This window comes from Crocodylus siamensis, chromosome 5 (genome assembly GCF_052110815.1).
Source record: "Crocodylus siamensis isolate JL-2025a chromosome 5, ASM5211081v1, whole genome shotgun sequence".
Taxonomy (NCBI): domain Eukaryota; kingdom Metazoa; phylum Chordata; order Crocodylia; family Crocodylidae; genus Crocodylus; species Crocodylus siamensis.
Window position 1 is genome coordinate 33,221,485 of NC_143399.1, and position 122,450 is coordinate 33,343,934.

The 122,450-nt window shown below is 43.9% G+C and overlaps 4 protein-coding genes, 1 long non-coding RNA gene and 1 other non-coding gene across 7 annotated transcripts in view; 3 read left to right on the forward strand and 3 right to left on the reverse strand.

The window, feature by feature from the left end:
* Positions 1-7,018, reverse strand: part of BCAR3 (BCAR3 adaptor protein, NSP family member) — a 147,490-nt gene extending 140,472 nt beyond the window's left edge. Inside the window, exon 1 of the mRNA XM_090049586.1 lies at positions 6,989-7,018. The gene's annotated coding sequence lies outside the window, so the exon portion shown is untranslated. The remainder of the gene's footprint in view (positions 1-6,988) is intronic.
* A 20,822-nt stretch (positions 7,019-27,840) lies between these two features.
* On the forward strand, positions 27,841-35,845 carry LOC149863699 (uncharacterized). The gene is made up of 3 exons (XR_016442606.1): positions 27,841-27,969; positions 35,370-35,527; positions 35,625-35,845. It is a non-coding gene; the product is annotated as an uncharacterized LOC149863699 (long non-coding RNA).
* An 8,940-nt stretch (positions 35,846-44,785) lies between these two features.
* Positions 44,786-44,870, forward strand: TRNAR-UCU (transfer RNA arginine (anticodon UCU)). The gene is given in 2 exon segments: positions 44,786-44,822; positions 44,835-44,870. It is a non-coding gene; the product is annotated as a tRNA-Arg (tRNA).
* A 6,530-nt stretch (positions 44,871-51,400) lies between these two features.
* On the reverse strand, positions 51,401-60,953 carry DNTTIP2 (deoxynucleotidyltransferase terminal interacting protein 2). Of its 2 annotated transcripts, none has more exons than XM_090047314.1 (7): positions 60,807-60,953; positions 57,858-59,581; positions 55,945-56,080; positions 54,034-54,129; positions 53,761-53,925; positions 53,159-53,268; positions 51,401-52,146 (listed from the first exon to the last, which is right to left on the reverse strand). In XM_090047314.1, exons 1-7 carry the CDS (start codon positions 60,867-60,869, stop codon positions 52,053-52,055), a joined length of 2,388 nt encoding a protein of 795 aa, XP_089903440.1. In that variant the 5' UTR covers positions 60,870-60,953; the 3' UTR covers positions 51,401-52,052. The 2 variants fall into 2 exon arrangements, with proteins under 2 accessions (XP_089903440.1, XP_089903441.1); XM_090047315.1 differs by lacking the exon at positions 60,807-60,953 and adding an exon at positions 60,662-60,789.
* A 3,116-nt stretch (positions 60,954-64,069) lies between these two features.
* GCLM (glutamate-cysteine ligase modifier subunit) lies at positions 64,070-80,054 on the reverse strand. The gene is made up of 7 exons (XM_090047317.1): positions 79,728-80,054; positions 77,043-77,108; positions 75,162-75,246; positions 71,614-71,670; positions 69,435-69,637; positions 67,448-67,562; positions 64,070-64,952 (listed from the first exon to the last, which is right to left on the reverse strand). Exons 1-7 carry the CDS (start codon positions 79,857-79,859, stop codon positions 64,780-64,782), a joined length of 831 nt encoding a protein of 276 aa, XP_089903443.1. The 5' UTR covers positions 79,860-80,054; the 3' UTR covers positions 64,070-64,779.
* A 7,217-nt stretch (positions 80,055-87,271) lies between these two features.
* LOC149863703 (very-long-chain enoyl-CoA reductase-like) lies at positions 87,272-121,418 on the forward strand. Its single transcript, XM_090047553.1, has 13 exons — positions 87,272-87,512; positions 103,747-103,797; positions 104,679-104,730; positions 105,211-105,255; positions 107,717-107,820; positions 109,838-109,953; positions 110,071-110,176; positions 116,237-116,309; positions 116,406-116,449; positions 117,425-117,482; positions 119,441-119,529; positions 121,136-121,181; positions 121,285-121,418. Exons 1-13 carry the CDS (start codon positions 87,486-87,488, stop codon positions 121,410-121,412), a joined length of 939 nt encoding a protein of 312 aa, XP_089903679.1. The 5' UTR covers positions 87,272-87,485; the 3' UTR covers positions 121,413-121,418.
* Positions 121,419-122,450: the final 1,032 nt, after the last annotated feature.

Consider the following 122,450-nt stretch of genomic DNA (forward strand, 5'->3'; position numbering starts at 1 on the left):
TGAATACTGCTTATGCTCAAATAATGCAGTTAGGATGCAGCTACAAGCCACAAAATTTGTGAATGCGTCATAGTGAAATGAAGGTTTGTTTGTACTGTGTGTGGCTGGTATGAGTAACAGCAACAATGAAGATATGGCAGCATAGAATTTAGCACCTGTTATCAAACAGAATATATACCGAGGGTCCCTAGAGAATTTGTACTCTAGTTGCTAGCACTTCAACCTTTCTGTTAATGTCTTGTCTTACTCTGGAACCATTTTCACTTAGGCTAAGGAAGTCTAGCTTGACTATAGTAACCTATGCATACTAACTGGAAGTAAATGTTTCACTAAAAACAAACCCCATGAGACTGCTCTAGTGTCTGGCTACCTGTTGACAGGCACAAACATATTATCTGACTTGTTTAAAAACCCTCTCTAACAAGCTGTTTCTTGTTAGAATTGGATCCCTAACAGTTGCATCTCTTGCCTTTGATGGTATCGTTGCTATAATCTTGTAATTACAGGATAAACTTATAACAGATTTCGTGATGTATCAAGTACAGATTTATGGGAATTTACTATAGTGATTTTTCAATTAACGGTGGTAAATTCAGTAAATCTATCCACTGGAATTTGCTCGAAGCTTAAATATTCTTGCAACAACGACAGTGTAAAAGAGGGCAGAATAATCAAATATACAGTATAACAAGAGCCAGGCTGATATAATGTTTCTGATTGATATTGTACCTACTTCTAATGACATCCAAAGTATGATAATAAAAATCCAACCCCTCCCCCGCAACTCATACATGTGTAAGCAGCAGCATTACCACAAGAGAACACCTACACTTCTACAAAATGACCAGCTCAGCCACCTTCTCAAAGCAGGCATGCCATTTCAGTCAAATGTATCATATCTGGGCCTGTCATTAAACATCAAACAGGACTGAATTTAAAAATTCTGTGTGATAAGTTCAGTTGATTTTATGTTTTTTATCTAAAAAAGCAGTTGAAGCAGCGGTGGGAAAAGAAAGGAGGGAGAGATGTACAAGATTAAATGAAATGATTCCAGAGACAGATTTTTCTCATTCTAAAATCCCAGTGGAGAGCACCAAAGTGATCTATTTAATGCAAGTACTGTTTAGCTACTATTCAAAATCATTCAGCTTTTACAGACTCCTCGGAAGTGCCTCTAGGTTCTATTGTTGACAAAATATTCATGCAACAGAGAATTGTTGTAGCAAGCCTAATGACTTGAATGTAAAAAGACAGTACTGGTCTTTCCTTTCTGGGACTTCAGCTCAAATCCCAAGTGAGATACTAAGATAAATGAGCCAAAGGATCTCCATTCATTCTCCAGTGAACAATAAACCACAAAAGGTCCATACATTACTCCAAAGAATATACCCGGGAGGACTGAGCAGTCTTGGAAACTAAAATTAACCTTTGAATCTAGAAACAGTCTCATTGAAGGTCACTGTCATAACACGGCTGTCTTTAGCTGACCTATATACTGTACACATATTATGCCACACTGCTGTTAGTTTCTCTGAACCATGATAATAGTTTCTAGAGTTTGATCTGATCTCTTGCTCCCTGCAAATGCTCCCAAAGGAGAGAAAAATAATACATATATGTAATTTCATAACTAGCTATGAAGGAATAACTAAAATAAGTGCTCAGTTTTATTTAGGAAGCAGCTACCTAAAGCAAAACACATGTAGACAAACTCTGCTCTCACACCAATTGAATTCTGTTAAATATAATTAAGAGACATTGGTGTAAATAAAATCAAAATTTTGCCTATAACTTCTTTAGATATATGACATTTATACCTATGCCAAATCTTACCTAAAGTAAGGTTCATATCCAATGTGTTAGTTCAGACTATTTTCTATTAGCTTCATCTAATTCTGCTAAACTAATTAGAATATAAAGCAGTCATGTTCACTGAATTGCTAAATACGCTTTACTCAGAAAATGTATCTATACTAGATGGATTTTTCATTCTTTGTTGCTTGAATCAAATGAGATTAGACACAGTAGAAAGTAACACTAATCTGATGACACTGTCCAACAAATAAAGCATTAAAAATAGATGAAAAAGGCTCCAACACTTGTTATATTTTTTCCCTTCTTTTTAAGCCCTTTCACGTAACAAAGTATTTTTTAAAGGGTTCTTAGCCTCCCATCTAGCTATAATTCTGAGCTTATATTCCATCACAAGTACAAATTTAAAGGTGTAGTTAACTGTGGGCACCAGTTGCTGCATTTAGACGTCTATCCACTAAGCAACAAATCAGGTAGTTTAGATGGCTAAATATGAGCTCAAGTCTATATGTCTGCAACAGATTACTGGAAAATTATTAGGGATGCAAAACTAGAAGGGTTTCTGTTTTTTCTTTTTAACTTTATGCAATAGTTTAAATGGACCAAGTTTTCAGCCACACCCAAGAAACACTGAGCACAAATGAGGAGAGGAACACAAAAGCCTTGTCTACACCGTGGCAAAGGCAGGTCTCGTAGAGGATAGGACATAGCACTAAGCCTGTGTGAAGTGGAAAGTATTCACTTTGGATTCAGATTTGGCTGATTTTGGAGGGACAGTGATTTGATTTGGAGATCTGAATCACTGTCCCAATTTGATTAGGTCGAATTGGATCCATAGCTTCGGTGCCGCTTCGGAGATTCAGCCATAGACTAAACAGGAGTGGTCCTGCTATGCCCTGCTGCCGCTTGCCCAGCTGGGGTGAGAGTGGGGCGTGATGCAGGTGCAGCTCGCTCTGGGTGAAAAGGGGCAAGCAGCAGCAGGGCATAGCTCCCGCTTCCAGCACTGCTGTGCCTGCATCCCGCACCCAGCGCCCTTGCTGGGCAAGTGGTGACAGTGCCCGCATGTCATGCCCCCCTACCCTGGCTGGATGAGCAGCGGGCTATGCCCTGCTGCCGCTTGCCCAGCTGGGTGCAGGGGGGGCAGGATGCAGGCACAGTAGCACTGGGAGCAGGTGCTATGCCCTGCTGCCAGTTGCCCCCTTCCATCTGGACCGAGCCATGCCTGCATTGCAACCCACTTCCCCCCACCATGGCTGGGCAAGCGGCAGCAGGGCACCCAGCACTGCTGCACCCGCATCCTGCACTCCCATGCCCCCTCTCCGAGTCCTGTGCTCACCCTGCCCTGGCTGTTTAAGCTTGTCCCAGTCCCAGCCCCAATCCCTCCCTCCCCAACATGCCTTCCCTCCTCCCTCCACCCACCACAACAGACTTAGCAGCTGGAGGCAGCTGTGTCCAGCGTGGTGATGACTGCTGCGTATTTAGGTTATGGCCGATTCTCCAAAGTGGTGCTGAATCTTTTCTGAATTGATTTGGAGGCTTCCGATTCGATTTGGACCTTTTAATAGGTCTCCTGATTCAATTCGGATTTGGAGATTCGGCCGCCAAATCAGGCCAAATTTCCTCAGAATTGAATCGACTACTGAAGCTTCGCACAGCCTTACTCAGCACACTCTGCCTAACCAAGTCTCTTAACATGCTCCAGACCTAGAAGTGACACCTTAGCATGCCTTCATCAGCTGAGAAGTGCTACTTATGAACTCCAGAAATAGATTATTTCAGTTCCTCTTGTCCAGAGGACACTGGCCCTCTTGACGCTTTGGGGAAAAAGCATGATAATAAGTAATGATGGAGGATTTCAAAAGCTTTCACATGGGCAAAGACTTGCTTCATGAAGAAAACAAGGAAAATGATTATATTGTGAGGTTCTACCTAAAAGTGGTAAATATATTTCACACTAAATATCGTCAATAATACCTTTCCTCCTTATGTTCTTTCTAGCCTAAGTACAAACAAAGTAAATAACACTATAGTCAGAGACAACAGGAATTACAGCCATTAATCTTTACACATAAAACTAAAGGCTGTGCTTTATTACATAAGAGGGACAAGCATAAACTTGATGCATACTGCACTTGTAGCTATCCAGAAAGGTTTATAATGTGAGCGTAATGAGAAGTGCTTTCATAAAAATTATGCTGGGCATTTAGGGCACTTTTACATGTGCTCTGGGGGTGGGGGGAAGCACTTTAATTAGAGTGGTTCTGAGAGCCATTCTAATTAAAGCTCCACAGTGTCTCATGTATCAGCATCCCCATGCTTCAAAATAGTGGTGGGAATGCTTGAACTAAAGCTAGTTTGACAAGCTTTAGTACAAACACTCCCCTGGCCACTTTGAAGTGTGGGTATAGGCAGCAGAAGGTGGGGAGGGGGCTAACAGGGCTTAGCCCTCTTAAACGTGGGGCAGTGGTAAGGCTGTAAGGCAGCCTGGCTGGGGGCTTCTGGCAGCTGCAGTAGGGGTGAATGAGGGAGTGGTGCTGGGGCAGGGGCAGGGGCAGGCGCTGCACAGCCATCAGGGCATGGGACAGAGACACGAGCAGTTCATCCGGGGGGGATGCAGCTCCTGCCACTGTGTGCACCCTGGGAAGGCAGGGGGACGAGACGTGTGCCCCCTGGATCTGCATGGGGCTGGGCGGGGCGGGGTGAAGCTCTGGTCTGGGCTCTTCCTGGCAGGGGCTGGACTGGGTTGCACTCAGGGTGGGTGGGGGGCAGCACTGGGAGGGGGCTATGGTGTGGAGGCTGCAGCTATCCCAAAATTCACCATATTCCCCCCAGCCCCCCTCTCAGCGCTGCCGCTGTCCACACTGAGTGCATCCCAGCCCAGTGCCCCCAACCAGGAATAGCCCGGTGCAGCCCTGTTCCCAGTTCGCAGCTGCAGCCCACCTCACCCCACACAGATCCGGGGGCATGCGCCCCACGTGCCCTCCCAGGGTGCATGCAGCCGCGGGAACCACCACCCCCTCCCTGCACTGGGCGCCCCCTGGACAAACCATGGTTCCATCCCACACCCACCCCAGCTGTGCAGGGCCTGCTCCTGCCCCAGCCTCCCTCCCTCACCCTGTCCCTTCATTTGGCGCCCCCCCAAGTAACTTTTTCTCTCTCTGCCTATGAGTGCAGGGATGCTGATACACAAGACGCAGGAGGCTGCTGGAGCGTGGTAATTACCATGACCCAGCAGAATCAAGTCTGCTCCTATGCTCTGTAAATATGCTGAAATTACACGAGCCTCCACGCTTGTGTACAGGCACCCTTAAGCACTAACAGCATGTATAGACATTCGCTTTCCCAGGAGAAAATCTCCTGGGAACAATTTAATCCTGGTTGTTCCCAGGTTATTTTTCTCTTGGACTGGCCATTATTACTGTAGGAGGAAAATCCTGAACATCAGTCTACTCGCAGTTTCTACTGGGAGAGCTGTGAGTCTCCCAGAGGAAACAGAATGTCTGCATGAGGCCTAAAACAGCTGATTTCAGGTCACTCAATAACCAACAATAGGGTGGCCATTCGTCCAGTTTTACAGAGGACAGCCCAGTTTTCTGCTACTCTGTCCTCTGTCCTGTTGATACAAAACTGGACGCCTTTATGTCCTCTATTTTCCTCTGCAGACTTCCACCAGTCTGACATAAAGGTGTCCGGTTTCGTGTCAATAGAACAGAGGACAGAGTAGCAGAAAACCAGGCTGTCCTCTATAAAACTGGACGAATGGCCACCCTAAGCAACAATGGCTGAGCTGATCAAGCACAATTGTCCCTGGAGGAGCTATGTCATGCTATTTCACTGTGGGTTAATAGATATTATGCTGCACTCCTGCACCCTCTGCTGTTGATTAATTTCTGGAAAGCGACAAGTCACTGGCTAGTGATGCTTGCTGTGGTGAATCTATTACTCTATAAATGAAAAAAAGGGTTCCTAAAGTATGAAATCGAGCCCTCAGATGAAGAGGTAGGTGGAAACCCCAGAACCAAAGCATATTGCAGCCAAAAGACTCACCGAGGAACTGAGAGGCCCTTTAGTGTTTCCAAATGTGTGTGAGGCAGAGTTTTTATCTGAATAGATCTGTGCTTTAAAAGAGTGGTTTAGCAGTTTACATATCTTATATTAAAAGTTTTCACTACCTTTTAGTGTTACACATTGACTAAACCATTCAAATTTATATATTGCAATAAACTAAAACCTAAATTTGTTTCAGTACAGGTCAGCAGAGTTCTACCTCACATAGAAAATGATGCATATGCCAGGAGTGCAACATTTTTCTGAGTGCAGAAACAAGTACAGTCATGCGAAATTTGCTCTTAGCTATATTGCTGTCAACATCAGGAAAGCAGACATTACACTGACTAGATATTATCACTGCTCTCTTCTAAACTCTTTTCACCAACAACATCAACTCACAAATATTTACATGTAAATTTGTCCATGTAGCTTATCATGGAAACTTTCCGTGTTTCTGTGCCTGTATGAAACCGATCATCCTAGCCTTTTGACAGTTTAAATAAGACCATTACTCACAAAATTTGTAGCATTTTTCAATAGCTTTCTCTCTACCTTCTCTCTTATTTCTTCAAAGGCTACTGAAAAGCTCTGCTAAAATAAGAATTTTTCCCTTTCCTGGGAACTCAGATTGCTACCCCACTATTTCAAGAAAGCCAAGAGTAATTCAGCAGTCTGCAAAAAGCTGCCCCAATTATCATTTGATATAATAGAAAAGAATCTTGCTGTTAGTGGACTTCCAGGGGATACAATAGATACAAGTTTTATGAATGACAGAGACAAGGTAAAAAATCTTACTGTAATTATCTATATCCTAAAACACTATATAACACTAAAGGACAAAGGTTAACTAGTTTCTGCTATGGTTTTCTGAACCATAATATTACAGAGTTAGATTTTGCTGGATTTTGAACTTTAACAAAAGGATATACTGCAGAATAATTGCCCTGGCTTAGCAATCTAATCAGGCTTTAAAATCTCTCAGATCCGCAAAACCTGCATACAAGATACAAAGCAGCTCAGGAAAAATTTCTCTCTAGTACATGTAAACATGCATTTATTTTTCCATTAAAATAATTACCAACCATAAAACTGTACTGATTAATTAATACATTATAACAGTTCTTACCCTTCAAGGTGGCTATCATAAGCATTAACATATTCTTAAAACTGCAACAGCCTGTTGTCAGAAGACACACCTTAAAAGTCCTTGCAGCCAATCAGTGATCAGACCTGCCTAGGAGACTGAAGCGATGAATCACAGTGGGGATAGTCCAGCTTTTTTGTTTTTTAATGAAGGAGAAAGCTCTGTGCCCTGTTTTACAGGAATGCCGGGAGCTGTTTCACAGCTTTTTTGGATTCCATTCCCGCTAGATGAAAAATGTCACAGCTACAATGCCAATAAACTGTAATAAATGAAATACACTACTCCATATTACTTAGCTGTGATAGCTGCAGGATATTTCTGGAAATGGGGAAATACATTCATTTAGAAACTGGGATAAAAAAGTTTTAGAATTAAAAATTTAAAAGATGTTTATAAAACTAGAAAACCACAGCTTGCTATCCTGCTGCACCTGATCCATATCTTCAAGGGAGCTATGCCAATTTATACCAGGTGGGAAACATGCCCTTTTAAAAAAAACCCAAAACAAAACAGTGTAACTTAAAGCAGTACTGTCAAAGGTCTTAATATTTAAAGCCATTATTCATTCTCACATTTGTCCTAGCAGGCTGAGCTGTAGTAACTCAATAGGAACTTAACACTGAACACACACTGGAGGGACACTATTGAGATACAGTATTCCTGAGATACAGTATGGAGATACTGCAGTACAGCAGGGTGGAGCCATGATGTGTAAACCTCACACCACATGTTAGAGAAAGAAAAGATATATTACATCATGTCATCCATTCCCAGCCAATACAAAGTTGTTTTCTACAGGATATTCTTCTATAGTACTTAGTATTAAATGTTACTTAATCTTAAATGTCCTTAAATGTTATGGATGATATCATTTATTGGACCAATTGCATAGCTGGGAGAGATTTCAGACAAGCTTTTGAGCCCAAAGTATCCTTCCTCAGGTCTGGGCAAAGGAAGGTACTTTGACGTGAGGAAGGGTCCTTTGTGTACAAAGGTTATCTAAAATCTCTCCCACCTATGCCGCTGGTCCAATAAAAACTATCACCTCAAAAAATCCTTGCTTCTCACATATTTCTAGGACCACCACTGTTATAACATTATTCCAGCACTACCAATGAAATTTTATTAATTTTATTTTGCATATTTATTTTTAAAAAATCCTAACTGATAAATATGAGAAATAAGCCGATAGGCCCTACTATTGTATATTGTGAAAATATATCATTCCGATTATACAAGTGGGCTTGCGTGTGTGTATTTGGTATGGACCTTATGCCAATGACTTCTTCAGATTCCATAGGGTGGAACACTTAAATATGTGTTTTAACTATGGAGTATTGGGGAAAAATAATTTTAGCTATTCCAGTTCAGTATTATTACTATAGTAATACTATTGTCCTTATTATTATTATTATTATTGCAGTAGTGCTGGAAAGTCTCTTTCAGGATCAGGTCACCAATGTACAAGCACATAGTAAGAGACCATTCCTGCCGCCCCCTCCCCCCCGGGTACAGTCTAAAAAGACAGGGAAAATGCATTTACATGGTTTTGCAAATATTTGGCACAGAGGTTCTTAAACTTTTTTCCATATCCAGTCTTTCAGGAATTCTTTCCCATTTACCCATAATGAAATGCTGGGGCTAGTGGCCATTTGAAACTCATTTATAACAACTGTTGCAACTGCTATGTTGAGAATCCAAGATTTTTGTAATTTATTATAGCTCTTACTTGCTAAAGCTTCTGTCAGAATCCTCAACTTGACTCTCTTCATATCCCAGTCTCTTCTAGGTCTCTCCCCTTATTCCATCTTTTCTTTTCCATATCTCCCCACTTCAGTTCCTCTTTCTAACCACTGCATATGCAATCTTCTTGTAGTGATAACAATAGTCCACTTTGCTTCAAGCTCTGGATACTACTTCTCTTGCTTATTTCATCATATTGACTCTCGTTCAACTTGTTGTTTGCTTGTTACATTCTGACTGGTTGCCTACCAAAGAGGTTATAACACAAGCAGTTACTTTGCTGAAACAAGAGAAAAAAAACTTCCCACATAATTCAGAATGCCTATCAGCCCCCACTACATAAATGTAGCGTGCAAAGTATGCAGGTAACAAGACATTGCAAAGATAGTGGCTGAGCACAAACACCCTTAAGGGCTTTTGCACTGTATGTACCCTCTTTTCTAAATAAAGTGAACAGTCTTTTGAGCTGTAATGTTTTTATATCTTTTAAAGCAGTGGTATAATAATGCTTAACCACCTTGGGTGACTTTTCAAGTTTTTTTTAACTTAATTAGTACCTTGTTACATCACTAGACTATTGGCAATTTTTAGGTACATAGTGAGCTGTCAATGAAGGTCATCAAATGGTCATTTCCTCTTGAAAATGATCACAGATTTATATTACAACAGGCGTGTCAAACTCATCTGGCTCTACAGACTGGATGAGTGGCCTGGGGCCAGTCTGGGCCACACCAGATCCACAGACCAGCCCCACACTCCAGATCTACAGCCACAGACATCGTATGCTGCCTCTGACACCCAGGGGCAGCACTGGGGGCCAGATGATACAGCTTTGCAGGCCAGATCTGGCCCATGGGCCACGTGTTTGACATTCCTCTATTAGAGGTTAAAGTAAATGCTAAAATCAGTCCCTTACAATTTTATAATCCACACAGCAGAATTTGTTGCACTTTTTACTGTCAACTAGGTTCATTTAATAGCAACCCCTGTGGTAACAGTCCTGCTAAGGGACTTCTGGACACACATCTACATGGAGTTAAAATGAAGCTAACAAGCCTACATTTGTGTAAAATCCACCCATGTGGATCCCCTTGCTGAACTGTAGCTGTAGGCTGGTTTTCACCAAGTTTTTTGTTTTCAGTATAAAATCTTTCAAGTGGGTTTTTACAATTTTGCCATTGCAACCTGGCAAGTATGTGTGTGTTCACTTGTTTATAGTTGTGCTATGATTTCAGTTGTGTTTCACTGGGTGAACTATGACACAAAGAAAGAGGTCAAATGTTGTCAATGATTCATAAAACTTTTGTGTATCACACTCTCTGGACAGTCCAGATATTTTTTGTCTGTTTCTGTGCTCCAGTAATGGTTGGTATATTTTTGATAAATATAAACAGTTAACAGATAAAAAACAGCCGATGCTGCCACATTATCCCAGAGCCCATGTTCTTTTATGAAAGACATGCCACAGTATATTCTGTCCTCAAGAAACAACATTTTTGGGTTGTTTAATCAACACTTAGTGTCTGCCAACATTTTGGAAACAAAACTGAAGATCTTAAAGGAACAATGTAGGACATTATTTCATTGTAATGCTAGAATTTAGGAATATTCAGTGCTGATTTAGAGCATCAGAGCAAACACAGCACATTCATCACATAGAAAGAGACCTTTGTTTATGAACTATCTGGACAGAAGAGCCTTTGATGTACTGTTCTGAGTTTCCTCAACTTCTGCAGAGTGATGAGCTGTGTGGTAACTTCAGTAACAGACTATATCTGCTAGAGTTCAGGAAGCAGAACATGGCACAAGGATAGGCAGGGATCAGGTGTAAAGATTATTTACCACTTCAGTACTCTCCATTGATGACTGTTATGGAAGAGAATATAGTTCCCTGGTGGATTACAAAAATGCAGAATCCTTAAAATGCTTTTCTACTCTGAAAAGTGACTGTAAAACTGGCACTGAAAGAGTTCATTTTTACTATACCCCTGTGACTTCCATAGGCAATGTCTAGAATTTACAAGTAAAAAGCATCTTTCCCACTGCCAGCTTTGAAACCTCAGGCTGGGTTTCTGAATATTAAGCTTTATATTTTGTTGCGGTGCATCATACATCTAGCTGCATGGATGGTTATATAGCCCCTTTTGCTTTATCAGCTAGTGCCTAAAGAGGATTCCTTAGTTCAAATTCTACCTTAAGTTTCACCTGCACAGCCCTATTTTGTGATCTGTGACACCTAATTTTATTCAGATTCTGTCCTTAGTTACATTTGTGTAAGCAAAGGCCATTGTCTGCAATATGGGGGAGTTTCTTGACCTGTAATTGTAATAAAAGTCACCTAGCACTTTGATTCAGGTAGCACAACATGCTTTGACATACTGGCATCAGCCTGAAGCTGCTGTCTTGTACAGAATCTCAACTTTCATTTAAAAACTTAAACCAAGTTTCTTTCTGCTGTGGTTGTAGAAAAAACTTAAAGGGCATGTCCAGACGGGTGCACACATGCCTCTTGCAGCGTCTCAACCCCCTTTGAAATGCTGCAAGAGGCATGTGCGGGAACAAAAAAACTGCTGCAAAATATACCCCGGGGAGGGAAAAGCGGGGCAGGGCCCCTGAGGCAACCAGCGTCTCGGTTCTCCACAGAGATGCTCCAGTAGCCAGTCAGAGCGTCTCTATGGCTGGCTCTCGCCCTGGTGTTGAAGCACACTACCGATCTGTGTGGGGCAGTTTAGGCTGCAGGGACCTGGACCCAGCTTCGTGGCAGGTAAGTAGGGGGTTGGGGGCCTGGAGGAGGGGTGAAGGGGATAATGGGGGGGCACTGTCACAGGCCAGCTGGGCACTGTGAGTGTATCAATTCTATCGCAGGCCAACTGGGCTGTTAGGTTCAGTTTCAGATCGAGGAGGCAAGGTTGGGAGTGAAGTAAAGGCAAATTTATTATAGCTTACACACACACAACAGTTAACAGAAAGATAAATGCGATAAGCAGATAATGCAGTATTAAAGACCTAATAGTAGATAATAACAACAGATAATAACAACAGATAGATCAATTCTGTCACAGGTCCACTGGGCACTGTGAGGGTATTAGCCACTGGGCTGTTCAAAACAACAGATAGACAGACTTGGGTTGGCAACTTATCGATAGTCCCTCAATGCCAGGTGCATGTCAAGTGATTCTAGTGAAGTTAGGCGCCCCTGATTGACGCTGTCAGAGGGATTACCAGGGAAGGTCCCTCGATCAGAATCTGATCCTCACTCACACCAGGAGTCCGGAGTCTGGGCATGGAACAGAAATGACTGTTCTGTCCCTCCTTCCTGCTGGTAACCTGATGCATGTGCTTTTTATACCTAGTCTTATGCTAATCTGTTGGCTTTAGAGCCACTCACAATCTTGCTTTATAGCTGTTACCCTATGGGATTGAAAGGTGCTAAAAATGATCATAAAAGTTTACTACCTAGACTCGGGTTTATCCAATAAGCAAATTACAATGCAGCACCTTTAGGTTTGAAATTAACATTGCTCTGCCTAAGCCCCAATCCCTCTTAGGTTTTTTTTTGAATATGCTTTCTTGGGGTGTGCGTTTCTGGAATGTGTTGGGAGCACCAGGCAGTTGGATACTTACAAGCTTTATATTAACTAATATTACTTGTTTAGGCAAAATACTAAATACCTCTAAGAAGCACATATTTATTCCTTATTAATCCCTCTGGTTCTGGCCGTCACAGGCCACCCAGCCCCAGTCCCTGTTCATCCCCCCAACTTCCTGTTTGTTCCCCCACTCCCCACTCACTCTCCCACTGGGCCTCAACCCCCCACATTCACTGGCAGTAGCAGCAGTGGTCAGGGCTGCTCAGGGCTTCCTGGCACAGCCCCCTGCATGGGGGGGCAGCAGGGCTCAGCCCCAGCTGCCTGGCACCCCTGCTTCCGCCTCATGCAGGTGCAGCCTGGCTCGGCAGGACACTGTCGGCTGTCTCAGAGCTCCAGGCCAGTTGGTCTGTGGTGCTGAGCCCTGGGTGACAGTCGCAGCACCCCTGAGCTTCCAGATAGTGCGTGCCACCCTGCCGAGCCAGGCTGCACCCACCCAATGCAGCAGCTGCAGTGCAAGTGCCAGGTGGCCAGGGCCAAGCCCTGATGCCCCTTGCTGCCCTGCGCCATGCAGGGGAGCTGTGCCATGAGGCCCTGAGCAGCCCTGACAGCCGCTGATGCCGCTGGTAATTTGCGAGCAGTGCAAGAGGCTGGAGCTGGGCAGGGGAGCCCGGGGGAGGGGGCAGGAGACAAAAGGGAAACGATCAGGGGCCTGGAACTGACTGGGGGAATCCCTGAATCGTTTCCAGTCTCTTGATCACTTCCCCACTTGTCTCCAGCCTCCGAAGGACTGGAGACAGAGCAGGGACTGAGCAGGGGGTTGGAGACTAGCAAGAGGCTGGAGACAAGCCCCTAGAGATGAACTGGAGATGCTCCTCTGCTATCTCCAGCCCCCTGCTCTTTCCTCTGCTCATCTCCAGGCTTGGGAGGCTGGAGATGAGCAGGAGAATGAGCAGGAGGCTGGAGATGAACAGGGGAATGAGCAGAAGGCTGGAGACAAGCCCCTGGAGACAATCTGGAAACTTTCCCTGCTGTCTCCAACCTCCTGCTCATTCTCCTGCTCATCTCCAACCTCCCAAGGCTGGAGATGAGCAGGGGACCAAGCAGGGAGCTGGAGATCAGTGGGTGGAGGGGGTGTTGGGGGTGGCTGGGAACCTGCAGGCAGGGCAGTCCATGTTCTGTGTGGGGGGGCTCTGCACTGTGGGGGGTAGGCTCTGCACTCCTAAGCAAGTGCCACGCCCACAGTCCCCCCACACCTACCCACACACTGTCCCACATCACCTCACATTCCTTCACATCCACCCATACACCCACCCACATCCATCCACCTCCCTTTCCACCCCGCTCCTGCAAACCCCACATCCTCCCATCACACACCCACCATGCGATAAGGAAACCAAAAGTAAACATTAAAACATATAAAATACTTAGGATTTATTTTATTATGACGCTAGAGACACTGCTAGGTTTCCAAATTGTTTTAACATTGTAAATAAAGCAATAAAACATTGCCCATCTGATCAGTCCCCCTCTCTTTCTCTTTTGTTCTAATTGTGGAAGAACATGGATTTTGGGGTATTTTAAAAAGTGAATTTGGGATGCTGCTTCAGCAGTCCATTTGGCACAAGGGTTAATGTCCCCAGTTACTAACTGTCCAGGCCCCAGAAGCTCTTGTCTATTTGTAACACTCATACCAAGGGCCCTAAGGCCCACGTGGCTAGGTAGTAACCCCGTGTGAAGGCCAATGAGTGGTACAACTAAATTCTTGGGACAACAAATGAAAAAACAGGATAGGAGTGTCATTTGGGTCAAAGGGTCGAAATGAGTGTGCCTGAGGGAGGCAACAAGCAGAGCCTCCTGGGCCGCACCCACCAACCATCAGAGACATTCAAGGAGCCGGTGGACACCACTCACTGGTGCTCTGTTTGGACATGTGCGTGGACTACAGGAAAGCAGCCTTGCAGTCTCTGGGCACCTTCCTGGCTTGAGCCTCCTTCCTGGTTATGTATAGGGCCCACTTGGCCAGGGCCAGGAGGAAGTTGACCAGCAGTTCCCGGGACCAAAAACAAAAAGGTGGGGTGTGAAATTCAACCAGGACCTCAGGAGAAGGATATGGATGGGCTGTAGTCTGACATAGCCAAGGGTCATGTATGCCAGGGTCATCCTCTGCCCATAGAAGAGGCAGGAGACTGGGGTGTCTGTGAAGCTTGCCATATACACGCCCGTGGCGATGGCTCAATGGAGGAGCCACTATCTGACATCTCTGGTGGTTCGTGGGATAAGGGTGGAGTATAGACTCAGCCACTGGGGTGCCCTTGCCAAGCAGGTCCTGCCACTTGGTGCCCCAGAAGCTCCTGTCTATTTCTAACGTTCAAAATAGAATGGGCCCTAAGGCCTACCTGGCTAATGAGTAGTCCCTATTGTATGGGGGTCAGTGGATGAATGTTACAACAAAATACTTGGAATAACTAGTTAAAAAAACAGGATAGGAGTGTCATGTGGGTCAAAGGGTAAAAATGTGAAAATAAGTGTGCCTGAGGGGGACACCAAGCAGAGCCCCCCCCAGGCTGCACCCACCAGTCATTAAAGGCAACCAAAGAGCCAGTGGGCACTGCCCACTGGTGCTGTGCCTGTAAACGTGCATGGACAAGTGAAAGGAAAGTGACCCTATAGTCTCTGGGCACCTTGTTGACCAGAGCCTCCTTCCTGTCAAGTACAGGGCCCTCTTGGCCAGGACCAGGGCCAGGGCCAGGGCCAGGGCCAGGAGGAGGTTGACCAGGAGGTCCCGGGACTTGGTGGGGCCACAGATGGGGTGACCAAAACCAAAAAAAGTTGGGGGTTAAATTTAATCAGAACCTCAACAGGAGGCTCTGGAGGTGGAGGTGGAGGTGCTGCAGTCTGGTGCACTCAAGGGTCATGTGCATCGGGGTCTGGGGTGTCCTTGAAGCTCACCACATACACGCCCGTGGCAATGACTCCATGAAGGAGCCACCAGCTGTGGTCCCCAGTGGCTTGTGGGATGAGGGTGGAGTACAGACTCAGCCACTGGGGTGCCCCAGCCACGCCCTCACCAAGCAGGTCCCTCCACTTGGTGTCTGGGCAGGACACGAGGGCGGCATGATGGACAGTGCGGCGCACAAGCATGTAGAGGTGGCAGCAATGGATGGTGGAAAAGTAGACCGGTCTGGTGTCCTCCAGCCAGCTTAGGTGGTGGAGCAGGGAGCACCGTGGAGCCAGGTGAGGCAAATTCCAGTGGGCTGGAAGACATGGAGGCAGGGATGGGGAGCCAGCAGGGGCCACCACCATGTAAGACCTGGTCAACCAAGGCAAGGGCATTGGGAGGTAGGGCAGATTTCACCTCCTGGACCAGACTGCAGGTTGCATGTGTCATGGGTAGGCCCATGCTCTGAGGCAGCACAGTGAGGTCCACCACTCTCACCTATCGTAGTCCAGGAGGCCTCTAATACAGGTGACACCAGCCAGGATCAACCTATGTTGCAACCAGGGTGCCTCTGCCATTGGCACCTCCAGCAGGGGTTCCAGAAAAGGGGCTCAATGAGCAGGTTGGCATCCTGGATGACCATTGTGGGAGACCTAGAGGTGGAGATCAGCCTCCAGGCCCAGAGGAGGTCCTGGTAGAAATCTGGCAGTCCTTGCAGGTCCTGCAGGGAGACGCCTGACAGGCTGCGGAGCTGCCAGTCATATCAGAGCCCCCAGAAGTGGTGGAGGAATGTGCACCCCAGGTGGTCCCATGCCACATGGGTACTGACACCATACAGCAGTCACTGCAGGGCCTGAAAGTGGAAAGCCAAGACCTGGCTGCACAGGCAAACCAGGCCCTGGATACCCTCCCACTGCCAGAAGCTCCTGAGGGCAAGTAGCCCTGAGCTGCTGGCCAGGGGCAGGTTTTTATACTGCTGGGGCCAACACAGGTGCTGGCCCTGGGCTCTAGCTCGCCCTGGCTGCAGATCTGGGAGGAGCCAGGCAGGGTTATTTTGCCCCAAATGGCACAATTTGCTCCACAACAAAGTGCATGTCCAGGCATGTGTGCTGAGGCAAAAAGCCCCAGCTCAAATTTGCACCACTTCTATTTGAGCTGCTGCAAGCACATGTGCTTGCATGTGCAGACGTGCCCAAAAGGGTGAATTGAATATAACTGATGTATAGATACATCCATGAAGCTGCAACAAAGAATCTGCAAGTTGTGAGTTACTATATTGCTCCCAAATATATTAATTTAGATGGCCAGTAATGATGACATAAATATCAGTACTGTTAACCATTTCATTCTTTGTATAAAAAACGGGGGGAGGATCACCTATCTATACAATGTATCATGAGTTATCCCTTCCATTGGTGTCATTAGAAAGTGACATTTGGGATAGACCAACACTTACTTTTTACCTCTCAGGAATAAGCCACACTAGAGGAGTTTCACAGAGCCCAGGAACATACTCCTGCCATCTGAGGTAGCCATATTTAAGGTGTTCAGTGGCGCTCACAGAACAAGCATTGTCTTCTACATCAGTAATGTTCAACCTCCAGCAGATCTGACCTATGAGGCCGTGTTATCTGACCTGTGGGTATCTCCCACAGGTCTGGAAATTTGGTGATGAGGAAGTAATGGCAGTGTAATGATCAGAAGGCAAGCAGGAAACAAGCCCCAAGCACTTCTCAGGGGTTGTGGGCGGGGGTGGAGTGGAATGGAGCTATGTGGGTTCCTCACCCTCCTGTCCCACTTCCCTCTCCCCCTGCAGTCCTGTTTTGAGACCAGGGAAATATGATCACCTAGAGTAAGGGCAGTAGATGCATAAATGGAGGCAGGTTAGAAGTGCTATATTTTGCTTGCAGTGAGCAAGCATGTTGGATTTACAGTGAAATTTTGGGTTCTGCTTTTGTTAATCATAATATTCCATACAATGTATACTCTAAGAATTGTATGTAACTAGTATGCTGTTTGTGGCAAATAATATGTTAAGATATTTTAAAAGTTTCTCTATTTTGATTCTTTATCTACAATATTAGCATAACATGATCACTTGTAGCATAGTCATGTGACATGTAAAGATAGCATTTATACACTTAAAAAACCGTGTGAAAACTTGTATTTTGCTGAAATTCTGAAACTACTTCCAGGACAATTAAAAAAAAGAAAGAAACTTAATTATCAGACAAAATCCAATATCCAAATTCCTGTCCCCATTAGAAACATGCATTTGACATACCTGCATTATTCACACTGTTCAACATTTACTTCTCAGCCATCTGTTTGCTTGTCTTGTTAGCATCCTGTTTAGATGTTCACTCCTGCTCTCTGATAAAACAAGACTCCCTGCTGGTTTCCTGTTCCATTTTTCTGTATTCTATTAGACGATGATTTATTGCCAGCTGTGGAATCAAATTCAAACCAAAGATAATATTAAATAATGTGGACAGATTTATTCACATAGGAGAACGGAATACTAATAAGAAACAATACTAATAAGAAACAACACAGTTTACACAGGTTTCTTTACAATAGAATTGTATATGAGCCCATTGGCTATAGTTTGGTCTCAATCCCATTTACTTCAATGGTAACAAGTTTGGTACCAGCATTTGCAATAGTATATTTAACTTCAGAACCAAAATGTCACCTCTTGCAATGTGCCGACAGCTCTTATATTTCACTGAACTCAATAAAAGTGCTCAAAGCTTTTCAGGGCTGGGGTCTAGGCCAGGTATTACTCTTCTAGCTAGGATGACTTAAGCTATATGTACACTGCAGGCTCTTTGTGTTTTGATATGTATAAAACAGTCATGCTATTTCCCCATTAATATCTGTCAGCCAGGCTAGTTGACAGGACAAACTTACAGGTCCAGCTCAGTAATTTATTAGCCTCGATATGTTGCCCTGTCACCTGGCTCCAAAAAATTTCCTTTGCTAATTCTCTTCTATTCTGGAACATCCAATACAATTACATCTTTAAAAGGTTGCCCAGCCTGAAGAAGAAGAAGGGACTCCATAATGACAACACATTTTCATTTCAACTCAACAAAACTCTGTGTCACCATTTTTTTTAAAAGTATGTTTTCTAAAGCAGCATAGAGTACTCTTACTGGGATATGTTAAACCTTCTCACATTGTTTGCACCTGTTGTTCTCACAACTAAGAAATATGGGCATTCAGAAAAATGAAAAAATTGCTAGCTGTGGCCTTGTACTTATGTAAAAAATGAGGTGGGAATACTCTTGATTCTTTTTTCTATATCACAAAAAATGTAAGGGCCTTGTTACATGGCAAGCTTCTGGAGCTCTTAACCCCTGATTTGTCTGCATGTTAACACCTTTAAATGGCTTAAAGGACTCATTATTTGGCTTAAAGTAATGCCACTCCAGAGCAGGATTATCTCTAGTTTGCCTAATTTTGCTCCTGTTACTTTAAGGTGTGACCACTCTCCACAGCTGCTCTGCCCAAGTTGAAGTCCTCCAGCATTCCAGGATGCAGTGGCCCCTCTTGAGTCAGTGTGAGCAGGGACGCTGGGGTGCAGACGGGCCAGGCATGGCACCTCTGCCCCACTGCTCCTGCCAGGCACAGCCTGCACCACAGCCCTGGAGCACCTGGCACCCGCAGTGCCTCCCAGACTGGCCCAGCGGCAGCTGTGGTTGGCAAGCTTCTGAAGCCCCTGAAACTTCCATAGTAGCCGGGCTGCTCCAGACATGGAGTGCAGAGCCTAGTGCTGCCCATCTGGGCTGGGGCTGCACAGAGTAGGCAGGGAGGCTGCACTGCTCACAGCTGCCTCCCAAACCTGGTGGGGGCAGGAATTTCTGTCTTTGTATGCCAACACTGTCGGCAGCGCCTGCGGGCAGTCGCTACTCACCGTCACACCACCAACACTGCCAGCAGCATCTGAGGATGGTCTGTGATCCCCGCTTACCAATGCTGCGCTCCCACCGCTCCTGCCACCACCGCCATGCTCCCGCCACCTCTGTGCCCCCCCAGCTGCTGGGGGCCCGTGTCGTTCATGGCTGTTCACATAAATGACAGTGAGAGATGGTTTTTCACTTTAAGGTGTGATTGCTCTGCTAAGCCGAACACCACTAAGCTGAAAACATTTCAACTTGCAATGTAAAGTATAGCAAGGTCCCACAAGTGGCACACAGTGGGGACCCGGGGGAGCACGTGCCCCCCGTGAGATTGGCCCTTGCTGGCCAGGGAGTGGGGGATGATGGCCAGGGCCCCACCCTGAGAATGTGGGGGTGCCAAGAGAAGTGCCAGTGGCACTTCTGGTTGGTGATCAGCCACTAATGTACCCCCAGAATCAGGAGGTACCAGTTGCCCATGCAAGGCCCTAAGGGTCTTTCTTCACAAAGCATTTCAATAGCTGAAGGGTTAAGCCTCCCACCCAGAAGGGTGGTTGGAATAATAGTTCAGCTGTGAGCAAAATAAAAATTAATGGATGGCATGGTACCAGAAATGCAAGAGGGGAGTGAAGAGCACCAGGATTCCAGTGAGCCAGGGCAGAATGGGAAGACAGATGGAAAAGACTTGATGCTCATGGACCATTTCTTCAAGATCCCAGCACCGAGCTCATTGCTGTTCCAGCACATCTGCCTGTGTCCAAACCTGTTCATCTCCAGATTGTGATCATAAACTGCAAACACTGCAGTCTCTGGGGCTGCATGTTAATGGACAGTTCCAGGAACCAGAGTGAGCAGGTACCTCCCAGTTCCTGTGCAACTCTGCAGAAGGCATGCCAGGGAAAAACAAAACAAGAGACACCGCAAACAGCTGATACCACTATCTCTGAGGCTGCTTGCAGGTTTTTATTACATTTACCTGACTTTGGTTTTTTGGTTTTATTTACATTACTTTGAGTTACCAGCTTTGAATATTTTGCACAAACTCCAATAATAAACACCAGTATCCAGGTTGTAGCCATACTGGTGTAGAGGAAAAAGCAAAATGAGCCTATGAGCCCTGATTACTTTTTAATAACACTCTCTCTCTCTCTTATATTTGCACTGGTCTACCACTTTAAAAATGACTTTAAATAGTCAACAGGCAGTTGCTCTGCTTGTACTGTTCTATTGTTTACCTCATTATATTGGTCTCTAACAAACTTTTACTTTACCTTTAATAATGTTCCCAAAGCAGAAAGGTTCTATTAAACTTGCAGAACATATAAATAATTCAAACCAAAAGTACATGAAACTCCTGACACAAAACTTATAAATGCACATTTAAAATCAAATTGATAAATAGTCTCCTTATCTCAAAAATCAAAAACAAAAGCCTACAGCTAACACAGACCTAAAATTCATATACAAGAACAAGTTATTCCCAATATAACAGGAAGCCCCCTACACACTATAAAAACAAAGCAACAAGTCATTGTAAAAATAAAAATAATAGCTCATAGCTGGCAGATCCCTATAATTTAGACAGTAGAGGTAACATCACAGAATTATTATAGCAGCCCCACCTAAACAAAACAACATGCAAAGTAAAAAAAAAATTCAGCAGCCTGCTCCCTGTCCCCTCCTGTCAAATCTAATCAGGCAAGTGTGACATGCTTTTCCAGTCAATTACTCATTGACATCACTCTGTGTGGCACATATGGTATCTTTTATATCCTGTGTGCCTATTCTAGTATTGATGGGCAAACTTTCAGGTTCCTGAACTGGGCTAACAAGCTATTAGTATTCTGTGTTCATTTGATACATAAATACTTATTTCAGCTCAGCAGACATTGTTCATATGCTTCACAGTCAGATGGAAGGCATACGCCATACTCACATGCAAACAGTTCTAAGCATGTACTTGAATTTGCTTTTCCAAGCCCTGTTGGTTTAATGAGCAAGGCCAAATAGGGTATGTGGTGTCTCCCAAAATAGTAGAGAATCCCAGAAACCTATTGATCACAATATTATTAACAAGGCACAAAGTTCCTGCTTGTTCTTTTGGGTAAATACCAGATCTAATCCATATCCTGGCAAAATTATGGCCATCATGTCTGCCCTAATTGTCTTGAATGCATCATACTCATCCTCTTAGATAACGAAGCTTCCCCATTTCTAAAAGGCCCAAAAGGCCATCAAGAGTCACTTGGGAGCACCTGCCACCCATCATGAACAGCTAGCTTGAAATCAAGAACACCTCATTTAATTAATCCATGGTTTGATCCTTCAGCGATCACACAGAAGTTAGAAGTGTCTAGAGCCTGAAGACCCTCAGCTAAATGAGATGGTGAGCTAAAATAACTTCCATACTATGTAGGGGCTGTGAAAGAAAGAAAAGTTAGCTCACAGAACACCACAACTGAACTCCTAAAAAGGGTCTTGTCTGTGTGGTGTTGAGAAATCTGGGGTATGTTTCCACAAACCTAATGCCAGGCATATCTGGAGTGACCATAAGGATACAGTTATGGAGGGTGTAGGACACATATGGCACTATGTGTGGACAACTTGAGATAGGCTAGTTTGGCGAAAACTTGCACAGAAATGAATATACACTGTAGTACAGATATCCTCAGAAAGGAAGGATAGCTTTGTGGCTAAGTAGCAGAGGGAGGAAATAATATGACCTTCCACTAAGCTCCTCAGACTCTTGGAAGGACTCCACAAGGTTTTGTGGGGTGGGGATATCTCTTTCACTGTGAGAGGTGCTGAGAAGAGACAGAGAGAGAGAGAGCAAGCAAGCAAGCTGAAGAAGAAAAATGCAGAGATTAGAGAGAAATCAGCTACCTAAATTTGAGAGGTTGCCTTGGCTCTTTTTAATTTAATATAATGTGTGGTGAGGCAAAGGCTGCTATTAAGGGATGCTTGAGTATTTTATACTTCCTGGCCCTCTGACTTGGAAATGTTGATGGAACAACTGACAAAACTGAGCATTTTCATATTAAAATATTATGACAGAACAAAAAGATCACATAATTAATTCTTCCGGGAATAGAGGAAATGCCAAAACGTTTTGCCTTTCCTCCATGAATAGTTGCTTGGCTAGTTTATATTCAGGTCAGAGCAATGGCCAAGGTTTCCAGCTAAGCATCTGGCTGGCAGCCTCAATGTCAATTATATTATAGTAAGCTTCATCTCTCGTTTCTATAAGAGAAAAACTTGTTCCACAGCTTCAGCCCAAACTAAGGATCAAAGTCACAGTGTCTCATTATGCTTACAATTACCGACAATCTAGTTATCCATGAATCTCCAGTTGTCCTCACTCAAAACAACTTTCACAAAGATTTTAGACTGCCATTTTTTAAAAATGCTTATAAAAATATAGTGAACAGCTACCATTTCACTAAATATATATACTGATTCCTAGAGAAAACTAGCATCACCATCCTTGATTTTTTATAAATAAAACCTTGAGCAAGTAGTATTTTATTAGAGTATTATAGAAAAAGAAAAAACTTCTTAAATGTACAGTATTTTAATGAATATATTGATTTATTATATTGATATTTTCAATCTTAAGTCAATAATACTGTTTTGTTCCATCCAACAATGTTCTTAGACACTCAGATACTGTGGTAATGGGGTCCATATAAACAAAAAGAGAGAAACAGATTTTACTTTCTTTGATTATTCGTTCCGTTTCTGCCTAATAATGTTCATCTGTATATAAAAAATAAAGCAGAAAGACATGTGGCTTCTTCTCACTACCAAGAAGACTCTGAAAGGCCATCGAAGTTCAGTAACTCCTACTGAGGTGTCAGCAATAAAGAAACAAGCCCAGCACATAAGACTTTACAAAAATCAGTCTCAAAAAAGAAACTGTGAAAATCAAAGGAAGACACTGACTGCAACCTGTCTTCACTTATTCCCCCTCTGCCTCATTTCCTCTCTGTTAACTAATGAGTGTTAGTATTTGTAGGCCCATGACAGTGAGTCCTTAGGAGCAGTTGAGTGAGGAGGTGAGAGTGTGTGGTAGACTGGAAATGGGACTACACTGAATGCATCATAGCTGGCATGGAATGAGGCCTGACACTGGTAATAGGAACAGGACAAAAAGGAGGCCTTAAGGCTGGTGATGTTGTTGAAACAAAGGCAGCTAGAGGAAATATAATAAGAAACAAAATCACAAATGTGATCTGGAGCTGCAGCAGAACTGGGCAGGATTGTAAAGGAAGAGCAAGAAGTTCGAATTGGGACAGGAAGTGATGTCAGAATGGGAAGTGACGTTATCTCATTGGACAAGAAAATTTTACTGGCTGCTTTTTAAATGGATAAGAGAGAAGGCCAAACTGAATGATACTGAATCATAAAGCCAGAGTGGAAGAGCTGCAGTAGTTAAGACGAAGTGGCCAACATGTGGACACATGATTTATCCATGAGGAGAGAAAGGAAGGGTCAGATTTCTGTAATGTGGAGAAGGGAGCAACAAACATTGGTAAAAGTTTGGGTGGGCTGGGGCAAAGTGAGGAAAGAATATGTAGATATATCTGTGCTGAAGTTTATGTAGATATATGCTGTGCTGTATGGTTTGAAGAAACCTGAACTAACTTTAGACTAAATGGCTTAGGTGCTGATAGCAGTCTCTTCAGCAGCTCTGTTCAGATTAGTTCACTGTAACTACAATATAGACATACCCTAAAATGACTCCAAGATGGGAGGATGATGGGCAGGATGTGAAGACAGAAGGGGCAGTGGAAAAAAGTAGCAGCTCTGTTAGAGCTAATAGTTATGTGGTAGCAGATCATCTAGGACAGGGGTGGGCAAAATACAGGCCATGGGCTGGATCTGGGCATGTGGCAGGGACTATGTTTCCCAGCAGCCCCTGCAGTGGTGGCTCCTTCCAGCTGCTGCAGCTTGGTGTCTCTGCCACTGTTGGACCTGGCCCTGCTGCCTATTCACCCCAGCCCATCCACCCCACACCCACCACCTGGGGTGCTGGATGGAGCAGACAGTAGGCTTGCCAACCTTCCTGGATTGGCTGAGAGTCTACAGGAATTGGCAGCGATCTCCTGGTGACTACAGGCAACCCCTGCTTAATGCAGTTTCATTTAGCACTGTTTCGCTATAGCCGCTCATTTAAAATTAGTACCTGATTTCACTTAGCGCTGAGCCAGTTTCGCTATAGTGCTCAGCAAAGGACCAGTGGTGGCGAGGAGTGGTGAGTGGCAGCAAGTAGGTGGGTGGGAATGAGCATGGAGTCTGCACTGGTGCTGCAGGGCCAGGGCTGGCAGGGGCCCAGGGCGGAGCAGCAGGAGTGAGGGCCCAGGCTGGCACACAGTGCCAGAGCAGCTGGTGGACAGGGGGGTGGGGAGAAGCAGCAGCAGCGAGAAGCAGCGAGGAGGATGGGGACAGGTGTGAGTGCGGGGCCTCTGCCAGTGCCCAGAGCCAGGGCTGGCAGGGGCCCAGGGTGGAGCGGCAGAAGCGCAGGGCTGGCACGTGTGGGCTGGCATGTGTGGCTGGAGAGGCCAACAGGCAGGCAGAGGGGTGGGAAGAGGCAGCAAAAATGGAGGTAACTAATTATTTCGGTTTACCTGAATTCCTATGGGGAAATGGGTTTTGCTTAGTGTGGTTCTGCTTAACGCTTGGTTTTTCTGGAACCAATTAAGAGTGTTAAGTGGGGGATGCCTGTACTGGAAGCAACCCAGGAGACTGATATTATAAATGAGTTGAACAGTACAATTAATGACATTACGTCATGCTGGAAAAATAATCTCCCAGAACAGCTTCTGTCAGAGTTGGCAACCCTAGCAGGCAGGTGGGCAGGGTCTCCATAGAGAAAGGCCGGGACCCCTGCAGGCAAGGTGTGCTCGGCCAGGCAGTGGGATGGGGCTGTGGGTGAGCAGGGAGTAGTGTCCAAGAGTGGGAAGGGAGGGCAGAAGTCAGGATCATGAGGTTGTGACAATACGGGGCTGAAACACCGCTGTACCCTGGGCCTGGGTCCTGTGCTGTCACTGCCCCATGGTTCTGTGAAGTGGGCTAGCCATGGGTGTCTGGTGCCTCTTGAGTCAGGGGAGGCATGTGCCCCTTCAGGCACCAGTGAGCAACCGGGGGATCCTGCTGGCCAGGGGGGTGGACCAGGGCATGGAGAGCCGGAGTCATCCTGGACGAAGACCCCAGACACCCCGGCACGGTGAGACACCTGCCCTCTGTCGTGTCCATAGGGCCCTACCGTGGATATGTGACTTATCATGGCCAGCTGAAACTGTGTAGCAGGTGCGGCTTGGCAGAACACCTGGCGGCCTTCTGTAGCCTGACAGTTTGCTATAGGTGTGGCGGCAGGGGGCACCGGGCACAAGCCTGTAAAGAGGAGCTGAAATGTACTGTTTGTGGAGGTGAGGGGCACTTGCAGCGCCAGTGCCCCCTGTCCTACGCGAACAAAGCCCGAGAGTCACACGCAGCAGAGGAGAGGGATAAAGAAAAACCAGAGGAGGCGGAGTCCACCAACCTGGATGTAGACACCTTCCTAGTGGAGGAAACACCGGAAGCAGAACAGAGACACGATGTGATCGAGGCGGCTGACCAGCTTTTGGAGTCAGGAGGAGAGGAACACATGGAGGAGGCGCAGAGTGAGGCAGCGGGAGAAGGGGCACACGAATCGGACTCGGCAACCATGGACTTGGACCTGTCTGGGGAGAAGGGGAAAGAACCCTCCCCTGTAAAAAGAAAGAAGAAGCGGAGGGTTAAACCTATGAAAAAGAGAATAGAGGAGGAAAGGGGAATGGTCCAGGAGACAGAAGGGACTGCACAGGAAAGAGACAAGGGGAAGAGCGGGGAGCTGCTGGTGGAGGGACGAGAGGTTGAGGAGTCTGGGAGAGTGGACGTTTGTGGCTATCTCAGCCCGACTGCGATCAAACATCTGGCTAGGGCCACGGGGATGCGGAAAGTGGGGGAAGACAGCTCAGATCCCAGTAGCGGAACGGATGTTTAACGAAGTAGGCTTTTGTCTGGAAAATAGCCATGATGGCGTTGACTATAGCATCCTTAAATGTAAGAAGTATATATGGGAGACAGAGATGGGAGTCAATGTAGACCACCTTACAAGGTCTGGACGCGCAGGTGTTGGGTCTACAGGAGTGCGGGATCCCCTGGGGGAGAAATTATGGCTATCTGGAGAAGCGCTGGGAGGTGGGACCGTCGTGGTGGGGGGCTCAAACGAAAATCGAGCAGCAATGTGTTTAATAGTGCCTGTTTTCCTTTTTTTCCCCTCTGATAAAATGGATAAGGGGCTCCAAGAGTGGGTGAGGGAACTTGGAATTATATAAGAAGCAAGTTAAATGATTTCTAAATGGGGTTTTCAGTAAGTCACAAGTGCTATTGTTTCTTCTGTGAACGTTAGGAAACTTTGTGAAAGTGAGTTTGTATTAACTTTGTGAAACCTCAGGTGTGTTTCGTTTCTTTGTTGTTTTTCTTAATGTGTTTGATAGTGTCAGTTTTTGTAATAAAAGGTTTTTAAAAAAAACAAAAAAAACAAAAAAAAACCCCAAAAAAAGGGTCTCCCGGCAGCCGATTCCATAAAAGCAGCTTTAAAAGCAGCTCACCATAAAAGCAGCTGCTTCTGGAGCTCTGTGGCCACTTCCAGAAGAGACATGGCCAGTTTTGCTGGTGGCCCCACTCCCCAGCTGGTGCTCGCAGAAGGGGCACTTGTGTTCCTGCCTGCCCCTTTGCCTGCTGGCTACACAGGGAGCATGGCCTGACAGCGGGTGCTCTGGCGCTCTCAGGGGGTGCATATGTACCCCATGCACCCCCTATGTGTCGCCCCTGGGGCTACCCTTGGTGCATGCTGCCTGCTCCAGTTGAGCAGAGAGGCATGGTCTAGCACCCCCCAGCTTCTGGCCTGGACCGCTGCAGGCACATGCATGGCTGCACTTCTGGAATCAAAAGTGGATGACTGTTCACTTGCTTATCAGTTTAATCTACATAGCGTAGACCAGGGGCAGGCAATTATTTTGGGCAGAGGGCCACTTACTGAGTTTTGGCAAGCCATTGAGGGCTGCATGACAGGCACCCAGGGGAAGATTAATATTTTTTTTCTAGATTTTTTTATGGGCTCCGTGGGCTGGATAAAATGGCCTGGTGGGCTGCATCCAGCCTGCGGGCCGCATTTTGCCCACCCCGGCTTAGACTAACCTGCAAAGATGAATTGATTGAGCCTTGGGTTTTTTGACAGTCTGTACTTAACCTGGGTAGCAACAGTGTGAAGCATGTTAGCTTCTCTTTCCTTCCTCAAAGCAAGTGACAGTTAGTGCAGAGTAAAACTCCTTGTCCCAGAAATAAAGAAATTGATAATATTTTAAACTTGGATATGTTTTACAGACATTGTTCCAAATACATTCTTGGCAAACGTGAGTAATGTTTCCTTTATTAAAGTGAACTCCCTGTGCTAGCTCTGTTCAGTCCAAAAATGAGATGTTTTGTACCAAATTTTGATCTCATTTACTCCAGTATAAACCAAATTATACCACTGACTTTAGTATGGTTAGTTCAGAATTTTCGTGATGAAAGCAGAATTTAGTTTACAGGGTTTGCATACAGAACATTCCCCGATCCCTGCACTGAACCAAATGACTTCCCTGCACTCGTCGCACTGCACCACTCTCTCCAGCACTGCACTTGTTTAATATGTGCCAACTGTCCACAGAACACATAGAGGAGAGGGGAGAAATATAATCGTGCATTTCAAAGGCATTGGAAAAGGTAAGGATTTCTGTGGTCTGTTTCAGCTGCATTCTCTTCTAATGTTATTTTCTGAATCTTGTTTTCATTGTTCATATTTGACCGTGTGCAAAGTATATACCATAAAAGGCTCAATTTGCTTTCAACAGTCTTATAAGCACACATTTTTTTCTAAATAATTTTTCTATTAACATTTTTTTCTAAGTAAGTTTTCCCACTTGTTAATAAACAAGTGTTTTTTCTTGCTGTCCGTCCTCCTCCTTCTTCCTGCTTTCTTAGTGTACCCCTCATTATATTGCAGCAAATTAATTAGGATGACACAACTTTGCCATTTTTGCAAAAAAAAAAGAACCTAGTAACAGAGCAGATGAAAGCTGGCATAGAGAACTGATTCTTTCAAGGGCATTTGAGGGGATTGTGTACAGGGGGAGAGTAGCTTGGTAAACAGCTCAGACTAAATTCTGCTTTATGTCCTTTCCTTTATTTTTAACTAAATTTGGCCTGAGGGACACACACACAATGAAATACTGGGTATACGAAGACCAAAGCAATAATGCTCTGCAGGAAACTTTTAGTCCATATTTCAAACTATTGTATAATCAATTAACCTTCACAACAATTTATGAGATAGGAAAATATATGTTAATTTTACAGATAAGAAAGCTGAAGCACATATATTAAACACCTTGTCTAAGGTCATACAGCGTACCTGTTGCAGAACTGAAATTAGAATCCAGGAGTTCAGGCTTGAATTGCTAGACCACGATCTCACAGGTACACAGACACTTTTTCTGAACTGCATAAATTATACTAATATATAATCTCACCTATGACTGTATACGAGCTCTGAGATTGACCCAGTGTAAATGTTTGGGGGTCTGACAGTAACTTCTTTGTTTATTTTAAACAAAGCAATGAGCTGGCCACAGGTAGACATCAAAATTTAAAAAATTAGCTGCAATTCAAGGGTTTTGGCAAGCCTGATTCAAAGCAGAAAATGCCAAATTCTGTATCTTCAGCTCAAGGTTCTTTCAGTAAATCTGATATCTTTTATTAGACCAACTCAAATAGCTGGAAAATTCTTCTTAGCTAAGAAGATTTTTTTTCAACTATTTGAGTTGGTCTAATAAAAGATATTAGATTTACCCAAAGAGCCTTGTCTGCCTATGTCCTTAGATCAACATGGCTACAACCTACCCCCCTGTATCTTCAACTCCACCTTTGATAAACGTATGTTTAAACAAGTGCCCTCCAGGATTGTTTGAGCACCTGAGGTGAACCAAAGCATAGTATGTCAGCTGTGGATGAAGTGGAAGAAATTGCTGCAGATTTGTTTCCTTTTCGGGGAAATATTAATTAAGAGAGACTTCTTAATGGTGTGCAAAGTGCCAATGAAAACAACCTTCAAGTGAACAGAAATAAATGCTGAATCAGGCTCTATGAAATTAGATATTGTAGAAACAATAAAAGAGGTGTGTGACCAGATCAAACAAGATGAAGACAACTGGAAAGATCAAGCCAAAGAGGCATTATAGAGATTCATGGGTGTGTCAATATATATGTAAGAAAATTCATCTCTAATTAAGTTCTCTTCTCAGAATGCTATTTGAGGACAGTTCAGAACAACAGTAAAAAGAACATCAAGAGAAACACTAAGAGGAATTTAAAAGAATGTCACCACAGCACCAGTTCTGAATTATAATGAGATTTACAAAGGGTCTAACATCTAAGTAAATGCAATTCACATAAATTGGAGGCCCTGCTTCTACATGACTACCTAATAATATATTCTTCTTCCAGTGGGGACGCATAGGGGGTGCACGTGCACCCTCTGGGAGCGCTGGTGCACCCCAACTGGCCATGCTCACTGCTCAGGCAATGGACAGGGGAGGCGGGCAGGAGCGCCGGTGTCCCCCCTGTGAGCACTGGCCAGGGGGTGGGGTGGGACCCCCCCACTCATCAGTGAGATTGGCCATGGGGGGTGCCCCCCCCGGCCTGGTCACTAACTGGTCGCTGGGGGGGCACATGCCCCCCTTGAATAAGGTGGCTCCAGTTGCTCCTGGCTTCTTCTGTATTGAACGAAACATAATCGTTACTGATCATGATGTGTAGAAAATTGACAAGGTAGAAACAGAGCATAAATAATTTATAAAACCCTCCAGAAACTATTGGGTAAAGTAGAGCCCAAACTTCAGACAATACTCATAAAAAACAAGAAGAATCTGCTTCTTGTGGTTGTGATTTCAGGACTGCCTAAAACTAGTGAAAGTAAGGCACCACAGAAAGTGGGGTTTGAAGTAAATACCACACTAATATTAGCCACTTATGGAATAACACTTGATGAGCTCAGATAAAGGCACTGATATAACTCACAACAGAAAATATAGGATCTCTCTGGAACTATGAACTTCAGATATTCGTATAAGATACTATCTGATAGGCCTGTGCGAAGTGACTAGTATTTGCTTTGGATTCAGATTTGGCCCATTTGGGGGACAGTGATTTGATTTAGTGATTCGAATCACTGTCCTAAATCAATTTGGCTGAATCTGATTCAGATATTTGGGTGCTGCTGAATTGGCCAGATCTCTGAATTGGACAGGCCCTATCCCCTGCTTGTTCTCCCAGCTCCCTCCCCCTGGCTGCCCCGCCTGGCCCCAGCTCCCAGCTCTTAAAAAAAAAATGCCCCAGACTCACCGGCTCCTGCCAGGCAGGGGACAATCTCCTCTGTACCCCACTGCCCCATGCTCCTGGGGGAGCTCTGCCATGAGCCTCCAGAAGCCCCAGTGGCCACTGCAGCAGCTGGTGAGTGGAGGCTTTTTTTTTTTAAGACCTGGGAACTGGGGCCAGGTGGGACAGCCATGGTGGGGCTGGGAAAGTGGGTGGGTATTGGGGGTGCTCAGGGGAGCTGGGGGAGGAGAAAGGGGATGGGGCCTGGTGAGTGTCTCCTCATAGTTCATTCCCCCCTCCTTCAGCCCCCTCCCCTGCCCTCTACTTACCAGGATGGCATCTGGGTCCGGCTCCCTGCAGTAGTGAGGGGGACTGCCTGAATCTCCGAAGCTCTCCAAATCTTTTCTGAATCAATTTGGACCTTCTTATGGTCTCCTGATTCGATTCAGATTAGGAAATTTGGCCACCGAGTTGGGCTGAATCTCCTCTGAATTGAATCAGCGCCTAAAGCTTCACACAGCTGTACTGTCTGACATGAGCCATGCCAGGAAATGTGGCTCTAATGGCCCCTAGCATTTCCAGACTTCCAGGTACCTAGACTAAAATGGTCTGAGAACTTCTGTTTGTATGACCTTCCACAGATTTGGCACTAACAAGGCCTTCTGGTAATTTTTTGGCAAATCTTTAGCTCTTTATTTCTCCAAAGGGATTTACATGTGTAATTACTGAAATTCATAATCAAGAAGTTGATTCCTGAGAGGTGCTGGAGCATATCCTGCAAGGGTCCTGATATGTTTATCTGCAGTGGAAATGGTCAACACCATGACAAGAGCAGAAGCATAACAAGCCATTTTTGTGACCTGGGCAGAGGCAGTGGCCTCGGCAGTGACAGTAGATGGGGTGGCAATACTAACAGCCACTAATTTTGCACCCCTTGTAAGTTGGTATCCAAGGCAGGTCTCCCACCCTGTTATGCTACTGGACAAAAGAAAGTTGGTGGGAACTGAGTTATCCTGCATAACTGACCAGGAGACATTCATCTCCCTGTGTCCCAGCTATAAAAAACAAATGGCTTATTTCCATTCCAAAATCCTGACAATAATACTCAATTGTTCAAAACTGTCCTTTGGCCATTAATATCTCAAATACTTTTGCAAGGCATGAAGTGAAAAGGTAATGACTTGTTTAAGTGGCAAAACATTCCATGCCTTACTCAAGCCACCGTAGTGCTGTGTTTCCGTGTATTTTGGGAAAAAGAAAAATCAAAATAAATAGATTTTGTATTTATTCCAAGAGATGTTAGTTTAAGCAGCAGGGATATGAACAAACATGGATGAAATTTAAATAGAGCCGTTTGCATCAGTTCTTAGGATGATTAACAGTTATTTTATGTGAAGAAATGAATAGGGACAATGGCTAGTGCCTAGAAGCCAAGTATGAGTCATACTGCAAAAAAAAATAAATGGCATACGTGGGACTAGCTATGGCTTAATTCCCTCCTAAAGGCAAACTCATTTAGACAGACAAACAACAAAAAATGTAGCTTAACACATATTCTGGAGCTTGTTGGGGGGTGGTGTTAATCCCAACTGTAGGTTAGAGTAACCTCTGGACTGCTCTAATTCACACAGTAGCTGCAACAACTCTAAATGTTCCTCTGGCAGCTGGGAATACTGGGGTATGAAAATGCCCTGGCCATACCCACTCTCTTCTTAACATGTCTCGATGTGCTGCTTGTACAGAACTCCTTTGTGGGTGATGCAGGGCTATCTATATTGGCTCTCATTGGTAAATTAAAGACTCTACCTGTGCCAGGGAGATTTCCCAAGTTGCTGTTAGGCGATTTTGTAAAGATATTTTTGTGATAACAGAGCCAGTATCAAGGGGCCACCACATACCCACAAGTTTACTTATAAGCAAATATCCAATAAGGCCCCCACAACTAAATCTGTGAAAAATCAAAGAGTGAATTCTGGCATATTTGTGCCATTCTGACAATCAGACAAGACCTTGAAGCTACATTCACATATTCTCAAAGGGGCAGAATTGAGCTCAAATTACTGTATGAAATTATTAAACCATGCACAGTGGGAAGAGAGAAGTTCAGACAGTCTTATCAAAAGGCTCTATTCACCCCTTGGCTATTTCTGTGGCAGCTACCCCAGGAGGCTTCTCCTTGCTTCCCCCATGTGGCACACTATCCTAAGCCAGAACTTCTGAAGTGATTTTTACATGGTTGCTCATGCCCTTCCATCTCTCAGAGCCATGGCCCCTGGGAATTACTCATGGATAGCATCTGCAATGCCTCCTAAACATGTTGGAGGGGCAGATTCTATTCCAGCCAAATGACAGGCAAGACAGCTGGGGACCATTCTTAAAAGGAGTGTGTACCTGAACAGCAATCTCCCGACAGTCTGACAAGCTAGGAGAGGAGAGATCAATCAGCCTGAGGATTTGCCACTCTCCAACAGTAATGAGGAGGCAGCAGTCCCTCACCAATATTACACTCTGATGACATGCAGAAGCTGCCTACAGAACTGGTGGCAGAAGGGGCCCTCCCAGCAGGGTCCTTTTCAAACTCCTGTAGGATAAGGCCACTCCATGTCAAGGACACAAGGGAAAGCCTCCTTAAGTCTGTGTATTTTTCTTGGTAATTTAAAAAAAATGCCAGGTGGAGGCTTGTCCTCTTTTTCTTTTGCTGACAACGTGCAATGAACTATTATGCATCTGTCTACACTGCTATTTTGGTTGACCCTATGGCTGTCTTTTAGTTTGTAACTGCTAACCATTCTCACAGAAGACCCCTAAATGTGACTGCTGATAGCAGTCTATCCTGATTCCCAAAGCTTTACTAAACTTGAGTTCCTCAGCTCTGCATCCTAGTCCATGCCTCTAGAATAGTGGTTCTCAACCTTTTTTGGACAAGGACCCATTTGTAAACATTGATGGCTAGTCCCAACCCAGTGCCCCTCACTCCTGAGCCCCTGCCCCCTGCCCTGAGGCTCCAGCCCCCAAGTATGCGGGGTAGGCAGTAGGTATGTGGTGTTGGAGGGGTGGTGTAGGGAATGGGGGGGCCCAAGCAGCCCCTTGAAAGCTAGAATTCTGACAGCCTGCAAGCGAAAAGCCTTAGTGTCCCACGTTTTTCTCCTCTAACGGAGAATCATTGTTTTAAGTTTGTTGATCCATTTTTAACTTTTGTTCACAACCATTCTTGCAGACCACTTTTTGGGTCATGACCCACAGATTGAGAAATGCTGCAGAAGGCTACAAACAGGGGAAGTCCATCTGCAACAATCCCCAAACTCCCTCTTTCTGACTTCTACTCTTCTGCAGCTTAATTCCTGCCTCCACTGCCTATAATTAGAGTCAATACAGAAGGAGAGATAAGTAGCCTAAAGACTGTTTCCTAGAAGGGCTCTGTTCAAATAACTGGGAGAACAACAGACAGCAACTGCAAGGTAAAATGCAGATGCAGAGAAGTGGCTCAGGGCAGTTGAGCCAATTTATGATTGGTCTTAAATATTAATGTAAATATACCCAGTAGCACTGGAGTTGTAGTAATATTGCCTTCAGGAAGGAGAAAGAGGGGAACTAAGAGAAATAAGGCTTCTTATTTTGGGAGGTAGCAACCTCATTTATATGAGCTACATCACAGCCAGGCATCTCAGAGACTGCTTCTTTATAGCCTCCTATGGTCTGTTGTGCTCAGCAAGTATATTTAAACTGACAGTCCCCATGGAAACCTTTGATGGTGTTGTCAGCAAAGTATTATCTATTAAAGGTCTGCAGCTCTGGAAATTGCTCCTGCTGGAAATCCACTGGAACCCAAGCCTTGCAATCTGTCACTGGATATGTAAGACACACCTGTTTTTTTCAGGCTGGAACCCACATGGTAAACAGTTTTTGCAAGGACAGTTATTAATCTACAGGCCTAGAAATAATCTCTTTTCTTGTTTTGATAGGAGAGTGTTATACTGTATTATTCCTGGTTCTGTCATTTGTTTGCTCAGTGTCCTTGGCCAAGTCACTTATCTCATTGTGTTTCAGTTGCTCCATTTGTAAAAAGGACATGATGACACATCCCCTGATTAGTGCATTGCTATCAGATCTACAGAACTACAAGTGCTAAGTAATCAAAGTTGCAAAGTACACATGGATCAGGCAACTGTAACAGGCATCTAATAAAACAACAATACAAGAAATAATAAAATTATCAGATAACAATGTGACTGAAGGGGCTACATCACTGACCCCATTCCCTACTTCGAACACTCCACTCATGGTGACTTAAAATCACAGAATGAGGGTTAGCTGCCCTCACCCACATGGCCTGGTGCCTCAGTCTTCTGTGATACCTTCAGAACAGTGTAAGACTGACTGTCAGATTCTCCCCAGGATACACAGGCAGTGTATCTGTTCTACAACCCAACTTTTATACAGTTTTTCCAAAGAAGAAACTGCATGTTTTGGGTGAAGTCTTGATTAGAAATTGCTGTCCTCCTCCAAAAATGGAATGCAAGCTAAGCTTGTACCTGCCATTGAATTGGCTGCCAGCTGGCACAGATGAAGGAAAACACGAAGGAAGCAAAAAATCTTTTTTTCCTATTTCCAGGTTCAGATCCTGGCAGAATTTAGATAAAAGGATGAATCAAATTTACAAGACCATCTGACACAGTAGCCTGTTGCCTACAAAAGCTTATGCCTCTTTAAATGAGTTAATCTCCAATCTCTTCTTTTCTGTATTACTTCAGACCAGAATATAGCTAATTACGCTCAAGATCCTATTCTGAGACCTGCATGGTAAGATGTCTTATTTCTCAGCTCCCCCTGCTGGCCTGCAAATAAGGAAAATTTGACTGCTCTGGACAAAGGAAACAGAACTCCTAGTAACTTGGATACCTGGACAAAGGTATCTATTTGACTAGAACTATATAGACTATTTCATTGGGTATCTTTTGTTTAACATCATTAGCATTAACTAATATGTATTTGTTTATTTTATTCAGTGATCAAAGAGAAGAGAGTCAGTTTACCAAATATTAAACTACACGTATCAAGTGACAAAACATCTAGCTTCCGCGACCAGTCCAAAGACATACCGCATTATAGATACGAGTAAACATTTCAGTGTTCCATTACAATGACACAAAACCCCAAGAATCTAAAGGGGACATGAGAGTGGTGCTGTTTAATATATATGTTTTGGGGGATCTTCTGAGAGTCTTTATGCCTTATATCGGTTGTCCAGCTAACTGTCTGCAGTTAGTTAACATGTGGCCCCCAGGCTCCCACCTGGTTGTTGCTACCTTTATTGCTCCAACTGCAGCAGCAGCCAAGGGCTGGGGCAATGCAGTGTAGCCCATGTTGCTGGGGGAACTGCTCTGCAGTATGGTGCAGCACAGCAGGAAAGCCCAGGGTCTGGCAGGTGAAAGTGAGGCTGGGCACCACATGAAAGGGTGACTACGCACATGCATATGATGGGAGGGGCGGGGGAAGTGCCCACCATGTAGCATGCATCCAGGGAGCCTGTGACCCCCACAGCATGCAGCTCCTGCTGGTATGGCCCATGGGGTACATGGCCCCTGACTGCTTAGAAGCTGGACTGCTGTGCTTTATAGGAATAAAAGCTTGGGAGGAATTGTATTTTTAAGAAGTTTTTGCAAGCGCCAGATAGAGCTGGTTGTTGTGTTGTACAGAGGCTCGTATTACACAATACTGGTGAGTTAGACACTGAATCAGTAGACATCTGCTGGACACTTTGGCTCTTAGTGATCACTGATTAACATGAAGTTCAGTAAAATTAACTTTACCACAAGTAAAATACCATATTTCCTTGCATATATTACAACCTAGAATATAATATAATATGTACCTTGTTCTTGAAAGGCAGAATGAAGAAAAAAAGATCTTTTCTTCTTTTAAGTAACTGAGTAGCAGCAGCTAGAAAGCCAAGCCTGCTCATTGTTCTGTTGTAGATAGCTTCAGCTTTACTTTTTGTTTCACCTAGTAAGTGGCAGAACCTGCTCTTACTGTATTTCTTACATATACTGCACATTCCAACTTCTATCAGCTGTTTTTTTGGGAAAAGATGTGTGTATATGTGAGAAAATATGGTAATCTAAGAACATATTCTTAGTGGGGAAATGAAGCAGTTAAAAACCCAGAGGTATTAAAACTAATGCTGTCAATTAATTATAGTTAACGTATACAAAAACAAAAACAAATGAACACGTTATTTTTTTTAATCATGCACATTGTTTTGACCAGTAAAATGGACCAGCTCTGGATCAACCAGGAGCTGTATGCACAGGCCTGACCCCGGCCCACCCCAGGTTCACCCGCCTGTGCTGAGCGGTTGCCAGGCAGAAAGTGCTGCTCACCACAGGAGACAAGTGGCCCCTCTCCTCACCGCTTTCAGGCCCTTCTTACTGCAGCTTCCCAGGGTCTGTGTCCAGGGTGCCCTGCAGCTCCTCTCCACCTGTCACTGCTTCCTCTGGGCCCCCCAGTGGGGTAGCAGTAGCAGTGCAGAGGAGCCACAGGGCAGCCCGGGCGCAGGCTCCAAGCGGCTACAGCAAGAACAGTCCAGCATTGGTGAGGGGGAAGGCCACTTTTCCTCTGCGCTTAGCAGAAGCTTCTGCCTGGCTGCTGCCACTGCTCAGCATGGACTCTGGCCTGCACTGTTCAACATCTTCATCAGGAAGGCCAACCGTACCTTGTCATGCATCCACAGATGCATCTCAAGCAGGTCCAAGGAGGTGATCCTCCCCCTCTATGCAGCACTGGTGAGGCCGCAGCTGGAGTACTGCGTCCAGTTCTGGGCGCTGCACTTCAAGAGGGATGTCGACAGCATGGAGAGGGTCCAGAGGAGGGCCACTTGTATGATCAGGGAGCAGCAGGGCAGGCCCTACGAGGAAAGGCTACGAGACCTGAACCTGTTCAGCCTCCACAAGAGAAGGCTAATGGGGGATCTAGTGGCCTGTTACAAACTAGTCAGAGGAGACCAGCAGGCGTTGGGGGGGAGTCCCTGTTCCCCCTAGCACTACCAGGAGTGACTAGAAATAATGGTCACAAGCTGGCAGAGGGTAGATTCAGACTAGATATCAGGAGGTGCTACTTCACAGGCAGGGTGGCTAGGACCTGAAACCAACTTCCAAGAGAAGTGGTGCTGGCTCCTACCCTGGGGGTCTTTAAAAGGAGGCTGGATGATCACCTTGCTGGGGTTGTTTGACCCCAGCAACCTTTCCTGCCCATGGCAGGGGGTCGGACTCAATGATCTGCTTGGGTCCCTTCCAACCCTACCAACTATGATACTATGATATTATGGGCAGGTGAGTTTCAAGCAGGTGTGGGGTAGACCGGGGTTAGGGCTGTTTGCATGGGTTTCAACTAGTCTGCTCTGGCCAGGGTGAGTCTTGGGTGGGCCGGGATTGGGACTGTGCACTGTTGGTGGTGGCAGGGAGGAGTTGCAGGGCACATGGGCTCCGGGCTGTTGGGTGGTGGTTGGGGGTGGGGACTTTTGTTTTTAACTATGCAATTAAAATTGCGATTAATTGCAACTATTTTTTTAAAATCTCGCAATTAAGTGTGATTATTTTTTTAATCATTTGTCAGCCTTAACACTATAAAAATCTAGGGGACAATTGTAAAAGGTTTACATGATACTTCATTTTCTATTTGCAAGCAATGAATGCCAGCAAAAAGTAGGTTTGCTGCTGACAGGAGCTGGTTCTGAAGCTCCTGATGGAGGCTAAATATGGAACTAAAATAAAGGAATTTAAGGAGTATAGCATTCCATGTAAAAGATATGAAGTGATATATTCAAAAAGGAGGTGAAAACTAATAACAGTTTGTTACTTACAAACTGAAGAATCATTTTACAGCTTAGGGGTTAACTGAGGCCCTCTTAAAAGACCAGACTAACTAAGAAAAATCACTCATTGAGCCACTATTGGAAAACCCAGAGTTAAGCTTACATCTGACAAGCAAAAAAAAACAAACCGCAGTCTACAGTGAAGTTTATGGCAGGTGGATGGCTCTGACCTCATAGATGATAAAGAGGGAGGGACAGAGAAAGAGACAGAGAGAGAGAGCAAGATCTGTGAATGGGAAGCATGAAGAGTTAACGCTTCAGTCCACAAAAAGTAAACATAGAACTGCATATGCTATCACAGGCAAGACACTGCCTGGAATTTGGAAAAAAATGTACAAGACCTGAAGTGGATTTCATTTATTTGTAAGTGTTTGCCGGTACTAGTGGAACACTGACAACCTGGATAAAAAGCATAAAGAGATTAGCTTAGATCAGGCTTGTCCAACATACGGCCTGCAGGCCACCACGCGGCCCACCAAGCCGTTTTCTGTGTCCCGCAGTGCTGCGACAGGAACCCCTTGTCCCGCCCCCAGCCCCTCAGCAGCTTCCTAACGGCTGCTTAAGGGCTGAAGGGACAAGGTTCTCACATGCACTGCGTCAGCTTGACATTGCCGACGCAGCGCGGCTCCTCCCCTCCCCACTCATTTCAGTGTGTCCCTTCCCCGCCCCATCCCTCCCTTCCTCATTTGCACGCCGGCTCCTCCCCTCTCCCACATTGCAGGGTTTCTGTTCCTAGCCCCGTCCCTCCCTTCCTCATTTGCATGCTGGCCCCGCCCTGAGCTGGTCCCCGCCAGCGGCGTGGGCTGGAGCAGGTTGCAGTGCAGGGGGCGAGTGGGCGCAGGGGGCGCGGATGCCACCGCGGAGGGATGCTGTGGTTGGGCCCACAGGAGATGCTGCTGTTGCTGCTGCTGTGGCTGTTGGGGTGGAAAGCCGGCACCACTCCCACCTCCCCGCATCCCCTCAAGCCCACAGACATTGTGCTGGGGGTTGTGAGTCGTGGGCCCCAGGGAGGGAGGGACTGCTTGGGTTCAGGCTGCCCTAGGGGAGAGGGAGTAGGGGAAGCAGCGTAGGCGAGCTCCCCAGGGCAGGTGATTGTCTCTGATATGTCCTCCATCGGAGGTCTATATTGAGCTGATTCTTTTTGGTATTGGGTGGTGGAACCGGAGCGTGCTCCATCCACTCCATGCATTGACCTGGTATTGCATTGCTTCCAGGACCGGTGCAAAAAAACAGAAAAGTCCCTGCACATCCTGCACCCTCCTGTAGAGTCCCCACGTCCCCCTGGCTGCTGAGCCCAGGTGTGCAGATATGGGACATCCTTGTGGCTGCCCAGGTGGCAGGGAGGACACGGCGGGGTCAGGCAGCACCCCTTGACCCCTGCGCCCCCAGGCTGTGGCTGGACTGGACAGGTCGTGTGAGCACCTGCTCCTGCTGGCCCACTGGGTGAGAAAAAGTTCATGATCCGGTCCCACATTCAAAAAGGTTGGACACCCCTGGCTTAGATGGATACATAATAGTATAGGAATAGATAACACTTTCTCAAGATTCCAGGATGAAACGAAATAACAGATAAAGGTGTAAAATGCAAGTGTTGCATCCAGAAGAGTGTTAGTGTCTGGGCCAGTAGTGGTCATGATCACCATCCAATAGTGGCAGTCACTGTCATTCTTGCACTCCTTCATAGCAGGCCCCCAAGGCTGGTGTCCTGGTCACTCAACCCTATTACGCCACTGGTAACAGGTATTGAATTGGGCGCCTTGCCTAAGAAGGTGTCAGGCAGAAAAAAAGCAGCATGCTAAGACATCTGAACCCCAGAACGTGTACAAACAGAGCTAACGCACTTAGTCTTGCAACGGTGATGTGGATGGCTCACAGGAGATCCACAGTCAACGTGACAATGCAAGCACCTCAAAGACTAACTGAATGTTGTTAGTAGTTTATTTATTGTGTTTGAAACTCTGTATTATTCCAATGCTGTTTTCTAACTCTTAGTACCATTATATTTGGGTGGGAAGGGAAGATGTGGGGAACTGTGTTTCTGAGAGGTTCTTGCAAGAGCCAACAGGAACTAGTTGCTGTGTTTTGCAGAGGCATGTTACCCAGAGCAGATCAGCTACATCTCGCATACTGAATGAAACAGACTTCTGTCAGATTCCTTGGCTCTTAGTGATTACTAAATAACATATTGCTAAAGAGAACTGAATATGTTTCTAGGTCCTCAAAGTCTAAACTCCCTCCCACTCACCTTATTGTCTTAATTCAAAAGCAGGGCTTCTGTAGAGAGAACATCAATAGCCAGCTTATCAGCAGTCAGCTCATCCTCCTCCTAAATCAGGATGTACACAAATGAAACAAACAGAAAATCTGAAAAAAGTAGAAGATGATGGTATGAGTCTCAGAGGCCTCTCATGCACATTTACCACTTCAGCCTTCTCACTGTGAACTCAGGCCTGATTCACTGTCTAGTAGCTTGTACAGTCATTTGCCACTGTATAAATCAGCCACTTTGTGCAAGTACAAACATGATGTTACCAAATCTAAATGCTCAAAAATCATGAGATTTTAAAAAATTAATACATTTTGTATTAGTTTGATTTGTCTTCTAGTTTTTGCAACTTTAGGTCACAATTTCAAGCTTTTCTCTACAGCCATACCTTCCATGTTTTAATAAAAACTGAGATTCTCACTAATCATTTGACTCTAGGGACTCAAGAAAATAAATAGCAAAAGAGTTTGTAACATTGTAAATGACAATATAAGATTTAAGGAAATAAAGAATCAGGGTTCTTGATCCTATACTGACAATGGAACAAGTTCACAGAATTCACAGGTCTTTTCTACTATCACCTACTACAATCTTAACATTTGTAGGAAGCCTGGTTGTCTTCAGAGCATGACTACATGACAACCTGAAAATTGTTTAATACAAAAGAAGTTTTACTATGAACTTGGGTGGGTAGACAACAGGATGTACAGCTCACATTATGCAGAGCACTACTTCAGGCATATTCATCAAACACGCCATTGAAATCTGTTTTAATTCATATCTGGAAAAATGCATTCAAGTCATTCTCTCTAGTTTGCCCTATTTTGCTATTCCCATCCACACATTTTTACAGCTTTTAAAAATATCTTCTAATTAAGAACACTCTTCCTCCCGTTGGCTTTACCCCCAGCTTCATCATTCTAACATTAAAAATAGGTGGTGAACAATTTACAAACAAAAATAATTTAAGGCCCCAATCTTGTAAACACTTATGCATACTCAGCTTCACACATATAGGAATAGTCCTGTTGGGGTCTTTGTAGTCTTTGAAGTGTTTGTAGAACTGGGGCCTAAATGGTAATATCATGAAGAAGAAAAAGTCATGGCTAATTAAGCTATTAAATTCACCTGATCACTGTGACCAAATAAATGTTAAAATATGTCTCTATTACTGTTATAATTTCCTCCCTTTGTACTTGTTTGTGTTACTTACATTTTTGTTCAGGCTGCAAATGCTTTGAAGATGGGCAGCAGTGTTATTTGGGATCTCTAAAAGATCTAGCACTATGGGGTTCTGATGTGACTGAGACCGCTATTACCATAATATAAGTAAATGACAGTAACATACAAACTGTATGTTTTGGCTTGGATGTTATCATATTTTGTAACATACAGCATGCACCTGTTCCTCCAAATCAGCCCTGCAAATTGGCGTGCATATATTAAGTGGGGAAGATGATTTTCTGACCAGCACAGAAACACCCTGCTGATGACACTAAGATGTGGGGGGATGTGGGCACACTAGAAGGTAGCATCAGGCTACAATCAGACCTAGACAGGCTACAAGGGTGGGCGGATGTGAATAGGATGGGATTCAACACAGACAAGTGCAAGGTGATGCACCTGGGAAGGAACAACTGGCACCATACCTACAGGTTGGGGAACTCCCCTCTTGTCAGCATGGAGGCAGAAAAGGATCTTGGAGTCATCATCGACTCCAAGATGAACATGGGCCGGCAGTGTGGGGATGCAGTCAGGAAGGCCAACCGCACCTTGTCATGCATCCACAGATGCATCTCGAGCAGGTCCAAGGAGGTGATCCTCCCCCTCTATGCGGCACTGGTCAGGCCGCAGCTGGAGTACTGCATCCAGTTCTGGGTGCCGCACTTCAAGAGGGATGTCGACAGCATAGAGAGGGTCCAGAGGAGGCCACTTGTATGATCAGGGGGCAGCAGGGCAGGCCCTATGAGGAGAGGCTACGGGACCTGAACCTGTCCAGCCTCCAAAAGAGAAGGCTGAGGGGGGATCTACTGCCCTGTTATAAACTAGTCAGGGGGGATCAGCAGGCATTGGGGGAGTCCCCGTTCCCCCGAGCACCGCCAGGAGTGACCAGGAATAACAGTCACAAGCTGGCGGAGGGCAGGTTTAGGCTAGATATCAGGAGGCGCTACTTCACTGTCAGGGCGGCTAGGGTCTGGAACCAGCTTCCAAGAGAAGTGGTGCTGGCTCCTACCCTGGGGGGTTTTAAGAGGAGGTTAGATACACATCTCGCTGGGGTCATTTGACCCCAGTATTCTTTCCTGCCATGGCAGGGGGTCGGACGAGATGATCTACTCAGGTCCCTTCCGACCCTAGAAACTATGAAACCCTACACTGATCCTTGCTACACAGTGCAGCTCCTGTTGCATTACTATTCACTAATATTCCACCAATCAAGCTAACTTTTCTTAGGGCAATTTTGCTATCTGCTAGCTGCCCCTAGTTTCTCTCCTCCTATTTCACAGCCTTGGAGATTCTTTAACTCTTTTCAGAATTAAAGATCCATCCATGGGGGGGGGGCTTTTCTTCAGCAACAGCTAGGGTTTTAGATTGAGCAAAAAAGGGAGGGTGAGTCAGCTAAAGATTAGGCTGTGACATTTCTCTAGGCAGTCATAACTCTAGAAAAATATTTTTTCTAGTCATTCTTCACTTAAAAAATAAAGTGCATATTATATTCCAGGGTATGAGTATGCAAGAAAATGCAGTAGATATTTGATGTTTAATTTTACATAGCAATGAATTTTCTTATGCTGGTACCTTCAGCTGGTCAAAGTATATCTCTTAAAAGGGATTTCTTTCCTTCTGCAAAATAGGATGTGAGCCAGTCTTAAATCCTGTGTTATGCAGAACTATTTTTTGCTGCTAGTGATCATTTTGAATTAAGTCATTGTGGCAAGCTCATGAGAGAAAACAAGAACCATTACTGACAGAAACTGGAAGAAATAACTGCAAACCCAAGAGGAAAGCTACCCCGTAGCTTCAGGCTCCCTGTCACCATCTACTGTTCTCTCCCTATCGCCACCTAATGAGCCTGTACTGCTCTCGAGCTTCTCGGGGTAGCCTGATTACATTTCTACCGAAGCCCTATTATCTGACAAAACAGATCGTCACGATCTGTTTGCCTAAACCCCACTGCAGTTCCCACGGGCTACACTAATCATTTCCCCTTTTAATCTGTTGAGTCGTATTGCGATTTCATACCCAGTTGCTGCTGCCTGATTGCGCCCGCAGAGGCAGCTGTGAGCAGAGGTACCCGAAAATACAAAATAAAAACCTTTGCTTTTCTCGGGTTTGCGGTCAAGTGCAAGTATGCTCCTGTGCTTGCCACAGGATGAAGCCTGCCGTTCCTGCTTGGCATTGCTTAGGGCCAGCCGGCACCGAGATGTTTAACAGTGCGCGTGACTCGTGCGACGCGGAGATGCGCTCCAGGGCAGCAGGGACACCGCGGCGGCTGCGGGCCCAGACGCAGCTGCTGACCGGGGTCGTCCGCGAGGATGCGCAAGGCCAGGAGTCGTTCGTTGTCCCGGGAATGGCCGCGTGTCACCTGTCCCGGACTGCAGCTGCTCGCAGGTTTGCAGCGGATCCCACCTGTTTTCTCTGGATAGTCGCTGCTGCGGCTGGAAGGGACAGTTCCCTTTCTCTCGCTGAGCTTGCGAAGGCAAGGGCTGCAGCATGGCAGGAAGAAACGCCCCAGTGCGCGTGCAGACGCGTTTTCTTTGCGGTTTCTCGGCAGGGCTGGGCTGCGGGCCCCACGCCGAGGAGCGCCGCAGGCGGCTTGCCGGCTCGGGCCCCGGGGCCAGGGCGGGGAGGAGGCGTGTGGCCAAAGGCGGGACCTGCCCCAGCGGCAGGGGAGCGCTCGGGGCCCCCGGAGCGCGGCGGCTGGAAGTCCTGGCCCGAGGAGGCCCGCGCCGCAGCGCCGCCGAGAGCGGGGCCAGGCCGCGCCGCGCCGCCGCGCTTCACTGTAGGGCCGATGCGCACTGAGTCCAACAGGTGGCTCCGTGGCGCAATGGATAGCGCATTGGACTTCTAGAGGGTGAAGGGATTCAAAGGTTCCGGGTTCGAGTCCCGGCGGAGTCGTGCTTTTCCTCTTTTTTTTTTTTCGTTTCAGTATTATTTTTTCCACATTTCACTTCCAGCTCCCGCAGGCGCTAGCGGATCCCTGCGGCTCTAACTGTCTGCAGTCACAGGATGGAGCAGAGGCCTCTTTCCCGAGGGACGGCGAGTGGCAGCGACACTTAACTCGCCCCTAAAACCACGTCCAGGCTCAGGGCCGTGGGGCTTCACGGACCGGACGAGACGAGCGTCCGGGACCGATCCAACACGACTTGGTTCACCAGCGAATGGCCCCAAATAAATACAAATGCAGCCACCTGGGAGTCTCAGCACCGCTTGTAGCTCTCGCCGAGCAGCAGCGCAGGGTTTTTCCTGTAGCTTTAACTACAGCAAAACCCTGTAACCATGACCAAAAACACAAATCAGCTGAAAACCTGGAAAAAAGTCCATGAAGCTTATAATGAAGCAGCACCTTGTCACTACCTCGAAATAAAAGGACAGGTGACAGCATGGCAGTCCCCACCACAATGCCGATGACAGAAACCTTGCTTTCCAGAGGGGGACACTGAGCCCGCTGCAGCAGTCACAGGGGCTCCCAGCTGGCACTCGTTGTTACTGTCAGCTCAGTTGTATGCAGCTTCCAATCTTTTCTATGAATACACATTTTTTTTAGCTTGATTTCTACCATACATCTTTCTGGTACCTCATGATAAGCTTCATGGACCTCATTCTCAAGTTTTTCAGATTAAATATTTTTGTCAGTTACAGCACTTTGGAAAAAGGGGTTAAAACTACAGCACTCATGCACGATGGAGAATGTTTATTTCTACATTAAATGAACCAGTATTAGACGTTGTACACAGTCTGCTTCCCCTATAAAACCTCATTCCACCGTGCAATTTATGACTCTTGTTTACTGTTTTTTAGTTTTTCCTACCTTTGTATGTACCAATGATCTCTTCTCATTTGTGGAGTTTTGTCTAGTTTGTGCAAAAAGAGCTCTAGAGCAGGGAACTCATTAAAAACCATTTATGCAGGGTTGAAAATATATGTCATCTTATGGACCCCTATAAGAGGTCCCCAAAAGCTTGAAAATCTAAGTGGAGATAAGAAAGAGCACAAGAGTTCAAGTTGGAAGAGTTCAAAAGTTTGACAAGAAAAAGAATTACCTGAATAGGAGACCAATAGCCCATGAGACCAGGGAAAACTGTCCAAGCACAGGGGGCAGTACAGTAGAAGGTACAAAGATTGACAAGAATATAAGGGAACAAGAAGACAACATGTAGGAAGAGGGCCCAGACAGCCTACACGGGGCAGTCAGAAAAAGTAAAGGCAAAAATACAGAATCTTTCAGGTGGTGACAAGGAGCTTATTACAGTGTAACAAGATAAAAGCAATGTGGGAAAAACAAGCAGATTGACAGATGGGGAAGAAGGGCTTTTAATAATCAAAGAAAGATGCTAGTGTATAGGTAGAAACTAGCACTGGAGAGAAGAGGAGAAGACCTGACTTTGAGGATGTTGAAAAGAAAGTGACAAAACTCTGTAAACATATTCATTATTAGGAGATCACATACATGGTAGTGATGTCTGGAAATAAATAGTTAGGAGAAAGATGCATTCAAATTTGGAGAAAAGAAGCTGATGGCAGAACTTCCTAAAGGTGTCAGAAGGACAATTTATAGAAGGAGAGGATTCAGCGGCGAGAAGTGGCAGTGTTATATTTTGTTTATATCAGGGGTGGATAATTATTTGGGCCCCAGGGCCACTTCGGGAGCTTTGGTGAGCGGTTGCAGGCTGTGTTAACACCCCTCCCCCCAACAGCTCACCCAAACTCCTTAAATGGCTCTGCTCTGTGCTCGGCCAGGTGACTGGGATGGGGCCATGGGTTGTCAGGGAGTGACATCTGGGAGTGGGACAGGTGGGTGGGACCAGGGCTGGATCACTGAGTGGTGACAGCATGGGGTCAAGGATGAGCTGTGACCTGTTGTCCACATGCCCCTGCCTGGGGAACCTGCACCTGTTGCAGGGCCATGCAGGGAGCAGATTGCAGCTTTCAGCTGCGGCCCCTTGCTGTCATCGCCCCAAGATCCTGCCCACTCATCCTGCTCCTGAACACTGCTCTCTCCCCTGCCTGGGTGGGTCCCGCTCCCTGCAGCAGGTACAGGCTGGATGGGCCACAGTGTCTGGGCGGCAGGGCTGGGTCCAGTGGCAGCCAGGAGCCACTGGTGCAAGAACAGCTGGAAAATGAGACCAGCTGCTGTACCAGCCTGGGACTGGCCACATGTGCCACAGCCTGGGCTGCCCCTACATCTGGGCCGGGCAGAACTGAGGGATTTGCTGCAGGCTGGAGAAAATCCCTTGGTGGACTGGATCCAGCCTGCAGGCCTTATTTTGTCCACCCCTAATTGACTTCCAAACTACAGTGCATGCTAATGGCACAATATTGTTAATTGTTCACCATACCATTGTTGATTGGATTTAACATGACTAATTTATTGTTCATGATATGGACTGCCATCACATCTAAGAGCCTTACTCAAAGATCAAGACCTCACTGTACTCTACACATAGAACAAAAGCTCTATCCCAGAAAGCTTACAGTCCAAAACAAGAGACAATGCTTTAATAAAGACAGAACCAGGGGGAGTACAGGAAAACAAGAGAACAAGCCTACTATTAAAATCCACCAAAGAACACAAAACAATGTAAGGACATCTGAGTCATCAGCAGCATATACAGAAAACAGAACACTGCTAAACACAAGGAAATCTCTTGGCACCAACAGAGCTTATATTTTCCAGTCAGTCAATAAAGACAGTATCACCCCGCTCAGGGTAACTTGAGCATTTTTTACATGCCAGTACATGAGAGAGATAAGCAAACCAATACCTGACACAATTTATTTGCAGAAATACTCATCTCAAAACCACTGCTCTTCTATAAATACGTTTTCTGATCAGTTTGCTTTAATGTTACTCTTCACGGACTTGGTCATGTCAGACTTCCATTTGATACAATATAAAATACTGAGCAAATCTGTTGCTTAGTTATAAACAAAGGATGACACAATATACACCTACCTATTAAGTCTAAACGAGATTTTGAAAATATTTCTTTAATGTATTACTATTTATCCTGATAGTATGTAAACTAGCCAATTGCCCATCAAGAATGACAGGAAAGGGGGAGGGCTGGGATTGAGTGCCACCACCTAACGCCCTATGCTGCCGCTGTTCTGCCTCTTGCAGGTAGCAGGGTGGGGGAGCCGAGGCCTTGGCTCCTCCACCCCCTCTGTCCGGTCCTCTGCACAGCTTTGGAATCATGGCGGTGCTCCCCCCATGCTTCCAGCACTTTGATTGGTTGTTTCAGACAGCCAATCAGAGTGCGAATGAAGTGTTATAGACAGACAGACTTAGGCTTTTATAATATTAGAAGAGGGGAAGCATGCAGTTATGCAACAATATAACCATTAACAGGGAGTACTGATACTCAACCTAAATTTTACACACAGAACTATTTTAACAAAAATAATTTTAAAATAGCTGGAAAAAATTCTTCTGAATTTTATGCAAATGCTTAGGACTACTTAAACGTTTAAAAATGTTTATCATCATAATATTATCCTTTTCCATCTAATATTGATTTCCTTCTACCTCCAGGTTTAAGTTAAGGCATCAAGATAGAGTATGAAAGCATGCTTAAATTTTCTTTGCCCTGGCTTTATATAATCAATAATGTCTGCACCTATCTGAGAGCTGAATATAGGAATAGTTATAGTAGAACAGACTATCTAAGCCAATATTTTCTGAAGGGATTTGCATGTGCCCAACTTGATCCTTGGGCAGGTACTGATTTTCCAGAAGAGGGTGCTTCGTACATAACTGTGAACTAATAACCTACAAATCACCAAACTTTATTTATTTATTTATTTTTTAAAAAAGTTTTGGCCCTCCGTTGTCGTCAGTTGTCAATATTGGACAGCTTTAGAAAAAAAGGTATAAATGCAGGTCTGAAGGACACAGGCAAATTTCTTCTTCAGTTCAGCTGGCAATGCACAGGTTTACTACTCTACCACAACCTCTCACCTTCCACCCCTAGTCCCTGGGAACCACAAAACCTAGACCCAAGAACCACCCCCAAACCCCTGCACCGATCCTCTTGAAACCTGGCAGGTTTCATGCTCTCAGCAGAGGCTACCACCCAAAGTTCATCCATATCAGACAAAAACCAACAAAGTTATAGATATTTCATTGATTCCCCATTATACCCTATGGCCAGAGCTCCGAGGCGGCTCTGAAGCTTTGGAGCCACTTCAGCCAGATCGAAGCTGGGACCCGGTCCGGAGCTCTGGATCAGATCCCTGGCATCCGAAGTGGTCAGATCCGAAGTTGCATCAAATAGCTGCCTACTCGCACAGGCCTAGTCCCCAGCCACAGGTCACCCAGTCTCCAGGGATCTCTAAAACATGAGTGTAGGTACTTCCCCTGTAAATCACCTACTGCAGTGTGTGCTGGGTTGGGTGTTCACTCCCAGCCCCTAGTGCTTCATATATTTGTAACCCAATTCCCGATCAGTGACATTTGTGAATGTTTCAATTGTTATACATGTCTGCACCCAGCAATTGCTTTAAATTCTACCTTAAACTTTGTAATAGCTGAGGCCATTATAAGCAGAAGTATCTAGTCCTTAAACCAGGGATGGGCAATTATTTGGGCTGGAGGGCCACTTAAGGAGTTTCAGTGAGCTGTTCCAGGCCAGAAGGCTGGGCAGTGGAGGGAAGAGGGTGTGGCTTGGTGCAGAGGGGCAATTAATTCTATCCAGCCCCAGGCCCTTTTGCCCTGCACCCACTAATGGGGATGCTGGATGGAGGAGGCAAGCAGGGTCTCCACAGAGACAGGTCTGGGACTGCCAAAAGCAGGGTGTGCTCAGCTAGGCAAATGAGATGGGGCCACAGCTGACCAGAGAACAGCATTTGGGAGTGGGGCAGGTGGGCAGGGGTCATGGTCTAGAGCAGAGCTGCAATTCACTCCCCAAACATCCTTGAGACAGGCACCGGTTCTGTGGGCAGGGACGTGCAGGGAGTGGATCACAGCTGTGCTCAGGGACCTGGCCCTGCAACTCCCGCCCCAGCCGCCAGTGGTTCCTGTTCCCTGCCTGCCCAGAGCTCCATCCCATCTGCCTGGCAGCGCGCACCATGTCTGCAGGGGTCCTGGGTTGGGCCAGTCTCCATGGAGACTGCCTCCTTGTCCAGCACCCCAAGCAATGGGTGTGGGGCAGATTGCCAGCAGCAAGCAGTTGGGCAGAGAGCTGCTGCTGCTGCAGGGGCCGCTGAGAAGCTGTCTAGCTGCTGCACCTCACCTGCAAGGAGTGGGACCTGGCACATGCACCAGGGCCTGGGCCAGGTGGGGTTGAGGGACCTGATGCAGGCTGGATTGAAATCTCTTGGGAGGCCAGATCCTGCCCACAGGTCATATTTTGCCCACCTCTGGTTTAAAAATAGAAACTCAAAACTAACTATTTACTAAGCTACATAATTCATATTTCCTACTGTAGAATATTTCACTTATTGTATATAAAATTCTTCTCCTTTAAACATCTTTAGTTAGTCTTCAAAATTCAATGTTCTTATGATGAAAAACAGTAACTAAAAATACCCAGAGGATTATCAGTACTCTTTGACCAATTCTGACACAGACTGCTCAGCATAAAAGATGTGGTAGTAGTTCAAATACTGCCATTAAGTTTCCTTTCTTATCTTGTATCCTAGAACTAGTAATTAGGGGTACATACCTGCAACAGCAGCACAAAAAATATTTCAGGGTCATTTAAAAGCAGCATAAACCTTTGTTTTAAATAAATGTGATCTTGGAAGGCTACAAACATCAGTACCTAAAGAATTTGCAGTGGCAGTGCAAGCTTCCCAGATCTGCTGTGCTTACTTTCCTCAATCGAGACTTGGAAGGCTATCACCAAGATTGAAGAGTTCCATTATCCTCATTCATTCAATTCTTAGATTCTTGGTTAAAACTGTCAGCAAGAGTAGCAATTACCATACTATAGTACTTTGTATTCTAAACGTACAGAGTCAATCCACAGAGGCTACAGATAGTATTAATACAAAAAAGTAGATTTAGAGAGAAAGATAAATGTTGAGGAAAATCTCCACATTATTATGCTGAACCTTGAAAGAACTACACTCCTACTAGATGAAGCCAACCAGGAGCAACTACCTGTTAGGAAACCACAAAGGAGTCTTTCTTTTCCTTACACACAAGCCATATCTCTAACTTTTGGTACAGAACAACCAGATAACATCTCTCAATAAAACAAACAAACAAAGTCAGGAACAAACTACTATATAACTCAAGCAAGAAGTGGAATAAGAGAAGGGCAGAATGTTATAGAAACTGTGTTCAAGTTACGTAAATACAGCCTACAGAGCCTTCGTATTCAAGCACGTTCAATTGGATGCCTCAGTTTTGGCAGTACCCCTTTAAACCTATATTCTTACCTTTCGACTTAATGTTAAGTTATACCACTATACCACATAAATCCATATTAAGATAACAGTTTAATTCTGATAGCATGATAACACTCATTTCCACTTGTAATTTATTTTTTCCTGTATAGCACATAGTAAAAATAGCATTTTACAGTCCATGTACAAGTTTATGAACTCCAGTATCATCACAGCTTGGTGAATATGAATCACTGCTTTAAGGAGACATTAAAAATAGCTGACTAGAAGTGTAGACTGAATGCACGTTTATAAAAATCTTCATTAAAATGAAGGCTTTACTAACAAATGCATGGACAGTTTTCTACAAAACTAAAAAGCTAGACTTGCAGATTTTTTTCAAAGATTTTTCTTATTAGAGGAAAAAAATGATTTTTGAAACATTCCTGCTCTTTCATACAACCATCTCCTTCAATCACTGATTGTACAGAATGACTCTTCTTTTTCCTTGTAGAACGAATTTATGCTGTTGCTACTGAATGTCTATACCAGTCCACAAAACAGAATCCCATGTCATTTCTTGTGTTATTCTCCCCTGTCAAAAATACTGCTGCAAAGACAGGGCCCTGCCCTGCCTTAACTCAGTTAGAAAGACAGCTTCAATCTTAAAACAATCACCACCAAAATGTTCTTTAAACAAATGTATAATAAAAATAAAGCATTCCTTCCATTTATTTTCTCCAAATCTTATTTGTGAAATTTCTTCTTTTTCCGATTCTTCTTGCCTGCTGCAAGAGCTGCTTTTTCAGTCATGATCTCCTGATACTTCCTTTTATTATATCTGAACAAATGAAAATAAATTATGTAAGTAAAACACGCACAGTGCAGTAGAAGGCAACACACAAAACACCCAGTAATTTGCTAGGTTAAGGTTTGTTTTACAGTTTTTTACAGCTTGATAAACACAGGACTAGCGAGGGAGAACTGACATTGGTAGCAAGGATAACAAACAAATACTTGGGATATTTTTTCAAATACTGCTGGTAAACGTTTGAACTTTGCATGGAGGGAAACAAAATTTCTTGCATTAACAAGTGAAACACGTAGCAAATTTACAGACAAACTAGATACAAAGCATAAATAATTATGAGCTTAAAAATAAAATATTTTGGCATTAAACATTTTTACCTGGAAACATTGTTTTTCTAATACATTATGCAGCCTGCTAATTGAAGCTTCCAATAGTCCACCTTCTTTAAGGATGAACAGGCTCAACAGTATTACTAATGTTGCTGCCAGTTTGCACTACATTTTATATTAGACTCCAAGTGAATTTTCTGATCATCACTCTTATTCAGTTAAAAATCAAAGAGGAAGGTTAACAAGGTAAACCATGCACACAGATCAAAAAAATAAGCTAACATAAATTATTTTCCTGGTATAGATTCTATTTCTGCACCAGTTAGCAGTGTGAACAGCATCAACATTTTAGGGCTTCCTAAAGTTGCTCACTAGCATCAGGAATTTTGATAAATGACAATTAGCTGTTTTCTTCAGTCACAAACATTAACCGCCAGGCACATTGTGGGCAATTTATATTCAGAAGTTATTTTTAAACTAAATGGTGCCCAAAAGTGAAGCACTGGCTTAAGTCTGTTTGGTACATAGGAAACAGATATGGGAGCTTCTATTTTCAACACTGCCAACAAACTTTTAAATCCTGACTAGCATCAGCCCCAGCTATCTGAATTTATAAAAATAACCAAAAGGAAATACATATCTCTATTAAAAATACATTTCTCTTTTAATGTGAATTATACTGCTAGTCTTAAAATTAAGCCACTCATCAATACCTTCTAAATTCAGAATCTGCAAGCAGTTCTTCAACAATTGTTTTCTTCCTTTGCTTCTTAGGAATTCGAGCATGGTAAAAGTCTACTGGACTGTCAACCACAGTTCCAACCTGGGAAAAGAACATTTAAAATAAATCTTCTGGCAACAGAACAGGTTCTCTTATAACACGTCACAAAGTGCCTGCACTGTTACAAGCCTTAGGCAGTGTTTTGTATATGAATACACTGTTATGCTTACAGTAAATAAGACCAGTGTATGAGAGTTTTAGGAACAGTACTATTCTCAGCATAAGAACTACAGCACCTGCCTTAATGAATCCAACCTAGCTCTCCAAAAGAATATAAGCGTTTATTTTTATGTGCTGGGGTGGAGGGAACCCTGATTATTCTCTGGAGAATTAATTTCTTACTGTCCCTTTGCCATTGTATTAGCAAATAACCCAGCACAGGATTTAAATGGCATCACTTGAAAAAGCGATGAGTCCTCTTCATAGTTCACAGACCTAATATTAAGTGAGAGCTGCTTACTGAGGGTAGAAAATAAGCATCACTACTCTTGGTTATAAAAGTGGTGATAGGATCTATTTTTACTGGTTCCTTACCTGAAAGTACTTGGGCAGGCCATCTCTATCATTCTTCTTGTAAAAACGTCTGGGGTCCATGGAGGCCCTCATCTTCAGTGCCTTCAGATCATTTTTTAATTCACTTGTCATTTCTGGGGCTTTCATACCAAACCAGGCATCACCTGTTGTTTTCTCTCGCTCTGCCTATGGCACAACAACCAGATCTGATGTCATAAAAATGCAAAGCCAAGGTATTCTGTTTTTGTGTCTCCAAGGATACCAGTGGTTCAGAGTCATAGGCTCTACCCTTACCTTACGCTGTTTTTTTAGCTGGTGAAGCGACTCCTTAACAGGTGGGACACATTCCTTTTTTTCAAAATCTGGAGTTATTATACTCTTCTGCAAAATCTAAACAGAAAATCAAATTACTGTTTAAGTAATGCTTAACAGTCATGGGACTGATCTGAATTTAATTTTATATTTGGTAATACAAAGAACACACCAATGAAATGACTAAGGATTCTAAGCAAGCATTACCACATTAAAATGGCTGCTACGGGGAACAGGCTTTCCTGCCCTATAATGATGGAAGTAGGGACCTTTATATCAAGGAAAGGGAACCGAGTACTGGCCAATGATGCAGAACATTAGACTAGGGCTGGAAGAAGCAAGTAGTTATTAATAAAGCTGTTAGGAATGAGACTGCCTAAGTGAATAAACAGCCTTCCTGGAAAGCAATGCAAGCCCCTTATCTACTCAGCCAGACTAAACCCCACCCTAGAGTTATGGAGGTCTCAAATGTCTCCAACTGACTTAACTGCTGAATTCTAGTTTTATTTTCTGCCCAAAACAGGATCATACTTCACCTCATTCCCAAAAGACAGTATGTGTTTGACTATTAGCTAGGTCTGTGATAATGCAGCATATCAGAAACTCAATTAATAAAATATAATCCCTTGACAAATAACAGGCATGCTTTAAATAACCCAGTTAGTCCTATTCTGTAGGACAGGGACAGGCAATATTTTTTGGCTGGAGTGCCGAAAACCCCCACAATGCCTACCTTGGAAAGTGCCGGAATGCCGGCATGCCAGAAAAACAAAATGAGGGCAGGCGGTACATGTCAGGATGCTGTGCTTGTGCCCCTTGCCTTGCACCCAAAGCCCCTGCCCCCCAGATCTACACCCCCCATTCAAAGCCCCTGCCCCCCAGCCCTGGCTCTGTGGCTGTCAGCAGCTACCCTGGCTCTGGGTAGCTGCTGGAGCCTCGGCTGCTCCCAGCAGGGATTGCAGCATCCCAGTTGCTGGCTGGGAGCAGCTACCCAGAGCCAGGGTTGGCTGCAGCTGGGAGGTCTGTTCCGGCACATGCATGTGTGCCTTGGAGTGGGCAGTGGGGAGAGGCCCGAGGCAGTGCAACCCTGGTCTCTCCCTGCTCCCAGCACAGAGCTGGTAACTGGGCTCCAGAGACCGGTGCAGCTGTGTGTAAACAGCTGTGCCAGGCTCCACAGCTCCGGCATCAGTTCCATGCTGGTGGCGACTGTGCACACACAGAGCCGATGCCGGAGCTGTGGAGCCTGGCGCAGCTGTTTGCAGCCTGCCCACTGCTTCCTGCAGCTGCTCAAAGCCCAGGCTGGCTACAAATAGCTGCGCCAGGCTCCAGAGCCCAGTCACCAGCTCTGTGCCAGGAGCAGGGTAGAGACCAGAGCTGCGCTGCCTCAAGCCCCTCCCTCACTGCCTGCTCCGAGGCATATGCGCACACACTGGTACAGAGCTGATGCCGGGGCTCCGAAGCCTGACACATCTGTTTGCAGCCGGCCCTGGCTCTGGGTAGCTGCTGCCAGCCAGGAGCTCGGGCTGCTCCCAGAAGGCAGCTGAGACACTGCAAGCCCTGCTGGGAGCAGCCTGGGCTCCACTGCTGGCAGCAGCTACCCAGAACTGGGGCTGGCCATGGTGTGCCGAGCAAAATGGCCTCGCGTGCCAGGGGTTGCCGACCCCTGCTGTAGAATAATCCCCTGTATTTACACTGTCCCTTAGGCTCCTACATAGAGTATATACAGTCAATTCCTATGATCACCACCAAATTCAAACCTATGCTTTAGTTAAAAATGTTACTACTGCCTCCAAATTGTAAGTGAAGGGGTTTTCTAAAACCAGTGTCATAATTTGACTAATTATGATTATAACCCCAAGCAGCCCTGTAAATTTACAATCTTAAACATGTTACCTCGTCTTCCTTTTTCTCTTGTGATTGCTTAACTACACTTGGTCCAGACCTTTGTTTTTTTGCATCAAAGCTAATATACAAGCCTCCAAGCTTCTTGATATTCAGACCAGGGTCTATGCTGCTGGAGAGATGCAAGCTGAGGAGAAATATTGGGTGAATGATTAACATTGAAAGCTATTTCCATATGCCATCTGCAGAAAAGAAAGATTTGGTGAAAATGTATTTACTATTTCTTCTCTGTGCTCCTGGGATAGAGTAAGATTTCTAGATCATACTACCTGAAGGAAAGCGGCAGTTTACAACTAAAAGAGGAAAAAAAAAAGGGAAACAAGGAATAGCACAGGACTTAATTCTTGTAGTTGGCACAAAATGAGATGTTTTAAAATAAAATTAAAAACTAAACACTGAAAAAACTAACATACGTTTCACCTTTTCTTCCATCCTATCATTCAGATAACTGAACAAATGAATTTATAAAGGATGTCTGATGGGCAATTTAAAGAGAGTATTCGTGGACAAGATTTACTAACAGCTATAAAATATTAAGAAAATGCTGAACTGCATATACAATCAACACAGACAGAACAACAAGCCCATACTGGTCAATTTGGCTTCTTGTTTCTTAAATTCTGACCCAAATCTGAAAAATCCAGATGGGGAAATAATTCTAGGAAAAATGTTTATAAAACATGAAAACATTTTAGTATGGGGTTTGTAAAACTGTACTGCTGACAGAACCAAACCCCTATATGTAGGTCAGGTAATTTAAACTCTGCCTCCTGTCATCTAAACCTATCATACCACAAGATAGTTAAATCTCTGTTCTCAGGGCAACTGCTAAAACAGACCAGTTATGATCACTTCAGTAAAGTGATCTGAGACCTACAAGTAAAAGAGCTGTCTACCCAATGCCCATACTAATGGTGTAACTAGAGAACAGAGAGATTTAGTGACCTAGTATGGCACACTATGCCTAGTGAATTAGGCTTTGTGGCTGAACCAGCACATCTGGATTCTAAATCTTGGTTCTGGTACTCAGTATTTTATTTTAAGCAGCATAACAAATGATGATAAAAGGCGAGAACATCGACACATAAGGCTAACTTTGTAACATAGGCAGAAGGCAGGGCAGCATGGCACCTTAGAGACAAACTGGTTCAGAAAGGCATAAGCTTTTGTAGATGACAACCTACTTTGTCATATCCTATGAATAGACTTACAGAAGCTTATGCATCTCTGAATTCATCAGTATTTAAGGTACCACCATGCATTGTCTTCTGCTGGACTTCAGGCAAACATGGCTAGCTACTGCTCTTTAGTACATATGGAAATGTGTTCTTTGGAAAGTACCATTCACTCCTATTTACCCCACTTAAGTTTAAAAACAAACAAACCCTGTCTTCATTTACTTACTCAAAAGGAAAGAGGTAAGCACCTGGGAAACTTCAAAAACAATCACTGATTCAAAAAAGCAGCTGATTAGATAACTGTGGTTTGCTGTTAAGGATACTGCACAAAAAGAGACCTAAGGAATTCGTAAGTATGCTGTCACACCTATACATTTGTGAGATTCGGCCAAATATAGTATCCTGAGAGAAAAAAGGGGAGAGTTGTCAAAGTGGTGGGAAAAGGCACCACCACAGCTGAAAGGCAAGATACAGAGCATAATCTGGAGGGGAAACAACATGAAAACTGATCCAAGAACCACAGGTCACAGATTTCTCTTGCACGTATGTGAAACAGAGGTCACTGAATGCAAGCTATAATTCTACCCTGGAGTCCAATCAAATCCAGTTTCACATCCACTGATCATGCCATCAAATCAGTGCCCCTGTTTATTCTACATCACTGGATCATTTAGCATCAAATTTTATGCCTATTAATTGCTTAAAGTATCTGGAAAAGGCACTTACATATGGGATTTCTTATGCTCCAATAAATTTGTATCTTCATCTTCATCTATGAATTCCTCATTTTCTTCCAAATCTGAAGGCTCTTCATCCCTTTCACTTTCTTCATCCTTACTTTCTGCATCACTTGTTCTGTTCTCCTGCTCAAGGTAATACTTTTTGTTGAAGCTCAATCCAGGTTCTGTGTCAATTACAAACACTGCTTCACCATGAGATGAACCATCTTCTAAAGACTTGTTAGAGAACAATGTCTGATTACTAGTCTCTGCACAGCAAAGGTTTTCTTCCACTTCATCCACCTCTTCCACTTCGCTGTTTTCAGATTCATCACTATCATCACTGTTAAGAAGCAATACAACAGAATCTTTTTCATTGATCTTTTTCTGGGATATGCATGGGGAAGATTCAACAACTAGTTCTACTTGGTCTCTGCCACTGTCTACAACGACATCAGATATTTTGCAGTCATCATCGATTGCATCTCTAGCCTTTTGCAGGCTGCTTGGTGTGCTGGACTGCTTGTCCACTATTATTTCATCCTCATCGGTGTTAGAACTCTGTGTTACCTCCCCAACATCTGTTTTTTGGTATTCTATAATTTGTTTTTTTTTAGCTGGAGTCATCTGCTTTGAGGAATTACAGGATCCTTCAAGGCTCTTGTGGTCACATGCAGAACAACCTACGCTTTTCAAGTGAGCTTCTTTTCCAGTTTCTTCCCTCTCTTTTTCTAATGCTTGATCGCATTCCTCTACTGAACTATCTATAAGCCCAAACTCTCTCTCCTTTGTTGTTTCTTTTTCAGAACACTGTATTGTACATTGTTTTTCTGTTTCTTCACAGCTGTTGGGGGTTACATCATTTCCAAAAATATGTTGGGTGTCATTTGTTATAGTCACATTTTCAGATTCAGGCACATATTTGCTCTTACAGGGCGCTTCACTAAATGAAAGGGGGGAAGTTTGCTCTGTATCAGAATCACACTTGGTAGCATGCTCAGGGGAGGATATAATTATTGGCTGAGATTTAATTTGGTTCTTAACTGATTTTTCATCTTCCAGCACAGCTTCACTAACTTTTTTCTCAGTCTGTTCAATGGTTTCTGCTTGTGATTTAATTCGCATGCTCCTAGTTATTCTTCTGGTAATAACAGATGGCTCGACTGAAAAACCCGAACTCCATGACTCTGCATCAGAAACTTCTTCAGCTTGGGCCTCACAAACTGGTTCTGGTTGGATTTTAGTTTTGCTCTGCCTGCTTCTTGTTGTTCTTACACTGGGCATCCGAGCTCCAGAAACAGTGGAAGAACATGACTCAGCTTCAGAGACATCATCTTCATCCTGAGACTTGCTTAATTCACTTGGAAGAGCTGTCTTGGCAAGCCTATTTTTGACAGGAGAATCTGGCTGATAGGGTATGGCAATTTTTCTTCTCCTCGTCACCCTTATGAACAAAGGTGTCTGAAGCCCAGATGCAGTAGAGCAATTTGATTCTGCTTCAGACACATCCCCATCAGCCTGTAACTCAGGAACTGGTTCTGCTGACTGCACAATTTTGCTATTATTATTCCTAGTTTGTGTTTCAGAAGGATCACCAAGATCTGATTTTGTTTCTGCATCTTCCAGCTCCTCAAGCAGAGATTCACAATTGACTTCTGGTTGAGTGTTTACTTTGGAGCTTCTCCTGGTCATCCTCACAGAAGCAGGAGTGCTAATTTCAGCAGATGCCAGCTACAGGGAGGGAAAAAAAAAGCACTGCTATTAACATGACAGATAATTTCTACAGGAAAACCCCACACTTTTAGAAGAGTTATTGGTGGCTCGCATAAAGAATGTGTGAACGTTTTGACTTTTTAAATGCCTGTCTAGAGAAAGTTAACTTCACCACATGCCTTGCTCCTCTGGTCTGGCGCTTACACCTTCTCAATACTGGCATCAGATTCTTGTACTTTTTGAATACTAGCATCAGACACTCATCACATTGCTCCTCCTGTGAGAGCTTGATTTCTACCAGCGTGTATCTTGGGAAACCTCATGCCTATAAAGTTTTTATTTCTAACAACTAATTTTGCTCAAGTTTCCACCTCTGTAATTCCCTTTATTAAGTTAACTGTGGTTTATTTCACTGCACACCTAGTTTCAGTGATCTCCTGCTGTCAGAATGGCTCCATGGACTGTCCCCTAGAGCCACACATGGCAGATCTCACATGAGGCTGAGCTTTGCCAGACCCAGGAATCAGGCCCAAGATCTTGCGGCTAACAGCAAGAACAAGAGATCTTACCTAAAAAGAGGCAGAAGATAAACCAAGTGCTCTGAACATGACGTGACCTGCTTTCCCTGGGCTCTGACAGCCTGTCAAAGGGGATGTGGTTCAGGGAGGATGTTTCTACCCAGAAGACACAGGGTCCTGCAGCACAGTTTTTAAGTCTGGGAAGGGAGAGCTGGGACTGCCCAGCAGGAAGCTAAGACAGGTGATGAAGACTTTCAGGCAGACTGGGCAGAGGCCCCCTGAAGATGATCACCACCTACATGGCCAGGCTTGTCCCATGGCAGATCGAGGAGGGGACTCCTGGGGGAGACACCAGGCCAGACCAGGGCAGCGGGAACCGCACAGGAGCAAAGCAGTGAGGTGGCCCCTAAAGCAAAAGGACCCGGGCAACAGCACTGCAGTCCCGCAGCAGGCATCAGTGACCGGCTGCTGCCTCCCAGCTACCCCGGCCCACTGCCGCCAGCGCCCGCAGCCACAAGTCCCGACGCCCCCTTAGCTTGTGCCGGGACCGGCGGCGCGGCGATGAGGCGTCTGGTCTTACCTGAGCGGCGGCGCCTGGCGGTCCCCACGGCCCCTCCCCCCGCGGGTCACGCGCGCCCCGCGCCGCCGCGAGATCCAGGTCTGAGGCTTGTCACGGGCCGCGCGCTAACCCCACGCACGGCAGCCCCCCCCCCGCCCCCTCTCACCGCGGCCGGGGGCTCGGGCGGCTCTGGCTCCCGGCCGCGCGCCGAACGCCGGGTGACCACCATGCTCCTCGTGGTGCCAGCGCATGCGTACAAGCACCACCCACTTCATCCGCCTGCGCCCGGGGACAGCGCTCTCGGTGACGCGGTGGGCGGGACCACGGGAACCACGTGACCCGAAGGGACGCGCCCCTCCCCCCAACCACTGCGCCGCGGGGCAAGGGGCGGGCCTTTGAACCGCTCGGCGCGTACGGGCGTGGCTGAGCAGCTCGCGCTGGTCCCCTGGGGCGAGCCCAGCACCCGGCCGGGGGCGGCGCCGGGCCTATGAAGGTGACAGCGGGCAGGAGGCGGCGAAGAAGGGCCGTTCAGGTTGAAGACGAAGAAGAATGCCTCACTCGGAAGAAAGCTTTGGCTGGGACGACCGAGTCGGGAATGGTCCTGCTCGGTTCAGGGGGTTGGACTAGATGTGACCTCCCGCGGTCCCTGCCGCCCTCGTTTTCCAGGATTATAAGTAGCACCCTCCCACGCAAGCCTTCAAGTGCGCTTCCCGTCTCCCCCCCCGGCACCACGGCCCTTGAACAGCAGCAGTGGCTGCAGCAAGCTGGGCTCCCTCCCCTCACTGCCAACGAGATGCATTCCAGCATCCTGCCCGATCCTGCTCATTAGATAAGAGCAGCCTGCCAAACAAGACAGGCTGCAACAAAGGGCTCTGTTAAAAGGAAACTTTAGTAAACAGGAGAGGTACAAGACACAAACGAGTGAGTGCTCACGGTTATCCATGCCCTCATTTAATCACAGGAAGAATTCTGACTACTTCAAGCATCCTCCCTTCAATGCCAGGACCGGCCTGTACATGGCTGTCTCTCTGCATGGATCCTAGCCCGGGACACTGAAGTAGGAACACCCTAGCCAGTAACGACACTTACATTTCAGCCAGTTAAAGTGGATATGCTCCAACATCAGACATTCAAGCTAGTTCATTTATCTGAAAGATTTGTGAATAACATACAGTTAAAGGTTGTGCCTTTTCCCACCCCTTTTTAGGCCACTGAAAGTTGTATAGATGGAAATTAGAAAATCCAATTCCGATAAAGGAATAATTAATGATATTTGAAGGGAGATCGCACTAAGATGGCAGACAGAAGCAAATTCTTCAAGTTCATTCTTTTTTGTACTTGTTTAGCTTAAATTTGTGAGCAGAACCTAGGTTTCAGTTTAATGATATGGCCAAGGGGCACCTACTACTCCATGTCAAACTGAAGAGTATCTTTTGAGTACTCTGATGCTGTTCTCTATATTGTCATTTAAAGGCAGAACATGAATGAAACAGTCATCCCTGCTTAAAACTACTGGTGCTAAGACACTTCAAATGATTTCTAACATAAAAATAATAGTGCACATTTGAAAACATACACAAATTCAAACATTTTAAAATAAAGTTCAGTTAAAAATCTTGGCTTCTAAACTCTTCACAAAAGGAATTCCTGTCTCCCTCTATTTAATTCCAACTCTCATTAAATGCAAGCATCATGCACACTCAAAATATCACTAATCAGATAACTGCTTGACAAAAATCACTGCCTGACTGTAGTGCTACTTATAATATTAATACATTATCAACCTATTGAAGTTTAAACAACTGTTCCTTCCCACTCCCCAAAAACAAGTAGCTGTTAACATTGTTTATATGGGTAATTTAAGGATTTATTTCCTAACTAGGAACCATCTGTGCATTAATCTTAGCACAATTGCCAGTTTGTAGTATTAATGCTTTCAATTTTGCAGATTTAAAATATATGCATGTTGAGCAAACTTGCATACAACACAATGAATCCTTGTCAACAGTCAGGCTCTTCTTGTATGCTTAGTATACATAACAAAAAATAAAATTACTACAAATACCTATTATGATTTGTAGAAACTAGTTCTAACTACTAAGGAACACACTTAGACACAAGTACATACACGCTGGCCTTTGTTGACCAAAATTTGATCAGTAATTTTAACTTACAAAGGAAGGAAAATGTTTCTAAAATTGTGCCTTGGCATTAGTACTGCCAATTCCTTTGTTCCACCAAACCTACTCCAAGTGACTGGAAATGCTCTTAGTCACACAGGTATTGTAGAACTGAAAGGTATCAATGTACCAAGTGTTTGTAAGTGAAATTCTAACTCAATGGAATGGATTAAAGTTAATGTCTTATCTTGACATTTTGGACAGTGCAGAAAGATATTCTAGATGCTGACATTGCTTGCTCCCTGCCTATATGACCAGAATACAGAATGTTAAATGTAAATTCATACTTTTTACCAGAAGCTCAAGACTATATAAAATTACATTGAAAATTACCAGCATACGGCTTGATTACTACTCCCACTGAAATAAATTACAAAATGCTTAGCGATTTCAGGTGCAGCATCAGTCTTTGTAATATGTAATAAGCAAGTAGAATGACAGTTAATGTTTTTCAATATAAATTTCTAGACCTTTAAAATCACAGTTGGTAACATAATTCCTTTGCAATGGAAAGACGGTCAATTTAAAACTTAAGTTTCACACTGGAACATTTTTCAGATGAAAAGAGGAGCCAATCTTCACTCTAGCACTGGTATCCTTTAGGGTCAGAAGCCAACATTACTGCATGGATTAAGTTAGCACCAGAAATTAACAAGAACTCAGGCTTTGCAGCTAATAGTGGTCAGAGAGTCTTCTCTCTAGGTCAGGGGTTATCAAGCAGGGGTACATGTGCTCCTGGGGGTGCTTTGCAAGGTCCCAGGGCGTGTGGGCGTGGGCGGGTGCTCACAGGAGCAGGGCCGGGGCAGGGCAAGAGCAGGACTGCACAGACACTGTGCTGCCACTGCTCCACCACTCATCAACCCACCCCACATCTGGCTGCTTGCCCCCCTCTTCCCCCACCCCATTAGCATCCAGTTGCTCATCCACACCCTGACCCAGGTATATACTTATTAAAAAAGGTGGAAAACCCCTGCTCTAGGTGACACCTAAGCACCAGAAAACTTGGTAGCCACCTCAAATTAAAAAGATATCTCCAGTGTATATGATTAAACAATGCACACTCCAGCATGTTCTATGTGCTCTGATCTGGTTAATAGTCAAGTATCTATGGCTCTTGAACTTTTAAAAACAACAGATTAAAGTCAAAACCAGGCACCTTTTGGCTCCATATTAATTTGGTTCTTGCCCACTTATTTCAGGCTTAGCTAAAAAACAGGCATAATAGCACATTTCATAACACAAGACAAAATCTCATCACTCCCATTTATAAGAGGAATGAGCCACAGGAATACATGGACAGACAGTAGGAGCTAGTATAATCACTGGAATATTTTGGAAGAGGGCCACATGTTTGCTTTTTATTTTTTTTCAGCCACAAGGGACATTTTATACCAAAAAATAAAAATTGGGCTGTCACTTAGACAGGAAAGCAGCTTAGTGCTATATATATTAAAGTAATCAGATTCCAATTTAGTCTATTAGAGAATTTTTTCCTTAGGAAAAAAACCCGCAGAACACCCCCTGAATGATCAATTTCTATACAATTGCCAAAGTAGTAGCAGCAAGCTCTTTAGAAGAAATTCAACATATGGAATTTCTTTTTTGAAAATAAAAATATATACATTTTTATCTATTACCGCAATGGGAGCCAAAATATATTAGTGAAAATTTTACAGCACATTACTCTTCCAAAAAAAGAAAAAAAAAATATTTTCAATATTCTCTTTACAGATCATTTCAATTAGAAAACAGTTTAATGTAAAACAAAAGTATTTCATACATTAGTGAACTGATCTCTAGGTTAGGAAAGAAATATACAGTGTATGATATGCCTTGGACTTACTGATACAGCACTGCAAATTAAAACTTTTGGTTTTGTGATGATTTTCACCTCTGTTAAAGTCTTCATGAAAAAATCCAAAGCACTAAGACAGCAGACTGCTGTCAAAATGCAATACATTATGAAGAAAGATTTCTTTTAGCTTGCAAGATATAGCCTTTGTATTTGATAATTCCTCTGCTTTTAACAATGACAGAATACCGAAGAAGCCACAAGGGAGTCCATTCATGTGCTTGACTGTTCTGGATACTTTCTTGAAGAGCTTCTTGGAAACTTGCTTCACAAAGCAGCTCTAAAAGTAAGATATGTATAGTGTTCTGGGTAAAACTTAAGCATACTTTAATTAGCAAATACTGTAATCTTCATTATAAAGCAGAACTGTCCAACTGATAGACTGCATGTGGCTCATGATGAGGTTAAGACTTGGCCCATGGGAACCCAGAGCCTGCACAGAAGGGGTAGCCTCGGGGCTATGGGGCATTCCCTGACTGCTCAGAAGCTGGGCAACCCTGCTATAAAGGTTTAAATATCTGAATAAGTAATGTTACACAAAGCACCTGGTGATACACCATCTATCCATTCTTCTGAAATGTGTTACAGGGCAAAAATCTGAAAGTTATAGCATAACTGCTGCACCAAGTCATGAATTGGACTAATTTTACCCAAAGGTCTATTTGAAAGGTGGTCAGTCGCTACAGACATAAGCTCTGATGATACAATATGAATTTAAGAGAATTACCTAGACGTTTAGGAGGGGAGAGGGGAGGCACTTTTGTTTGACAGTTTGGTCCAGTTTAATCTTTAGAAGAGCTAGATTCATCAATGGACAAGTTTAAGACTAAATCCAAAGTACTGAGCATTTTTAATTCCCACTGAAGTCAACGGAAGATGAAGCAGCTCAGTTCCCTGAAGAATGCGACAAGTCTGAAAATCACACACTTTTGTCCCTACTCTGCAAATACTTCCTTATTCCAACGTTAAGGTAAAATGGCCTTAACAGGCATTGTGAGATTGCACTGCGCAGGGTGGGGGGGTTGGGGGGGGTGTGCACATTTGGTGTACTGCCATCCAGCTGCAGTGAGCTAAAGCAGACACTCCCTCCAAGAGAAAAGCCCTGCTGGGTAGCCATTCTTCTTGCAACAGGACTCTGGGGTTGACTGTGGTAGAGGATGGCTAATACTCATAAGCAGAGCTGACCCTAAGGGTTTGCGAGGCCTGTGCAGGTGGTGCATAGCTAGAGCATGGAGCCGGTGGTGTGCGCCTGTATGGCACTGTCCACGGGGCCCCCCAAGTACGGATGCCCTCATTTGCTCCTCACAAAGGACAGCTCTGTTCATAAGCACAGCACAGCCCTTCTTGCTCTGCCTCCACTTCAAATCCCAGTTTCCCTTCCTCTAGCTTGGTAGTTTATGGTAAAGCACATTAAAGAATTTACAGCTTGCAGGCTACATTTGGGGTTCTGCACAGCACTGCAGTTCCAGCTGGCAATATCCATGGGTCACAGAAGCATCAGTTTTGATACATGTCCACAAACTGATGAAACAAGGCTTGATAGTACTGGAAGGATTTCTCTGGCATCCTGTTGACTTGAAGAACCCAGGCAGTTTGTTTGCTCACATGCATTTGAAGACTCACTATACCACACAGTCATGTGAGTTTTGCCTGCTTGATATTTTATTACTTGATTTTTGTTTACTTAGACTAGTATCCAGGAAGTAGGTCCTGGTACCAAGGGCATCGATCCGATGGCTGCTTCTTCCATAACAAAAGAGATGAGATAGTTTTTGGTAGGCCTTCCCCCCCTTCCCTAACAATTAGTAGTTAACACGCCTCAGGAAAATGAGATGGACTTGTAAACAGCCTAAGCTATGTTAGGGGCAAGAGGGGTTACTTTGGCAGTCAGCAGGGAATGCTTAAGATGAGCATGGATACATGGGCTGCACTTTTTCAATTCAGCCTGACTAGGACAGGTACATTGTAAACAGCAGTGGAAAAAAAGACCCTTCCCTTGTCAGCACCCACAGGTTGATCCTGCTACTTTCTCCATAATACCTGGCCTCTACCTGAATGAAAGATAAACATTACTTGCAAAACCAGGTTCCCTGCAAGGTAGCAAGAGCTGCAGGTTCAATTTTTTTTTTTATTAATACATAAGAAAGCAAACAAGCCAAGCTGAATCACTAATTGTTACTTTATGCTGTTTATAAATTAAGACATTCCTAAGAACTTATTGCATCTTGCATAACTCCCAGACCATCTCAAGTCTACAGCATTACTATCTTAAAAATTAAGCTAATTCATAAACAGCAGCATACATTAAGATAGCTATTGCTCAAATATACCAATAATGCCGAAGAGCCTGGTATTTTTGAATTCCAGGACTTGACAAGGGGGCAGTGGCTGCAGCTCTGAGCCCTCGCTTGCCTAGCCTCCAGTGCCTTGTACTTAAATACAAGACAGCAGCTTTTATGTTATATGAAGGGGGAAAACATCTCATCTTGGATTTAAGTGAATACGCCCAAAACAACAAACTGGGTCAAACAAGTATGCTACACAATACTTATTGGTATGATATGTGCTCTCAGGTTTTTTTTGGTTTTCCTATTGAAGTATCCCAGGAAATATAAAACAAAACTTGGACAAGCATATAACAGTAACTGATCAACCTGAATCCAAATCATAGGGCTTAACAACCACAAAACCTATACATCAAAATGAAAATGTTGCCAATTATGTCCGAAATTATCTTCTCTCAAATTTGTCAGATTAAACAAATTACAGCCTCACCTTTTGGATCATTATGAGTTAACAGCTGTATGTCAAACTCTTTTGCAAATGCTGTGAGGTCAGGTGGCATCACGCAGCAAGAAGCTAGATTTACCTGGTTACTACTTGGTTTCACCTGAAAGAAAAATAAATTTTCTTTAGGAAGAACTAGACGAGGAAACAAATTAGTACTTTAGAAGCATAAAAACATCCTTTACTGCATAAGAAAGTCTGTTCCAGGTTCATTATCCTAGCAATTTAACCTGAACCTTGTTTTAAATGCCCTACTCATCAGAGAAATTAGCTTAATTTTGCAAGACACCAAACATTCAACTCAGTGGGTGCATCTACACGTGTCCCTATGGCACCTTTGTTACTGTGCCATCATTTAGTACTTCCTTTTGGAAGTACTAAATGACAGTGCAGTAACAGTCTGTACTGCGCCATGCACATCAGTGCAGTTATTTTTAGCTGCTACATCACTATAGCAATGCGCTATAACAAGGGAGTGCATTGCTACAGCAACATAGCTGCCATGTCATGGTTCTTGGCCACGGATGTTATGTTGCCATAGCACATTGCTACGGCAATGTAGCATCATGAGTAAATGTGTCCAACATCAACTTCAGTGGGAGCTGAACTAATTTAGCTCCTTGCAACATAATCCTAAATAAAGATGGACCTCACTTTGACAGTCATCATGGTAAAATATACATAACAGTTTTGGCTTTCTGTCTGTTATGTCATTGGATCAGCAGTTCTTTGTTTCCAGCAGAAGAGGAAGGAATTAAAAACAAATGAACAAATCTAACTGTAGACTAAAATAGTGCAGTACAATCAAATGATCAATTTTGCTAAGAATATAACATTTGTAGCCATGCACACCCTTAAATAAGAGCCTAATCCAAACTTAAGTTGAAAGAGTTCCTTCTCCATTGACTTGAACAAACTTTGGAGAAGGCTGTCAATGCATTTACCGTTGACTGCAACATCCACAGTCAATATTTGCATAAGATTTTTCTTCTTCCTTCACTTGGCACAAATGATAAAAAGTGAGTCAAATAAATACCCTTAGAGGATCTACTGTGTGGATACAGTCAGACACCAGGGGTGTCGAATACACCTGGTCCTGCAGGCCAGATGAGGGACTGTGAACCAGTCTACGGGCCACATAAGGGCTTACGAGAGCCAGTGCACAAGGCCAATCTGTGGGTTGCTGCATACAGTGCACTCCCCATGCTGACCCATTTGTGCTGCGTGCAGTGTGTACTGGTCCCACTCTGGGACTTTCGCAGGCTGTGGTGGATGGACTGGACCCACAGCCCAGAATGCAGGCTGTATGCAGTGTCATGCCAATTTGGTAGCAGACATCCTGGACTGACCACCTGTGCCATATCCAGTGTCGAGTTCAGCCCATGCACCAGACCAGGTTAGCAAAAGTCAGTCAGAGATCCCCAAGCCATATGTTTGACACCCATGACCTACAGCATTCTTAGTTGGAGGTTCCAATTACTGGTAAGAAAACAGTAAATCCACCTACTAATAAGAGTTTAGATGACTTGGAAACAAATGTGTGCACAGAGAAGTGCAGACTTTCACCTGCTGAATGTTACAGAAACTAAAAAAAGAAAGCTAGATTGGTCAAAGAACAGCTCCTGCTCCATGTTCCATATACTTTGTCCCTTTCGCCCTTAAGCTTACTATATAAACAGCACCTTTCTGAAAGAAAAGGCTTCCTATTAAAATAGAGAAGGCTATGGTTAATGATTTATAAAACAACAAAAACAGCATCCTGGAACAAAACTGAAGAGTTCTTTAAGAAAAATTAAATGAATAAATGAATGGCAAGGGGAGTATTCAAAATAAAGTTTGTTGTTCAAATTTGATAGTTTAATTAACACTGATTTTAAAATCAAAGTATAACAGTTGTATAATTGGATATGATATACCAGGAAAACAACAGTTACTACAATTCCTCAGTTATTGCAGGTGTGTAATTTGTTCTTACCTGTGCCCAAAGGTACAGCTGCTCTAGCAATGTTTTATCTAGATCAGAGGTACCTATGGCAACAATCTTTTCATTTTGTACTAAGTTTTCAAGTTCTTGCCAGTAAGGTTGTAAATATTCTAGGGAAAGGTTGATTCCATCTTCAATAGGAGGTGGAGCAATAATCACAGAATCTAACTGGGCAACCCCAAGGGCAGAGCATGCTGAGAGAAATAAAAACAAATATCACTGTTTATACTTTTATCTCAGCCTAAGCAATGCAAACATTTCAAACAAAACATACACACAGCTTTTCTCCACTTATTCCCAACTCACCACTTTATAACATTACAGAACGTTTGTATTCTATGACAGAATGTTTCCCAAAATTAGGAGCTGAAGTCTGAATATCAGATACAATCTCATGGTGGAAATCTTGAGCAAAGCCTGTAGCTCTGCATATTTTCTGATTTTACTATCTTCCCTCCACTTCATTTTGTAAGTAAATCCAAGACAAGGGGCTTTCCCCTTCCCCCAGTGCTAACTTCATTTTAAATTCAAGTAAATACAACATATAAATTAGATGATTCCCAGTTACAACACTCCCAATCTCCTCTTGTGTAAGCCTGTGACCTTTTACTTCTGCTGTTGCACAAACAATGAAAAAATTATAAAAGATGTGGTTAGCAGACCTAGTGAATCTACACTTAAAATGGCAGCAATAAAAAAGAGGTAGAGAACCTTGGGACAGATAATTTTATAAAGGTTAAATCATGAGATTTCTGAGCTAAATATGAATGAAATCAAATCCACTTAAAATTAACAGATCACCCATGCATCTCCTGGATGATGGGCATAGCATATGTTTGAAAGCTCTGTAATCATATAGTGAAATGAAGTGTAAAGGTAAATCTTATTTTCCATTCGTTAGTAACAACTTCATAATCATTTGAAAAGATATTTGCGTGACATCTTTCCACTGCCTACTAACTTGGCCAAATTAAGAGAGAGAGTCCAACAACACAGGGGTAATATTAATTAGACGATCAAATGAAACAAAGAACATATACATTTTCTCATGCATCTTTCAATAGCTAGAATGCCACAAAACTGTATAAAAAGGCAAAAAAATTGGAAATCCTTTTTTTCATATCCTTTCACAATCACCTGAAAAGAGCACAAAATGTTTTATTGCCATCAAATGCTTTATCTAGTCTCTTTCTAAGTTAAATTTTCATCTGAGGCTATTTTGGTGCTTTGTCAAAAGGAATCTCTCCAGCAGGGGGGAGAGGGAAATAACCAAATGTGAATTTCATTTTCATTAACATCAGTGAACTTGTCAAAGTAGTTATTCATAAAATGAATGTTAATATTTTCTCTGTAAGATGGCTATCTTTACATCAAAATGCTTTTCCAAAGGGTTCTAGGATTTTCACACTGCTGTATAGCTCTCATCTCTTTTGAAACTTTCTTAAAATGAGAGCTATTTGACACTTTGAGTCAGGATTTCTTCCAACCCAGTGAATTTTCAAGATTCTATGAAGTTCAGCATTCTTGGTTATTTCCCTTAAAGATTTGATGCAGTTGTTTTTTGGACAAAAACCTCAGACATAACTTTAGATGTTAATACATTACATTTACTTTCAAGAAAATTAAGATATTTCAAATTAACTGTTTCCAGTGTTGTCATTATTTTGCCAACACCCGCATCGTACAGAATACTAGGCATTGTGCTACAGTTCCCATAGTGTTAGAAAACAGATTAAACTAGTTACTATTGCAACAATAATTACTGCATCAGATATAATCAGTGATGAATCTCAGTGATGAATCTCAAGCAGAACAGTAAATTTGGCATAAAGAATTAAGGCACTGCTCCTGCAACTTGATCTGCAGCAGTGGCTACTTAGAACAAGGGATCCCACTGAAGTCCAGGGACCTGCATTACATTTAAACTTAGTAATTGAACCAACACATATATCAGACCTTAATTCAATATAATTAGTCCATTTTTAAGAGTATGACTCAATTTCTCTAGTGGCAAGAGCTTGTGACAATGGCAAATATTGATTTTCTCTTTATCACAGAGGAAGACTATACAAAACTAATACTCAGATTAAAGAGAAAGGTACGTTTGTATGTCTTTTTTAAACAATCAAGTGTAGAAAGACTTACACATGCATTTCAGTTGCACACTTACCCATGTTAACTGCATCTCTGACTGATGATGAGTTCGACCTTACAATGAAGAGTTTTGCTGTACACCAAAGAAAGGGGAGTCAATAATTAAAACCAAATTTCAGCTGCTAAAGAATACACAGAACAGATATTTCCATTCTTTATTAATGATATATAAAATTTACATTTTGGCAAGATCTAATGGAGAGTTTTTAGACACTTGCTGGCCATATACGGAACTGAAAACATTACAGAAAATAGCATTCTAATGCAGGCAAAAAGAGTTACACTGAATACAATCAGAAACCCCATTTTAAGAGACTAGTACAGGCTAGGGACTGACTGGCTAAGAAACAGCTCTGCAGGAAGGGGCCTGGGGGTTAGACTGGACAATAAGCTAAATATGAGCCAACAGTGTATCTTGTTAAAATGAAGGCTAACAGCTTACAGGGCTGCAATAGTAGGACCATTTCCAGCAGATTTAAGGAAGTGATTTTTCCCTTCTTTTCAGCACTGGTAAGGCATCATCTGAAGACCTGTGTCAAGTTTTGGGCCCCCCACACTACAGAAGGATGTAGATAAACTGGGGAGAGTCCAGTGGAGGGCAGCAGAAATGGTTGGGGCTGTGGCACGTAACTTCTGAGGAGAGGCTGAGGGAACTGGTTTTATTTAGTTTGGAGAAGAGAAGATTGAGAAGGGATTTAATAGCAGCCTTCAACTGCCTGAAGGGAGGTTCAAAAGAGGACACAGCTATATGGTTCTCGGTGGTGGCAGATGACAGAACAAGGAGCAATGGTCTCAACTTGCAACAAGGGAAGTTTAGGTTAAATATTATGAACAATTCTCTTCCAAGGAGGGTAGTAAAACACTGAAACAGGTTACCCAGACAGATTGTGGCATCTCCATTTTTAGAGGTTTTTAAGATCTGGCTAGATAAGCCTTGGCTGGAATGGGGATAGTCCTGCTTTGAGCAGGGGTTGGACTAGATGACCTCCTGAGGTCCCTTCCAACCCTAATTTTCTATGATTCTGTGAAGAGGCCTTCTGGAAGCGAGATAATCTCTTGACCAGGTATCAGTTCAAAGCCAGGATTTTACTGTTTGGGTATTCCAAGCACCAACCACATCACCATACTTTTAAACTGAAGTCATCAACTCTATAGAACCAGGCCTCCATTTATTGAAACTTAACATTTACCAGAGTTCTATACAGTTTGACTTTCTCTTCCAAGTCATCATATCCCATAGAAAGAGTCATTCAGAAGGCAATCCTGTTTCTAGTGCTATACTTAGCTACAGATGAAGACAAACATTTTTGGACAACTGATATTAAGAAGAGGTTTCTGGTACGTGTTATAGCAGCCTTGGGTATCTATCCACTACAGTGCAGTCTACAGAGTAGATCTACCCTTAGGAGAGTACACATCCATTTTGTAATAGGCATTCAAAATCAACACAAAGAAGGCAGAGAAGTGAAACACTGATAATTTAACTGCTGCATCAAGAACAAACTATTTGAACATGTACTGATATCAATTAGCTCACCAAGTACTGAACAGAACTGAAGGATGTTCTGTTCATAACAGTAATATATAGCTTTTTTCTAAAACACTATCAAAATATTTATCTTTTGACTTTCTTCCCACTATCTTCAACAGTGTTATATACAAACTTAAACACTTAGTGAGATGTGGCCCAGACAAGCTACAGTTAGCATGAGACTGTTTTCATTTCCAAAAATCTCTAGAGACATCTCTGGAGAGATGTCAGAAGACTGTTCACCCCAAAAAATGTAAGGCTACTGCACAGTATTTTAAAGAACTGGCAATCAAATTTCACAAACCTGACCAATTTTTTAAAATGTGTTCTGAAAGTGATCCAGAACAATGCAGCCATGCATTGTTGAGGCTGGGGGAGCAAGTGACCACCTGCAGGTGTCAGCAGCAGTGTCAGCAGTTGGGGCGTGGTGGCAGGGAGCTCCCCCAAGTGGTCATGGCAGTGGGGTGGGGTGGTGGCAAGTGCCAACTGAAGATCACCCACAGATGACGCCAACAGTGGTGGCCAGCAGCAATTGGCAAGTGCCCACAGCCACCACCAGCGGTAACAGGTGGGCGGGGTGGCAAGCAGCAACCACCCACAGGTACCACTGATGCTGCAGCGCTTTTCTCAGGGGGTGTACCCCCTATGCGTTGCAAATATATGCTACTATAGCTTCGGTTATAAACTAAGAATTTAATTTAATTGATGTTTAAACCAGTCCTGGTGCCAATAGATCCCCAAGAAACATTCCAGCATGCGAGGATTCCTGGAGAACAGGAATGCTTCAAACTCACCAAACAGCACAAACCAATTTGGCTAAATTTCTACAAAACTCCTTCTATTTTTTTAAGAATATGAGATTCTTAAAGGAAAGTAAAATGGATGTGTAATCTCCTAAGGGCAGATCTACTCTGTAGACTGCACTGTAGTGGATAGATACCCAAGGCTGCTATAACACGTACCAGAAACAGTCCAGCCACAGCAGTGTAGGGAACTGTTATGAGGCTGAGTAATTTACCCTTATCTTTACTGTGCTCCTGTGTCTAGAAGAGTGGTTCTCAGCCAGGGTGTTGTTCTCAGTCAGGGCGCTTTCAAGGATGTTACAATCCCAGAAACTGCCCTGCATGCTTCTGTTTCCAGAAGACACCAGCAGGGTTGGACTGAGAAGGGCTACTGCAAGCCCATGCACTTTGGCTATCACTGGCCAGGTGGGTATGTGCCACATGCCCCTGCAGAGCCAGATTGGGAAGCATCTGTAGCACTGTGCTGCACAAAACCCTTAGCCAGTCCCCTCCCCACACCCCAACACTCCCCCCATCTGCTCCATGTGCAGCCCAGTACTTTGTCCCTGCTGGCCAGGCATCCTGGACTCTATCCCTTACAGTCCAAGTTATATGAATAAAATAATACATATGGATTAAAACTAGGATTCTGTTTATAGTACAATAATCATGATATGTTTATGTTAGTTTTTTAATGGGCTTCCATTAAATTCTGAAAGTTTTTTTGGGTGGGGGGGAGGCAGGAAAGTGTCTTGAGTCAAAAAGGTTGAAAACCACTGGGCTAGAATGCTCTACCTGACCTAGTTTATTTAAAGCTACCTCAGATCTCTCTTCATTATACTGCAGCTCCGTTTATACATACCTTAAATCAATTTCTAAACTAATTAAATTTAAATCAGCAAAGTTCTCATTGTAGCTAAAGCCTGGCCTGAGACAGAGCCAAGTTAACCAAGTGGTCAAAAACAATTAAATGGATAGAAATAGAATGTCAATATACTCTAGTGGTAGGGCAGGCTATCTTTTCCCTTTCCAATATTGCCTCTCCTGCCTTCTCTCTCTCTCCAGGTATATTTCTCACTAACAGAGTAGAGCAGGCTGAAGTTACAGGCCCTGTCTCTAAAGAACATTTCTGCCACCAAACCCAAGTAAATGAGCTTGCTTAGTTAGAATAAAGCTGTCAAGTTTCAGTTCTCTGAATCTTCAAGTATATTGTACAAACCAATAAAATATTCTTTCAATTTAATTTCTTACCTGACACTTTCAATTCTTCCCTTTCTTCAGGATTTATCTTTTCCATTGCTTGAGCTACATTACATTCTAGGACTTCTGGCTTTTCCTGCAGTAAATACATGATGGTTAAAAATGGCTTGTCAGTTTCAGTCAAGATTAATCCTCCTCAGGGCATTGACTGTTTTAACAAAAGCAGCATAAACAATTTGGTGAAGGAAATGACTGAAAGTAGTAACCTAATGCTGCCCTACCCTGGAAGTGTCAGGCCTACCCACTCCAAGGAGAAGTGGGTAGCAAAGCTACATGACATGAGGGTTTGTTTCTAGTTGAGTGAAGGAACAGGTCAAGGCAACTGGTAAAGAAGCGTTTGATTTCTTAAAGCTATCTGCCTTCCTCTCAGCTCTTATCAGGATCCTTACTGTGAGCTGAGCTGCTTTACACGAATGCTGCTATAGATCCAGGCAGTAGTAGCCTGCTGGCCCAACCTTTTCCTCTCTCCGCCTTTGGCATTTCAGATAAGATAGTGGAGCATGTGTAACCTCACCCAAAAGAGCGCGTGGCCACCCCCCCCACTTTGCAGGAGAAGAACGACAAGAACTAAAAAACCCAGAACTGACATTAGATATGAATTGCTGTGCTTCAGAATTTATTGTTTCTACTACAAAGTCAGAACCAACTTCTGAATTTAAAAGTTGCAAAAACAACTTTATTCTCCCCAGAATCAGAACTTACTGTGAGTAGAGGTGCACCAATACACTGGTCCGATACTGGACTAAATAAAGAATATTGGCTGTATTGGACATCGGCCTGATGGAGCCAATAATTTGGCCAATAAATGTCAGTGCTGCACGCAGCTGCAGCACAGCACTCAGGCAGCGAGGAGCACAGCTGGCAGCATGGAGAGCTGCCTCCAGTTGGTAAGTCCAGTGTGGTGGAAGGGGAGGGGAGAGGGAAAGGGCATGGGGGGTGCAAATCAAAGCCCCCTGTGGTGAGGGAGGGGGCAGGTGCTGCTCAACTGAGCGGCAGGGCAGGTGAAGAACAAAGCCCGGGGGGGGGGGGGAAGCTCCTGCTGTTGCTTGTACTCCGGGAGGGTGGGGTGGGGGCAGGCCTAGACCTGCACAGGGCAGGGCAGGCTAGGCTGCAGCTGGGGCTTTTCTCAGTGGAGGCTGGGCTTGGAGCAGGTGCCAGCAGCACTGAGAGAATGCTGCATCCACCCCAAATTTCGTTGCTGCTCTGCTTGCAGTGCTGCCATCTCCAGCCGCCCCCCCCGCAGCCCCAGCTCTTCCTGGCATATGGGTGGAGGTGGGGTGTTGAGTCGGGGCTGCATTGGGCAGGTGGCAGTGCTGGGAGCAGAGCAGCAGCGAAACCTGGAGTGGATGCAGCATCCTCCCAGTGCCGCTGGCGCCTGCTCTGAGCCCCGACTCCAGAAAGAAGAGCACCGTGCAGCCCCAACTGCAGCTTACCCCACCCTGCACAGATCTGGAGGGCACACATCCCCTGTGCCCTTCTGGGGTACAAACAACAGCAGAAGTGTCCCCTTCTCCCTGCCCCCAGTGAGCTGTAGCTGTAGGGCCCCCCTACCTGCCTGGGCAGTGCTTGCCCTCTCCCTCACCACAGGGGCACTGATCTGCCCCGCACCACTCCTTCCACCACTGGACTTACCAGCTGGAGGCAGCTGTATCGGAAATTGGATCAGTATTGGCCGATATGCCTCTTTAAATATTGGCCATCGGCATCGGCCCCCAAAATCTCTATTGGGGCATCCCTGTGAGCAGAAAATAATTTTTCTGAGAACTCAATTACTTCATTACTTAAAAATCAACCTTCAAAATGGGTCTTTTTGCAGCAAAGGAAAAAGTATTTGGTTATATTCCGTTTGCAAAGGAACAGCACATCCCTTACCTGATTTAGGTCAGGACTGATCTTCAAGCTCCATTCATTCAGTGTTTTTTGAATGCAGTCGCGTATCTACAGAACAGCAATTTTATTACATTATTTTCTCCATATTTAAGTATAATTATGGTACAGTTAGGAGAGTTAAGAAAAAAATATCGAGTCCACAAGGAAATTAGAGTCGCTGGTACAGACAGGGAGGAAAAATGAAGCAAATAGAAAGGAATCTTATTTCAGCCTTCCATCCCTACTTTGGCTTGGCTTTTATACCCCGTTCTCACTCTTCTTTTATCCAGAGGTTCACCTTAGAAGGGAGAGAACTGCTGCTTTGTCCTATCAGCATTCCCATACCAGCTATCACTGAAGAAGTCTACTAGAATCAAGATCTGCATCTATGACTTAAGGAAGTGCTTCTGCAGGGCTAGTATTCACCTATGATTATAACTGTGAAACAACTTGGATCATGACAAAGCATTACTACACAATTCAAATGCTGCCTAATTTCAAATGGAAGCCAGATAGGTACTAGATTGACAATCCTGAAAAAAGAAGCCCCCATACCCATAGAATAAATATCAAGACAGCAACCATATCAATTCCTTCCATAGCATCAGAAAATCATTCTGGAATGATTCTTTCTGGAAAATCATTCCTGGAATAACAGTAACTGTTTCCATACTAACGCAGGTCCTTAGCATTGTACTGAATCTGCCAGCACAGAGTCCCTTTTGATACAGACATCTGTTTAACAGAGTTGGAAATCCTGGTCCAAATTTTATTCCATGTAGGCTACTGAACAGCTGTCATACAGTAATAAATGTAGGTTAAATTAGAATAATTCACTTTTAAATAAACAGGGGCCATAATTGTGTTACCTGTGCTCTCAGACAGACAGTCATTCTCTCTCAACATAAGTAATAAATTGAAGAGAAGCCAACTTTTGTATTGACAATACCACCATCATACATTAACTGTTGACAAAAATCATAATTCTTATGCTAACTGATAACATCTGCATTAAGGATTACCAAATAGCCAGCACCACTACATTTCCTGTGGTAATGTTGTGATAACAATTTTCATATATTCTTGTCACTAACATCCATGCCACCTACCACTTCAACAAAGACTGTTTCAATACCAAACAGAAACTGCCAATATAACAAATTTTAAAACAAATATTCTGAAAAGCCTTCATAATTTTAAAAAAAAATTGTTACAAGCTTCTAACCTTGAATGAGGGAAACAATGGCCATGAAGTAATGAGTCTCTTTAACGCATGGAAACATTTCCTAAGCTACCTCCACCATCTTACCGTGTACTATTAAGATTAAATTTTGCTTTTAGTCCAGATTGTGAAACACATTAGTAATTTAACCCATTGCTGTCCTGATGTGAGAAAATTCATATTATGGCAGATGAGTATTACAACCCAGATCCAAGAGACAGTTTTAATTCTTTATCAGGAAGAACTTTGTGGTTAACACATTTATTTGATTGATAGACTGACTGAGGGAAGACTTGAGCAGGAGTTCTGTTTTTGGATGGTTAAAACACAAGTCTCTTAACATACTGAAATGAAAACACTCATAGCAAAGTTAGTTTGCTTGCTTTGAGAAGCAAGCCTGAGCAATTCTTCTGAAGAGACCTAATTTTTACAGAGGACAATCATGTTTTATCAAACTGGAACGAGCAAGGTAGGTGAATCAGGTGCTGCAACCTCCTGCCCTCACAGCGCTGGACTAAGAAAAGTTAATAATATAAGCATGAACACGTTAAAAAAGGCCTTTGTTTTAACTGCATGAGTGAGTTGCATTTAACCTGTGCAATCTGTTGCTGGAAGGCAGAGCCCCGGAGTTTTAGCAGAACTACAGGTATCAGGGACACACTATCACGAGTGATGGACATCAGAGCAGTGAGACGTGTTCTACCCCAGTACAAACCTCACCCACTACCTATTAACTCAGGGCTGGTGAGACGCCTGTTGTCCCCTATTCCAGGTGCTTAACTTTAGCAGCAGGCATGGTCAGACTGAATGTGAGACCAGAAGTGCCTGGCCAATGTGACCAATGAGGCCAGAGTGACCAATGAGGAGGCGAGGGCCAGGGGGATCCAGGGTGGTGCCCAGCACACTTGCACCCCCCTTTGATTCCCGCTCCACCCAAAGTTTTAAACCAACTGCCTGGTGGCAGCAGCAGCAGCATGTCTAGTCAGGATCTACCAGATCCCGTCTAAACTCAAAGATATTAACAACCTTTTTTATTATTATTTTTTTTATTTTAAGGCTGTTGCTGTCCCACCCATCCCCTCGGCTGTGCTCTGGGGGGCGGCTGCCTGCCAGCTGGTCCTGGAAAGACAGCCCCAGCCCCGCCCCAGCTCCTCGCAGGGAAGTTCTTTGTGCTGGCACAAGGCAGCCCGAGATGGGGCCTGACAGCAAAGCTCCTATTTTATCTGTAACAACCCGCAGTTCACAGGTGCTGCCCCGTCCCGGGTCAACAGCCCAGGCCCGCGCACCGACGCGGGAGGGGGCTCGGGCGACCCGCTGGAAACGGGATGCTGTTTTGCTAAGGGAGCCCGTCCCGGGCCGGCTCGGACCTCCCCGCCCCAGGGGCCAGAGTCGAGACGCCCGCTCCGCGCAGCTGAGGGCTGGGCTGTCCCGGCGGGCGGGCCGGGGACGCAGTGGCCCGTCCTCACCTCCTCGGCGGGGCTGGCCGGGCACTTCTTGCGCAGGCGGCCCCAGTTGAGCAGGTTGCCCGTTTGCAGGTTGAGAGTGGTCGCCTGCTCCAGCAGGAGCCGGGCGCTAGCGCTGCCGCCGTCCGTGCCCATGAGACCGCGGGACTGGCCGGGCCCCGGCGCTGGTGCTGCTGGATGCGGTAGCGCCGCGCTCCGCGGGCGATAACTAAGCAAAAAAAAAAGAAAAAAAAAAAGTGCTGCATCACCCTCCCCGGTCACGTGGCGCAGGGCGGGGCTACGACAAGCGCAGGGGAAGCAGGCGGTGCGAGGGCGCTCCGAGTGCCCGGGCAAATGGCAGGGACCCCGCGCGGGGGGGGGCGCATGCGCGAGCATGCGCAGCCTCAGCAATGAGGCTTGTTGCCCTCACTTGGCAAGTTAAGCCGCTCTCCGCCCACCTGCGCAGCGCCCCCTAGCTGCAGGCGGTGCCCAGCGAGCTTTGTGGGTAGGGCGCTGGCCGCCGTCCTTGGGCCCGGCCCTACAAGGCGCTTGAGTACGTTCGAGCCTTGTCTAAAACAATCTAGAGGACCTGGCCCGCCTCGCGTACCTAGTAGGATCAAGCACAACTAAGAAGCAGTCACCGCACAGGTGTCAGGCTCTAAACATTCCTCGAGAAGCAGGGTGGGGTGTTAAGGGATGAATGAATGTGCTATAAAATGTGATGCAAAAATCTAGAACTCTTGGTTCCACAATGATAGATTTTATGAGACAAACTGAGTAATTGCAAAGAACTTTTTCTACAAGCTTTCAGGCTCATGCACCTGTTCATCAGGCTCAGGGAAAATTCAAGGTGGTAAAAAGTCCCCATAGGTAGGAAATAAACTTCATTTTTGCACAGAGGAAGCAGATGTTGGAAAGAGACTCTCACGGACCCAGAGGGACAGTTTCCAGCTTCTTTTCCAGGTATCATTTTGGAACCAAGAGTTTTAGATTTTTGCATTTCTTTTTGTCTCAGACCAACATGGTTACCACATACATCCCTATAACTATGTGAGCTTTCTGTAGGAAAAAAGTCCATCAAACAGTGGGAAATCCCCCAGTTTTCTTAAATCAACAATTCTGAGCAGAACAAGGCAAATCCTGCCCTCCAGGTGGTCACAGTGGAGTTACTCCAGGTTTAATCCAGTTCAATGAGAAAAGAATTTGGCTCAACTAAACTCTATACCTATACTGTAAAGTGTAAGAGGCCTCTCATTGTCTTTAGTTGCCTGCAGTAGTTTCTTGGAAAAAAGAGACTTTGTGCTGTAAGACAAACTTCTAACCATTTCCAAATAATCGGATAAATATCAATACAAAAGACAAACAGATAAAAAAAAAATGGCTGTAAACATGACTGGAAAGGGAAATAATAAATCAATCATTATAAAATACACAATGCCTGATGAATAAATGAAACCTAATCTGTTTTTCTCATGCATGGAATAATAAATCCCCTTTTTGTGTGCACAAGGGATGGTATGCCTTCTAGTACCTGGAATTTGCTGCCGCATGCTCATATTTATCACTGTCTGTTGGTCTCCAATAAAATTTAACAAAGGACTTGGTATGATTCCAACAGGCAGCATCTCAGAGTAAATGTTAAAAATACAGAAGGAGGTTATATTTCTGAATACCTCTTCCTGAGTATGCACAAAGTCTGGTTATGTCAATACTTGCCTGTTTTGCGGTGGCCCTTAGCCGTGATTTCACATTAGCATTTCAAGCCAATGATCAGCAATAGCACAAAGAGATTAGCTGCTCATTTATGGTTTGAAGAACATAAAACTGAGGAAGAGATTTCACAGATTAAATCACACCTGGACCAGCCACTTGAAACATAAATTACAAACACCAGTACATTTGCTGAATCTAGACTACATGTTGCTTTATATAACTCAGTAAGAAGATACTATCCTTTACATCTAGGGTTTTAGTTCTAGCATTTGAGTTCTGAGATGCTTGAACAGTCAGTCTAGAAGTGATCCCAATGGAGGTGATTAGGCTTAATTAATTTAAATAGTTTCCTTTTTATTTATACAAAAGTGCCCAAAAGTGTACTGGGTACTTTACAGAGCAAGTGAAAAAAAGACCTTACAATTTAATCTTAGATTTGATGTGAAGAATAACAAATAATGAGTGGAGGGCATGAAAACATGAAGAGCTACCTTAGCCCCTGCTGTTACTTAGCTTTATTGTGTGTGCAACTTGATTATTTCATTACATTTGAGAAGTTGATTCACTCTACTCCAGTTTTGAAACCATTTCACTTCAGAAGGGTTACACAGTTGTAAACCTGAGTTATTTAGTGGTGAATAAGGCCTGTAGTGATTTTTTGTTTCAGGAGTATTTTGCTTTTTTTTCCTCTGCATTTATTTGCTATACATTTTGAAGTCCTTTTACATTATAGAATCAGTCCTTTTTTTATAGCTTCTTCCTCTGGTTAACCATAATAATGGAAAGGAAGTGTGAGCTGTGAATTGTAGTGTTGCTGTGACCAATGGAAAAATAATGATGTGTATGTGTTAGACATTCCCTTCTCTGAGAAGTGTATTGTGTCAGCAAATAGAATTGAATCAATTTTCATCAAATTTGTAGTCCAGACGTTCAGGCTTGAATACTTTCTCTTCTAAAAGAATGGCCTAAATCTTTTTATATTTTCTAATACTTTTGCAACTCTTACAAGTTGGAAATACACTTTTCTAGATGTATATATACATAATACATGTGAAACATTTACAAAAAGAAATGTTAGCTCATTTTAGAGCATAGTAATAAAATAACATTTTTTCTTTTGCCTGAACATAAAATAGAAAATAGTCTTGCCAACACAAAGGACAAAACTGACAACCAACTAAAGACAACTCAACTCCATGGGCTTCAATAGAGTTGCCTTTATTTACAGTAGGAGTGAAGGTTTTTCCGGGGATGGTTCTATGATTTGACTTTTTACAAGCGGCTCTTACTCAAAAGAGCTGACCATTGGTATTTTTCTTTACAACGTTCTGATGCTTTGGCCAAACTTCAAGCTAAATTCTGGAGTTGCATAGGGTGGTAATTCAGTACAGAAAATACCTTGCATGTCTGTTCTACTAGGAAAGAGCTAATCATGAATAAAATAACCTTCTGTACATTCATAACTCTTTAGTGCTGCATTTATTATTAAAATCTAATTACATTACTGAGACAAGTTTGTGATTTCATTAACTGCCAGTTAGAAATAGTTTATTTTTTCTTGAATTCTCTTTATTCCACTGGTGTCTAAGCTGTCAATTGTTATGTCAGCAAATCACAAAGCAATATTCCTGTAGCTTCTTTTTACTCTTTTTCTGATTTCAAGTCCAATTTAATTATTTCAGATTGAGAAAATTAATTAATTTAACGAATACTAGCTATCTGACAAAATTTATTATCAAGTAAAATGTGTTTGAACTGTACCAATATGAATGTTTGATGCTAAGTTCTTCATAGCCTATAAAACAGAGGAAGAATGGATTTCAGTGAAGCCAGATATTTAAACAGATAGGCATCTCATTAAGATTCTTTGGACCAATTATAAGTTGTAAATATGATGTTTACTTTCTGGATTGAATTCTGTAATATACAAAGAAAAACAATGCACAAGCTGAATCAAATGACTTAATTTTCACTCTGAATACTTAGCGCATTGTTTTACTTCCCTCTACCTTCTCCATTGCTATTTTTTTTGCATGTCTCACTAATAATTTACTTCTTTTATCATGGCCTCATGGAAAAAGAGTCAGGTCATCTACAAGTCAAAAGCATGAAGAAAACTGCTCTGAATGTACTTTGCTGACACAACCAATCTGGCTGGCAATTCATTATGGATCAGAAACTGAAGTCTTGTAGCCAACTTCTCCATTATACTTTGTAAGTGGCACCAGCCAGAACGTTTGTTTCATTTACTAGCGTGAGCATTTTATAGTTCATTTGAGGTTCCTGAACATTTCCATCACAAACACAAATATCAGTGTAAGAATTCAGACAGATGGGTGAGACAAATAATAGGGCTACTTTAATCTGGGCCCCGGGGGCAGACACTGAAATGCCCCACTGGGCATGTCTACACAAGGTGATTCACTCAAGATTAGTGCAAAGTACTGTGCAGTAAGCATAACCGTCTACACATGCAGACACTTACTGCACAGTAATTTGCTCTAATGGTGAGTAAATTTGGTACCTGTAAATACAAGTAGCAAATTTACTTGTGGTTACTTACTTCACCATACAACACTCATAGATAGCAGACTGGGAGCAGACTTGCTCTGGGTCTGCTGGGCAGCAGGGGGTAGGAGACTGCTCCCTGCCCCCAGGAGCTGCCTGCTGCCAGGGAGGGGTCTGCCACCAAAGCCCAGGTAGGGACAATATCCCTTGCCCTGGCAGCAGGGAGCTCCCAGGCTTTACTTCCCAATTGTTCCCAGCCCCTGCTCCATGATTGCTGGGAGCTCCCTGCATGGGGAGAGTTCCCTGCCTAGCTTGGAGGCAGGGGGCTCTCTGCTAGCTGCCCCACCAACAGACTGGTGCAGGGGCTGGGACCTGCCCCTCCCCTGCAGCTCTTTCCAAACCCCCTGGCCCCAACTGGGAGCTGGTGCTGGGAACTTCCTGCTGCCAGGGCAGGAGGACAGTCTCTGCCCGGGCTCCAGTGGCAGAGCCCACCCCAGCAACAAGCAGCTCTTCGGGTCAGGGAGCAATCTCCCAGCCCCTCAGAAGACAGCTGTCTCCTGGTCCTGTGCTTCCTGCCAGCTCCTGGGCTAGCAGGGGGCTGGTGCAGGGCAGGAGCAGACTGCAGCCAGGAGTAGCAAATCTGCTCCCATGCTCCCACATGTGTAGATGCCTGCCCGGGGTGGGTTTACTGTAGAGTAATTTAATCTACAGTAAACCTGCCCTGCAGAATTTGCACATGTAGACATGCCCACTGTGGCTTTGCTCCAGTGTTGTGCCAAAGTCCATCCCTAGTTGAATACGTAAATGGATACCTGGCCATTTGGGCTGCAGAGACAAAGTGAGCCAGACATATTGCTGGCCACTTCACACCTTTGTGAACCAGTGGCTATAGAAACAGGTATGTCTTCAACACTCTAGCCCTATTGGCTGCTAGGCTAGGATAAACCTATGGCCTTAATTAATATAAAGAATGTCTCATTCATATATAATCCTACAGCCAAATCTTCTACTGGCTTCACTTTACTGAAGTCAGTGGAACAGCAGCACCAGCATGCCACTAGATCTGTAGCAATCAAGACATTTTTTGCTTTGCTCAGTTCTAAAAATGCAGAGCTGACTTTTACACTGAGATTGTGTTATCACACTTCAATTTGTTCAGAACATGACTTTTAAAATAGCTTTTAAATCAAACTGTCCTTTGTGACTTGACAAGATGTACCTGTAAAATCTTAATCTTTTCCCATTGAGTTTGTAACCCTTAGAAGACATGTGCTGTTATATGCCCCAGTAGCGTAACTGAGGGCTGGGCAATGAGAGCAGCAGCAACGGGCACCCCCTTTGCAGGGGAGGAATGCAAAAATAGGCACCATCACTTTTGGCACTGTGGCAGCTGGTGCTGCTCAGGACACAGAGCTGCCCTGCTGAGCATCCAATGTGCCTTAACTTTACATCTCCTTGCTTTCAGAGAGGACAGGAGATGGAGCACAAGAAATATATCTGTCCAAATCCACATGGATACTGGCCCATCCCTCAAAAACATCTTTTCAGCTCATGGATTTTCCCCTTACCATTGAAATTACAGCTCTCCTGTAGGAAGCCCCACATATATTCTTCCTGGCTGTATACCAGCGATTCTTAAACAAGTGCCACAGTACCCTGGGGTGCTGTCAGTTCCTTTTATTGGTGTTGCTGGGGGGGGCAGGGGACCACTGCAATATTAGCACTGTTAGGTGTTCAAACAGCTATCTGAGATAAACCCTTTTGCAGATTCAAGGCAACCCTTGTTAGACTCAAGAGGTGCACCCTCCCCCCCCCATGCAGGGGTGTGTGGTTGCCGCAGCAAAAATAGCAGCAGCACAAATTTGTGCTGCATCTTTTTGCTGCTGGGCACACCCCTGCACGGGGGGTTGGTGCAGAGCAAATTGTCCCTGGTAGGGTATGGGAGACTGGGGCAAGCACCTATGCTGGCCCCAGCAGCCTTACCTGGGGTCCTGGGGGCCTCCCAGGGTAGCAGCAGTGCTGATCTGGCTCCTCAGAGCCTGGCCAGGCTCCATTTCTGACTGCACTCACTGCTGCCACATGTGCTGTGCCTCTTTTTGCAGTGTTTTTTTTTTTTTTACATGGATCTCCCACTGTCAAATTTTGGCACTGTGCTGCAAATCTGCAGTATGGCAAATGCCTCAGATGGGCTTTAGGTGCCACAAACTGCTCATTGGGACATACCCAAGAACCCCCTCAGAAAATGCTAGCTCTTAATTTTAATTTGTTTTTTGATTACTGAAAAATAATAGAGCAACTCTTTAGTTGCAGAGAACTGAGAAAGCCCACAGCTGGTCAGAATGTTTTTAGCACTGGATTCCCATTTGAAATCTCTGGCCATGTCCAGACAAGTGCAGATGTGCAGTATATGGTGCTGCAGATCCCAGGTTCAAAATAACCCACGCTTTAACATAGAGGGGTAGCACATGTGGTGGCAGCACATGGCCTAAAACCGGAGCCTGGCCAGCCAGGGCCAGGCTTCCTGCCACAGCTGTGGCCCTGGGAGGCCCCGAGGTAAGGCTGATGGGGCCAGCGCAGATGCTGGCCCCAGCCTCCCCTACCCAATCCAGGGTAACCTGCCAGGGGACAAGCAGCAGCAGCAGTACAAGTGGCTTGTTCCTGGGGAAACAAATGATTTTCCTCCCTGACTGGATTTATTTAAACCTCTTGGTTTATGTTGTGAACCAGGCTGGCACTTAATAGTGCTAACATGGAGTAGCACCTCCTAGCACCCCTGAAAGGATCTCAAGGCACTCCAGGGAGCCCCAACCCTCCGGCTGAGATCACTCTTCAAGGAGTGCAAAGCACAGCGCAGACCTTTCACTTCCACCTGCTTGTGGGTTTTTCAGTCCCTTGTGCTGAACAAGTGTCTCCTGGCAGGTGTGAGCTGGCATCTGGGAGCTGCCCAAATGTGAGCGGGATGTTTGCAGGAGCCAGAGCAGGTTCCCGGAGGACAGAGGGGGTCCCCCCCAGCGAACCCAGCCTCAGACACTCGTGGGCAAAGCACAAGACAGACACAGGCAATGAATGGCCAGTAGGGAACCCGGCTTCTGGGGTGCCGCACCACCAGGCTGCCGGCGCCCGGGAGATGAAAGCGAGCGCTGCAGGGCCGCGTCGGAGCCGGGACTGACCCACCCGAGGCTGCCCGGAGGCGTGAAGCCGCAGGAGCCGGGGCCGCGGGACACGCCCGGGGCGGGGGCGCGGCCGGCACGTGCTGCCCCTCAGCGCCGCCTGGCGGCCCGGGCTGCCCGCGGCGCGCAGGTGGCGGAGCGCGCCAGGCGGCGGGCGGGATGCTGAGCTCAGCGCGGCCGCCGCAGGCTGGGCCGGGGCCGGGGCCGGGAGCGCTGCCCTGGGCCGCATGGAGCCCCCCCGGCAGGGCTCGCGACTCCCGGGGAAGGGAAGGGAGGGGACGGGGGGATGTCCTGATTGGCCGGAGAGCCGGGGGGCCCGAGTTAAAGTGCAGCGGCGCCGGGCGTAGGAGCAGGCGGCTCTGCTGCGGGCACGGCCGCGCCCGGCCCCACCATGAGCGCCAGGGCCACTTTCTTCGAGGTGGGTGCGCGGCGGCCGGGCAGGGGCGGGCGAGGCCGAAGCGACAAGTGGCCGGCGCTCCGGGACCGGGACCTCCGGCGGCCCGCGCTGGTGCGCCCACGCGGCTGCCCGGGCCCCGGAGACGCGGTGGTGCCTGCACCCACCTGTGGCCGAGCCGAGCCGGGGCAGGGCGCTGGCTCCCGGCGGCGCGGGGCCGGTCGGGGCACTGACTGGAGAGGAGGGCGCCTGCCCCGCCCGGGCCCCGCCTCGCCGGGCAGCGCGGCTCCAGCCGCCGGCGCCTCGTGCGCACATCGGGGCAGCTCGAGCCGCGCCGGGCGGCGGGGCCGCGGCTGCATCCCCCGGGCCGGCGCGAGGGGGGCCGCTGCCCCCGGCCAAGCGCCGCCGGCGTCCGCCCAGCCAGCGGCAACGGTCACCCCAGAAGCGTGACGCCTGTGGGCGTTGTGACGTCACAGAAAGGCTGCTCCCGGCCTTGCCTTGACGTAATCGATCGACGTTTAACTTTTTAACCGGTGGGGGGGGGGATGCTTGTTCCTATTGGCTACTTAAAAAATGTTCCCTAGATGGGCTGATGGCAAAGGGAGGGAGCTCCCCGTTTGGGAGCAGGGCTCAGGCAGCTGTCCTGCCATCTCTTTCATCCTTGCACTCTCACATTTCAAATTCTCCAGCAGGAGACCCTGTCCTACACCCACGCGCAAAGGCAAAATCCTCTTAGGAATCAGATGTAAGAGGTGAAATAATTGCAGATTAAAAAATGAACACGGTATAAAATAGTCTGAAAAGACTTGCTTTGTCCTAGGATTGTCTTTCTGTTCTCCTCTTCCCCTCCCCCTCCACCACCCAACATAAGAAATATCCTAGACCTCTCTGTGAACAGAAGTGGCCCAGCTTGTCTCTGGTCTTGGCACGGGTGGGAGGGTGCAGGGTGGTTTCTTCTCTATAGTCTCATCTACCCTTGGGGAATTTTAGGGGATAACATTCCCATTGGTGCTACTAATGTTTCATGTGCACCAGTATTAGCTTCTCTTGGGCACTAGGATAGTCAAGTATCTTGCTGCCTCCTTCATTTAAACCTGAGGGCCTCACACTTAGGGGTCAAACAACTCCGATTTCTCCCCCCATGCCCATCGAGGAAACTGTCTGCTCTGCTGCCTGTCTTCACATAGCTGGGTTGGCTATGAAGGGGTTTATATAGCACTTTTCACAAGTATAACTTGAAGCACTCTACAACGTAGGTAAGTCTTATAACCGTTTTATAGATGGGACCAAAACACAAGAGAGGTAAAGTGATTTGTCGGAGATCACTTGGGTTCCATTTCAGGCTCTGCTAGTGGCTTACCAAGTATCATGAGTCTTGGATCAGTTCACCATCTACTAGGTCACGTGAGTGACAAGCGCAGAACATTTCCCAAATTTATATGCTGTCCGTGCACAGAGGCCAGGCAACTCTTCCCTGTCTCATTCCAGGTGCAGTCTATGGACTTTCAAAGTTCTGATCTTGTAAGCCAGTGGTGGCATTCCCAAGGAATATGGGAATGGCGTGGGGGCCCCACTCCAGATTTACAATTCTGTTTGAGTTCTCTTTGGTGCATGGCTCACGGTGGGGGTTGTAGAACAAAGATGGTTTTGGCAACAGTGAGAGTGACTGTGGCACAGCATGTCGTTCTTGCCTACTTGACTTCTGATACTTGAGTAGAAGAGACATTTTAGAACGTCGATTTGTATTGGTTTTTCTCCATAAGTTCAAAAGAGAACTATAAATACAGAGAAAAGTATTCAAGTTGTAGGTCTGTGTTGTTCATTACACGAACCCGAAAGACTTATCTTTATGTATCTGTAACAACTTTCTGAGAGTTATGAAGCACTTCACAAACATGAAAATCATACTCTGTCTCTAAATATTTTTACTTACTGATTAAAAACAAAGTTGTTATAAAAAGCCTTTCTTTTTGACTGCTTTTTTTTTTTTTTTTACCTTGTCTGTCTGAAAATGTTGAATACAGAGTCAGATTCACTGCTTTCTTTATATAATTGGAATAGAGGTGGACTTTTACCATCCACAAAGTATGAGGAGACCCACTGAAGTCAAGCATATTGAAACAAAGACAAATGAGTAACTTTCAAACCAGACATAAATGGTTAATAACAGTCATTTTCTCAACAAAGGAGAGAGAAATATTTTTTTAAAATAAGAAAATGTGATGGTAAAGTGCCTAGATTTTTCAAATGGATGGAGGGGCTGATGCAAGACATAAAACTACTTTCTAACTCATTGTTTTTAATGGGCTTCATTTCAAGCTCACATTGTCCCTTTAGTTGGTAGATTCTCTTCTCAGACAGTAAGAATCAAGAGTCACAACACTGATTTGAATGTAATTTAAACAATTCTATATACCCTAATGACTTTTGAACTAACAGCAGCCCTGTGTGGTAGGTAAAGGATGTAGCCATTGAAACACAGAGGAGTTGAGTGGTTTGCCTGTGATCATACAAAATGTCTGCAGTAGAGCTGTAGAGTTAGAACTTGTCAAAAGCAGAGGCAAATCTCTGATTTCATGTAGCAGTTCTGTTATTGGTGTCTCAAGTAATATTGGGAATGGCTATCATAATTTGGAGAAATATAAACATTACTTAATGGCATTTCTCTAAAATGTTGATGATATAAGTCTCTAGTGGTAAACTTCACTTCCTAAATCTACTAAATACTAGACTAAATCTAGACATTAGATTTATGGCACATTAAAACCTGTCTGCCATCTGATAACTCCAGGTAACCTGTCTACATTTTACCAGCTATACCCTATCACCAGGTTAACATTCCCTCCTTCCCCACTCCTACCCACCTGTCTCTCACTGGTTAAGTCGCATCCCCTTTGATCTTCCCTGCCACACATTTGCATTTTCACAGATCTGCATTTTGCATAATGGCTTAAACTTCTATTATACCCAGGAGAGCACACAAACACCAGCAGCCTGAAGAAGGGTGTTTGTGCCCAAAAGCTTGTAAAGAACAATCTTTCCAACTATTTAGTTGGTCTAATAGAAGACCTTGTCTGCCAATGGTAAACTAACACACACTCCAAGTAAAGGAAAGAGTGGGGCTGTCTGCTGTGCTGAAGGAAAGCTGCAGAGACAAATGCACACTCACACTTTGGTGGGTTAGTCATGTTACTTCTCTTTTTCTCTGGGCTATCAATGCAGTGAGGACCCAGTTTCACAAGGTGCTGTACACACTTCTTCAGGAAGTTTAAACTCCCACCAAAGTTTGTGGGACTCAAAGATGCTGTGTACCGAGTACATGGGCTCAGTGTCCTGCAGAACTGAGCCTTTGACTCTCCACTGTCTTTCTGTGAAGGGTCCCTTAGAGTAATGTGAGACTAGACCTGAAGGCCGCACTATGTTCCACCCTGACTGGGTTACTAGATAATCCTGCAGCAAATAAGCCTAGGTGGGCCCTCTGGGAGTGATACTTTTGGAAGAGTACCTTCTTCATACTAACTCTTCACACCATCCAGAGAACAGACAGATAAGTTTCTTTTGCTTGAACAGAAATAATATTTCTGTAATAGATATAAGAGGGAATACATTTCTGTACTGCAGTTGTAAGGCCAGGTTCAGAATATACAGCCAGTGGGATGGGGGGCTTCCCAGGAGGCAGAGAGCTAGCTGCTCATCAGTCTCTAGTGTAAGAAACATGCTTGAAGAAAAGGCTCCTGAGGAAAGGTGAAAGTTAGGGATTTTTAGTGCCATTTTTTAAACCTGTGCTGACATTGATACAGTTCTTAATAGAACCAGGGCAGAGGATACACATTGACCTCTCACTATTTAGCTGAGCTAGGGGCACTGATTCAGGCTTGAGGGAGGCCAGAGTAGGAATCCAAGTTAGACTGAATTAAGCAATGTAACTCCACTCTGATTATCAAACTAATCCGAAGTGTTACCAACAAGAGAAGTTTTAAAACTACACTAAGCAGTAGTATTGGACAGAGAGGGGAAATAAGTTAGATCATGGGGGAGTTCTCAATTACAGACAATTTATAGACTATTTTGTAATATATTAATGGATCAGAAGTAGAAGGTTCTAATATTATTTCTCAACTTGGATTTTAATCAGGATTACACTGATAACATCAATCTAAATGTGCCACACAATAAAGACTTCAGAAAAGCACCTCTTTGTACAGAAGATCAAAGGGTCAAGTGAATGAAAAGTACTCTATGTTCTTGCCTTGAATGGCAAGCATTTACTATGCCATGGAAAGTTCAGACATATGCCATGCCAGAGAAGTGCATTTATAAAGAAAATAATCTACCTATATATTTTTAACTGTAAATGAACAAAGCAAACACTTACATTCTGAATAATTTATTTTTTCCCAGCCTCTGATATTAATGTGTTCAGTTTTTGCTGAGTTCTTTGGAAACACTTACATAGTCATTAGATGGTTATTATACTTAGTAGAGAAATAGCAATTTATGAAATGACAGCTCTGCTGAATCTTGTGGCTTTTGGAACAAATTGCATCTTCAGTTGCTATAGATAAGAGACCAAACACATTTTTTAAACAATATATAATTGAAATTCTTATAAAGAGAATGTCCCTTTGATAAATAGGGTTAACCTGGCATCATAAAGCCTGATTTTCCTGTGTTATTGGCAGTCCATTGAAGGGTGTATACTTATGTTTTTCCATCTCTAATACTTGCTTGGTTTGGTTTGTGGTTTGAATACAAAGCGTAAATGTAGTTACTAGGTTTGGGAGGGTGACACAATTTTTACTGAATGTCTAGAAAAATTCTAAGGCATTTAAAGGGCTGCCATCAATTTATAATCTAGTCCAGGAGTAGGCAACCCCTCGCATGGGTGCCAGAGCATGGTACATGAAGGCATTTTGTTTGGCATGCGTACTTCAGGGCTGAGGGCAGGCAGGGAAGAGTCTGGGGCTTGATCTGCATCAAGGATCGAGCCCCGCATGGCTTCCCTGCTGTTTGCCCCGTACATCAACATCTTACAAGTTGAGGTTGTGGGTGTTTTTGGCACTCTGCCCCAAATGTTGCCAGCCTCTGATCTAGTCATTGACAAAGCACCTGAAAATACGTAAGTTTGTTTTTTTTAATGTGTTATTTTCTCTAAATTTGTTCATGTAAACTGCTGTGTGTGGAGCACCTGTTCAAACTATAGGGGAACTCCCTAACAATTGAACAGGGCAGACATGCCAAAAAGAGGTGTGGGTTTTTTCCCCATTTCTACCCTCTTCTGGATATAGTGATCTTGTAATTATAGTTGGTAAAAATGTTTAGACAGATGTGTGTTAAGCTGACACATCCTTTTAAGATTCCCGTATATTTTCATAAATCATTATAAAATGCATTACATTTAAAATGTATAAGTGGGTGGACTATTAGCATCTGGGGCCTATCCTGCCAAACACAAACATCTTTATATGCATGGGTATCCCATTAAAATGAACATGACTACTCATGTCATGTTTAGTTAGGTGGGAAAGGCTTGTAAGTAGGGGTCTATTTAAGTTGAGGAAGCAGCCAGCTGATTTTGTGGGACAATCATGCTGCAATATTCATGGGTAGATCATGGCAGGGCCCCCCCCCCACCTCTGGCCAAGGGCCAAGGGGCCCTGGCCCCACACTTTACTGCTAATCGGATATGAGAGGTGTCAGTCATATGGCCCCACTCCTCACTGCTGATTTGGTTGTGAAGGCTGTCCATCGTGTGTACTTGCCTATTGCCCTGATTGGAGTGGAGGGGCAGGACCTCATGACAGGCAGGTTTTTCAGCCAGATACAAGGGGTGGGCAAGGCAGCCGTGTTGCAGTGCCATGAAGACTGCTGGCTCCCTCTGGGGAGCCAGTATTTTATTTTCAGTAAGTTTTCTCTTTTTTTTTTCCCTCTCAGATTTCATGGATTTTGTGCACACTGCCCACTTTTGCAATTTCCGTGAAATCCGCAAAATCACGATTTTGGTAGGCTTATAAGGACTGAGTCCTGGTTTGATGAATGTGACACATTCCCAAATCACCAGGTAGGCAGTTTTATCTATAATTATTCCTTGATAGCTAATTATTCTCCTGTGTGACATTTAGGGGATTATATGTGAATCATTAATGGCTTTTCAAACTGAAAATTGGTGGATAAAAATGGTTATAGTGTGTCTCTCTCCAGTTGTACCAGATTATTTTAATGCCAAGACAATTTCCACCTTTTTTTTTTTTTAAATGGGCAGAGTTCTGTTTTCTTATTTTCCTGGAGAAAATAAAAAATACATTTTAGTTTGCCATTTCTGGGGAGGTCTTTGAATAGGACCTGCTGGTAATTTTTCAAAGGTAAAAAGTACAGTTAGTTCCCTTCCCTTGCAAGTCAGTTGGAATCAGATACCTAACTCTCATCTGTTCTCTTGAAAATCCACTGCCAATCCACTCTTCTCCAGGCAATTATCCTCTCCTGTGTGGTTTTCGGTTTTTTTACTGTTTCTGTCAAACCTAGTTTAAACTAGTGTCCCAGGCAATGGGCTTTTGCCCAAATAAGTATTTTAGATAACCCATATATTGCTCAATCTCTTTGTTTACACAGGCAATATTTGTGTAGCTCAGAAAGGTGTGTGTCCTGAGCACCTGCAGATCCAGTTGATGTCAATAATATCTGCAGATGGTCAGCACCGCTCTGGATCAAATTCACTGGGAAAATCCTTGTTTTCAGGAGTTGAGCAGATGATGCAGAAACTGCTTCGATGCTCGCTGGAGTTGAAAACATGATAGAAATATGTTATAATCAGTAGCAATTATGTTAGTAGAAATAAAATCATTCTTTTAACCTGGTTTCCTTAACCATGAGGTGGGAAGTGGTTTCTGGCTACGATAGTTTGGTGGACACTATCATTTAACCGGTGAGGAGGGGATGTCTAGCCCTTCTGGTTGCAAAGTAACCCTCTGAATGTGTGAACTAATGCAGTGCTGCCTACCTAATGTTTCTGGGATGCTGTGGTGTCTGTTACAAAGGTTTTTCTCACTCTGAGTCAAGTTGAGCAAGAATGCTGGGTCAAAATGCCAAGGGCAGGGGTTGCTGGACTGCACAGGATTTCAAGATCCTTTATCCTCTGAGGGCTCCCTTGAGCAAGACAAAGCTGAAACCATGCGTTAGATATTTGAATGATTTTGTGGATGTTTTAAAGGGGCACTGCCAATACCCTGTTAACTTTTTTGTTACTGTTATAAGTAACACATAAGATAATCATCACAGAAAAAGATTAGAAGAGAAAAATCTTCTCTTTCCTCCTTCCCCAGTTTCTTTATTTTGTGCATTTGACAATACTTGCCTACAGTCAGTTTCACTGCTTCTTCAGGTGAATCCATTATTTCCCCTATTTGGGTCTTGGGAGAGAATATTTTTTTTAAATAGGATAATGAGATTGTAAGACAATAGTACTTGTCGGAGCCTGGTAGCATGTACAACATCAACCCTGGTCATTGATAAAAACTAGTTTCAAGCTGACGGTGCCTCTTTGAAAGAACAAGATTATTTATTTTAAGCACACATTTCTTAGACTATTTGTTTAAAAGGAGCCTTGTATGTTGAGCCCCCACTGACCCCTTTGCCTTGAGGGCTAAGAACACTAGGAAGAAAATTTCAAGGATTCCCCCTATCTCTGTTTCATAGTGTTAGGGATCCCTAACAATAGTCATTGTAGCCCTTTTCTCATATACTTCGCTACAAGTTCCTATCAAAACTTCTTCAAGCGCCTGTCCACATAATGTCAAAAGACTTGTGGGTTAATTCTGCTCCTTAGCAACAGAAAATCACAAAGAGCAAGACTCTTAGAGGCTCCAAGGTTTTCTATTCACATCTTCACCAGAAGGGTTTAATTCTCTGAGAGCTGCCAGTCAGTGGTAAGAGCAAACTTCTCAAACCTGAAACCTCTAAATCAGCTTCCTCACATGTATATCTCAAAATAGACAGGTGATGCATGTTCTGATATCCATGCCTACCCACTCCATAGAGAAAGCACTGGTAGATGTTGAACTGTAGCACTGCAAATTGCAACCTCCTGTGTGTGATGCAGGCAATTATGCCTCTTTGGTTTGAGACCAAATCAGCAGCTGCCTTTTGAAGCACAGACACATTCACTGAGGATGAATCCTGGTTCTGTTAAAACGGGGGTTGTCAACCAGAGGTACATGTATCTCTGGGGGTACTTTTACTTTGAAAGGTCCCAGGGGGTATGTGGGGATGGACTGCTGCCACCCTGTGCCGCTGCCTCACAGGAGAAGAGCCAGGGCAGGGTGAGAGCACTGCTCTGCCACTTGCCATGCCCCCACTTCACATCTGGCTGCTTGCCAGCCACCTTGCCTGTTCCCTCTACCCCGCCCCCACCCCCAGCTCGATGTCCGGCTGCTTGGCACCCTCCCTCCCAGGGGTACACTTCTTAAAAAGGGGGCCACTGCAGATACACTTATTTAAAACAGTTGAAAACCCTGTGTTAAATAAAAGGCAAAATGGCTATTGAGTTTTTTAGGATTTGGTCTTCAGTGTATAAGCTAATGCTGTTTCATAAACTTAAACCATCTGAACGTTTTCTACATACAAAACATGATCCTGACCTATCAGTACCCTTGACTCAGCATTGATTCTATTTTGCATATGCTGCAGGCTATGAAACAGTATGAAAACATTGCACACCTGCTTAGAATAGCATAAATGTTTCATAGTTGGTAGGGTCAGAAGGGGCCTGAGCAGATCATCAAGTCCAACCCCCCACCATGCTGACCCACCTTGTTCTTACAGGTCCACGCTTCAGTGCAATCACTGATATGCAAGGGATGCTGAAACCTCTCAGTCTGGTTTGAAAGCTGGCTATGACAGACTGCACATTATCAATACAAATAAATGCCTACTGTACTAGTGTTATTTTCTGCAGGTTTCTTTTCCATTTTGTGAAACCTCCTGAGGGTAGTTCAGTAAACAGAATTGCTCCATTGATATTCTGCTGCTAAGGGGTTAGAGAGAGCCAGGATCTGGTGGAGATACTGGGCTTCTGGTAGATTTTGCATTCTGTGAACTGAATTCTCTTTTACTTCATAAGGACCAAATCCCTCCCCTCAAACAAATATTAGTAAGAAACTCAATGAGAGAGAACTCAGAATTTGGATCCTCTATTCCCACATAGAAGCCTGGTGTTCCTCTTTGCTACAGGTTTCAGCAGGTTATTTGGAGCTCTAGACCTGTTAAACATTGACTTTTTCTGCCCCTTTTAATCATAGTAAAATCCAAGGTGAAGCACAGTAAAATCCAGGCCCCATTGAATTAGTATCTTGCACTGATTTCAGTAGATCCAGGATTTAATCCAGTCTGACTACTTTGAGTAAAGTGCTGCTCCGCATGACTGAAGTGGCACAATTCAGCTCTGCTGTTATGCCTGTTCGTTTTCTGTTCTTTTTTCTAACAAGTGCAAGGGGAATTGCAGGCGCAAGTATAGTGAAAGCAGTGACTTGAACCACATTTGCACTGATTTTTTTCACTGGTTTAAGGAATATGTCCAGCTCCTGGGAAGGAAATTCAAACACTGAGTTAGGTACCCAAGCTCCCAGAATAGTGATTTCTTCAAAAACCTGCATGCTGAGTGGGGATTTACCTAGAGCTAAACAATAAAAAATACTAAGCACAGAAGCATGTCTTAAATCCCACCATCCCTCTGGAGCTTAAGTAAGCCTATCCACTTGGAGTCCAGAGGCACCCCCTGAGGAAAAGGGCCAACAATTACTTTGTGAAGAGACTGAGCAGGGCTTACTGTTTTAAGATGAAGGTGGTGGTACCATGCACATGTACATGCACATACACAATAGCTTAGTGGGTCAAATACCTAGGATGTGGGAGACAGACTCTTTGGGTTAATCCGGTCAGTATCTTTTCTTAGACCAACTCAAATAGTTGGAATGTGGGAGGCTTGCATTCTGTTTTTTAATCAATTCTTGTTTAATACGATGATCTCCCGAGTTCCCTTCCAGCCCTGATGTCTATGAAATCTATGAAATATAAAATGTATAAACAGTCCTGAGAGTAAGGCTCAGACCCCAGATCTCTTCCCTCCCAGCTAAATGCTGTCTTTTTGGCTGTCTGTTCTCCACCTTGTGAGTCTTTCAGTCTTTTCTGTGCAGGGGCCCAGTTTCACCAAGAGGGGTGGAGTGCACCTGCACCCAGCTTAGCCTATGGGCAGGTGCTTAGGGAACTGTCCTGAGAAGGGGTGATGTAATTCTGAACCCATCAAGATGAGGAGTGTATTGAACACCAGTGCATACTTCCTGCAGTAGTGCTGTAACAGCTAGACTAGAGGTGGTCAACCCCTGGGTTACAGGTCAAATGTTGGCTACAGAGCCATGGCATCTGGCCCGCAGGAAATGTGGCCTGGGTTGGGAATTTTGGCAGGGAAGTAGCGGCAATTAAGACTGCTACCCCTCCCTCACTGCTAAATTACCAAGGCCCATGTGGCTAGATCTTGCTCAAGCTGCCCCCCCTTCACTCCTACAACAGCCAGGTTGCACTTCACCTTCCAGCCCATCCCCCATAAAGCTGGATCAGGCCCAGGCCCCACCTGCCCACCCCATGTGCTGAATTGGGTCCCCATTACACCTGCCCCACATGGTGCGGCCAGCCCTTGAGGTGAAAAGTTAGGGCACCACTGCACTGAACTGTGATGTGAAAGGTGGGAAGCAGTGGCTTCACCACTGCTGGTTGCATCCTGTGACTGGCTCGATCCCACTCTATACGTTAGGGTTCCTCAGGGTATTGCTCCACCTAGGTTCTGAATCCCAGGACCTAGGTGCCGAGCTACATAAACCAGGAAAGATCCTGATGTATGCAAAAGCAGAACTGCAGGTACTTGAGTAACTTTCAGGTCAAACAGGGAGGTGCTTCAGGAGCTTTCAGGGTTAGGCAGCTGCTATATGGGATTTTTTGGTTTATGGTTTTGGACTTAGTCCATCTGTGCCCTGCTTTAGGTGCCTAAATTCTGATTTGACTCTAGCTCTAACTTCGTTGACTTCAGTAGAATTATTCCTGATTCATACAGTTGTAAGATCAGAATAAGCCCCTACTGACTCCTTCCTACCCCCAGAGTGCTGGTGTACCTTCTTTCCTGAGGCAAAGCTTAGTATAACTGAGAAATCTCCAGGGAAACAGGAAATAATTACTTCAACGGGGAAAAGTAAATGTTTGGAAAGATTAATTTGATTCCTAAGAAAAAGAAATCAAATGTATGAGTATAAGAACAAATCATGCCACAGTCCTAATTAAATCAAAGGAGCCTGGCTTACGTAAGCACTTTAATAGTACAGGCAGAATTAATTCATTTAGCATCACTCTTACTCTGGGCTGGTTGTTCCTAGACTGTAAGATAAGCATTTTTTTTACTGAGTAATTTAAAAAAATCAATACAATATTCGCTTGTGTCAGGACTCAGCAGGATAAACTGAAACATGGAGAGGCTGCTCCAAGTACAAATGGCTACAAATAAAACTTACAGCAACATGATTATTGTGTATTACATTGTTTCCATAATACTTATCACATCATTTTTTAAAGATTAGTTGATACCTAGGCCTTTCCAGGAGCCTGAAACTGTGGGCCCTAGATAAATTATAATTTTGTCTCCTACAAAAGGGTACCAGGTCTTTAAACCTGCATAGCTTAAAAATTAAAGACTTTTATGTATTTTAAACATTGAAGATATTTAGCAGTTTATTGATAATCAAAATGGTTAAAAATAAAGTATACTTTTCTCCATTGTTCTGTTAGACTGTTGGGGTGTTGTTTTTTGGGGGGGGGGGTTGGTGTCTTATCTAGACAATACAAATAAACTGAACAGTTTATTTGGGGGGGTCAGTTTCAATCTATGGTCTTCAGGCAGCAGCTGGAGTTTGCAAAGTTTTGTATGCGAACATAGAAGGGAATATTTGCACTGAAAGAAAAATATATACATTGCACAGCTATGTCTGTTGATTAGAGCTTCTGTAAAATCACGGGTTGCTTTTCCTTGAATAAACCTAATTTAAAGCTGCCCCTTTAAAACTTTTTAAATGAACTTCCTATTACTTCAGTGCAGATCACTGTGAGCAGCTCTAGTTATTCTGAATCCTTGTCTTGTTAGGCCATGTTAAAAATAATTAGGTCTCATTTTTTAATATCCTTAGTTGGATGCTAAGTCCCATTTACTGGGTAACATTTGTGGCCTATGTTGTACAGAAGTAGAAGTAAGTAATGATAGTGGCTTCTTCTGTCCAAATCAGTGGAACTGATATTCAACATCTGCATGACAACAGTGCTTAGAACAGAGGTTCTCAGCTTTCCAGGCTCCTGCCATCATTTCTGGTGTGACCTGACTTTATCATAGAATTTCTTCCAGGGTTCACATGTAAGGGTTGCAGTCCCATTTGGGATTGTGACCCATAGTTTAGAAACTACCAACCTATGAGTCGGGTGGGCAAAATGTGGCCCGCAGGCCAGATGCAGCCCACCAGGTCACTCTATCTGGCCCGCAGGGCCCCTAAAAAACCAGAAAATTAGTATTTATCTGCCTCTGGCTGCCTGTCATGTGGCCCTCGATGGCTTCCCAAAACTCAGTAAGTGGCCCTCTGTCCGAAATTATCGCCCACCCCTGCATAAGTCAATGAGCTAAGGTTCTAGTTTGGTAGGTTGTACACAAACGTATAGAAAACCAAAGTCTGGGTCACAAAGAGTTTAAATACTAAAAGGACTGCTGTGAACACTGTTGTCAACAATCACACTGACCAGCACTAACTTTATTCATCAGTCTAGACCAGGAAAACCTATGGTCAGCTCCATGTTACTTTACGTGGTTGTTGGTCACCATGTTCAGAAACAGTAGGATTTCAAAACAGTTTAGACAATGACTTTCATTGATCTTGATACTTCAGTAAACCATTTGAACTGATCTAGTTATTGGAAAGATACTGTAACCCACATGCAAAAGCTGCCAAAATAATTATTATGTTATCGCTCTTGTCTTCCTAATTTTTTCTTCTTCCATATGTGATTAGATTCTTAAGATGGGTCCCTTCCATCCCTATGTTTCTGAAAAGGGAGAGAGCATTGATTCTCATTCTAGTTACCTCACGAAGGAAGTGTGTTGTCCTCACCTGCACTCCGATAGGAATGGTAAAAGTTATTGGGATTTTTTGGATTGTAGATGTACAGTAAAATGACAAAGGGATAAGCAGCCCTAAATGTAGCATGAGAAGGATCCCTCTGCTGCAGGCACCACAGCTGGAAGGCCTAAGTTCCCTTCTGAAGGATTCTTACAAGTCTTGGCAGAGTGTAAGCTGGAGGCAGATATGGCAGTGATTTGGGGTTTGGTCCTGGCACTTAACTCTGCAGAGATTTGGGGCATTGCTGGGGCTCACAGGAAAGCTGAGGGTAGCTATTGTAGGAGATCAGCCACTCAGTCTTTCTGAGTTATACCATCAGCTTCTTCAGCCTATGGAACAGCTAAGGATTTGAAAGATGCAAAGGTGGTTTCCATTCCCCAGGACGCAGATCTCTTATAGTGGTTTAACATTTTCCACCCAGGAGCCGAATCCACTTATTTTAGTTTTCTAAGAAGATCTCTATCCAAACAGCTGCAACAACACTTGACAAGATGATATTTTGGAAGGAGAAACACTTAAAACCCCAATAACTTTTTTCATTCATTCTTTTATGCATCATAAACCCTTTAAAAGATAGCTTATTTGAAACAGTAACTGCATGCTGCTGCATTAGTATCAGATGCAAAGGGGATCACTTAGCTGGCTCTTTGACTAGAGCTCAAGTGCTTCAATTGGTACACAAATAGAGAAAGAGAGCACTACTGAGGACCAGTGAAAGAAGGAAATACAATACTTTCAACGTATCATCTCTTCAAAGCTCTCCTATTATAAAAATACTAGAGTGTGACTTCTATTTTTAGTTAATATCATATTGAAGGCCTAATAGTAATCTCCTCTCTTGGTCCCTTAATACCAAACGTAATTAGTTTTAGATGTTTATCAAAAAAAAGTCTGGTAGTAGGTAATGATAAAATCCCTGTTATTACAGCTGCCAGATCAACCTAGAACATACAGACTAGCAGCTGTCACAGGAGAAGTCTATTATAATGTGGGTCAGTGAGAACAAACCAAGAAAACAAAAGCCAGTGTAACTTGCACTTGCTCGCTTACTGAGATAGGTCTTTGAAATTCCTGGATACTGTTCGTTTGATAGTTGTAAAGAAAGCATCAATTGATTTTTTTTTTTTTTAAGTATTTACTTTTCCTGTCTCCTTCATGCAAATTCCTCACGTGGAGCAGGTAAATAATAAGGAATGGGCATACCCATTTCTTGATGGTGGTTATTAATACAGAGATCCCTAGATGCAAGAGTATTACTGTCACAGTTAATTTTTGTTTGTTCAGTATAAAATCTGAGACTATGATAACAGAGGAGGAGAATGGCTGAACATACACTGTAAACAAGTGTCAATTTTCAAGTTGTTTGAACCATACATAAGAACAGTTATGCATGCGTATTCATAGTATGCAAATGTACATGAATGACTACATGTATACACTCTTCTAAAGAAAAATACTATCAAATTTAACAGAGAATTCTGTTTTCTCATAGAACCTTTTCAACTGATCCATGTAACTGTATATACATTGAATATAATTTCTTTTAAATTCTTTAACATGGTGAAAAATGATCTAGAGAGGAAATTTTCTGATGAATGCTATTTTAAGCATTGATTTAGGTAACCCTCGTGGAAACCTGGTAGTTTAATATCTATAAGTCCTGTAGAATTTTTCAATATGAACAAAATATGCTGAAGTTGTGTGCAATACAACAGGTAAACGTGACTTTGGGATTTGATTCTTTACTCATTTGAAAGTTCTACTCGTGAGGCTACTCCTCTTGAATATACTCGGTGAGATTTACCTAATTGAGTGGGTCTTAACTTATTTCAGAACTGATGCACCAATTTAAATCTGCATTAATCATTTTGTGTGGTTCACATATACAATGATATATTAAAGTCCCAAAAGAAATTATTTATTGTGTAGGGTGAATGTATTAATGTAGTATCCAGTTAACTTCAGCAAAGAATCTAACGGATCAGAGTAATTAAAGAGAAGCAGCATGACATTTCACCAGAGATTAAAGAAGTCAGGTATAAGTTTAAAATCAGAATTAAATGGAAAAAATCGATAATATTTGAAGTAGGTAGGTATGCTGTGCCCAGGTAAGCAATAGCATATCTTTATTCATGAAGAAATCTGTTGGAACGTTATATCTCCATTTGTTTTTTATTTAACATTTTAGTTAAAGAATTTCAAAATGTATCACTCTGTGTTAAGGAGGTTCTACAAAAGGCATGGTTCTTTTGATTTAAAGCAGGCATGTCAAATGTATGGCCTGTGGGCCAGATCTAGTCCATGGACCATCCTGAATCACTCATCTGACCCGCAAGATTAGATGAGTCTAACAGCACTGATTTAAAGTGTAATCTGAGAAGTGATTCAATGGTACTGCTGAATTTCATGGTTGTTATGTCTCAGTGACTTAACATATCAGTCTGTTTTGTTTACAAAAGGATGAAAAGGATGATTTTTCTGTCAAAGCTAAGGTGCATCTTTCTGTGTTTTTCAATAGTAATAAGAATTATGCGGGTCGAATCTGTTTCCATTACACTATCCCATAGCTATGTGGTTTCTGTTGTACTGACAGGAAAAGAAAACAGCAAAATAGATTTTAGTTGGTCTAATAAAGGGTATTGGATTTACCCAAAGAACCTTGTCCACCAGTAAAGTAAGCACTTGTATTTCTGAATGCACAGAAAGAGAAGATTTGTTTGTTGTGAGACACTATTTTTTGAAAGTCAAGATCTACTTGAGGATTTAACGAACGTGGTCTTGATTAAACCTCCCTTGGGTAGATCAGAAGTAGTTATGTTAACACAGCCAATAGACTGGAACAGCACTGTACCTAGACTCCTGGCAGCTATGGGCAAACTTTTAGTATTGGGCCCCCCTTTGCCAAAGGTGATGATAATAATAATTTTAAAATTACCATTTTGGGGCCCCCTTTCTGTTTGGGCCCAAGCAGCCACCTGGTTCACCCATGCCTGTGTCTGGCCCTGGACTGGAATATGTGAAGTCTCATTCTTAGCAATAAGTGTCATCATTTTGTTTCCTATCAGGTGGAAATACTCGACTGGAAGACAAAAAAACAGCTGTGCTTCCTGGATAAGGTAAATGAAAACATGCAGGTAAAATGGCAGGTGACTTTTTAGATTAGGTTATTTTTCCTTAAGGAATTTTAGTGACTGTGAAAGGGTAAGGCAGTGGCGACGTGTAGGAGGCTCATGGGGGTGCACATGCACCCCCTGAGAGTGTTGGTGCACCCCCTGACTGGCTTAGGCGATGGGCAGGGAGGGCAGGTGGGAGTGCTGGTGTCCCCCCTGCGAGTGCTGGCTGGGGCGTGGGAGTGCTGGATGTAGTGCCGCAGCTGCTTCTGGGAGCGCTGCTGCTGCTTCCTGGTCGGTGAGTTTTGCCATGGGGGAACCCACATCCCCTGTCGATGAGATTGAGGGGGTGGTCCCCCTGCGGCCAGTCGCTGACTGGTTGCTGGGGTGGGAACACGTGCCCTCCCCTGACTAAGGTGGCACCAGTCGCCCATGTGATGAGGGGGTAGAGTTATATCTGTACAAGCAAGCTCTCCTATATTGCCTTAAAGTATCTTATGCCTATTCTAGGAGCAGGAGTCAAAACTTCCCTCTGAATTTTCATTCATGCAATCCTCAGTCTCTCAGCTAAGGTCACTGAGTATTGCAGTGGGTACCAGTTATGTCTCAGTGACCCAAAATCCATCAAACCATGATCACGTTTTCAAAATTTGCAATTACTGCTAACATGGATGAATTTGAAACACAGTCTACAGGTGAAAGGCTCCCCCTTTCCTTTTACAGGACAAATAGCTTGACCTATTTATGTTAATACCAAAATACTTTGGCAGTATTTCAGACAGTGTTAGGGACAGTGACCTGAAAAATGTTCACTAGAGTATTCTTGTGCCTAATGGTCATACTTTAAAGCATGTCACTTACATGAACAATTTTTTGGTGTTGCTTAGGTGGAACCACATGCTACAATTAGAGAGATCAGATTGATGTTCCATAAATTATGTAAGTAGTATATTTTTGAATGGCTATATAGTGAGAGTAAGACCCACCCAAAAGAGCGTGCAGTGAATCATCACTCAGCTCTTACCCATACTCTGCAGTAGCAGTTAGGAGGTGACTACACAGACTACAGAAGATGGCTACAATAAAGGAAAATATTATATTGGAATATTCAGTACATATTATTTAAAGGGAAATTGTGTAGTTTAATAGAACATGCAGTGTATATACACATTAATGTTAAGTAACCTGAACATAAGCATTAACTTAGCTGAGACTTTATAATAATTGTTCTCTTTTTTCCTAAACTCCTATTATTTATACAAACATTTGCTATTGTCTGTGTATGAATTTCATAATAAACATAAATCATAAAAAAATCTCCAGCTAAAACTTTCTCTTCTTTTTGCCATCATTAAAACAGTAGGTAGTCCACAGGCAAAACTTATGGATTACTTTAGTATTTTCTCTTTTGTCTTGCAGATCCACAGTGGTATCCAGCAAGGCAGTCAATAAGACTTAAGCCTAGTAAGTATTAATCAAGTCTGGAGTAATAAAGATATGAACAGAGTACTTGCAGGGAGGGGTGCTCTATGGCCAAGTTTTCTACAGTAGGTAGGCAGTCTACTAACTAGGTAGTAGGGCTGTATGAAGCTTCGATTCCTGATTCAATTTGGCAGAGATTTGGCCTGATTTGGTGGAATCTGAATTGAATCAGGAGACCCTTTAATCTCTCTGAATCAAATTGGAACCCTCCAAAGAGATTCGGACAGATTTGGAGATTTGGACATAGACACGGCTTTAAATGTATTTTCTACATACCTCTAGGTAGCAGGGACTCATGAGTGCTGTGATGCTGGGGTACATGGGGTATCTCATAGGAGCATGGGGCTCCCAGCACGCTCAGCAGCAGACCCAGAAGTGAACCAGACTCTTTCAGGTCCTCTGGGGAGTGCATTGGGGGGAGCCCCCACACACCCTCCAAGCTCAGCAACTGGTGCCTCTTGGGTTGGGGGGGGCACCCGGGGTTCCCCTGTGGCCAGTCTCCAAACCAGGGGAGCACGGGGGGCCCCTCAGCGCACTTCCAGATCCACTTTGAAGTACTTCTGGTCCACTTCTAGATTGACTGCTGAGCATGTGGAGGGGCCCCCTGCGCTCCTATGGGACGCTCCATCCACCCCAGCATCACAGCGTTCATGAGCCATGCTGGTACCTTGAGGTATGTAGAAAGAACATTTAAAGCTGTGTCTATGTCTGAATCACTTATTCTCTGAATCAGCATCGCATCTTCAGATTTGGATTTGGCTGAATTGAATCAGGGACAGTGAATCAAATCACTGTCGCTGATTCAGTCTGAATCTGAATCGAACAGGGACCGCTTCACACACCCCTATTAGGTAGTGATGTGGGAAACACATGGGACTGGCACTGGCACTCGCTATCTAATTAACTTGAGAGTTTACATTGTGTTTTAATGTATTTATTTTTAACTATTGAGCACTTCTACTTTGGAGACAAGCAGCATGGAATCTTATATTACCTTCACCTAACTGCAGAGAAATAGACCAAAGAGTGGGACTCAGTTATCTAAGGGTTGTGCGCTAGAGTTATTGGTTCACTTTACTTCTGTCTCAGGTGGGAAGTCACAGTTCTCTTGGCTGATAAGCCATTGCAAAATACATTAATGTGAATAGAGGAATTGCTGATGCAGCTGATGCCAGTTGGCTGATTCAATTTGTTTAGTCCTAAGTATTCCTAATAGAAAATACTTATTGTATGGCCTTGGTGCATAAGAGAGAGTGTAATTGAAAAAAATCTGTTGATTCTTCCTAATTGTTCAATTAAAAGCTTGCACTTACTTTTTTTTTGCCTCTTTTAAGCATCAGAAATTTTATGCATACCTTTAAAATTATTAAAACAGTGCAGGTTATCACATTATTTTGGGATTAGTTCATGGAAAATGCATGATTTGACCAGCTGTTTGTGTATATATTATAACGCCACATCCAGGGACCCTTGCTGAAAACTTGTCAGAGGAGAGAGCTGGACCTCTTAGGATGCCCCTGAGTACAGGAGCAGAAAGCCTGATTACCCTCAGCCCAAAGCAGGCACGTGTCTCAAGTCAAACCTCTTGTGTCAGAAGAAGTCAAGTAAACAACTAAACTAGGATTTAAGGAGGAGTGAACATATATATTGCCATGTAAAAGAATCCACCCATCGCTTCTCATTGCCACAGAAGAGCCAAAACACTGTGGAACTGCCAAGAATCACTAGGCTGAAATGAGAGGCAACTAATTAAGTTATGCAAGGGTTTTGCATAATGTCATGGGGGGTCTTTCTAGGACAGCATTTCCCAAACTGGGGGGATGTGCTCCCTGGAGGGATGCAAAAGCTTTTGGGTGTAGGTCTAAGTGAATCACAGTGCAGTCAGTGACGCAACCCATTTCAGCTGCTACTGCCACTTCCTTCACTGCAGATTCCCCTCACTCATGGCTATTGGTAGCTATCAGTGATAGAGGGGAACAGTGGTGGCATCTGCAGTGGTGAAAGTATCCAACCATAATACAGCAGGGTGTAAACTCATGAGTTTTGGGAAACATCAGTCTAGGGAGTTCTTGAATGATGCAAATTGACCCACCCAAAAGAGCATGCAGTGAACCATCGCTCTTGGCTTTTATCCATACTCTGCAGTGGCAGTTGGGAGGTGACAAAGCAGGCTATAAAAGTCAGGGCTTGGTATTCTTCTTCATGGTGTGGATATCACTGATGCTTTATGGAGTCTCCGTATTGCTATTGTTCTGAATACAAGAGCAAGCAAGCTGAATAGAAACATTCTGAATTTATTTGTGGACACCTCAATAAGTGTATGCATCAGGAGGAGGATCTGTCAGACTAATCCAAGTGGTGTGGAAGGTTTCTTTAAGGTTAAGGTGCTACAATAATTTACTTTAATTTCACTGAAATGTGTATAACTGCTTCTTTTTCTCAGAGGGAAAAGCCTTGAGGGATGAGGAAATTCTGCAGCACCTCCCAGTTGGCACAACTGCTACACTGTATTTTAAAGATTTAGGGCCTCAAATAGGATGGACTATGGTGAGAGATGCCTCAGATCTGACCCATTTTAACTAATGTTTTTCCTTAGTTACTTCTTGCATCACTTTCTGTTTCCATTTATTTAGGATTTCCATTTGCTGTCTGGTCTGATAAGAGATGCAGACAGTGAATCCTTCTTTTCAGTACAGTTCATTTAGTCAAAGAATCCAACAAAAGAGTGTAATGCAAACCTTGCAGTTCAGCCCCTATGGAAAAACAAAAAAGCGATTGCTTGCACATGGTAGACTGGCATTACAGAACTCAAAAGTATTTAGGCATCAAGCTTTCATTGTTTTCAGTAGAGTTAGGCATCTAACTGCCTGTGAGGATCTGGGCCTTAGTGATTATACAACTTCTGTTCTTTCCTCTCAGAAATCAGGTTTATTTTGGTGTCCTGGAGTTCAGTCTGCAAAAATGAGTAAGTTTCTTGGCCCCAGTAAAAATACGCAGGAGAATAAAATGACTCATCTGCTTGTTCACAGAGGACAGAATAGCAATGGCAGGGTGGTGAAAACTGGTTATATCAACAATATTAATAGCTGTCCATCTGACATCACACGTTCTGCTGTCTTAACTCAAAGGAAAGTTCCATCATGGAAATATTATCCTGTAGCATTAAGCAGGTAGCCAGTGTCTCTGTACTAGGCCTCCAGAACTTTTGCAAGATGCATATTGTCCTTTAGCTTTAATTTAAATGTCACAGCATAAAGGAAAAGTTCATTAGCAATTTAAAGGCACATTTGTCATTGTTAGCTACAGTGATTCATATATGACAAAGAGAAAATTCATAAAAATCATTACATCTAATTACTATTCAGCAGGTATAAATCCTCATAGCCTCAATTTGGATCCTATGTTAGAAGGCCAAAACGACAATTGCAACACGAGCAGCTGAAAAGCAGAATTCATGTACACTGTAACACAACAGTACTGGCAAACATCATGAAAGTCAGAGAACTTTCATAAGATTGAACTCCATTTAGACCAGAGGCCGTCAGTGTTTTTGGGCAGAGTCCCAACAATACCCACAACCTTGATTTGTACTATGTTGGTGTGCCAGAGGTGGATGGTGGGGGAGCCACTAGAGACCCAATCTTTGTTGGGCAGTACAGCCCTGACCCCTTCCCTGCCGTCTGCCTTGAGGCGCATATGCCAAACAAAATGCCTTCACATGCCATGCTCTGGCACCTGTGCTGGGGTTGGCTACTTGATTTAGACCACCATCACTTTGTCACAATATTCAGATATAATCTAAGAAAAATTTAATTTCATCAAATAAAAAAAGTCAATATTCTTCCCATCTTGTTGGTTTATAAATTTGGTAGGAAAAGTGCTGATGAACTTATATCAGCTGATGATAACGCAATAGTTTTTTGGACAAGAGTGCTTCTAACTGTATTAGAAGAAAAATAAACTCTGTGTGTATGTGTGTGTCTGTTACTTTATTAATACAAATACAATAGGTTTACCTTATTTTTCCATAATCAGGATATGAACTTCTTTTCCTCAGTTAGGAAATGACTATAATTACCAATGTCTGACACACAGTAAACAGCAATTCAAAGTGATGCTCCTAAGAAACCTATATTTAAATTCAGATTCAATCATTTGAGACTACTCTCTTTTTTCCCAGAAGAGATTCTCCAACAAAGGCTCTTCTTTTAACGTACGGTTTACATGTAGCTTTCTAAGACAAGATAAGGACTGGAGTTGCATCAATGTATATGCATCCACATTTGTCATGATTATATGTGCTGCCTTGTTAATTACACATACAAACTTTGTCATTTGTGTATGCAATCACAGTTATTATATACAATCACTGCAAATGCATGTGCATGCTATTCATACGTATTTTCAACAATCTCAACCTCTATTTTGAAATGATGTAATGCCAAAAAATATCCAGCCTGACTCAGTGGAAGTCCTGAACATAGTATATTGCTAACCACAAAGAAACCAAAGCATAGTCACTGACCCACCCAGTCTTTTAATTATTTTCTTTCTGTTTTTGCAGGTATTTTTGATAGAATATGCAGGACCATTGTTCATCTATTTTCTGTTTTATTTCCGTATGCCTTTTGTCTATGGCCTGGATGAGAGATTTACATCAAGGCCACATCCAGTAGTTAAGTAAGTTCTTTCAAAGCCTTAGAGCAGTATTTCTTGTTAACATAATAGTTTTTTCCAAATGTCTTGCCACAATTGTTTTTTTAGCATTCTTAAATGCTTTTGTCTTGCTGTTTCTAGCTTGGCATGTATCTGCCATTCTTTCCACTACATCAAAAGGTTGATTGAAACAGTATTTGTTCACCGGTTTTCCCATGGAACTATGCCACTGAGGAATATTGTTAAGGTAAATTGTTACAAAATCTAACCACGGTCCTCTTATAAATTTAATCTAGCCACCCTCTATTCTGCTTCCCTGGCACAACTTTTTTGATGTGACTTTGTGGTAATATACAACTCTTACTCATAAACCTGTAATTCTTTTAAAAGATTTCTTACAATAATTTTGCCACTGCAAGCTATGTGCCACCACATCATCGCATCTCCTGTTATTTTTGCTCTTTTGCTTCATTGTTTTTTCAAGATGGTAATACCTTTAGCATTCTTTCCCCTTTACAGGCAGCCAGTTCTTTTAGGCATGAATATTTCAGAAGCAATTTTATATTTTAAGGGGGGTACAATCAAGCACATAGAGATTATTTTAACTTTTTAAATTTGCTTTTTATAATATTATTTTATAATAGTTTCTTTCCTTTGCACTGTCATTTTCCATTAGGCGATTATATTCATTTACCTTTGCTTCTTTAGCAAAAAGCAGGATGTCTGTTCTGCCTTTCTTTCTTTTCTCAGATAAGCACAATCGAATATTAAACAGCACTGCTGTGGGAATAGAGTCTCAGTTAACTTGCACTCTCCCTGTTTGCTGAGTGCCTGCGCAGCAGTACAGTGTACTGCATAATTATGCACGGACTATGGATATTACAAAAAATTGGCAACCAAATTTTAAAACAATTTTATATTGTATTTACTCAAATATCACACACATCTTTTCCCCCTAAATTAGGTATCCAAAATTGGGGTGCAGGTTTTAAGCAAGGAAATTGATTTCTGTGCCTGAATGGAGGCATAGGGATGCTGAAGGAACATGGGCAGGAGGAGTAGAGCCTGCTGTGTGGCCAAAATCAAGAGGCTTAACCCTGTCACAGCTGCCAGTTTGAAGACATGAAAAGAATTGGGTATAAACTGGCCATGACTAACTGGTAATGAGGGCCACTGGCAGACTTGGGGGGAACCCCCCCCCCCCCCCAAAACAGTGCTTTACTTTCAGCTTAGCTCACCCCTGCACTTAGCGCAGTGCATGCTCAGAAGAGGAACCATGTCAGTTGGACGCAGCTTGCTTAGCATCTGTACAGATCATACACTTCAGTGGGGCTTTTTGGTGCTTTTATCTAATAGCTGATTGAATCTTTGGGTCTTTTTCTTTCAGTGCAAACCGTATTTGTGTGGTAAATCAAATCCTTTGACCAGTGCTTGTTCACTTTAAGTACCACATAATTACAACTGTTTACATTTTAATGTTTAAGACACTTTGTAAAGAACTTTTTTTCTGCCCTAAAATCTGTTGGCAGATGATTTGGCCCCTGACATCACTGAGGTTTATGGCAAGATTTCCTTTTTGTATGTTTCCATCCCAAGAGCACAAGCCCTAAAGGGCAAAGTCTGTAATTTTGCACAGAGCTAAGTGCATTTTGGGCCATAGTGTAAGCTAGAGCTGTCCAACTGGCAACCTGTGGAGTATGTGCAGCCCATAGCTTAAATCGTGGCCCCTGGGCTCCCACCCAGCTGTTGCTCTGCCAGTGTTCCAGATGCAGAACCAGCCAGGGGCTCTAGGCTCCCTCTTCCTCTGGCCTGCAGTGCTGAGGAGGAGCCCATGGCTAGAGAGCTGAAGGTAAAGTGGAGCATGCAGGTGCGTGGAGCAGTGCGACAGGGAGCAGAGTTATGCGGTGTGCAGCCCTATGCCCCATGGCTCCTGGTCACCTCAAACTTGGACAGCCCTGCTGTAAGCCAGTTATTAACTGTAGTTGGCACTGAGGGTGAAGTTACATGTTACACTTTAACCATACTAAGGGCACTTAAAACTTGAACATCCATGTGAACCCATGCTAAGTGCCCTCCAAGCATCTGAAAAGTTATGCCACTTCAGGTGAGGGTTACTTCTGGGTTATGCCACCTAGATTGAGTTAGTGTAACTTCAGTCTGCTCCACAGAGACAGTCTTCCAGCATCCCAGGATGCACCACTCCCAGGGTAGCTCTGCCTCCACAGCAGGGATAGCCCAGGTATTGTGGCTTCTAGCCACATCCTGCTCCAGCTCTCTAGTGGCAGGTCAGAGCTGTGCAGGCAAGAAACAGTATTAACCCTTAGCATGCAGTTGTTCACAGCACATTCTAACTTTAACACTGCTTAGCATTTTACAGATTGAGTATGGTCTAAGTGTAATGAGTAACTTCATCCTGACTGGGAGCCCCAACATAAGTCCTACTTCTTGTTCTGCTACAGAATTTATATCCATCTTTGGAGAAGTCATTTAATCTCTTTGTGCGTTAGTGCCCCATTATCTGTAACTTAGTGATAACACTTTCTTTTCTCTACCATTTCTTTTGGTCCCCAAGTCTGAGGCAGTGACTGCCTCTAAATACATGTTTGTATAATACCTTGTAAAACAGGGTATCAGTCTTGTTTGAGATCTCTGGGGACTTCCATTGTGCAAACACTAATTATGGCAACAAGGAAAACTGGAATTCATCATAACACTTGATGCAGGTTGAAAGGTGCACCCCTTCTTGTGGGGTGTGGCATTATATTACCCCTCACACAGTCATTCCTGAAAGAACCACATTGTCAGACTGACTGGCTACAATTAGCAAATAGCTTTTCAGATGCTGAGCTTAGATACACCCTGCCTCTGGGCATTCCTGCTAAAAATGCTGTGTCAGTGCATGTCTGTAGGTAATTGCTATCGTACTACTTGACTGTCTCTGTACATTTAAGCAAAGCCCAAGTATCAGAGCCTTCCTCCTCATGACAAATAGCTCTTCTGGGAGGATGTAGACTTACAGCTGGTCATGGATTTGCCATTAAGCAATTGCTGTGAGTGCCAAGACTATCTCAGATCAGGTGCAGGTTTTATTACTGTGCTCACGTATCTTTAACCGGAGACTTTTAGGCTTGGCAGATTGTGTTGCATTTGAAATGCACATTGACAAAATAAAAATCCCTTCCCTCCCGCCATGCTGCCCATGGTATTTGTATGGAACATTGATGGCAAATTTACATTCCTTGAAATTCAGCAAAAAATTCAACTTGCAATAGCAGAGGACCAGCATGTTTGCCAGAGCTCTTTAACAGAGTTATTTTAAAATTTGTTAGGAACCCTCTGAAGCCTTCAAACTGAAATCCATTTCTTTTCATTCTCCCACCTCAGCATGTACTCACCTACACAGTTACGTTATTGCTAGGATTTTCTTTGCATTTGTTTTTCAGGAAAACATTTTAAAATGAACGCGACTTTTGCAAACAATGTAAGGACATCAAAATGAGATTGAATGGTGAGCTTCGATATTCAGCGGTGACCCTTTAAACAATCTGTAGGCTGGCCACTTTAAGATTAACTGCTCCACAGTGATAATACCTGGATTTTTTTGCTTTTTTTTCCCTTCTCACCTTCACTGTATTTATCTTTCTTCATCTCCTAGTGCCTTGCCTCAACCCTAGTCATTCACTCTGTGAGGAATGTGTTTCCCATGAGAGTTTCTTCTCTACTCTTTGCTCACCAGCCTCTGCTGCTTTGTAGCTATTTGTGGGGGCAGTTCTGCTTATCTAAATCAGACACGCAGGGCAGTTTCCTGGCAGGTTGCCTCTGATGCCATCGTATTTACCCTCTAATCCATGGAATGGTGGTAGCTAAAAATTTGAGTCACTTGGGATGGCCTTAGCTTTACGAACTCATTGGCCGTGTCTACACCTGATGCTGACTGCACAGTCATTACTGTCCCGTTGTTTAGTATGTGTATAAACAAGTACTAAATGACTGCACAATAACCATGTTACTGCGCAGTGTGCCAATAAACAGCTTTTTTGTGATGCCGACTACACAGTAGCCTGAGACTACTGTGCAGTAGCGTCACCATCATGGTTTCTGCCACACGACCGTACTGTGCAGTAGTCTCGGCTACTGTGCAGTCAGCATCTCATGTAGACATGGCCATTGAGAATGGAGCAGTGTGGCCAAAGAGGAAAAGCAGAGCACAAAAATCAAGGTACTCTCTCTGTAAGAGTCAGTTAATTGAAAACAGCATTCTGACTGGTCATCCTAATGTAACCAGCCATTGGCTACTTACAGAGTTATTGTTGAAATAGATAAATCTAATATTAAATCTGACCTTTCTTCCCTCTGGGTACAAGACATATATCACCTTTACTGTGTAGCAAAAATTAAGATGCATGGTGCACAGTCTTATTGCATAATAAATCACTCATTCAGGGTAAGATTACCCCTTGAAAACTGTGTAAGTTTACTGTATGAGAGACTTATGCTGTAGAATATACCAGGTGTCTATTCCCCTAGCGTTCTTGTGTCAGGATAGCTGTTTGTGTTTAATGCAATCACATTCCCTTGCCACCTAGTGGCCAGGATCTGTAACAGCAGTAATTGAAATTACTGCACAGTACAAGAGTGCGTCTACATGTGCATGCCTGTACTTTGCAGTAAATACGGTGACTTACACTGACTTGAGCATGATGCAGGTATCAAATTTATGCCCAAGTAGTTCCTGCACAGTAACACACATGTAGACATCTTACTGCTCAGTAACGTTGTGTGTGTGGACTGATTTGGGACTGATTTGTGTTGTGCGTCCAGACCCTTAGATGGCTTGCAAAATACACTTTGCTTATATTTGGATATAAAAGGATTTAAGTGTCTCACCACCCATTCTCTTCCAACTCTGTTTATGGATGCTAAGATTTAAATCTGCGTCTGCTTTAGACTGATAAGCTAGATTTTCAGGATGGTGGCATACAGCTCTAAATCCTATTAAATATCATAAACATCTGAGTTGCTAATTACACCTCAGAGTACAGGATGGGGGAGCCCACCTGCTGCCCCCCCCATGAGCCTAGCACCTCACACAGCTGTTCCCCACAGCTGCTGGCTGGAGCAGGGCATGGGCAGCCTTGAGGCTCCCTACACACTCTGATCAACTGGGGACAGTGGCAGCAGCAAGCAGGTCTCTCCATCCTGAGTTCAAAGGTATAATTAGCAGAGTTTGCGCCCTGGGGCAACCCTGCTGAAGAGAAAGAATGGGAGTGAAGGAAAGGCATACTGGAGGGGTGGAGATGCTGAGAGCGGGAGTGGGGTCTGCTGCCCCCAGCTCCCAGGCCCAAGCCCCCAGGTATATGGGGTAGGGGGTGGGTGTGTGGGGCAGGGAGACCCCAAGCAGCTACCTGTGGGCTGGAAGGCTGCCAGCCTTCATGGAAAAAGGCCATATTTCCAACATTTTTCTCCTTTAAAGGAGAATCCATCTTTAAAGTTTGTTCACAACCCTTTCATATATTCTTGCAACCCACGGGTTGAGAAATACTGCCTTAAGGGACCCAGGTATATAGAGGACACCAATAGAGGACAACATTACAAGAAGCAAGGAGAGGTCTTTAAAAGCAGCCAAGGAGCACAGGTCCTAAAACTCAGCCAAGAACAGATCATTAGAAATGTTAGTGAAGACATTTTCAGTGGAGTCTGGAAGCTGGATTTGGGGAAGGTCAAGAATGGAATGGAAAGGAAGGAGCTGGTTGTTGGTTGTTTAAGATGGGGAACATTAAAGCATGTTTGCATATGGAGGGCAAGGATGAGGAAAAGAGCAAGGGGAGGTGGGAGGACAAGGAGGGAGGTGGGAATAGTTCGTAATGTAAAATTCATAATGGATGTTCATTTTGTATTTGGCAGTCCAAATCATCTCCTCTCTTAGCACACGGCCTTTATGATACCTCACCCCTGAACTGTGTGCCCTGACATTAAATGGGTTACTAGACAAAAGAAAATCTTCACCTTTTGGGCCATGTTTTCAAAAACAGTTTCTGAGCCAAGCAGTCTGTGTTGTGACAAGTGATATTTCACTCTTAAGAGCAGCACTCCTTTCCTGTCATTTGCTCTGACTTTACTATGCTTGGTCTGTCATGTTTATTGTGTTATCAGCAACTTGCAAGATCAGCCTGAGTGACTGTTATCACTAACCCGTGCAGAAATAACTAGGCTAGAGGCTTGAATTGTTTTCTTGTTACACTCTGGTCAGCTGACATAGCTTTATGCTATTAAAATTTAAAACATATTCAAATTACTTATTTTTCAGAACTGCTTATATTACTGGGGATTTGCTGCTTGGCTGGCTTATTACATCAATCATCCTCTCTATACACCTCCTTGTAAGTAGTAAAATGGCCCTCAGAATTGTTGTAACGCTCCCTTACTGGATGTACATTAGTGATAACTATCTGCTTTTTCAATATTTTTTCTTATAGCCTATGGACAAAAACAGATAAATTTTGCTGTGATCATGTTTCTGGTAGGTTGGTTACTTTACTTATAAGACATGAAAAATTCTTTACTTCTTAAAATTGTATAAATGGGAGAGAAGAGAATGGAATGGCCAAGCGTAGTTTTTTTTTTTTTAGTTAGAACAGAGTTGTTAGTTTGGATTTGATCCTGGATACCAAGAACATTTTTAGTTCAGTTAAAGTTTCAGGATCATCTAGCTGATAGATGAAACCTTGAGTGCAGAGATCCATGTTGAACTACATACATCAACAGGATCCTAGACCCATCAGTGGCTAGTATTGTCAGGAGCAGATCTAGAGGGTATGCAGTGGCACTGCTGAATCCCCTTTCAGACTGGACCATGCTGCTGGAGACTCCAGGGACTTAAAAAAAACCCTTCCAAAGCAGGTGAGAATCCCCCTTATCTTCAGTCATCAGAAACACATCCTCTTCCCCCCTCTTCCCTATCCTCCGCCTGCTGTGGCTGCTTTCCCTGGTGTCCTGAGGGTGGGGAAATCTTTAGAGCTGCTCCTGCCTGCTCCAGCAGGGCTGTGCAGGGGCTGGGCTCATTAAGGCAGCAACAGTGGTAATGTCTCCCCACTTTTCAATCCTTTTTTTTTATCCCTTTTTTCCAATCCTATTTATTTAGTTTATTCTGCTATAAGCCTACTGAAGTATTTTAAAGAATTCTCTATAAATTAATCCTGAGAAGTATACTAAAGGTAGTGTTAGAGTGACATCGTAGCTGTGATGGTACAGGAATTATGCAAGATGCAAGGATTTTTTGGGGGTAATATTTTTCATTGGACCAACTGCAGGGTTGGAATAAAGTTAGACAAGCTTTTGAATGCAAAACATTTGTCTTCAGGTGAACATCAAGAAAGCTTGTCTAACTTTCAACCCTGCAGTTGAGCCGATAAAAGATGCAACCCCCCAAAAAGTCCTTGCCTCAAGTATAGTAAAGAAAATGCTTCCATTTCACTTATTCCTATTCTTCTTGCAGCTGTGTGAGGCTGGGAATTTCTCTATCCATGTTGCACTCAGTGATCTCAGGAGAGATGGTAAAAGCTGCATTATTGTTCTCTACTTTTACGTAATTAAGTTAGCACTTCAGCAATGAAATGCACTAAGGTGTAGTGAGCCTTCTTTGAAGGACCTGTCATCTTCAACTTCTTTCAATTTAGTTGAAAGAGGGAATTCAGTATCTCATAGGACTGAACCCTAAGGAAACATTGGCTATGCATGGAATGAAGAATCGGATCATTATGCAGTACCTTACAGTAAATTCGCTTACCGTATTTCATGGTGTATAGGCTGATGCAAAAAGTTAGGTCGACTTATACTGGATCTATGAAATTCCTGACTTTTTGGATCAGAAATATGGGGTCAACCTATACTGGCCCCTGTGCACCCTCACTGCAGGCCAGGCGCCCAGGGAGCGGACATGTGCCACAGTGCCACTCACAGGCGATGAGGAAGGGCTCAGCACTCGGTGGCATGGCCCCCTCCCCTGTGAGCAGCACAGCCTGGGCCATGCCAGCTGAGCATCAAGCCTGGTTCTGTGTGCTGCTAGTGATGCTGCTGAGCACTGAGTCCAGCCCTGACCCTTATGAGCGGCACTGGGCTCAGTGCTTGGCTGGCATAGCCAGACTTGGCGCTCAGCAGCACTGCTCACAGCAGATGGGGCCAGGCTCAGGACTCAGCTGGCATGGCCCAGGCAGTACCACTCACAGGGGACGGGGCTGCACCAGCTGAGCACTGAGGCCATCCCTGACTCCATCCCCATCTCCTGTGAGCAGTGCTGCCTGGGCTGCACCAGCTGAACACCAAGCCCAGCCCTGTCTGCTACAAGCAGTGCTGCTGAGTGCTAAGGCCAGCCATGCCAGCCAAGCACTGAGCCTAGCACTGCTCACAGGGGACAGGACTGGGCTTGGCACTTGTCTGCTGCTAGTGGTTCTGACAAGTCCATGCTTAGTGTTTGGCTGATGCACCCCCATCCCATGAGAGTGGTGCTGCCTGGGTCACACCAGCTAAGTGCTGAGTCCAGTGCCACTCACAGGGGATGGTGATACAACATACAAGTTGAGTTTGAATTTTAAGGTTAAAAACTGGGCTTCAAAACTCTACTTGTACACTGTGAAATACTGTACTTGGGGCCAGATTGTACCTTCAGGACATGGGCCCCTGTTAGTGGCACTGGGACAGGCCATAGTGCCTGATCCAAGTGGTGCTGTCATAAGCTGGACTAAGTGAGTATATGAGCCATTACCTAGCCTGGCTTCTAGACAAACTGTGTGTGCTTGGAGGTGTGAGTGGGAGGGTTACCTTCTCTTTGCACAAAGACTAGGTGCATTCTGGTTTTTAATGTCTACTACCTGCATCCATAATTGTATGTCAATCTCATTTCTAATGAGAACAGAAATACTGTTCATTTTTGAGGTCTGAGAGGTGGTGCACATACCTTTTTTGGGAGTAACCTAGGGCTGGCCAGTCAGCATTTCCAATGATCTTTTTCAAGGATGCTGCTATCATGAATGGTAGCTACAAATACAGCAAAACATCTTATATGGGGTACTGGTAGACATGCGGGACATCTGCTCTGATGTGCTGTAACTACTCAGTTGAATTAATCGCCTAACTAATTAGCACTCTCCTCAAATAAGCTTTAAAGTGCTTCTGCTGCCATTTTGAAGCATGGGATGCTGAATACACAAGATGCTGGGGGCGCTTTAATTAGAAAGGCTTCCAAGAGCCACTCTAATTGACCCCACTCCTCCCCTCCATTTCCATCCCCACCCCTACTCCCAAAGCAGTGTAAAGATGCCCATTATGCCCAAAGAATTCCTTCACAGGTATCCTAATCTCTCTGCTGGGTTCAGAGGTCTCCATTTTTAGGAAAACCTGCGTTACCATCTGTCAGTTATGAGGTACTTTGAGTAAAGGTGGATTGTCTTTATAGCAAACTACAGCGTAAGTAGAGATGTTGGCATTGTTATATTTTGGGTTTTTTAATCTGTAGGATCCAAAACCCGTAAAATCCCATATCCAACAAAGAATCCTTTCACATGGCTGTTTTTCTTTGTATCCTGCCCTAACTACACGTACGAGGTAAGTGTTCCTGAAAAAAACTTTTTAAGTTTCTAATTTTGCATGTTGCAGCTTCATTTGTATTGGAATATTTAATATTGATTTGGACTGAAAATCCCACTGGATATGGTTTTCTAGTCAGGTGTAATGAGACAGACTGTGTTCAAGGCAACTTTTCTAGTTCCCTCCTAAACTGTCCTGATCAGTCATGATTGGAGCTGCCAAATTGTATGGCTGTCTGAAAACGATCACCATACAATCATCGCCTCCATGTAGGTCTGACTAGGGGTTTCCAGTAACCACTAGCATCTGCCCCTGTTACCACTTACCCAGCACCATAGGACTTGCTATTAAAGGACAACACCTACATGTGTCTTCTTTAAAGGCAGGGATGCATAGAGTGAGCATCAGCAGCCACACAATACTTGGCAGGAGGAAAATCTTAATCTGATGGCAAGGAAAACCTAGACAACCAGAGGTTTCTATTCTGCTATAGACTTCATCTGCCTTTGCAGCTATTGTGAAGTATTCTTTGTTCATCTGGTTGCTCTGCTGTGGAGAACTTTTATTTCTGGATTGCTATTAGTCTAGAAATCCTGTTCTTGACCTTGCCATGGGCAAAGCTACCAGGAGTACAGAACTCCAGATGGCATCACTCCTAGGGTCATTGGTAGCACACAAGCCTCTCTACCACATCCAAGTTGAGATCCAACTTAGCGAGGAATACTTACTACAAATATGTAAGAGAAACATGCAGACATAAAAGGCATGACTGCTTAATGCTGCCTAATTAGGAGCCCAGTTCTGGGTTCAGCCTTGCAAACAGGAAAAAAATACCCAGAGTAGCTTCAGAGAAATTCATTCATATGCAAGGAAGCTGCATGTGGCCTTTACATCTCTTAATCTCTCACAGTTTAAGACTTTAATGGGCTATAAGCAATGTGTAGATGTTACCCAGGCTGTCTCAAAAGGGTAAATTTCAGCTGGCCTTTGAACAGCATTGCACCACAGAGATCAGCCTTATACAAAATCCTGGTGGGGATTCACCAGGAGAAAATGAAAACAGTATTTATACCCCTGGCTGTAGACTATAGCACTGACATAGGAACAGGAAATACGAAATAAATGGAAAAAAGGGTGAGAGGAAACTATAATGATGTTGAACAGTCTGAAATGTCACATACGCATTAACAACTGTTTAAAATATGGCTAGGTACAGACATTCAAAAAGTCTGAGATGGAATTGAGCTGAGTTGCAGTTTTCTGTAAGCAACATAGTTTAGATGGGTAGCAAACAGAATACATATTCGCCTTTGGTGGGGGTGGCAAATCTTAGACTGGGTTCTGCCATTTTTTAAACCAGTCTGTGCGCGCCAAACTTCTGTTATGGGTGTAGCCCAGTTTCCAATTACTTATATACCAATAAAAGTGTAATGTATGTACCTGGCCAAAGAGGAACGTTTTGTCTGAGGCTAACAGGCTGCCACATACTCTTTGATATAGGTTCCAGAGACACTTGACCATGGCTTCTTTGTGTACCTACCTTAGGACAGGCTTTTTTCAATGAATGGAGGTATACATGCAAATTCCATCACCAGAAATGTTTTTCATTTCCTTGGCCAAACAGGTGGGGGCCTGGATCAGCTTCACTGTCATGACTCAGTGTGTCCCAGGTGAGTAACGTGTTAATCCTCCCAACTAGTTAACATGTCCTCAGTACTGAAGAGTGTTGTTTTCCTGGCATTCACATGGTGTCTTTTTCTTTCTTCCTTATAGTGGCATTGTTTACTTTGCTTTGCTTTATTCAGATGACAATTTGGGCAAAGGATAAACACTGCACCTACCTACGAGAATTCAAGGATTATCCAAGTCTTCGAATGCCAATTATTCCTTTCTTATTGTAAGAAGAAAGACTTATTTGAATGCTTGTGTGGAACTACAGGAAGAAAAAGCTAATGGGCTTCTTTTATGGACAAAACTGCTAGTAAATGGGAGAATTTGTTTAAATAACTAAGCTGAGATGGTTCGTGTGCATACTGGATCTCCATTTCTGTGGGAAATTCTAGACAGTTGAAACCCTCCTAATATGTCTAAATTCAGGGGCATTTTTGAAATCCAGATTAATTGTCATGACTGTTGCTTCATTGGTGGTCAAAGGTCCCTATGGCTCACTATAACCAAACTGGCCTAGAGCTTTCCAGTCAGTAACAGTTGGGTCTTCCTCTACCAGTGATCAGAGGCAGCGTGAAGGCTTGTCGTGAGAAATTTCCAGCTTTGGGAGCAGCATCCCACCAGAGTGCTGATCAAGTTGCCTTTCCTGAGTCTCCCCAGCTGGAGTGAAATTGGTGTGGGGGCAAGTGCATCATAAGTTACAATGGGAAAGATGTACTTGGAATAGAGAGGTGAGCACTACCACAGAGGACTGAGATGATTATTCTAATGTATGTGTTGTCCAGGCAATCTGAAAGCAAAAGTAATTTTGGGTATACCATCCCTTGTTTAGAAAGTTCCTTTACCAATAAATTGTTCATTGGTTAGTAGATAAGATTTTGAAGATCTAATCTCTTCTGCAGCTATGCTATCTGACCTGTTTTCATAAAACAAGTCATTGTGATACCAAAGGATCTTTTATCTAGACATTTTGTGTTAGTGTTCTCTGAAGAGTTTTTAATATACTTTGTAAACAAATGCACTAACCTAACAGTACTCAAAATGATAGTTCCATCAACATTTGCAAGCCAGGGAGGAGGATCCAGTTACACTTTGAACTTCCTGTGTTTTGTTTTCCACAAGGTGTTCAGTGTGATTTGGGAAAGTTTTGTACAAAACTACTCAAGAAACTGTTGCAATCCTGTCTTACTGACATTTTAAAGAAACTATTTTAGAGCATATCTATGAATAGAAGACATATATACTGTTTTGTTTCATGACTATTTATTTAT

What these genes read in the sequence shown, in the direction of transcription:
- DNTTIP2 (XM_090047314.1), bottom strand. Translation starts at nt 60,869, where the DNA reads ATGGTGGTCACCCGGCGTTCGGCGCGCGGCCGGGAGCCAGAGCCGCCC. An exon ending in GCCTGCCCAAGTACTTTCAG is followed by an intron (nt 53,269 to 53,760) that starts GTAAGGAACCAG and finishes TTCTTTTCCCAG; the next exon opens with GTTGGAACTGTGGTTGACAG. An exon ending in GCAGATTCTGAATTTAGAAG is followed by an intron (nt 52,147 to 53,158) that starts GTATTGATGAGT and finishes TCATTTGTTCAG; the next exon opens with ATATAATAAAAGGAAGTATC.
- GCLM (XM_090047317.1), bottom strand. Translation starts at nt 79,859, where the DNA reads ATGGGCACGGACGGCGGCAGCGCTAGCGCCCGGCTCCTGCTGGAGCAG. An exon ending in CAGAGATGCAGTTAACATGG is followed by an intron (nt 69,638 to 71,613) that starts GTAAGTGTGCAA and finishes TATTTCTCTCAG; the next exon opens with CATGCTCTGCCCTTGGGGTT. An exon ending in AACTCATAATGATCCAAAAG is followed by an intron (nt 64,953 to 67,447) that starts GTGAGGCTGTAA and finishes TCTTACTTTTAG; the next exon opens with AGCTGCTTTGTGAAGCAAGT.
- LOC149863703 (XM_090047553.1), top strand. Translation starts at nt 87,486, where the DNA reads ATGAGCGCCAGGGCCACTTTCTTCGAG. An exon ending in ATTGATGTTCCATAAATTAT is followed by an intron (nt 104,731 to 105,210) that starts GTAAGTAGTATA and finishes TTTGTCTTGCAG; the next exon opens with ATCCACAGTGGTATCCAGCA. An exon ending in CACTGAGGAATATTGTTAAG is followed by an intron (nt 110,177 to 116,236) that starts GTAAATTGTTAC and finishes CTTATTTTTCAG; the next exon opens with AACTGCTTATATTACTGGGG.